Here is a 144,179-nt window from a genome sequence, read left to right as displayed (position 1 = left end):
AGTTCACATAATGTCAAACAAAATAGTTCCAATCCTACATAGAAGCAAACAGGAGAAATATGTGGGGTGTTCTCAAAGGGCCCTCCAGTGCTCTCCAAATTCATGGAGTAGAACTGGTCAGAAAATTGGACAGATTGTTGGATTGTTTTCAACTTTCTTTGAAAGACCCTTTTAAAAATACCTTTCTCTTAACGAAAACCTTCAGGAATTTCAAGCACAGAGAATTCTTTAAAAGAAATTACCATGATTTCCATGGGGAAGCATACATTTCCAGTAAAATAATTTAAAATTATTAAAATAAACAATCACTATTGTTTAATGGAAGTACTAATAATCTCCACAGGAAAAAAAAGGGCAAGATTTTTAAAAATTTGTCTGAATGGCTGTTACATGGCATCCAATTTTCAAATCCTGTATATTTTCAAACTCTCTGGGTTTGGGACTGGTGTCTTATCTCTGGATCTCAAAAGCAGACATTCCAGGTGCAGACCTGCTGCAGAACACTCTTTCTAAGCAGCCAGAGCCCAGAACCCAGCCATCTGAAACAGCTGGATCTCATACAGTCAGCAGGACTTCTCCTTAATCCTTGATGGCATGGAAAAGGAAGTAAATACATATTTTGTGAATGTGATCCTTGCCAGTGCACAGGCCCACACCTTATTATTCACAGGCACAAAGATTATGGTCCTTGGCTCCTGGTCCCACTCCAGCCTGCAGGCAGCAGTGTTGTGTGACTTTTCTCCTGACAATGAACAATAGAAAAGCAAAATCTTGTTCTGCCCGACTTCTTGGGGTCTCTGTGGTCAAGATAACCCTGAGGTGTTAGAAAGTCTCTTTTTCCCAGCACCGAGATCGAAGAAGGATTCAGGATTCTTTGGCTGTGGTTTTCAATGTTGTTTATTCTTTGTTATCTATAACATTCTTTTTCTGACCTGCTGAGGTCTGTCTAGCAAGTTGGTCTGAGGCACACTGACCACCCTTGGGGTGGTGTTATCTTTTTATACTAAAAACTACATGTACATTATTTACAATAATCTTCCAATACCTATCACCTGTGTTGGACAGTTTGTTTCTACTCTAAACCAAACTCTAATCCAGAAGTGACAACATCACCCAGAAGATGGAGGCTAAGAAGAAGAAAGAAGAAAGACAAGGCATGCCCAAATCCCTCTGTCTTGGCTTCTGAACCCTCATTCTAGAAACTCAAAATTCTACTTTTCTATCTTGTAACAAACTATCATTCTACTTAAACTCCCATGGCTTGTGAATCCTCATATAAAGTTGGTAATTTTTCCATGGGTTAAAATCAAAGCCGCAGGTGTCTTTGGCTTTGTGCCAAGGTCTCTGAGCCCCTGGCAGGGTCTCAAGCCATCCAGGGCAGCCAGAGGGATGTCCTGGGTTCCCACACAGACTGACAGGCAGAGCAGAGTCATGGGCAGTGGGTGCTGGCTGTGCTCACGGGCCCAGGCAGGGTCAATGGCCGTCACATTATTATTTTGCATATTGCCTGTAAATTCTGCGCTACAAATTGTCCGTGGCACTCTGAACTGTGCTGGGCTACATGGATGGGTTCAGATGGACAAAACACACCACACTCATTCTGCCTGTAAGACAGATACAAAAAGTGAAGGGAAAAAAGTCTGGAAACTATACCTCATATTTATAGCTTCATATTGTAGCGTGTAAGTGCCCATGTGAAAAACCACAGAACCTTGAACAAATGCAATTTATAATTCACATCTGACTGATTTTCTTGAATTCTGGTCACTAATCCATCTTCCTTGGGAGTACCTCTTAATGTTTCAAACTCTACTCAGCTTTCAACAAATGGTTTAAGAACAAGTTTTCTATCTCCCCCTTTAAATGTGGGCTTTATTCCATATAATTACACTTTTCTGGGGTCTGGAATGAGTCATATTTAGTTCTGGAACAGTTGAATATATTAAATTCAACACAGTACAACTCATTCAGGCTGCAAATTTGAACTCCATTACATCAGAAAACTAAGAATTACAATTAGAACATACCTAAGCATTTTAATTTCTTCCTTTTCTCAGTGCTATATTTTAGGTATACGCTACAGAACAAAAAAAAAAAAAAAACAGTTTCTATTCTGTATGGAAAACCTAGCATCATTTAAATAGTTACTAGAAAACTTAAGTCACTGAAGCCTGGATATCTGGTAGTAGGCAAGTCTGCACAGATTCATAGTTTGCATTGCAACATTCCACAGCAGCCAAAAAGAGAAAGGAACAAAACATCAGTCATTATGTCACTGTGTAATTTTATAGTGCAATCACTCCTGTCACCCCATTTCCAAAGCAGTCTAACAGAGCTATGAAAGGTGGGGAAAGGGGCAATATGGATCATCAGAGAATGAAACAGCTCCCATATAAAGGCTCATCCCAGCAGATTATGTGAAGCATATAACAAAGGTTTGCAAAATTCTAAGTACTATGGAACAGATTAAATAAGCCATGAGACTTATTATTTCTCATAAAATAAGAGCTAAAGAGGTCCCAGTGAATTTATCCACAGCAATTTTGAAAGTAAGCAGAAGGAAATGCTTTCTTATACAGCATAGAGTAGCATCCTGGCATTCACTGACAGGCTGTGGAAAGAGACACCACAGGAAAAAGGGTTTAGAAAGTGATTGACTGAGTGCACATCAGATAGGTGACACCTCTGAATAATCATCTGCATGCAACTCACATCTCCAAAGCCCCAAAGCAGCTGATTTCTGTGAGCTGAAGGGTTCAGCAAATTCAAGGTCACTCTGTTCACATCCTTATCCTGTCACCCTTTCCCCTAGCATCTGTCACAGGTCGTGATTAGAGGCAGGAGGAGAGATTTCTGGGCTGACCCAAACAGCAGCGTTTAAGACTCAGAATGCATATTTGGTTGATCGATGATAAAATTATTTTTATGTCAAGTGTCTGAACACAGAGGGAAGGATAACGTAGTAGTAGGAACTACTCTGGAAGGGAATGGAAAAGGGAAAGTGAGATTTTAAGCTCCATTCTCTCAATTCACCCAGGGACAACTTGACTGCACAAGGCATTTAGGATGGTACTGGAGATTTATATTTGTGCACCTGCATCCCTTTCAAAGAACACAGGATACAATACATGCACAGAGAATATGTATGAAGCATTCTTTTGGGATGAGATGAACAGCAGATACGGCTTGGACAACCTAAAAAATTATCATATATTTTATCTCACCATCCTGTAAAAACATATAAAATGAAGCAGATACAGGAGAGGTGGGAGGGGAAGGGCAGGGTTTTACTGCCAGCTTACGTTCCAGACAGCCACCAGCAGAAAACACAGCAAGTTGCAGATTTGAAAATGGCTAGTTCTGCTGGCTGAGCTGCCAGGAGGACTCCTGCCTCCTCCACTCAAAGGACAAAGTTATTCCATGCTTTTCCCTGCTCCTACCTCCCAGAATAATTTGATGGGGCCCATGTGTGCTGTAAAGTCAATAAAGCAGGTGGACTGGTGAGGTCAGGTACCAGAGAGAGGTATGCACAAACAGAGCTGGTTGATGGCTCCAATTGCTCCTCATTTTCCCAAAAGTCAGTGGAGGCCAGTTAAAATAAGGCTGACATGATGGTGAAAGAGTGATTACCCTGTTTTCTGCCAGCATCCCTGGAAACGCAGCTCATAAAACATACTGAATCATATAAAAGTCTTCAAGGATTCAACAAGAGATGGGAAAATTAATCTTTTCTCCATTGGCTTTTTTTTTTTTTTTTTTTTTTGCTAAAATGATGAAACCATACTCCTTGAGTTCTTCTGAAAGTTAAGGACTTTTATTCAAAGAGGACCTGACTCTGCAATCCAGTCATGTTGAGTAACATTTCAAGGGGATTTTGCTGTGACAGCTTGAACAAAAATATATTGTTTTCCTATGAATCAGGCCAGCAGAACGGGTCTTTCAGCTTTTGTCACTGCTGTTGCAATTTTCAAGCTGGCAATCAGGGCAACATGAAGTGTCAAGTGAAATATTTTGTATCCGTTATTCAACAGTATTCTAGAAACTACATGCCATGCCAGCTTAGGGGATCCATTTCTTAGAGAAAGAAAAGGGTTACAATAATAAACTTTACTTCCAGCCTAAAAAAAAGCAAATGCACAGCACTCCACTGCTAGAATGTTGTGGAAGGAAAAAGCTGTGAGGTTGCACAGCATAAAGCTGCCAAAATTATTCTTTTCAAAACCTATCTTCTACTGTTATAACCTCCACAGTCCTGCATCTCCAAAACCCAGAAAAAAAAAAAAGTAGTTTCATAAAGGGCTTCTCTTTGCAAGTCAGGTAGAGATGTAATCTGAGGCTCCCTTATAGACTGTTTAAGAGATGTTGTCTCAAGTAAGAAAACTTTCCCCTTGGCTCTTTTTAAAGACTGAAAAACATTACATTGTAAAAGCAGAAATAGCCTTAACATGGGTGTTCTGAAGGTAGGTAATTTCCTCTAAAGCATCCCATAAACCCATGCTACCTTTTCCTGTAGTGCTCCAAAGAGGCATCTCAGGGCCCCTCTTGTGGAATGAACCAGGAAGACTTGGGTTGATTTTAACCAGGGCAGTGGTGGTGGCAGTAAGGGCATAATACTTGGGTTTCCAGGGGACAAATGGCAGGGTTCAGAGACAGAAAGGGTCACTCTGCAGTGCAGGGGAGAGCACTGCTGCTCTGCTTGATTCTCCTGGGAAGGCCAAGTTTATGTCCGCTCACCTCAGCCCCACAGGGGGAAAATAAGAAGTCCAAAGCACAGCGCAGCAATAAGAATATTTTTTCAGACAACATATTTCCTTATAGGCTCTGTGGCATCTATCTGTGTCTTTTTCAATGTCCTTGGTGTTTAAGGCTATAAAATTCCTTATCATGAGGTTTTTAATGCAAGACAGACTTTTCTACAAAATGTAGAAAAGTCACTGTTCACCTCATAAATACATGAAGCAACTGATATTTTATGGTGCCATCCATGCCTCATCAAGCATTAATGTATTCCTTGTAAACACATATTTTTTATTTAGTTAGGACAATAACAATGCCACGTGCCAGACTCACCATTAAATCCCAGTTCTTCGGTTTGTAATGGGCTGCAGCAGATGTTTTATCCTAAAAGAATATCCTTCATTCCATTTTCTGTGGTAAACACCCCAAAAATCCTGCATTATTGATCTGTATCAGTTTTCCCTCATTGCCTTTCAAATTATCACACAGAAAGCATTTTGCTGCAGCCACGTGAATAGCTGTAGGTGAGTGATTTATATCCTGGCACAAGAATGACTGAGAATCACATCAATGATTTAAAATGTAGCCAGTGACAGAAGGTGGGAGGGTGGGAGAGGGGAAGAGAGCGAGAGGAAAAGAAGGGAAAAACCCTCATAAATTACAAACACATCATCATAAATCTCCCCCAGGCTATAAACATCTCACACTTTAGCAGCCTGAACCAGGGCTGTTTCAAGAGCTGGATGTGCCACCTCTGCTCAGGGCAGCCACGTGCCCCCAAGTCAAGGGTGGGCTGTGGCCAAGGCTAGGCTTGAGGTACAAGTGCAGGGATGGTTTTGAGGGCCCACCAACCCTCCATGCAAATGCCACCTTAGCCACCCAAGTTCTTCATTAAGGAAACACAATTTCTGTCCATTAGTCCCATGAACATGCTTGGGTGCTTGCCAGAGCTAAGGGTGGGCCATGAGCTCTCTGCAACTGCCTCCCTTTTTTATCCTGTTTTGCACACCGTGAAGTGAGACCAGGAGAAACCAAATAAACTGCAGTTCAGTTAGTTTCATTTTATTTGGTTCTTTTAAGAATAATGGCATCATATCTTCCAGAGACTACTGCGTGTAGTTCAGCCAGGGGTCTAATAAACACACATCCTCTCCTAAGAGCCTACCAACAAGACAGATGAACCAACCTGCAACTTTTGATCTGGCACAAGCTGTCCACATGAAACCTTGTGCAGCTTGGCTTAGAGCACAGTTTGTGTCCAGCCTGCTTTCCAGAAAGCTGGTCTGCAGTGAATGCACAAGTTTATAAAACCTTGTCTCTAATACACCACATAAGCCACCAAACCCATTGGCCCACGCCACCCTGTCTGTACATGCCTGTACATCACCCTGTGGGTGAGGCAGAGCCAGAATGTGCCACTAGGCAGGGAAGAGGTCTCTTTCTGTGCTTTTAATAGGTTTCATTGAATAAAGCTTTATCTGCAATTGGGAAGCTGAAATGTGAATAAAAATAACCCCTCTCACAAATCAAGCAAATAGATATTTCCCTGGATACTATTAGTGGGATTCAGCTCAGTAGAATAAACCCACAATAAATATAATCAGAGATACACAGAGAATGTCTGTTGATAAACTGCACTGTAATTTTATTTGATGTTTTCTTATAAAATTGTGGGTTTCTACCTGCAGTAGTTTGATTAAGGGGTATATATATTTACTAGCAATGTTGCATTTCATGTCTGTACAGCTTTGTGGACATCAGGTGAGATGTTTCTCATTCCTGTGCTTCTATGATTCAGAAAAAAGAAGTCTGTTTTCTCTATTAATCTTTCAGACAAGATGCTAATTGATTTTCAGGTTACTCCTTTCATTTTCCGATCCTTTCTTTGACTGTACAGAGTTAAACAACATTATTTGTTTTACTCTGGGTGATTTACAGGTAAAAATTTTATTGACCTTGTTTTTTCAAACCTATTTTCTGCTGAATGTGCTGTACTGACTTTTATCCTGATTTGTACTAGACAAGTTTAGATTTCACATGGAAACTACATGTGCTTAATCCCATATTCTTGATACTTAGATGAATTATACACTACACAGGATAACTGCATCCTATGTAATATGCAGTATCACACATGGCAATGGGTAATGTTGCATGCTGTGATATGTAATTATTCAAAAAAATGCTGAATATATTGCCTTGTGAGACTGCTAAAAAAGGCTGTGTTACTGGATAACAAGTTCTCAGTTCTCAGCTAAGGGGCAGGATCTGGAGGGTCACAGCCGTAGTTTGGAAATTCATTTAGGCACAGCTTAGTCTCAGTCACCTCATCTAGGCACCTCACACCACTGCCAAGCCAGTTTTGCCTCGTTGTTTGTCAACCTGTGCCATCCTTCCCACTTCCTTCATGCAAAAATGGCCCCATCTACTCTTATTCTAAAGAAGTTTTAATTTTCTCTGTCCTCTCTCTAACCATAAATCAGCTTCCTACCTTCCTATTAATATCAGCATCTCCAGCTTTGGGGTGCTCTGATAAAATAACTTGAGATGAGACATCTATCTCACTTTCATGGAGTAAGTGATACCAGCAAGAGATTCTGAGTTCTGATTTGGGGGCAGCTGAACATGTCCTGATTCAATTCCAGTTCAACAAAGCTTCAAAATAAAGGCTCAGTTTCAGGATCGGTCCTGATATGTGGAGCAGTTGGTAAGGATTTTTATCTTTGTTTGGACTCAACTGCTTGAGTCTAAAACATATTCCTACTGAAAAAGACAGTTCTGTGTCCTGCTTTTGGGACATGAGGGGATTTCTGATTGCAAAATTACATTTGCTAATGCATTGAGAATCCTATGGAACCTTAATAGTGGTGATTTTGTGCCATTGTGAGTTTAGAAAATTATTATCATATCCTTTATTAAGGTAAACCCTTAAATTAATTTGTGAAATTTCCATAATAAAGTGTGTTGTTACAGAGGAAATAAAAAAAAAGCCCGAAGTCGCTGTGTGTACTTTCTGAACAAAATACACTGAGAAACCATAGAATAAACCATATATTCAGCAAATGAAATTCAGGAAATCAGTTGTACCAAAGGCTGTTTTATGGTGTTAGGCGCTGAAATTATGGCCCTGTTAAAGTCCATGATTGCTTTGCCATTAACTTCAAGTGAGCTGGGATTTCATCCTCTTGGTCTTCCTACTGGAGATAGTCTATATAGGTTTGGGTGCTGACAACACCAAATGTCAGGGAAAATAAAAGCTCAGTTTTGCTCTGAAATTTTCATCAAATCTCAGCAGCACCTCAGTATGGAAAATGAGGCTCATATTTTCTCAATACAAGACCAGAGGCGCTCACTTTCTGCTAAAGTAGAAGAGGATGGGAATTTCCATCTTGTTGGCCTGCTGAGGCTACAGGGATATTTGTGCTTTGTGATGTGGACCAGCTGTTGGAGAAAAACCACTGGTGTAGTGTGGTACAGGCTCTCTTTGGCCAACACAGACAAAAGGCTGTTCATTTTTCCATTTCTTTCAGTTAATCTAACTGGGGACCAGTCCAAAAAATGAGCTGTCTGCCATCGTCTTCTACCCATCTGAATGCTGGAAGATATGATAATCATTAGCAAGATACTATACCTATTAGGAAGTTCTGCTAGGACAAAACAGGTAGAGATGGGGAAAGTTTAGCAATTCCTACTTCCAGTTCTGTGCTCAGTTCCCCTGACCAGACCTCCTCTTGTCAACACAAAATGGTCTCTCAGTGCTGATGTTTACAGCCCAGATGTGTTCAGAAGCCTTGCAAATCTGAAAAGAAAATTTTCTGTGGTAGAGAGTGATACAAATATATTTTACTGCAAGGAAACCTTTGCCATTTATTTTTTTTCCAATTTGGAGAAAAGAGGGGGAGAGCAATAGTCTTCATAAACTGGGAAATAAATTGAGAGAGCAACACCCAAGTTAAGTCACCAGGGCCAGCCAAGTATGTCTGAGAGATGAAAACCCTGGGCCAAAGGAAGATACAGCCTTGCAGAGTTTAACCTCGAAAAAGAGCCTGGAGACATCAGCATAGTAACAAAAACAAACACACATGCTGCATAAGGAATGTTGGGTATGAGAGCATCTCAAATATGTGTCTAAAGAGCACAGAAAGTGCAAAAATGAAAGAAAAAAAAAGTTCTGTTAGCTGTGGTTTTCTTTTAAACATTAATGCATATCAAACCCAACATTTTTTACAGTTTCTTCCAGTCATTAGCTGTGGATGCCAGGAATGCAAACGAGCAGCTGCCCTTCCCAGCCCCTGTGTTGGATTTTACATAGTTGAGAGAATCTTTAGACCTTAGAGCATATTTATTCTTTGATTTCTTCTGCTAAAACAGACTGCAGCCTGGGTAAGCACTGAGGAGGGCATGGAGCCAAGTGGTTTAGTCTACATAGGCAGCTTTTTGTTTCTCCAGCCTTCACTCAGACTTACAGCTGAGCAGTTAGAAGAAGTGGATGCACCCTGGAGAATCACTTTCAACCCACGCAAACAAAGCTGAAATCTGTGAAGTTTCCTTCCCACATCCAGATTCAACTAGTTCAATTGTCAATATGTATCTCAGACAATTTGGGCAACATATTAAATAATCTGTCAAAAGCACTTGCCACCACCCCAGTCCCATGAGGCCCAGGTCTGATCTCAGTGCACTTTATGCTAGCACAGGTTTTTTGGCACTAGCAAAGTTTCTTCTGATTTATGTCAGTATAAAGTTGAACCAGAATGACCAAGGGCCACAGTACCAGCTTTGACTTTGCCTATCTCAGATAAATAACTTGCTATACCATTCCTCACCTGTAACATTGGCTTGAGCTCATACAACCCCAAATCACACTAATAATTCCTGTCTGTTAATAACCCCCTGCCCCAAGTCTGAAGCAAGCTGACAGAAACCATAGATACTGAAGTACACCAAAGTACATAGCCCACATTTTATGGATAGCCCCTACTTGTACTGCAGACAACTTTGTAATGGAGAGGAATCAAATATAAACAAGATAGCTAACTTTCAGGTTTTTGATTTCAGTAATTTAAATCATTTTAGTGATATTTTACTGTATGGTTTTCTGCAAAACAGTTCTGTATTTGCAGAGCTTTCTTTTAGGAAGCACTGCTGTAGCTCCCTACAGTCCATGGGAGGTCTGAGTAATTACCTTTTCCATTGGGATAAACCTCCTATTTTAGCTTTATTGAGAGTATAAATAGAAATCAACTGCTGATCACAAGCTGAATTTTGCCCAGCCTGAGACAATGTATGCCTGTATTTAGATGGGTGAATGAAATATACTTGCAGAGTATCCACTTGTTTTATTTTATTTGTATGGCATATTACAGACTGAAGCTACTCAGAAGTTTAGAGGAAGAGCCAGTGGTGAGGAGTAAATGAGTGGTGAAAAGCTGAGACTGTAAATCTGGAAGTGTATTCTACCTCTCCCTGAATGACACACAGCACTAGTCAATCTGGAAATACTAAAGACAAATATATTGGCACTGTCTAAAATGAGGTGAAGCAGTGAAGAGTTCTACAGCATAGGCATCTTTAGGTTCTCTATTTGTATGTCAATATGTGTGCCTAAATGTATACCTCTCATTGCAGTTTTGGGGGCCTAGGCTTAATATTGTTACATAAAAGTTTGGAAATTACAGAGAACAAAAGGAAGAGGCAATTTACGTATCATTTCATAAATTCATATGTATCATATCTACATGCACACTACTTACATTAAAATACAGGTTTAGGACTTCTTTCAATCCAAACTATCTTGAAATAATAAAAAAGGTCTGCTTATTAAATTTTTTGTACAGAAAAATTTCTTTGATAGTCATTCTCTTTATGCAGGCATATCTGGTTATCTTTTTGGCTTACACAGTAGGTTGATAAAGTTTTAAGCATGGTGTAATAAGATAACAGAAAGCCTAGTACTGGAAACACTGTATGAATAGGGATGGAAAAGAAGGCCATATTTCAAAAGGCCTTTGAATATTATTTGTGTAATAGATTTTCAGCTGAAGTAAACTAATCCTTAGTATCACCACTATAATGATTGTATTTTCCTAAGGCTTTGTTTCCTAGAGCCTCAAAACAAGTCTGCACTGTCATTTTCCTGTTTGCCATGAATAATGTTAAAGCTGCAGTTTATCACAGGCTCTTATAGAGCAAAATGGTTGTGGCAAATGTGCCTAACCTAGACTATATCTCCATGAAATACATAGCAGAGCAATAGTCCTCCTATTCTAAGCTTGAATCCATATTAAGGCACAAAATCAATTTTTTTATTAATCAAATTCTTCCTAGTAGGTTATGCCCTTTGATAGACCAATATTACCTGCTTTTACACCACAATGGATCTACACTACATTAGGATATATCCAATGTTTATCATAGGTTATAAGCTTGCACTCTTTAGCACAACTTTCTAGTAATCATTTTTGCCAATTTTCCTCCAGGGCAATTAGGCTTAGGTCACAGTAACTGACTTTTATTTTGTTTTAGAAGCTACATCTGCAGTGTATTTAAAGCAGAGGTCCAAGGCCAGTTTAGATTTTCCTGTAATAATATCCTCACATGAGAAAATGAAGACTTTTGCATTAGCTTGAGCAGGACCAGCAGGACCTGCCTTATGGGAAAGTGAGACAGGGAATAAAAAAGGAAAAAAACCAAACCAGGCCTTAGCTCTCTGCAAGGCCCTGGTGTTCCAGAAGGCAAGATGTATTCTATTACCATCTGTATGGCAGTTGTCTTTTGTCAAGTGGGCAGTTTGCCTTATCTCTTCCACAATCACTCCTTCCTCAGGAGGGGACATGTGCTGATAACCGGCTATTGAATGTCACTGCATGACTGATAAGAACTGTAACATCCCATTGTGAGATGCTCCGCCCAGAGAGAGGAGCCAAGCATTGCTACCCAGATATAATCTGGAGATCCTGGAACATCAGCACGGCTTCTCCACTGGATTCCCCAGATGAACAGCAGCTGCCTCTTCTTCCACTGGATCTTCAGAGGAAGAATACACCCTTTTACTACAGGATCCCTGCTCCAGCAGAACCACACCTGACACTTCAGGAGGACTGCAGCCACGTTTCCAATTGGACTGCTACCAACACCCCACAGGGTGTCAGGTTGCATTCAGACTCTGTCAGTGTTGTGCTAGTGTACTGCATTGTTTATTTCATCCTTTTGCTTCCTTCTCTATTAAAGAACTGTTATTTCCTGCTCCCATATTTTTTTGCCTGAGAGCCCCTTAACTTGAAATTTATAGCAATTTGGAGGGGTGGGGAGGGTTTACATTCTCCATTTCAGGGGAGGCTCCTGCTTTTCTTAGCAGACACCTGTCTTTCCAAACCAAGACACCTGGCCTCTTAGAAAGCAGCATAGGTGCAGCCAGTCTCAGTGTAAAAATAAATTGAATTGTACAGCTGTACAGTTGCAATGCAGCATGGACCCACAGGAAGCACTGGCTGGGATCCCAAAGCACTGCAGGTGGCTGGGAGCATTCAGCAGGGTGGCCTGCATCTCCTGGGCTGGAGCTCTGCACCCCAGCACAGCTCCTGGGCTCTGCTCAAGTTTGGGCAGAACAAGCCAGTACCTGTCTGCTCTGCCACACAGACACAGCCCAGGAGTGGCAGCTGCTTTGACTCCTTGCTCAGTCTCTGACTGGGAGACAGAGAAGCCTTTGAAATTATAACTTAATGCCAAAACTGCCAGCAACGGCTTTTAAAAATCTTGCCAAAAAGATGGGTTTTTTCATATGCTTGGGGACACACATTTAACAGAAGGGAGGGTAACAAAGAAGATGTGAAAAAAAGAAAGAAGATGCATCATTTTTTCCCTTCAAGAAACAGTGAAAGTGATTATTCTCAGGTTGTTCAGCAATTCAGGATTGCATCACTTACAACAGTTTCAAAATCAATAGAAACTGTGGAAAACTCTTATATGGACACTGTTAGATTTTTTTAATTAGATGAAACAGAGCAGACAGATACCAACTAGAACATGGAGAGCAAGAACTACTAAATGTACCTTCTAGTGTTTCATTTTTTATTTTATTTTTGCTCTGATTAAGCTGGGCTCCATTTTGAAAAGGTGCTACAGTAAATAAAGTCTTGTTAGTAAATCTGACAACTCTGTAGTAACAGCTTTTTCCTTCTGGTTAAAGCTGTTGGAGTTTTTTTCTCTCTATAGCATTTATCAGCAGAAGAAAGATATAAACGTGCATTCTATTTGTTATAAAAAAAAAATTCTTTTTTTTTTTTCCAAAAAATAACATTTGATAATAATGTCTAATTGAGACAGTACAAAGTTAGGACACAAGTTAGGATCTTTTCTGCTTGTCTGCTGTGTTCCTGTGAAATAATATGTATCATCTCTGCATTCCTTAGTTTCCTCTGTAGCCTAATTTACAAAGTGTTTGGAAAAGTATTGATGGAATACTTGCATTTTGTCTTTACCTGAGAGAATCAGGTTGGACAAATGTCACTGGTGTAAAAATTAGTCTGTCGTACCTTTGAAGGAAAAAGATCAGTGCTGATATGCAAATAAGTACAGTTATCTTTTGAATCTCAGCTGAGATCCTGGCAGCTGGGAAAACCAAACAAACATTTGTTTTGAAATGAAACTTGAAAACTAATGAAAAAAAATCCTGGATCACTCCAGTGCTATTTATACTATTGCTTCTCAGAGTAAAAGCATATTTTGGGCCATAGGACATGGTGAATTATACCTGCCTCACGTTATAAAAGGCAGGGAACCCCCAAACATCACATGAATGCACAGAGCAGTACAATATGCTCTCACACATCTTAGTTCAGGAAGCTAAAATTGTATTGCTATTCTCCCCTGTGCCCTTTATTTTGCATATATTTAGCATCAGCTCTGATTTCTCACTTCTGCACAGGTGAGTAAAAACAGATTTCTAGCTGGACCTTAGGCCTCGAAGGCCTTAAAAAAGCTTCTGCACCCTGATCCAGACCAAATTCCCAGTGTGATTCTGGGGTACAGCAGAGCTAGCCCAGGTGGCTGCTGCTCAGCCAGTTCTGGCTCTCCCCATCCAAGGCACACTTCCATCTTGCTTCCCTGGGCTGGCATATCTCTAGGCAAATGGACCTAAACCAGCAGGAAAATATTCCTCCTGTTATTTCATTAGTTACTCTGCTACCAGATGAACTCCCTGAACTGGCATGCCACGAGATCATCAGTTTTCTGTGCTGGTCAAAAGGCACAGTGGGATGGGAAGGTGGGGATAAATAAGCTCTGTCCCTGTGGCAGCAGCTGCCAGCACAGTTCATCAGCACACCAGTGACTGCACCCTGTGTCCAGCCACCACAGGAGCTCCTTAACCCTTTCCTGAGGCAGCCTCCTCCTCCTCTACACCACACAGCCCCAGTGGGAAGGACAAGGACATAAGCAGCCCAGAGGGGAGCAGGTGGGGATGGGAGAGGGAGGGAGGCAGGGAGGAACTTTGCCTTCCAGGGCTCTCTTTATTCCACCAGCAGATGTGGTTTTGAAATGATGGGGTCAGAAATCTTCGTAGTTGTGATTGTAATTACAAATACAGTTTGTATTTTGTAATTGTAATTATTTGTAATTGAGGATTTTTCTCTGATTTTCTTTCTTTTTTTTTTTTTTTTTAAAGTGTTGCATTGCTGAGTACTAGATTGTCCTCTATGACTTGAAATTATTAATATGTACAGGTTTTTAAGATTATAGATACTTTTTGCTGTTGAAAAGAACTGTTCTATGAATTAGTTCATTTATACTCACAAAGCCTAAATATCTGAAACAAAAATTTCCAAATCGCCCAACCCTTTTTTTTTTTTTTCAAGTTGTTCCACCTTCCCCACAAATTTTCACCTGTTAATCCTGATTAAGGCTCAGAAAAGGATCACAGATTCTCTTTCAGGCATGCTGCCTGTGCATCTCTGGCTCTGAAGCAACATTAGCAGTAGGTGGTGTCTCCTTGTTCTGCTACCCCGTGAAGGGACCAGAAGGAGCATGAGCTACATTTTGGATGCACCAGAGCCCCTGCAGGGCTCTCTACAACCTTCACCACGTCTCAGAGAACACCAGTGTTCTGGGACCTGATTCCCCAGACAATTTTTTAGCAGGAGCCATTCCCCACTGGGAGAAATCTGAAAAGAAAAATCCTCGAGCGAGGACTTAAAGAAATGCATTTATCCCTTGTTTAAAAAAGATGAAGTGCTGCAGGGAAGCATTGGTCTCTGGTGGGCACTTTCAAGCTGTGGCAAGTTTTCTTTGTACTTAGGTAGTTGGCAATAGATCATCTACTGCTGTAATAATGTGATTCTGAAGTATGATCCCTGATGCTGGCTTGGAGTTCATGGAAGAAAACCCTTGCTTAGTTATTATTAACACTCTCCATATGTCTTAGAGACAGATGAGAAGTACCTTTACAGATGCAGGTCTGACAAACAGTCGTACTTGCTATTTGTTGTGCTGCTGCTGCTGAGACTGTTTGTATTAAAGCTGGCCACCCTCAAATTCAGGAAGAGAATTAATTTCATATTGTTGGGGAGAGTTGTTCCAAAATCAGTGGCATATTTTACAACATATTTGAAGTCCCTACTGCTTACAATTAGACTGGAAATTCATTGGGAAAATACTTAGCTAGCACGACAGACCAGATGAGGGAAGAGGCATTCTTTTATCTCTGCTGTGAATTATTTTACATTTCCTTACATGGGTGTCATCCTCAAGGTAATGGAGTGAAGGAGAATGGTCCTCTTTGTCACAGCTGAAGAGCAGGAAGTTGGGACAAATAGAAATTTTGCCCAAATGCCTGTCAGGGGCACAGACACATGCAATGGAGGGAACCTTGATGTCACTGTCATGTTTTCTGTAAAAATCCCTTCGCCAGGATTTCTTCTCCTAGGAAGCTGAGAAGCCTCAGAGAAAAATGAAAACAATAATTACCCGATTGTTTCTCCTGCATTTTGCTGCTTTGGAATGTGGTTGGAGATTTTTTATCCAGCATGTGAATTGTTTTTACTTAATGACCAATCACCATCCAGCTGTGTCGGGACTCTGAAGAGTCACAGGTTTTTCATTAATATCTTGTTTAGCCTTCTGTAAGTATCCTTTCTCTATTCTTTAGTATAGTTTTAGTATAGTATTCTTGTATATAATATAGTAACTTAAAATAATAAATTAGCCTTCTAAGAACATGGAGTCAGATTCATCAGTTTCTTCCTGCCACAGGGGACCCTGAAAATACCACACCTTAACACACCATTATATAAAGGAGTGAAAGGCTATAAATACTAGGCAATCAGGTTTTCATTTTTATGGCTCTACACATCTATCCATTCCTTGGACACAGGACTTCATTATTTAAAGAAAAATGCTGGACAAAATCATAAAGCTCTAAGCGCTTTTCAGTTGCCTCAAAATTCCCTGACTGATAATAAAACCAAAATAATATAAAAACAAACAAACAAACAAACAAAAAAAACCTGAAAGGAGACTCAGAAAAAAAGTGGCTAGAAAAGAGCTGTAGCCTTAGATGACCCCATCAAGTGCTGAATTATGATGTTTGATAGGCTAGACTTGTGTTAGAGAGTGCTAATAAATACAAATAGTCCAAGTAACAGAAACATGTGGTGGGCATCTCTCTGGATCAGTCTCAGACCAAACGTAATATTGAGCAGGAAACTGTGGAAAGGGAGACACACCTGGCTGAAACACTTCTGGGCTCATCCTCTGAATATCACCATTGATGCAGCTCACTGTCAGCTGGCAGGCAAAGAGAAGGGAATCAGGAATCCAGCAATGTCTTGATCCACCTGGAAGTTGATGCTAATCCACGAAATGAATTTTCAGACTCAGAAGGGTGAATCCTGTGCTATTGGTTAACATTCTCCTTGAAAACTAAAGCACGCCTTTGCCTACCTCTTCACAAGTTTCTGAGCAAGTGAAAATTAGGATTCATGTGGGTAAAAGTTCCTTATTACATTCATTTTTCCTCCTGAGCTCTGCTGGTCAGTTCAAGTTTCACCATAGGTGTTTGTACATATGCAAGACATTTCCAGCCAAATTTCCCTCAGCTTTCCATCCTTCAGGTTTTCTGAGATTATAGTGTGGCCTGAGCAGAGGGGAGGGAGGGGGTGTGGCTGTACCAGCAACCAGAGAGATGCCTTGGCTCAATCTACTGGCATGGATTTCTCCCTTTCTCCATCTCTTCTGTCACTTCAGTGACACAAGAAACACACACCTCTATACCATCCATGCCCTTGACATGTCATTCTTCACCAGTTTAAAGCTACCATGGCTCAGATATTTAACAGTGCTCAGTAATGACAGTAAGTCCTGAAAAGCTACCCCATAACAAATTGCAAGTTTGACTTAGCAAGCAGAGTCCTGGTTTATTGCTTATGACAAAGCTTGTCCTAAAGCTGGGCAAGGAATGATTTTTGTTTTGGTGTATTTCAATGCAGAATGTCTCAGAGTACTGAGTGGCTGCTACTATGGCTTTTGAAACGTACTGCCATGGCAAGACACTTGGACATAAGGGATTTTCTCAGGTTCTTTCCCCTCACATCCACTTTCTCATTGTTTGTAATTTCTCTGGCAGATGAGCGGATTATAAAAATCATACTGCTGGAGAGAATATACTGTACATCTGTTTCCAAGTTCAGAAATTATTGAGATCATATTGTTTGTGGATCTACAAAGACATTCCCTTGTTCTAATAAAGACTAATGTCAGTTCCGTGCTGCTCCTGCTGTACATAGTTATATTATTGCTATTTATATTTCCCTTATTACTTTTGAAAATCATTGCACTTCATCTTGATCATCAAATTGGTGTGACACACAACACCATGTAGGTGCTTAATTATGCATGTGAGTGTTCATTTCATCAAAACTACAGCTTTCATGAGCAATTCTCTAATAAGGAAATGACTCCTGTGTAGTTTTTCTGTGAGACACATCGCTGCATGGCTTTGCAGACAGACACACCACAGTGTTACAACATTTACATCATAGCATGCTGCAGTCTGCCATGACATGCAATGAGAAAATAGAAAAACACTGCTGTTATGTCATGCTGACACAGTCTACTGTAAAATTTGCAGCAGCTACATTTTCCCAACAAAGCACAAGACTTACCTTCTCAAAACCAGCCTTATCATGGAGACCAGAAGAGAGGAAACCCTTGGGGGAACTTCCAGCCACTACAAAGCTACTGTTGTTTGTCTGCAGCTTTGTTGCCTTCAGTGTCACACCTTTGCAATGGCACTGGGGTAGAGGGAAAATCTTCCTCTTTATCAAGGTCACGAGGAATTACTTTTCCAGTGCAATGACTCTGAATCCAGACTGAAGTCAACTGACCTTCATACCAAAAATCACCCCAGATGACACTCCTGGTGGTTTCAGCATGCAGCTAATGATTGAGTACTCCCTTTACTCCAGAAGCTGGCTCTGCAGATATGGCAGGACTGCCAGAGTCTGTACTCTAGGCTCTGTGAGGAGACAGTGAGTCATTCTGTCCAGTTGCTCCCTACAGCTTGCAACATTATCTGATCAAAATATAAAGAAAAACCTATGTGATTGTCCTGTAACTTCTGTAGACTGAAGGATTACTTGTCAACTACCTCTGTCTCCTTCGATTTCTGAATTAGATAAGTCTATTCTCTTGGACAAGAAATGTTATGCTTCTTAAACTATGCTTCTGCAAAGAAGACCTAAATGATTTGCTTCTTTGGCTCATTAGCTTGTCCTTGCACTTGAGAAAGGACAGCACTGCTTATGAGTTGAATGCCCACTTCAGCTGATGAAGAATGGCAAAGAGATTAGCATGGCTTTATCTCCATTCTCTCCACACTTCATATTAAATTTCCTTGCAGATTAAGAATTATGTAAAATCCTTAAATCACTGCAGAACATTTTTTTGTGCTGTCCCGTGGGTAGTAAGAAATAATACTGCAAAAGGCAGATGGACAGAACAAAGAGCTAGAATATGGCAAAGATGGGCAGGGCAGTGACAAAGTGATGAGCAAAGCAACAGGACAAGAGCCTGTACATCAGTTTGGGAAGTAAGTTACAAGGAAGCAAAAACTCATTATGAATATGTCATTTTCCTACAGATGAGTGTCTGAGAACCAGATTAAGGACATTTTCCAAAACAATGATAAGATTATTTTTGTAAATAATGGCATAAGCCAGTTTTCCCATATCTTTTATCTGCTTTTCCATGCACAATGACAGCAAATGAAAGAAATTCCTCATATGAGGTGAGTCCCAATATTCACCAAGTTCTAGTTCTGGACCTCCATTTCTTCTCAGAGCCAGGCCCCCTCCTATGCTCACAAGATGTATTGGGACTCTGCCTGCCAAGGACTCATATTTTACATTTAAATCCCTGTAATTTTATGTGTTACCCCAAATGCCTTATTTTTAATAACTGCAATGGGGTTTTTTTGTTTGTTCGGGGGTTTTGGTTGTTTTTGGTTTTTTGTTTTTGGGTTTTGCTTGTTTTGGGGTTTTTTGGGGGTTTGGGGGGTTTTTTTGTTGGTTTTTTTTTTTTTTTTTTTGTTTGGTTTGGGGTTTTTTGGGGTTTTTTGAGTAATTACACCAGCTATGCACTCATTCCCATTTGGATAGAATTTAATCACCTAAATTTTGAACATCAATATATATATGTCACTCTTTCAAAAAATACTGCTTCCCCCTCTTAACATTCAGTCAAATCTAGCTCTAGTTACTTCTGGGTTTGAATTTTGATAGCTTTGGTGTCCATAGTTTTAGGAAATTAGCATATCAGATGGATTATCTCCCTTTTTCTTGGCCTTTGTGTAGAATCCTTTCCTATTAAATACAGAAAATCAGGATTCAGTACTATCCTTATTACTTAGACTATGACAGCTGATTAGAAACACAATTTCTGTCTCCTTTTGTTCCTCTAAACAAGAAAATCTTCCCAGTTGCTAGAATGGATTTACAGTGATTCATAATGGACTAATCATTCACACAACCTTACCCATTAACAATATTACACCAGGGATTAATTTGTCTTGTGACATTTAGGGCACATGTTGCACTTACCAAGGGTGCATGCAGGTACACATTAACTCCATAATCATTCTGTTATTAGCTCAAAGTCTTCCTCAAAGTGAAAATCCACCAGAACCCATAATCACTTGTGTAGAAAACCATCATAATACATATTCTCTGTGAAGTTGCTGCCTTCAGTATTTTACATAATAGCTTCCCTGGTATTTTATATCATAAAATGTCCTTAGCCATAAAATATTGCCATTTTCAAATACTTCTGTGCATCAAATCAGAATGTGGGGGGTGTTTCTACAAGACTGCACCCTTAAAGCTTTGATCCTGCAAAAGCTTGACTTTGATGACACTTGAATGTGGCTATTACTCATGTTTCTAAGGTTAAGCATATTCATGTCCACCGGATCACTCCTTAGCTCCTGAGCATCTTGAATCAGGACCATTGCCTAGAGATGAGCATACCCCTAGGAATAAATTTTCATTGATGTGCTTCCACGCACAGTGTATAAAGAACCAATGATGTATGTATTTCTTTTCATTTAATGAAAGTAAATCCATCCTGTGTCCTCAGCCAGACTAGTTTATCGCCAGTACATCACAGCTAAATGAGTCACAAGTCAGCTAAGGCCAGGACTGCCTCCTCAGGCCTCACCTCTGTGTCCCGTGCTGGTTTCTACCCACAGGAAGCACAACCTTTAACAGCACTTTATGAGGACTGACTTAGAGGAGGACATGATTACAAGTTCAGATCTATGTGTTTCATTTATTTCAGGCAAATTCTGTCCTATTTTTATAGAGTCATGCTGGGATGGAGCTCAAACAGGGAGGTTTGAATTAAACGGCTGTGGCAGCAGCCAACCCAATGAGTACAGGGCTTGAAAGGACCAGGGCTATAGAAAATATTAGTCACATATCATTATTAAATAGTGTTTCAGAAGAGCATACCTTGAGTTCATTCTTGCTAATTCAGCAAAAGAGAAGAATAACTGCAGTTTGTTATTCTTCACATGGGCATTAACCATTTCTGAGCAACAGTAAAACAGGAGAGGATTGGGACTGCAGCACATGAGCAGCAGAGCAAGAAACACACAGGTTCAAACAATCACAGCATTTTCATTCACACAAGAAATATTTCTGTCTACCCAAAACCACCGTTGAAATCAGCAGCCAGGATCACAAAAATAAAGTTATGCAACTGGGCTCTTTGTTTCGGAGACAAAAAGCCACACAGCATAACCTCCAGTACAGCACTGCACATACACACACATGCAGACACAGTCCTGCAGTGCCAGTTGTATGGACAATGCCAGCTCTGCACCTGCCTTGCAGCTAGAGAGTAGAACCAGGGGCTTCAAAGATGAATTTTGCATGCACACACACAGAGAGAGAGAAATAACAAAGGTATGGCTCAGAAATCACCCTGAGCTCTTGGGGCACAGCTAATTCACCCCAAGGCTCAGTAGCCTGAGTCACCCCATCAGTGCTGCAGTGGGGGGAATGATGCCACACTCCTGAGAAGGCCTCATCCCATTCCAAAATCGCTTCAGCTTCCCTGCCACCAGAAACATCCCTGCTGTTGCCCCCCACAGCCATGAGCATCCTCCCCTCCATCCTTCACCCCAGACAGGTCCCCCAGCCGCGGCGCTGCCGGTGCCCTCCAATCAGCAGATATCCATGGCAACCGCTCCCAAGCACCCGGAGGAGACAGCTGAGCTGGATTGAAAGCCTCCCTTCTGCTCCTGCCTCCATCACGTGCTGCGAATGGGCAGGCGAGCGCTTTTCCTGCTCCCCCAGGTGAGGAAACGCGTTCCTGCCTCCCTTTGTTTCTCACCGGACACCCTCGCATCGCCACGGATGCTCACTTAACCACGACGCTGTTGGCTGGCACTCCTCTCACACCCTCCCAAAATTAGCACTCAGTGGGAGAGCCTGGCAAATTGCTGACAAATACAGAGCCTCTGGCCATGCCAAGGTTTTGTTGCACTGCCCTCAGAAACCAGGCAGCCACGCAATAAATACGTTCTTGTAGCACAATTAAATTGGGGGAATCAAATAACTGTTATCATTATAAAGTGTTTGTTTTATCTTGCCACAGATATTTCGGCAAGATAACAGACTGCACGCGGCTTTGCCTCTCCTGGCCAGTGGATCCCAGGAACTGATTTGCATGCCATGGCCCCATGGCTCTGCAGCTGAGCCTTGGGAGGGAGGATTTCCAGCAAACCTGTGGGCTGCTCAGAGAGCACACACAGACACAGCCCTTCCCACTGACTCCTGTGGATCTGAGCTACTGACAGCCCTGGGCCAAGCCAGGCTGCCAAAAATTTTGAACTCTGTTAGGGAAGTGTTTCCATTCTCATTTGTAAGCTAATATTTTTGGATATCCAGCTAAGTCTGACTTGCAGTTTGGCTTTGTGATCCTTGAATGCAACAGTTTGTTTTTTTTTCACTCTGTTGCGCTTCTAGCCAGATCCTTGGAAAGAAGAAAGACAAAGGAATTTGATGGGTGCAGAACCAGCTCAATCCTGTCCCACCTCTGTTGCAGCAGTTCAGAAGCTGATGCTAAACCTCTGCTGTGCCCAGGTTGTTTCTGAGTGTTGTATTACCCTAAAAGGAGGCTGAGACAGGCATCTTACCTTATTTTTAACATGGAGAGACCACTGCCAAATGTCTCTGGATCTGCATTCACAAGAATCTGCCTTCCCTTTGGCCGATGCTGACTAACCCCAGTACAGCTCTGCAGCCTTACAAAGGTCTTTCAGGATAAGTCACTGAATACACAGTCCATTAAAATGCCTTAGAATATACCTAGGAAATATCTCTGATAAATATAAGTTGTAAGAAAAAAGCAGCAATTAGTAACTGTTTTAAATACTAAAAATTTGGGTTTTCCCCCAAACACACAGACAATTAAGAGAATCTGCAACATATGAAGAATCTCTTTATATCCTCTTTTTGAAACCCAAATTCAAATGATGATAGAGGGTGTGTTCCAGTTAGCTGGGATGCCTGAGTGGTTTGGGGCACAGACATGTTTCAGGTGACTGATTGACCTAACTGGCTAAGATGGTACCAACACATTCTTCAGCCTCACTGTGAAAATAGCAGCCTACAGCAACATCAGAAACCTCTGTTTTCCCTAGACAGATGCAGTGGATAGGCCACATACATAGCATATTAATACATAGAGATGATATATACAGGCTCTTTGTCTCATCCTTCTAAAAAGGTTATTAACTGTCTTTCTTACATCTAAGGGGAGAGATTGGCCAGAGCTGTCATATGTTCCTGTCAGATTTTTCATACCAGCACTGCAAATTAGGGCTTTGGGGAGTTAGCAAAAAATAAAGATAGGTGGTACAGAGCCAGGTGGAGAGAAATGTTGAATGTTGTATTTGCATAGGGTTTAACACGAACAGGATCAGAGTGAATTCATTCCTGTTGCAGAGGGCTGGCTTGAGACCCATGAAATATCCTATTAACCCCTGATGGCTCCACAGCTGAGGTGGAAATAATCCTTTGTACAGACAAAATACTCCCCTTAAGGAATAGCAGTGGGATGCAAAATACTCCCCTTAAGGAATAGCTTGGATGCCCACTGTGTTTCCAACTCGCTCCAAAAATACATAAGGCAGTGTTGGAAAATACCATCCCACAAAAGCCATAAGATACAGCTATCACTAGAACCTGGAAGGGGAAATAAATATATCATAGCAATTTTCTCCAAGGCAGGAACAGCTATTATTGGCCAGAAACACAAGAGCTACAAAAGTGATGCATTTCTGCTGTAGAAGTCCAGTTACAGGAATTCTCTGCTTTGGTGTGATTTGTTCACTGCATATGTTTACAAAATCACTACTATCAGGTCTTACTCTTTCATGTTGGTTATTTATTTATGATATTGTACAAGCCATGTCACAAGCCTGGGTATTTCAGAGGCTGCCCCAATATACAATGCCTTCATGAAAGAGAGGGGGAGAAGGACCACACCTGTTCCAGCCTGTTCCCACACTAGAGTGAGGCATGCAGTGCTGTGGTCAGAAGAAAGAGAAACTGGCTAAAAAACCTGAGCAAATAGTAAGTATCATTAACTGCCTGCATTTGAAGTTCCAAGTACAGAACTACCACAGCAGAGTTTATTTCCAGCCTCACTCAAGCTTTACTTTTTTCATTTAGATGGTTCAGGGCAGCTGGAGGCAAAACCTCATTATTTCATTGCTCCAAAAGGTCCCATGAACAGCTCTTTCCCCACACATACAATAGAGCACTAATAGTTATAATTGCAGCAATGGAAGGCTAAAGCAAAAAGCTTCAAGACCCATCCCTGCCCAGTAAAAAGAAAAGAATTCCAAATACATAAGTGTAACTACAAATAAGCATTATGAGGGTTTCCAGGGTTTGAATGTTTCTCAAAAATCTGCTGTGCATCAGTGGAAGACTTTGCTCACTAGGAGAGAGATAACAGGGTTTGTTCACGCAGCTAGCAAGTTGATTTTAACTATTTTACTCCCATTGTTTTGAAGATATTAATGTTTTCTTAAAAAAGAACTTTCTCTACCCAGAACTGGGCTACTTTTGCTTGGTTATTCAGTGAAGTCACCATAATTCTTCTTTATGGTTCCAGGCTGTCACCATATAAATAATTGCCATGTCACAAATTCAACATCATAACTTTATGGTGAGATGAAGCAAGCGGAAACAGGCAGTGGGGTTAAAAATACTTGGTGAAGCAAGCCTTTGAAAGCAGCTTCTAAATGCCTTTGAAAATAGCCACAGAGGCTTGACAGAAAAAGATAAAACCACCTGAAAGGTAAGCAGATGTAGGCAATGACACAAGTCAAAGTGGCCCCCAGTGTGAAAATTCTCCTGCACGAGACAAATGAGAGCATTTGGGTCACAGAGCAGTCACGTCTGTGTGAAGGGTGGAACATATGGAAATTTTTGCTGTTAATTAGGGTGTGCCTATGGCAAGGCCACTGCAGTTGGACTTGCTTCAATTCAGAAATGTTCAGCTCAGCATAATGGTCTGGTTGTAATTCAGAAAAGAAAATCGAGGGTTGTGGGTTTTTTCCCCTTTTTGGTTTTTTCTTTTCTTTTCACAAATACCAGAACAGACTGTATAGAAATCAGGAGGAATAACAGCACAAGGAGTGCAGGGATGCCCAGAGTCTGAGCTGGGAAGGTGATGCCCCAGGTGAGACATCCTGTTTTGGGATGCCAGCTAGGACAGAGGTCCCATGCCTTTCCATTCTGCTTAGGGTCAGTTTCTGCCCTCCAAAAAATGAGGATAGTGATATTTAATGGCCTCTGTAAAGTTCACTAGGTTGGGATGAAGGGGATCTGGACTTTGTTCTTGTCACTTCCATCACTGATTGAGTGATGCTGGGCCAGTTCCTTTGCTCTACCCTGGGTTTCTCAGCTTAATCAGGGGTAACAATACCGACCTCATCTATAAAGAGCTTTAGAGTCCAAAAAAATCTGGATCTTATTATGATTGGCAATCACATCATGAGAGTGGGATTAATTTTTTCAAAATCAGATGTTTAAAATATTTTAACTCCTTCCTAACAAACCCAAGATAATTTTACAGTCACTTTAGAAATTAACATTCCCTTTGGTGTTTGTACACAATATTTAGGAGACTTGATGTAATCATCAAACATAAATGCAGTCCAGAATATGAACTACGTTTAGACTCACCTTTTGAAGGAACTGTTGAACACTCAGGAATTGAAAACTTTACCAATGAAGAGAAACACAAAGAAATGTGTAATGGATCCAGCTTTTCCAGACTTATTTTCATTACCAATGATTTAGTAATAAAGAGAAGTCTTACTTGTGATTCTTAAATAAATCAAAGCCATCCATATATCTGATAAGGTGATGGCTGTTTCTCCAGTGAAATGGGATTTTTTGTCACTTTGCTCTTCTTTGAGCTGAACTTCAACAAAAATTTAAATTCAGGACCAATGGTAACATAGAGTTCTTTGGATATCCAAAGTCATGGACTTTGGACTGTTGTCATTATATTGCAAGAGTCCTATTGTCATTACATTGCAAGGGTTCCATATTGCTAGAGTTTCACACCTCCTTGATGTTTCTTGTAGGCAGCTCCTATAGGCACTGACTCTTCCTTGGCCTCACATCAGCCAACTGACTCCAGTTCCCCTCAACCAACCAATCCACTCTTTTATAACACTCTTCTGATTGCCTATAGGTGTGGCCTGTTAACATCAGGCCTGCTCCTAATCTTTAGTAATTGGCTCAGCTGCAACTCTCTAGGGGATAGGATTACTTTCTATACTACCTTTATTTACTTATGTTCTATCCCCCTACATTGGACAAGGTTTGTGGTGAACTACAGCACTGTGTCCTCACTGGGCCTCACACAAGTATGAACCTGTGTTTCAGATGACCATCCTTGTCACAGCACCCATGATGTATCTCATGGGCCTGACACAGTGTGACACTCTGATGCTCAGGGGAAAACATCGAGTTTATTTAATATACTCCCTCCATGCTAATAAAGAACTTAGGAACTGATAGAGGATTTTAAATAAGCCTTTAAAATTATTCTCTCTCACCTGGGCATGAATAGTTCCAAATTAGCATTTTGAATGAGATAAATTGCTGCAGATCCAAGCAGGTAATCAATCACACTTATCTAGGCTTTTCCAGGGGTAGGGAGGGTGAATGAAACTGCAGTATTGAAAAGAAAAAGGACACAATACACCAGCCATGCCTCCCGCCCACTCCAGAATAAAGAGAAGGAGATTTTAGAGAGTCCCCACTACAAGGGGATGCCCCTTTTTGTCAGTAAGCTTTGTGGGGAAAAAAAAAAAGCCCATTCCTTTCATTTCTTCTTTACAACCTGAGAAATGGAGCAAGCAAGACCAGCCAGTTGCATTCCAGACTCCATTCTTATGGTCCATTTCCCTTTGACATTTTCTGCTGCCCATTTTCTGTTTCAACAGCACGGACTCCCTAGTTTGTTTGACAGCCTCTGCTGCCCTACACATAGAGCTGGTGATTACATCAGGTTCATTGAGGTTCAAGAGCAACTCAGATGGGAAAGAGAGGCCTCATTTAGTTCCACAGTAATTTTGTAAATGCTGCACAGAGGTACCTCTAATTTCCCGAAGGACACATTGACCCACAGACACAGGGGGATTTTCCATCATTGTTTCAGGGGTTGAGAACTTGTAAGGGGTTTTTTTTTGTTGTTTTTGTTGTGTTGGGTTTTTCTTTCTGGAACGATTAAACAATGGAAATCTACATCACATGAGATCTTCCAAATATAGCCTGTACTGATGAGAAGAGATATATTTATCTGCCTCTGTACTTTTCTGAGACCACCATAGATACAAAGAGTAGAGGTTATTAATTCTGATGCCCCAGCTGATGTCCCTTTCTATACTGCAACTGAATACACAAAGTTTATTTATTGAAAACAGGTATCCAGAAAAAGATTCCTTCAGTGAACTGGGGGAAGAGACAGGATTGAGGAAAAACATATTTCAATTTTTCTTCAATGAAGAACTTGAAAAAAATATGAAAATATACAGCAACAATGAGATGTTTTCCACTGTGTAGGTATTTGCAGTCCACTGTGTCAGAAAGTCATGAAATTATTCATGGGCTTTTTCTCTGAGATAAATCAGTGAAGAAAGATAATATCTCCTCTCAGCTACTTTCTCCTAGGCTTGAGATAGCCTCTGATGTTGACTGGCTTACTCATATGGCTAGAAAGATCAAATAGAAGACAAAAGTTGGATGCTTTATTCAGATAACCATCCATTTGTTGGCTTATTTGAAATACACAGATAATAGCTGTAAATTTCCCAAAATATACACACAACATCTCAATAATTTCAAGAGTCGTTCTTGTCATATGTGGGAACACTGTCTACAGTGAGACAACATTATTCCCTATTTATGTTCATTGCTATCCTTACAGAGGACTCTATTTATTTGTTTCCACAGAAATTTAATGATGGTCATTCACTCTTGCCTGTTTTCACCTCTGTTTTTCCACTTGGTACATGAAGGACAGAAGTCTTTCCAGAGCTGCTTCTGGCACAATCACAGTTGTTATGTTGCAAGCAACAAATTCCATATTTTCTGCTACTCTCCCTTCAAGGTGGGCCACATTTGTAGCAGTATTTAGGATTCTATTTCACTGATAGCCATGTCCAAGAAGAATATAGTTTATTTGAAAACACTACGTATACTTGTTCAGTCAAGGAGTACAAAATAGCATTTTTAGGTTCAGCTGAGCTGCACATTGCTTAGGGGCAAAGTCTTAACCTTCTAGTATGGCTAACACCAGAATTTGGCTTTCCTTGGCCAAATTCCAGAGGGATTTTTTTCAGAGGGATTTTTTCAAGAAATCTAGAAATGACCACTTAATTTACTTAAGCCAGAAGGAAAATTACGTATTAAATAAAATGGGGTTTGATTTAATCACATTTCAGAACTGACTTCGATGGTCTGGAAAATCCAGGAGGCAGTGCAAACACCTGCATCCCGAGGCCAGTGTGAGCAGTAGCTATACCACCCCATAAACCGTGCTCCTTGAGCAGTTTTGCAGCCAGAGCAAAACAAGGTAGCATTTATAAAACTTCAGCTGGTCTTCTACTTTGAGGCTTAAAGACAATTCTTGGGGCTTCTGTGGCAAGAATCCCCAACCCAAGTTAATTCGGAGGATGGATGAAGAAATACAGATGAGTTATCTGAAAATGCAGTTCAGTATCTGTTGTTGTCACTGCCTGCACTCCATATGTGTGACAGACTACAAGAAGTGCCAATACATTATTCAAACAGTCCATCCTACTGAGAAATAGGCAGCTGTGGTAAAGGGATGCCTGGACAAGCACTCTACATTGGATGGAATTCAAAGCAAAAGGACCTCCCCCAGCCACACAGGAATCACTCTACACAAGCTTTGTTTTTGAGTGAGAAATACCACAGCTGTAAACAGAGGGCCTGGATAGCAGGTGTGATCTACAAATGACTGCTCTGACCATCTCTTTTTCCTTGCCCACAGCAGACCAAACAACATCTGAAGGCAGCCTTGCAGTAACTGGTGGCAGACATCTCCACCTCGCTCTGCCATTTGGAGCATGTTGCCATTCTCTCTCCACAGGCTGCCCACATGTCTGGTCTCTGTCCCAGGCCCACAGATACTCATCTCTGGGCTATGAAAGCAGCTGCAGACTTGGATTTACAGAGCAGGTGGCAAATCCTTGATCCATGCCAGGGCTGAAGGGATTTTGTTGTGAAGGTGGTTTAGACCTTTACCTGCATTCACAGACACGGCAATGGTTATACAGCTCGCAGGATAAAATAAAACCTGCTGTGCTAAATCCACAGATGCAAAATGCAGACTTTGGCACCATGGCAGAGATCTCAACAGAGGCACCAGAATAGAAAAATGTGAAAGTGTATATATGATGAAAATAGGAAAATGTGAAAGTGTATATATGATGGAGATTGAAAATGGGTGGAGGCAGCTGCCCATCACATAGCACAGGAGTACACAGTGTATTGGGCAATGGTCACAGAGGCACAGGGGGTTATTCTGCTCTCACTCTGTCTTCTAGACAATCCCTGCTAGGTGGCTACATCCCAGTTACTAGGTTTCCCCAAAACAACTGGAAGAGCCAAGGATCACGTCTTAGCATATCAAGTAAAATCTATTACTTTTCTGAGAAGAAAAAATCTCATTAAAGACACCACTCCCCATATAAAAGAACAGCAACATCAAAAGTGCCATATATCTCCCCACTTGACAGGCAAAACTGAGAAGCCCTGCCAGGTTCCCTTGCTTATGAAACAAAAAGTCGCCTCTGCCCCAAAACAGGAGCCAGTGCTGATAATATCTAATAGGTCAAATCAGAAAGACATGCTTGCATGCTGGTTGGTTTACCAGAATAATTTATGTTGTTCAGCTAGTTCCTGAGCAACAGCAACAATATTCACTGCTTACTGAGAGACTAAGAGAGACTGAGATTAATTTTTGACTGAGAGACTAAGTCTGTAAGGGGAGTAATTTTCCCCATGAAATATGTAAGCAATCAAAGGAGCAGAGATGGGACTGGTCAGTTTTTACATATCAGATATATTTTTGCTTTGCTGTAGTGACAAAACTTCAGGGGAGAGTTGAAGTGTCAGGTGTGACTCAGTTTACACATCCATATGTGTCAAAGGTCCAACACAGTACCTATTTGAAATGAGCTGCTTCCTGCTACAAAGGACTGTGTTCCCTGTGCCAGGGGATGGAGTCAGCCCCGTAGTCACCTTATTTCCCCCCTCTTTCACTTTTATCAGCTCATAAATTCTAAGCATACATAAACACAGACAACAGGCATCAAAAACAAGGGGGAAAGATGTGTTTTCCCAGGGCTAGGTGGCTCAAAGGATTATACAGCTATAAAGATCTACTCACAAGGGGATTCACATGAGAAGACACACAGGATATAAATGGTGGGAATAAAAAAAAAAAATCAAGGCAGCTCACAAGGCTAAGAAAAAAATAAAACATTAAAAAATGTAAAAATCCCCAAACCTGATGCATTTCAGGTTCCTAACTAGTAACTGCTGAAGCTGTGAGAAGACAAAGATCATTGAGCTGAAATATTGGTGGTAGTTTTTTCACAAGGGAATGAAAGGTCACAATGACGTCTTCTCTCCAAGATGTAGTTTCCTAATTTTCTCCCCAGTATCAGGAAAGAATTCACTGAGAAAGCTGTGCCCTTGTGGAAGGCATGAAATCTTCTGCTTAATATTTACATCTTTTCTGAGTGGTAATATGGAAAACAGGTTCAGGGAGTGTAGAAGCAGGCAGCTTGGGGAATACTCTGGCTTGGTCTGAGGCTCTGCAGAGGCAGACAGCCATCTACTGCCAACAAATGAAATAGAAAGCAGCCCCACAGGCTTCCTGAGAGCTGCATTTACAGAAAACCATGCCTCACAGGAAACAGCTTTGCTTGGCACATCAAGCTATCCATGCTAGCCAGCATCAGGACAAACCTGTCTCAGGAAATGTAATATTTTCTTCTCCCACTGACATGTTCGTGCTGCATCTAGGGGAAAAAAATCAGGAGCAGATGATGGAATGGAAACCTTTTTCATACAGATATGCTGCAGGTTTTTGGATTCCATTTGTGGAAAATCCCTTCTCCCCCTCTCTCCACCCAGCTCAACATGCAGAGTCAGATTCACAATGAATCCTCACAGACTGAAACGCTCTGAGCTCTGACAAGGGAGGGCAGCGAATGGAGGCCAGCAGTGCAAATTGGAGCACTGGGAGCACACTGCAGGTAGCTGAATATCAGATTATCCAGGCTCCACAGACTACAGCTTCCACCTGGAAGGCAGAGAAACAAAAGCCTCCCTTTGTGTCCCAGGGTTTTGCAGGAATTAAACACAGCTCCTCTTTGTGGTAGACCCAGACTCTCACAAGGAACAGGGAGCAGCCAGTAAACTCCCAGGCTGTCCTCAGGGAATGGACTATTTTAAGCCTGCTTGCAAACATCTCCCTGCATATGTGCTGTATTTTCACGGAAGAATAATTTAATCTTCATTGCCATCATTAATTTTTGACAGAGAGCACCATATGACATCCTGTTTACAGCCCACTAAATCTCCATTATGAAGCCATGCTTACAGAAAGAAGAACAATCTGAAGAGCTGTGTTAACTTTTATGATTATATTTCAGCCCTGAAATACAGAAACATGATTCAAGTTACATGCACACATACAAAAAAAAAAAAAAAAATTAAACCAAATTTTATCTTTGTTATGCTGTTTTCAGGATCCAGGGGAAAAGCTTCTTGTTTAAATAACCAGTACTAATACAACAGATACCTTAGAAAGATCTGTGTAACATATTGGAATTCATCCTTATGCAATATTCACCCTGTTGTTTCCAGCTGTGTTGAACAGCATAGGTAAGTTCTGCTGTTCAGAGAGATTCCTTGCCAGCAGGAGAGATTTAACCCTGGTGAGCAGGATTTTGTTAATACTTCTTGTACTTACATTCCTTTCATTTGGTAATCTAAGAGTTTTGGTGAGATCTGTTACTTTTCCCTGGGGTGTAAAGCCACTCAGAACTAAAAACCACCATTGGCAGGGAGAACTGAGGAGAGCCAGGAGCTCCAGAAGGCCTCTGACACAGAGGCCTCCATCACAACCACCAGGGTTCTGAGAGGGACCCCTAAAACCATGAAGAGTTCAGCAGCCACAACACAGCATGGCACAATTGCACCAACAGGGAAATCCCACAGTTTAGGCCTAGATTTACCCAACTAAGTTAGGCACACCCAATTAATTGAACACTTCTTCAAAAGTCAGTGAAACAAGAGAGGTCCCTCCAGGGAGTAATTCTAGTCTTAGGCTAAACTACTTGAAAGATAACATAAAGCCAGGATTATCCTCTGGAGTTCTCCCACTCTTCCCCTCCTGCAGAGAGTGCATAGAAATACTCAAATAAGTGCCTAAACAGTGTGGGGTAAATGTGGCAAAAAATGTCCTCTAACACACCTCCTTGGAGATGAGACTCTCTCTTTGCAGCAGTGAAGGACATCCAAGACACAGCCAAGATTTCTAGCCCTACCTAACTATTTCAGGTGAGACTATTCTCTTCCACTATCTACTTTAATAAGTATATATTCTATTAAGCATTTTATGAAGCATATATGTAATACAGTACTTCCCTTTCAATCCTGCTCTTAGCAGCAATCATTCTTCACACACACCCAATCTCCTTTGGATTTAAGAAAGTTGAGTCATGGCTTAATACTCTAAAATGATTTCCCATTAACATTAGCTCCCAGTCATCAGTTTCTAAGGAAAACCTCAGTGGCAGTATTGAAGCAACAGCTCATGAATACACAGGGCAAACCCCAGGTTGTGTGGGTAACTCTAGTCAGCAGGAATCCCTGGAAAGTATTTATCTGGAAATCAAGGTAATAAAAATGAGGCTCTACAGCCAACAGCCCTGTGGTTAATTAATCTTCATAGATTACCCAAAAATTTCTATAAAATTTTATTATTCTGTGTATTGTACAAATTTACAAACGTACAAAGCCTGGGGTTTCGATTCATTAGTCTTTTCAGTCTCCAAAATCTAGCAGCAATTGCATGTAACTCTCTTTGTTAGAGGAATGAGTGAAATTCTGGAGATTTTTTTTTGTTGTTTGGTTTGTTTTTGGTTTTGTTTTGGGGTTTTTTGTTATTATTGGTTTGTTGTTTGGTTTTGGCATTATTTTTCTATTTGGGTGATAGATACAAATTAAAAAATTTAAAACAACAGTTTTGACTGTTTCCTATCAAGTTCTCTCACAGTCAAGGGTTTTACAAAAAGAGCACAAGATGCTTTTATCACTGTCATCAAGTACTCCATAGTGCAAGACTACTGACAGCTATCAGATATGACCATATTTTTCATTCTTTTTTTTCCCCCTATTTATTTATTTTTACTAGTAGTACAGCCTGTAGAACTTCACACTCCAGTGAGGGCACTGCACAGCCTTCATCTGGGAAACACTGGTGTCCTGTTTGATATGTCCTCCATGACCCACAGGTATGCTCCCTCAATTCTGTTTTTTGCCTCCCCCATCCATTTTCTTAAAGAAAGGTTGCTCTCTTCTCTCAAAGCTTAATGTTCCCAGCTGCCTCCTGCCTGTTTCCCATATTGACAAGGGCCCTCCCTAAGAGACAAGGGCCCTCCCTAAGACTTCTCCTTGAGCCCTCAGTACCTATGCTCCTTTTCCTTAGAGCCACATTCCTGCTTCACAGCCCTATCTCAGCCATCATCAGAGGGCTGCAAAGAGCTGGTGAAAGAGCAGGGGAAAGTTGAGGAGTGTTCCTCAAGCCCTGAAGAGCCCACTTTGCCTTGGCTGCCCACACTCCTCTGTGGAGCTTGCTCTGCTGCTGCTCCACCACCACCCACACCTGCCCCTTCACTTCAGGTTTCAGGGCTGTAGCAGAAGGAGCAGGGGGCAGGAGGCAGACAGGGAGGGCACATCTACATGGTCTTGTTTTCTCTGAAGTTTACATCACATCTCAATTGCCTGGCTCATCTCTGTCTCAGCCTGATGCCCTGCCCCTCTACCCCTCCCTGCCACAGCCCTGGTGAACCTTGCCCTCTGTGAGCTACCTGGCTTCCTTCTGTCTTTCCCTCCAGCATGCAGAGCGCAGGGAAAATAAAGCTTTTAGTGAGGGCTGTGGTCAGGAAAGAATTGAGTGAAACAGTTACTTTTACTGACATTTCTTTATTCCCATGGCTGTTGGGGGCAAAACTGAATAAGGGGATAGGATTGGTGATCACATCAGCTCTGCACTGTGGTTAAAGGGCTGTGAACCCTGCTGAGAAACTGGTGATCTTCTTTTTCCTCCCATCTATACCTAATGCATTTCTATCTAATTGCTCTGACATTTACCTAGTGGAGATCAGATGTAGGATTTAGATGAGAGAATATGTTTCAATGAATGTAACAATTAGATTATGTAAATGAGAAGAGTGCTTAAATACTTAGGTAGCAGACTTTGCAGAAAGCTCAACATCCCAAACCTTTGCAAGCTCAGTTAATCCTACATGGTTTAATAGCCATGACTATGTGTGGCTTTTCATGTGAAGGTGAAGGGAGTAATAAAAGCTTCTGTAAAAGGATGACTAAAGGAAGCTACTCTCAGTACACAAGTTTTATTGGCCCTGCAAAATCAAAGAAATATGCTACACATCCTTGATTCCTCTGTAATGAAATTATATTTTTCATTTACATGCTCAGACCAACGTATATTCTGACATTAAAGAAAAAATAAAAGTTCAACAACCAGACCGTAAGGGTGCTGTTACACCATGAGGGTTATAAAAAAGCTAATGCCAAGGAGGTTGTGTGCTCTAACTGCTTGACTTGGCATTTGGATTTTCTGAAAACAAGAGTTCCCCTTCACCTGCAGGTCAGAGGCCAAGCCAAAGAGATGCAGGGATTTTGTGCACTGGATCTTTGTTCAGAAGCTCACCTCTTCCTTTTCATGACTTCAGAAGTTTTAAGTGAACTTTCTCTTTGGGAAGAGGAAAATGTTTTCAGTGTTACAGTAACTGTGTTTGTGGCAAAACTTCATGTGTGACTTGGTTCCTGTGGGAAAGGAACCCTGTTTGTGGGGAGCAGTGATTGTGGGTGCCATCAGCATGCTTTAGGGCTACAAAGGATTTTGTTGGTAGGTTCTTTCTCCTCCCTACATCCTTACTGTGAAAGAGCAGTAAACATTCTAGCTTGACATGTTTACAGCTTGGAGAGGGTTGCTGGCAGAGCTCTAGCCAGATATCCCAACCCAATTTGTGACTCCAGACCTTATGGGGACAGGCACCTCCAGCAGGCAAAGAAAAGTGGCATGGGTTTCTCCTCACATGCCTAATGCAATCCCAGCCCTCATCCTCTCCTGCAGTATTTGTTCCTTCCTTCTCTTCTCTTTCTCCTTTTCCTTCCCTGCCTCTGGGCTGTTCCGCTTTTAGTTGTGTTTGAAGTGGTTTGCTGCTATGCACACACTATGGATGGTGATAGAGCACACATTTATTTTATGACAGATACATGGAAGCAGGCCCTAAACTCCAGTATGCTCTGTCTACTTGAGGCAGCAGCAGGAGCAAATCCTTCTCCTTCGCCTTTCCCTGCAGCCCAGGCAGCAGCAAATCCTCCTTCACCTTTCACTCCAGCTCCAGGCAAAGTTTTATTGCTATTCATTTTCCTATTGCACACAGGATGGACTACAGTTTATTTCTGTGTTCAGAGGTTTACACTGAGACTCTCTTCAGACTCAGAGTCCCCTAAGATGAGGGGAAAGAAAAGGAAGAAAATAAAAATAATTATAAACCCTCCTGAAACTACTAGCTCGGATGACATTGCAGTTGAAGAACAGCAGTTTTGGCATGTGTGGAGAGACAGTGACAGCATCACACTTCCCTCTTCTCATTTTCCTGCCCTCCCCAATGTGGTGACTAGAGATCCTAACTTTGGAGTCTGGGAGCAAGAATGGACTGGAAAGTCCTATCAGGACTGAAGCTCACACAGGGGAGGGAGCACACTCAAAGGAGCAGAGGATCTGCCATAGCCTCGATAGCCTGAGGGTTCATGTTTTGTTTAATAGCATGTTCATTATAATTTCCCTCAAAGCATGTCAGAAATGGGGGGGGCAGGGGGGTGGGAGGGTCAGTACTTGATATCCTTTGAGGGTTCAGTCCTGCTCATGATTTAAGTATAAGAATAAACAAAGAGGCTGTGGAAGCTGTCCATGTTATGTTTCTGCTGCTGGAATTTTTCCCAAGATGCATTTTTGACCAGAAACCATGATTTTTGTTTTCTTAACAGTTGTGCTAACCATTAGGCTATTATATAGAGGCTGTGAAAAGAAGTGCTGCACCTATACTTTTCTTGCTAGTATTTGCAGTGGATGGGAGAGAAGGAAGGAGTAAATATTTTTGGACTCATCATAAACAGAATAAGGTGGACATCAAAATTAGATGAGTAAGATTTACTCTTTGGAGGTGTCTCTGAAAAGTCACTGTCACCCAAAAAGCTTGATGAAGGTTAAATCAAATCATCCCACCTCTACAGGCACATACAATACAGTTGTACATTTGCCTAAACTGACCATAATTACTCTGAGCTGATGCTGCTCTTCTCAACTCCTTGAATTAATAGTAAATTTTTGGGACAGTGTGCATCTTTTGCCATCTTATGAGATTTGTGTTGTAGCATCTCTCTAGGCTCTGTTACATCACAAATAAATATAGTTTCCTAAATCAAGGGTTCTTCTCGTAGCAGCTTTGCACCAGTTGAGTGCTTTGGCTCTCTAGGATGCTGTGATCATTTCAGGTGGTCCTAGGAAAAATATATACTTTTTGTAAGGGGCAAGTAGGACAAATGTCAAGAGGCCAGAATTCCTCAAAAACTGATGTGGTATCATGAGCTTTGGTATAAACAAACTGCTATAAAAGAATAAATGTTTGTCACATCTCCTTTATGATTTCCTACCTTAATTCCATTTCTTCCTGCCCTCCCACACACAACCACTTTACACATCTCCATCCCCCTCAGCTAAAGTTTCCTTCAGGGATGTTTAGTTACATTAGGCTGTCTTCCATTGAGAGACAGCTAGAAATAAAAAACCTAACACCTTCATTTACTAGGGGTGTTACCAAGATCCAAACCCCTGGACCTTTTAATGAAACATCCTCCAGCATTGCTTATGCACAATTTCTGAAGGAGCATGCAAACTAACCCCCAAGGAACAGCCAGACAAGGCTCTCTGCCTTTCCACAAAAGATGGAAAGCAGTGTTACTGTCCATTGAGCTGATGGAAATACAATTTTATTAGGAATAATTTTTAGGAAAACACACGATCCTGGATGCTATGTTTTTCCAGCAGGTTGAGGTTGGTAAGAACATCACCCATAAGTCAAGGAAATGGGTCAGAAGGGTCACTCTTTGTGAAGAATGCAAACAGGACTACAGTGGCTACACATGTGGGGGCCAGCTGGCCTAAAGGGAAAAAAAGATCCTATCCTCCTGCCAAGGATATAAACTACTAAATGCAGTTATGCCACTGTGAGCAGTTTAGTGGCTCAGCATTCCTTGTTTTCCTTCCCATTTAGAGTAGGAATGATATAGCTTTTACTTGTCTAGGGCAAAACACGATAAAATTATGTTCTTTCAAAAGAACAGCTGCCTTTCCTCCTTCTACAACATGCAATTCCAAGAGTCAGTGCAAAAATACCCATTTCAGCCTATCAAAGCCCTCTGAAGTTTTCAGGATCACTGCAGTGGAAGAGGACACAAAGGTCACACATTTTGGTCAGGATGATGGCTTGACAATGCATCCAGCCTCAATAGCTGTGACTGCTCAGCAGGCAAAGGGCTGCAGGGAATCACTGCTCCCGGAACTGTGTAACCCCATGCCTGCCACCAGGACCCCAGGCTATGCAGTACGGAGGCATACTGGTCACTGAATTTTTAGGATACTCTCTCCCTCTCCAAAGCCTTAAGCACTGCTGAAGTTAATGCTGTTCCTAATTATATCTTAAATAAACATGTGACATCAAAAAATTACTCTATAGATTCTCCCTCATCTATATTTACTCAGGCATAATAGCAGCTGCCTACACGATTTTTGTCTTGCTAATGCACAGCAATAATCATAGAACCACCCACAGCCCATCTATTTTGGTAGAGTGCAGAAATAGACATTAAACCTATAAATGTCAGAACATGCCTTCGTTTCAGATGTTAGTATTATTTAAATTAGCACTTGAATGATGTTTCCACAACGTGATAGCTTTTCAAATGATGGTATATTGCACATGAAGTGCACTAGCCCTGCTTTAAGCACCTCCAACCCATTAGGCCCATCTATAATTTGGTGCTTTTAGAAAAGCAAACGCATCGTAGAAGAGCTGAGGTCTTTTTTGCTTGTGCCCAGTGGTCCCCAGGGAATTGCTGATGCCATAATTACCTGAGCATGGCTTGAACATGGGGCTCTGGTTGGGAAGTAAACATGACTTGTGCTTGGTGTCCAGATGCATTTGGGAGCAGCTGTGTCTGGGTGGTTGGAACATCACATTATCTGAACATGTCCTCACATTTCAGGGCGAGCACAGTGCTCACTATGAAAGCAATGCCCTTGGAGGGGAAATGTGTTAACTGGAAAATGGAAGCAGCAAATCATGTTTTCTCTGTAGATCTAGGAAAATTAGGAGCAAATCCCCCACCTTCCTTTTAATCACTAAAACCAGTAAGATAATTAAAAGAAAACCAGGAAAAAAGAACTGATTAGTTGAGATTTAGTAGACATGAGGAAGCTTATTCTAAGGAAGCCTTGTTTTAAAAATAAAAAAAAACAGGTTAAGTGTGAAATCAGACAGCAGTTAGACCAGATCAACTCAATGCTGCTTTCAAGAAACAAATTCTGCTCAAACAGAACAGTGGAAAAGATGACACCTGGGATCAGATTGATGAGAAAAATATATGCCTGTTCAAGGGTGAAGTGCTTCCATAATTCTCTTACATGAGAGCGAAGATTAAACACTGCAAGACATTGATTTCTGAGAAAGCCCTGTATGTCATTTAGTAAGTCCTCTCATTATAATAAGTCTTTGACCACGAACATCACACTTATTACAAACAGCATGCAAATAGAGCATCATGCTTCATCAGACAGAGGGCCAAGTTCACACTCCTCTCTAAAGTAAGAGCCACAGCAGGCACCAAAGTGTCACACACACACGAGCTGCATATACAAAACCAATAGTGACACCTTGTGGGCAATAGTCAAGCACAAAGCTAATAACTACAATTTCTTCCAGAACATCAACTTTAGGAGACTGATCATTAAAAAAAAAAATGAAGGCATATGATCTTTTGCAGCACTGGGGGGGAAAAAACCCCACCTCTTACTGGAGAGGATAATGCAGTCAGCCCAGCAGCTCCACACAGAACTAGTCCTGTATCCTGCAGGAGCAGCACCAAAGGAGTCCTGACTGGCACTGGGGGCCTGCCCACAGCAGCAGTTTGAATTGGAATCAGGTGTGCACAAAGGACATCTCACCCCTCATCCTGCTTTCTGCAATTTGGTTTGCATCCCAGTGCTGTCCCAGCATGTAACACTAAACTGGAAGAGAACATTTGGGAGCATGAACTGCACTGAACAAACGAGCACACAGAGCACAGGCTTGGCCTCAGCTGCAGCAAGGAGCCCAAACATGCAGCATGGAGTGATGGCCAGCCGGCCCAGAGCCTCCACAGGCTGCTCTGGTGTTTAACAAGCCAGGCTTTGGTGTCACTGTGGCGTTACTGTGGCTGCTTCTGGGCTCCAGCCAGCCTGGATCTGCACCTCACACTGTCCCCAGGGTGCCTCTAGTCCCCATGTCTGCTGCTGGTATCAAACTAGGAGGAGCTGTGAGCTTCCTCAAGGGTAAAAGGACATCTGGATAGACTACAGAGCTGGGCAATCACTGACTGAATGAAATTTAACAAGTGCTGTGTTTTCTACCTAGCATGGGGCAATTCTGGTCATATGTACAGACTGGGGGATGAGAGGCCACAGAGCAGTCGTGCAGAAAGTAATCTATGGGTTTGATGGCAAGTTCAATTTGTGCCAGCAGCAGCCATGACAGCAGAAGGGACAACCACGCTCTGGGGTGCATCAGGCACAGAACACTTTCCCCCAGCAAGTTCCAGCAAGAAATTATGTATGGTACTCGTGTCATCTCTCAGCACACATTCTCATCAAAAATAAAACCTATATAATAAAAACCTTCTTACTTTCCTTTATCAGAGTGAAGACTTGAGTAAGTTGCAATTTGAGCACAGAAACAGTCTAGACAGTCCAGAAGTTTTTTTAATGGTAAGACTACAAACAATTCCCAAACCTCTTGTTAAAGGTGGCTGCTGAGCAAGAGCTCTGAGGAGAACAGTTAAGGACTGGAAGACTTCTCAACTCAAAGAAAACACCAACAGAACATTGTGGTAAAGGAGCACTGCCAGCTGCTTCCTTTGGTCCACAGTTAAGGTCAACATTAAAGTAAAACCAAACAGACCAAGTGCCAATCTGTGCAGATTCTACGACACAGCAAGCCAGTCAGCACACAACCTGTCAGCTGCTCAAGGCACGCCATAATCTTTGCTTCACTGCCCAGCTTTTTAGTCTTACTGCATAGCTCAACACACTTTGAGACAGAGTGAGCTAATATGTTTAACATTAGGCATATAAACTCTCTCTTGGACACTAGAGTGAGGATATAGCTAAACATTGGGTATGCCTTTTTTTGAAAAGAGCATTAAATTTTGTTTTATCTAGTCACTAGAAAGACTGAGGAAGGAAAAGTACAGGTTAAATTCAAGAGCCAACACTGACAGTAAAAGATGAAGCACAGAAATACAGAATCAACTACAATTCTTCTAAAGGATGGTATAGCCTGGCATAAATCTTGAGATGTTACAGCCTGCACATGCCTGTCAACACCCATCTATGACTACAAAGACTGACTGGACAATCACTGTTAACACTGCCTGGGGTTATTCACCTCAGCACAGAAAATACCTATGTGGTTTCAGGTTTAGATTAAGTGCCCAGATGCAGACCCCCTGGATCACAGTAGTAATACCAAATTCTTGGATAAACTGCTGAAATTCTTTTGTATGTTACAAATTGTTCAGCTTTCTTGTAGTGATACTGAGCTTAGAAGTGTCATGTTGAAGAGGGCACAATCAAACCACTTAGGATTAACTAGATTTGTGATTTCAAGTAAGGCTGATTTTCGGTAATATCTGATTATTTTAAAATGAAAGTGAACAAATGCAACTTTCAGGCACCTTAAATACACAATCAACTTCTATGGAGAGAAATAAATACTCTACTTTGTAGGAGAAGAAAAAAATCCCGACAACACAACTTTCTGGCCAGGTTTTCCATCCATCAAAGAAGGGAATACCAGTCTCCTACATTAGCCCTGCTTACCAGACTTATTTCAGCTCTATTCCTACTAGTGGTACTCTTCACTTACCAGCCAGTTTGCATGCTAGGACATATGTGTTCCCAGACTTCAAAAAAAGCCCTCTCCCAGCAGAAAGCAGTCTGAGTCACCTGTTCCTGAAAACAGCAGAGTTAGTTCTCCAGAAGCTGAGAGCAAAAACTGAGTGCTCTGTTGGGCTTAGCTCAGAGAGAACAATAGCTTTGTTCTGAAAACTTTTTTCCCCATCAGAAAAACAAGATATAGAAATAGAAAAACATTTTTTTCTGATCCCAGGAAATGCCCCTTCTCCCAAGCAATTATCTTTGCAGCTCTGCCTCTGGCCCACTGCACCTTAAGACATCCCTCCTCACAAGCTGCACGAAACAATTGTAAAGCTGTGTTGTCATTTTATTGCAAAATTCCCATACCTTCTTGGTGATTTCTCATGAGCAGCTCCTCACAGCACTGACTCCTTTTTCTTCACAGCACAGCCAACAAACTCCAACTCTCTCCTCACCCAGCTAACCCACTCTTTTGTAGCACTCGTCTTATTATTGGACACAGCTGTGGTCTATTCAGGGCAGGCCTGTTCCTAATCTTTGGTGATTAGCACAGCTGCAACTCCTCAGGGGTGAGATTGCCTTCTGCACTATTCTCTTACATTCTATCCCTTCACAAAGCTGTCTATACCAAGCACACATCCAGTTCAGTCCTCTAGATGATCTTGCTAGTTACTCATCAGAAGATGGTCTGGAGGATACCTGCTTGAGTGAAGCCTTCAAGCTCCATGGCCTAGAGATGCCCAGTTACAAGGCACTCTTGGGTTCAGCACACAAACATTATCAGAAGTGTCCTGATGTCATGAGGCACTTACCCCACTGTGGTTCTACTTCTGTAGTTTATTCCCATGTGTTGTTTCACCCTCCTCCCCCTTCAAAGCTAGATACACAAAGTTCATCAAATTACTATTCTCAACATGCATATATACTAACTGAACTGCCACAGAAAAAAATACCTTTAAAAATTTCATCTTCAGTTAAGAACAGTGTAAGATTATTCTCCCCAAGAAGATCTATCCTTGTACTCTGTGTACTTTTACAAATCCTGCAGGTTTTCTTCCCCACAACTAGAAACTAAAGCCGGATCCTTTTCATATTTCATGTGAATGATACTATTGAGAATGAGATTGGTACTTGAAGGGTAGAATAATAAAACTAGCCAGAGGCTATGGGAAATGCAGCAATGACATTTATTGGAATTTCTCCAGGCATTACATGAAAAAAATTTTAAGTGAAACAGAATAAAGCTCATTCAGTGCATCTTTAAAAAAAAGATGTATCTGAATAATCTCGATTCTTTGTAAGAGATGCTGCTGCAGTTCCTGCGATTAGATTTTTATGTACACATCAGCTAAAACTCACTCTGAACCAAACTGCAAAGAACTGCTTTTTCACTTGGCATTTCCCCATCTAGTACAATACGACATTCTTGAAATATCTAGACAGATTCCACATACTTTTATACACAGTGTTAAGACCTTTCACCCCAAATGTAAAAAGAGAGACTGTTAAGTAAATCAGTATCTTTAATCAAATAAAACATCATGGAAATAAAAAAAAAACAACAACAAAAAACCCAGGAGAGCCGAAGCCCCTGAGTTCCACAGCAGTGTGCAGCAAGTAAGCATTGTTGTTCCTCACTTTTATGGTAACATAAAGCATAATACTTAGAGAGCAGTGATATTCAGTCCTTGCTTTCTAAATTGGACAATCTGATGTGAAGACACTGCTGGATTTGGCACTTTGCTTAATTGGTTTTCTTACTAAAAAGAATAAGTGTTTCCTGAAATACAGTATAAACAGGAAGGGGTAACGTGAGCCACTGTAAAATGCAATTAAGGGTTCAGACATGCACTCCAAAATACTTGTCTATTTCACATTTGTCTAAGCTTTCTCAAAAATTCCACTCAAAAACATTTTCAAATCTATATGCAACTTTTTATATCTCTATAAACATAATTTCTCCCTTGAAATGATCAGAGTTTATCCCACCTTTTGTCCAGAACACACAAATTCATGACTTTTGTTTTAATAAAAAGACCACAAAGTAGTATTAAAACAGGAATAGCCTGGAAAGTGTTATTAAAACTGTGCCTGTACTTCAGGATCCCCTTTGAAATGTATAGCCACTGTATATGTGTGTGAAAACTGAAAGGTACATAATATCTGAGACTTGCTTGGTCCTCTCTTGTGCACTCACACTTAACTTCCTGCAACCCACCTCAATTTTCTTCTCAAACAAAATTTAAAACAGCTTTCTGCATCCCAATACAATTAGACAAGGCTTCTTTCAGCATTTCTTTGGTTAAATGAGAGCCCCTGACACACCTAACTCTTACACAGGCAAGTCTCCCGTGGAAAATTAACATCAGGATAAATCCCATCCCACTGTTGTGCTTCCTTTTTCTCCACCAACCATCACCACCAAGCCCAGGGCAGGTGGAAGCAAACAGGCCAGGAAGGAAGCGGCAGTCACTGCTAGCTCTTGCCTTTGCAGACACGATTCCTTAGCTCTGGGGGCAATGGAGGTGGAGCTATGATGCGCTGCTTGCTCGTTTCCAGTTCCAACATGCACCTGGAATTGCACTGCTGACCGCTGCAGCCCAGGCAGCGGGTGGCACTACAGCTCCTTCTGTGCAAACCGTGTCATGATACTGGTTCTGCACTACAGCTCCTTCTGTGCAAACCATGTCATGATACTGGTTCTGCACTACAGCTCCTTCTGTGCAAACCATGTCATGATACTGGTTCTGCTTATTGGTCTGTGCTCACAATGTCAGTAGAACTAAAAGAGAGGCACGCATGAGTTCACACAGGTTTTCCACAGAAGATGTGAAACATGCTGCTCTTTGGAGGGAAAATTACATTCTCTTTTCTTTTTTCTTCAAGTATTATTCAACATATTCAATATACATATATATATAAAGACACATTATCCTCATTTCACTACAAGACAAGCACATCCAAAATGAATTTGCAGATCACCATTATCTTTGTCTTCTCCAATTTCTCCTTTCCTTTAGGTCAACTCTAAATATACATCTACTCATCATAATTACATGTGAGAATCCTTTATTTCCCCCTTGTGATTTATTTACATAATCATAAAAAAATTTATAGCCTGAATTTGCATTCTGACACTTGAAGGCCCATCTGTAGCTATGGAGTGTCCCAGCACTATTTTTGGGTAATACCATTGCCTATTGCTAAGTAGCTATTGAAAGCAGCATACTCATTTTTTCGTTCCCTTTTTGTTTTTGAAGATGTGCTGCCTAGAAAACCCTGGTTTATGGCTTACTCCATATTTTATTATTTGGGTTGTAGTTTACTTCCTTCAGGAGCAGTTCACAGTCAGACAACACTTCTGCTGGCAAGTACTTCACTATCTGCTCAAGAGTCTTTTGATATGTTATCTTCTCCTGTTCCAGGGACTGAATTACAGTCTTCATTTTGTTCTCTCGTGTCAAAACAGTCTCCAGGCTGGCTTCCAGACTCTGAATTTTAGCGTGAGCAACCTGCAAACAATAACATTATCATAAATTGATACATTCTGAATAGTTTTCTTTTAATATTATTATATTATTATATAGTATCATAATATTAAAATTATGATGTTTTTACATAGCTACTTCTAAAGACATCTGTGTAGGCAGACAATACAAGGAATGCATACTGTGTATCAAAAACAAAATCTCCTCATAGTGACCAGATCAATCTGAAGAATTCCTCCGAGCTTTACAGAGGGAAGGAGACATACAAATTGTAGCAAGCAAGGGACAGCTGAGAGTAACAAGGAACTGGAGCCAGAGGGAGAAAAAGGAAATCAGCAGCTGAAGTAGCACTGGAAGACACGCAGTGTCTGAACAAGGGGAACCCTCTGTGATAAAGTAAGTTAGGATGAAGAGACTGGAGGGAAGAGAAACTCAACATTAAGTCTAGAAGCAGACTGTGTTCCCTATTCTCCAATTAAAGATCTACAGCTTCCTCTGACTAGTCAAAGAAACCCTGGACCACAGCAGCAGCAGTTTGCTCTGTGGGTACTGGAAGAATTCTGACTGCTCCTAGGAAAGGGTATAAGCAAAGGAATGAAGAAGTTATGCAAACAAAAAGGTGAAGAGGTTAAGCACTGAGAAAGATGCATTATTGCAGAGCACTCTGAAAGAGCAGGAAAGCTTTCATAGAGCCTTTCAAATTATTGAGCCACTCAATATTTCTATGCCTTCTCAGCCACTCAATTATTCTTTGCCTTTGGTGCATTTTCAGAACAGGGCTAAAAGCCACAGCTGCAGTAAATAAATAAAGAAAAATAAGAAAGAAAAATCAGTAGTAGTAAAAAGTTCAAGTGATTCCTGTTTTCAGTATCAAAAGAACAAAGCACCCTTAGCCTGTAAACACAAAAATAATGAGGACTTGATCTGCCCTTTTTTCCTACCATTTTTCTGTTTCAGAAGCTCAAAATGCTTTCTGAGCTCTTTGCAATGCTTGTTCAAATTAACAAATATAGCAAGAAATAGCCTGATGATGAAAAAAACAAGACTTTCTCTTTCAAGAAAATGCAAGACAATACAACATATTGCAACTGAAACAAGTCTTGGCCAAGCTATGAGACAAGGGGAAAATAGTGAAGGAGGAAGGGCTTTTTTAAAGCACAACTTGACCAGGAAAAGTCTGGTGGGCTTTCAGATGTAATCAGGTCTGCAGGGAGAGACCTCACCTTCCAAAGTAGGACTATGAGCTTCAGCAGAAGGAAACAAAACAACACTGCCTAAAAAGGCCTGGACTAAAGAAGTCTGCTGTACTGTGGATTATTTCTTAAACCTTTCCAACAGGGAAGCAGAGAGATGAAGGGACAGAGAACTCACTTTTCAGAAAGATAAGCAAATTTTGCCAACAGATTTTATGGCAGATAAGGGTAGAGAGATATCAAGAAGGAGAAGTCCAAGGAATGACAAAGGAGTTAGAAGTATGCCTAGCAGAAATGAATCATTGTAATTAAGAGAACTGCTCAACTCCACAAGGTCTTGCAGTAAGAAGACTTCTCACATACACTTAAAACAATACTTTTTCCTCTATTGGCTGAATCACAGAAATTATTTCACCATGAGCTTGTAGCCTAAGTCGTTTACCTGTAGCTTCTCCAACAAATCCATGTTTTGCCTCTTCAGATGATTGTTTGCCCTCTCCAGTTTCTCCAGAGGTTCACCTTCGTCACAGGGGCTCACATTTTCCTGCAGTTCATCCTGAAGAACATGATACTCTACTTCATAGGCATGGAGCTGTTTTGAAATATCCATCTCAAACACCTGCCATGAGAGAAATGACCATTTTTAATTACAGTAGGGAGGACTTATTCCATGTGAATGTTTGACTAAGAGTCAACTCTCCTTGATTAATGCTTTTCCTGTTCCCTTCAAAAAAGTATTTTAAGGTGATGTCTACAGTAAGAGCATTATAACAGAGTTGTAGCCATAATAAATCATAGACTTCAAAATAAATTGGATCATGCCTTGCACAATTACCAATACCATATCTTACTACAAGATGTATCATCAGAAAAGTCTTATGCAATGCAAGAATTTTATAATATGACAAAGTTTTATTGACTGTTGCTCAGGAATATTAAGAAGTTCAAGACATAATTTTTAAATCTGGGATTCATCAGATCTCTTTCTTCAAAACTGGATCCCTTGACTCCAAGAGCTCATTTACAGACTTCTGTAAAAACATTCTTCATGGTTACAGTTTCCATGTGCTCTATCCCTGCATGATGCCCGCTACTTTCTTATTGGGATACATCAGGGACAAAGCATTGTGAAGACCACAGAACTGAGTTTCTAAGAGTGAGCAATACAACAATGGGACATAAGGCCCTGATCTGTTTACAAATCTAGTTACAGCCTCTCAGCTTCAGAAAATTATCAAAGATTTTAGACTAGGATTGGAAGGATGTCTACAGTGACATCAATTTTCTGTTCCTTATCCTAGAGATCACAAACATTCCACCAACACAAGACACACACAGATTCCCTGACAAAACAAGTCCTGTATTACTTTCACTGTTCTGTTGTATTTAAATGAGATAAAACTTCAAATTATGTTGTGTTCAAGCTCAGTAAGTACCATTTTCCTCTACATAGCTACCTGATCAATCATCTGTGCATTACTGATCTGCATAATATCAACATTTTTCTTTCATTTCCCATTATAAGGGGATGGTCCTGGGAACTGTAAGACTGAGCCAAACAACTGCCCCCTGCAGCCAGGCTAGGTAGCAGCACAGGATACAGGCAGAGGATACAGATGTGGAAGGCTGCTCAGCATGAGAGCACACCCCAGGCCAGCTGAGCTGAGCTGCCCTGCCCTGCATGTAACCACAATTCAGCTCTGCAGGCATCATAACCCATTCTTACTCTATCAGACCTGGCTTTGCACAAAGCCATTTCTACCCTGCCCATACAGCAGGGCTGCTCTACAGCCCATGCAGAGCACTGAACAGATTTAATGTCTACGAGTATTAAAAATGTTAAACTACCATCTCTATTATTCCCAGAATCAATGAGTTGTGAAAGTCACCAAAGTGCCTGACACAGGTTTAGCATGGCAATGACTGTCAATGAAATGAGGAAATCAAGATTTACATTGTCTAAAAATGAATTCTTATCTAACAGCACCTGAAAGAGTCAAACCTGAACAAGCCACAGGAATGCACAAGTGTTTACTCCACTGCTGCACATGGACATGGTTTTCTAGAGCTCTTCTGTTATCTCTGAACTCCCACCTGAAGGGGGAGCGCTGATTGCAGTTTCACAATTAAGTGCTAGACAGGCTCACTCTCAATCTGCAGCTTCAATGCAGAAGAAATTAAGTTACAGATATGAAGATTCCAGCCACTGACAGTATTTCTCAAGAAGCTTAACATATCTTCTTCTGTGAAGACTTTTGCCTATAGTGTAGGCATTGTTCTTTTAAAGTAAACTAAATACAGGGGGAAAAAGTAAAGAGAAAAACATCCTTACCTGAGTAATAATTTTTTCCATTTGAGGTTTAGTCATATCTGGAATAGTGGTTTTAAGATAATCAACAATGTTCTCAAAACTCTCACATCCCATTATAGATGTTTCTTGACTGCTAAGTAGGCTCAGTGCTACTTTAAATATTACTTCTGTTCCTTGAAGAAAAATAATGTCTAAAAGAGAAAATAATTTAAAAATATTTTAATTTTGAAAATGGGAGCTAGAGTCACTGGATTAATACATATATTTACTGGGATGTTCTTTGTAATCAATCACAGTGCAGATGTATTCAGCTCAGAAGTGCAATCTGTCTTATTTCAACATGAGGATAAAGCATGAATTTTCTTTCATCCTACAGACGTGAGAGAGCATTAAGGAAAATACTGCATGCTTATTATGTCTGTAGCAGTTATCTGCAATAAGCATTTCATCACTGAATGCCAGAGACTTTATCCAACTGCTAACTGGTTTTAACTGCTCCTGTGACTGAAAAGCAGTTGGGGGTAGATCACAACACAACTCTTTTCTAGGCTGAAGCTAGTCCTTAAAAAAAATAATTTTGATTCCATAACCAGTTATATTATTTTCAAAATTCATAGTAGTGCTCTTACTGACTATAATCCAAGTCCTAAGTCCTAAACCCTTACTTTGAGGTACAATTACATGGATAAGAGAGGAAAGTCTGGGCTCTGCAGGTCAGTAGATACTGACTGTACAGAAATGGGAATCTTGAGGACAGTAAATAGAGATTCTGCCTCATGATCAGTGGTGGACTTGAAGTTACTGAGATGAAGGCAGCACATGGGCATTTCAAATAAACCTCCTGAGCTGTTGGCTCTGTCACACCACAGGGTGTTTGTTCAGAGCTACACAACTGAAGAAATTCAGTTCCTGATCCTGATACTCAAGAGGTGATCCCTGGCCTAATCCAGGATCACACAGCAGCACAAAGACACTGATGAGGCAGCCATCTCCCTCAAATGCAGCTCCTGAAATTCTCCCTTCTCAAGGCTATGATGGACATTCAAACAGCATAGATATAAGTATATAATTTGTGAAAGGTAGACAGTAGCCATTTGTTCCTGGTATATGACAATGGCCCATAAGACACTGAAAATTCAGGAACTCAAAGCATTAAGAACTAAAATAACACAGTAACTTTTCAATTTTAAAATGGGAACATGACTTGCTCAGCTTATTTACAGAGAAGTGAACACCATACCTCCTTCCCATCTTCCCCATCCATAAAAAATTCATTTAGGAAAGAAAAAAAAACAAGCAACAAAAAAGACAGAAACATAAAATGCTCAAGTGTCCCAGAATTCAGAAATCCCACTGGGAAACAGATATTCACATGACTGGTACACCACTGAGAAAGAGATACACCAATCATTTGTTCACCCAGACAGCAGCCAAAAAGTGTTTGCTGTAAATGGAAAAAAACTCTCTGCAACTGAGAAAGCACTGGGTAAAAAACCAAAAAAAAAAAAAAATTTAAAATCTTAAAAGTAAACCTAACTAACCAAAACCCTCTTCCTACCCCCAAGCCAACACACCACACAAATTGAGAACCTAACACACTCTAGTATTGAAACATGAGACAAAGTCAGGTTGAATTTCCTAAGAAAGGACAAAAGGTGCCCTATGAAAACAAAGATCAAAGGGGAAAAAAGTATCTGATTTATGAGGAAGCACCTTACATGTACATTTAGATTCTTGGTGAGTATACAAGTACAGTGAGTTTTGCATTAAAAAATAAATTTAAATTAAAAGAAAAGGTGCATCACTAGAGATTTGACTAAGCTGAAAGTTCTTGTGGATAAGAAAAGAACACAAAAATAATTACTTGACATTCTGACACTGTAAATGCTACCAGGAATAATCAATATTTAGGCTTCTGTACTAGACGTTACCCGAAGAGAAATTTTTAATGAAAAAACTATCTAAAGGAAATCAGAGGCATATTATGAATTGGAAATTGTTCAATATGTAAGTGAATACCAAAACCAGCCTTTAAGTTCAAATTTGCTTGATTTTTTTTAGAAAGCAGTTTAGAATGAGAATTCAGAAATGCATTTTCTTTTTTTCAGTTTGCAAGTTTGGCAAGATGAACTTTTCTATTGATATAAACTGAATACATTTGCATAAAATACATTTGCAACAATAACCTTTCTGCTGTTTACACTTCAGAAGTCTCTTAGGTAGTAAGAGAAGATATAATTATTTGCTAAAGTCTGATGTTTCAATAAATACCTTTTGGATTTTCCTCTTACAAAGGAGCTGACATCCCACTGTGAAAAGTGTTGCTACTTGCCACACACAGCCATCACCCCAAATGTCCCCAGCATGTAGAAAACTACCCCTGGAGTGCTTCAAAACACAATGGATATTGTTCTGTTTATTATTTCAATAGAATAAACTTTCTTACCAAACACTCTGGCTACAAATCCTAATGAAAATTGAGATGCGAACAGCGTAAGAAACCACGGTGCAGCATAAAGACTGGGACTGATTTCATTCTCTTCAAGATGATTATACAGGTCTCTGTGATAATCATGTAGAAGCCTTGAGAGCTGATACATCTGAATCTACAGAGCATGAGGGGATTGGAGGGGGGAGAAAGTAAAGAAACAAAAGTTCAGCTTTACTCACTTTTCCAAATTATTCCTATTTCATTCAAGGGAAATTAACTGCAGTACAGATGGCACAGTAAAATGAAGCTTAATTGCCTCCCGGGGCCTCAAGTGGTATTTACTCATGTATAAACAACCTGCCACTAATGAATTAAAACCAACAGGGCAGTCAATAACAAAGAACAGTTTGAACCTGATTACTAATGAAGTATATTTCAGATTCACAGGCTTAAGGTAAGAAGGGAATATATTGCTTCAACTTTGTCAACAAACCAGAGCTTCCAGCCTTGCAGCAATGAAAGTAGTCGTACTTCTTCCAAGATGTCAAAACCATGAGTTGTGACTAAATTTACACATTTCAGCTGTTATTCTTTGAATTTTGGCCTTATTTTTACTGCATTTAAAACTCCAGTGCTACAGTCATCACAACTTTAGACAGTTTCTGTACCCACAGAATACATTTTACACAGAGATTTCCCAGCACATCTCCCAGGGGTCCTGTGGAATTTAAGATACTGATGCAAAATAGTGTTGCTGTACAACCTATCAAAGGTTGCAAGGGAAAGTGGTTGAAAGGTGGTCTTCATGGCTAAAAATAGCACTCTGTGGTAAGTTATTTCCTTGCAATGCTTCTCTCAGAAAGCAGAAGATAAGAAGCAGACATGTATTGATTAATTGCCAGGTCCAATTTTATTGTCAATAGCGCTTTATGCTTAAGGTGAATCTGCTCCTCAATAAGAAAACGACTTCAGATTCAGCTATTTTCCTATTTTAGAGTTCATGATGGTTCCCTACCAAAGTTGAGTGCACTTGAAGCTACCTGTTCATCAGCACTGCACACAAGCAGAGGGATCACTTTCATTTAGGCAAATCAGCTAAATTTGTGCATGCATTTGAGTTCTTGCTTTAATTGTGTAAGATACCAATTAAGCCCAGTTTGGACAGTGTCAATAAAAAACACATGTGTGAAGTCAGAATTGCATCACAGAGCAGTAAAACAATTGGGATAGTTCATTATGGACTAAGGATCTAGATTACTACTTTTTCCAGACAACAACTAAAAAATCTAAATCTAATAAGTTTTCATTATCCTGAAGAATTATCCAACATTTTTCTTCTACAGGACTGAAGCCAATTCTGCCTATAAGCTTGCTTGTGTTTCAGTGTTGTAAATGCAAAAGAATTTGCAGTACTCTACTCCTATTAGAAAACAACCCAAATATAGTAATATAGTAAAATATAGTAAATTTCTCCTGAGCAGACAAATCTTTCCTTTAACAGAAGAACTGCCTAGAAGCAAACTGTGGGGAAAGACAGCTCATTTAATTTAAAAGGCAAACAGTACTACAAGTGGTAAACTTTCTCAAATTTAAGTGTTCTTACTAGGAGGTTCTGCCAATGAAACAGTCGCACTCATTTGAACTAAAGTGTCAAATCTTGGACATGTGAAAGTTCTAAAATCATCAGCTGTTGGAAGTCTACAACTGCAGTATAACACACACTAACTTAGCATCTACTAGGGGAAAAAAACCCCACAAACATGCATTTATCACACTTTGACCCTCACAGGTTTAAAACATATTTGTGTGGGGAAATGGAACAAGAGGAGGTAAAACAATGCTTTTTATGGCTGTTCACTCTTAACTTATCAACAACAAACTTGTTATAGCATACTTACATCCACAGTCCTCTAGTGTTTTCAGAATAAGCACATACAGTTTCTTTAACTACAATCTATTCCATTGCTCTGGACATTTGCCAAATAAGCACCCAAAGTGACTGGCCATGAAAAGTGGGATTAAACTTTCACTTTAGTTTTACTTAATTATAAATGTTTGCTATGCAGGGAGCATGGGGAAAAAAGGAGACTTTTCTTTCTGCTGCTTTGTTTTCTCTTCCTCCACTGTGGATTATACAAGGTTTAACTCATCAATGGTGTATTCCTTTATAATATAAAGGGTTTAGATAATATTATAATTATTCAAATCGGGGGACAATTGCATGCCAAGGTGAAAGATGTCTCAAACTTTAAACCCTAAAATTTATACAGATCGGAAAAATTTTTTGTATCCCTCCTAAACAGTCTTGAGTAGCTATAGCTAGCTGTTAAATAATATTGCAGAGCATGCATCATTGCATAAGATAATTAAACGATTAAAGAGTCATCTGTTTTCTCTCTCTGTTGAGGGTGATGGAGCAGAAGACTACAAGAGAAAGAGCTAAAATGAGGAGTCAAGGCAGAGCAGCCTCAAGTACAAGTGCCTGCAGAATACACTGACTGGCCACTGTGTGTCACTATTGACTTGACTTGGCCTTACAAGAGAGAAATCTACATGCAAGTGCTCACAGACTGAAGAAAAACAAAATCTAATTAGTTTTTAAACTCCATCCATATGTGACAAAGAATATCAGTTTTTTTTTCTGGCATAAGGAAGAGAGAGCAGTGAGGAAGAGAAAAAGAAAGGCAAAACAGCAGAAAGCAGAATTTCTGGAGAGATGACAGGTCTGTGTGACAGGAAAAACTCTGCAACTTTTAAACTCCTCTGTTTGCAAATTGAAAGACAGAGAGGGGCTTGACAGTAAAATATACATGTACCTCAAAACCTCCAAAACAGTATAAAAAGCTTCATAAGGCCCTGGAGAACCTAAGCAACCCCTACAAGGGCTCAAAAGTAATTTAAAACTCTGGTTTGCTCCAGAAGGGCTGACTTACCTGTAGGGACATCATGTCTGGTCTGTACTGTTTACGGAAGCCAAGGTCATACATGAGGAATTTCAGCATTTCAAAGGCCTGCTCTTCACTCATATGTAGAAGCAGCACTCCAGCTACAAAACTTATACCTTGACAATAACCAACTTCTTTGTCCAGCAAAGAATATGCTTTCAAGAGATTAAATAGTGATAGCTGTCCTGCTCCCAGGTGCGTGGAAAAGTAAGGATGTGTAGGGAATGTCCGTCCTGATGTAAAAAGAGAGGAGTAGTTGATACTCAATTTTTCTGAAGAAAAACCCCAGTCCATCTGACAAACAGCATTTCTCCTCCCTCAGCTTCTCTTTGCTTTCATATGCAGTTTGCCTTCAATCAGATCAATCTGTATCTTACCACTGATTTTGGACTGTACCTTTTGAACCCACTTAATATTCTCATCTGCACAGAACTTGCAGAAGCAGTTGCTGATTTCTCTTTTCAGACAGATGGAGAAGGGCATAAATATGAATGGCATAGCCTAAGAGATCATCTGCTTCCAGGACTCTAAGTGGCATACACAGAATGTGTCCTGATGACATAGAAAATGAAGCTCATAGAGCAGCATTTATCTTCAGCAGCAGCTTCTATTATGACTGGTGTGTTTATCACTCAAAGACCCACAAACTAGTGGGAAAGAACAGACTTACCTAGATCTACAAGGATGGCATGTTGTTGAGCAGTCAGCTGTTTCAGAAGTTCTTTGTAAGAGATGTCAGGAGGCTGCTGCTTGTTTGGCAGCCTGTGCCTGACTCGGTGTTGCACAGCCAAAAATTGCCAAATTTCTCCCCGACGACTTTTTGGTACACCTGCAGGTCAGCCAAAAAACAAGAGGCCTAAGCAGGGGGATGCTTTTAGTGCTACAACAAAAGAATTTGCTTTGTTATAATTTTGGCTGAACCACTCTGGAGGATCCCTTACAAAGTGAACTCCACTCTTCAGTGTGTTCAGTCAGTAGCCACAGCTCAGTCCAACAAACTAAATACGAACTACAAACTTAAGGGCAATTATACTGAGCAGTATCCTGGGAAACTGAGGTACAGACATCCCTTGCTTTGCCACTTCTGAGCTGTCAGTCTCCAGAAGGAAAAGATGTACAACTACACTCAGAATGTAGAATGACCTGTTTAGAAAAGCTGAACTTAATTCAGAAGTGTAAAATTCGGGGAAGTCCAACTCCTCTTTCCTTTTGCAAAGGACTGCCCATGTCAGTCCATAGATGTGGGGAGATACATCCCCCTTCAGTATCTGACTTTGTAAACCAACCTCTGAAAGTCAAAATGTCAACTCTGCTAATACCTTCCAGGTAAACAATTATTTAACAAGAAGACAAGTTAATAACCATATCCTTGTTCCCAACTCTGAACTGCAATCCAACAGTAGAAAGCAGGGTATCAAGGTAAATAATTTGTTGGCAGACTTCTGCAGGTCACTAACAGGAACTGCTTTATATCTACAATAATTTACTTTGGTAGCAATTTAAACTTCCCTTCTGTACCATAGCTAGATTACACCGAATTATTTTTCAGCATCTGTAACACAGACATGAGATTCTATGGAAGAGAGCAGAGCAGTGCAATCAGGCCCTACAGCTGCATTATACTAACAAGACCCTCTGGATACCCTCTTGGCCTATGGCTAGTCCACAGGAATATCTACTTCAAGACAAAATTCCCAGCCTTTCACTCCAGGAAATGAAATACAAAGTGACCATATTCCAGACTCTCCAAAACTTGGCTCTGATTCCTCTAGGTTTTGAGCACAGTCCAAAGTAGACATTATGGTCTTGCTGTCTCAGTAGGCAAGTAAACTCAGAATTAGATCCACTGAGCAGAAACCAAAAGGTCATAGCATTGGCTGCAGAGGCTCCAAGTTCAGTCTTGAATGTAATGACACATGGAAACAAGATGCTACTTTCAGGAGTATGACTATACATGTTTCTGCATTGCTGACATTGCAACCTGCAGACACAGCAGAACCTATTTTCTGCTCTGCAGGAGAAGGCAGCACCTTTGTGAAAAGAAGGCAGTTTTTTGCTACTGCAAAAAGTGTATTGCTGATTTCTGTTGTTATCAGAAGGGAGCAAAAAATATGATCTTGAGACTTCAGAGCTAAAAGCCCTCCTACATAAATACCTTCTTTTAAAGTGGAATGAATATCTTCCATGTCACATCGGATTTTGGCTCTGCAGTTTAGTAACTTTTTATCCCAAATATTTATGGCATCTTTCTGACATGTGCCAACTTCATCATAGTCCAGTTTTACTTTTCTTGATTGGAGCTCATCTCTGCTTGCTAGAACACAGAACAAAAAGGAAGAGCACATGGAAAACCAGAATATCAGAAAACTACAAGATAACAACAAATACACATAAGCCCATTCAACGTAGATATATCTATCCAACAATCTGACTGGTGATAAATACATCTAGACTTCTTTAGTTTATAGCTTAGTTGGTGACAGTTGTCATAAGATGTTGCATATAACAATTTAAATTCTCTTGCTGGGTCATGAATATTAGCAATTCATGAAGCACATCAAAATATTTTTTAAGCTTGAGGAAAAAAAAATCCACTAAACAAAACCCCACAGCACCTCCTCTGCAAAAACACCTTTGATCGCTTTATTCTTATTTTTATTGAACATTACAACTGTTTTGAGTATGGAAAGTCCCAAACATGTGAATGTTTGCATTAGAGATTTAGGCAAGCAGGCTAGGCAAATCTTCTAAACTGAAGTCAGTCAGAACTGACTGATTCCAGTTCTTACACGTCCCTTAAGAGAGTGAGAAGAGCTCTTGGCACTGGCATCATCAGGCAGACCAGTGCAAACAGAATGAACCAGCATGAACCATTGGTGCTGAAGCACAGACTCTTGCTGTTATAAACTTACAAGCTTTGCTGCATAGGACTACCTGGTACAAAGTATTTATTATATTACTTCTAAAATAAAGCTGCATTGTCACCTTAGCATTTCATGGAGAAGCAGTTTTCATTTCCATTACTAAGAAATTAACTCTGAGTATTTTATTATTCATGATGCACATGCAGAAAAACACTCCAGTTCCACTAACTACTGGTACAAAAAACTGAAACCAAGACTTGAATATGTCTTAATTTAGAGAGATTTGTTTAATTGCCACTGGAGTGAACTGTACATTCTACAACATCACCTCTGAAATGCAGCTGAGTTTATTCCAAATTTGCCTTGATCTGTGCACACTACTTCTTGCAGAAGCCCCCATTCTCTTACAAATGCATCCCCTTTCCCACCATCACCTCTAGGTGAAAGCAAACTCTCACTCACATTTTATACATCCTGCAAAGCAAGACCATCTGTTCCTTCGCCTACTCATCTCACTTCAGCTAGAGTCAATATTGGATCAATCCACAGGATCATTGCCTAGTCCACTCCAAAAATGAGAAATTATTTCCAAAACCCCAATGTTACACCTCTGAGATCTTACCCACTCAAGACTACAGGGGCCCCTGCAGAAGCAGGTATTATGCAAAGAGCAGTGCACTGCCATAAAAATGGGAGTGGGACCTTACCACAGGAATTTGCAGTTCAGCTGGGGCGATTCCAAATGCTGCCCCACTGCTGTATGATTTCACCCAAGAATTCTCACTCTTGTCAGCAGCATGCAACAGATCCAAGCCAGCAGTAAGATATTTCAGTGTGACAACAAACTCCCTCATTAACTGTGCAGTTCAGTTAGCCCTGTGAAAGCCAGCCAGTGTGCCTGTCAATATACGTGCTCTCCCTACTACCCCATCCTTCACTGTTTTCAACCACCCTTGTTAACATTTTTCCTAATCATTGCTAGGTGGCCTGCTACTTTTTGCAGCTCTTATATTTCTAGATGACCTACTGGAAAAAGGAGCTTCTAGCTTCTCAGAAAAAAAAGAAAGTGAGTTTGTGCAATTGACAGAACTTACCTTCTGTAAAATAAAGAACTAATAGCATTCAAGTCTCCTCGACAGCAAAAGGAATACGAAAAGAGGTTTTATTAATATTTGGTACATAAAAGTCAACAAATGATTAACAGAAATCCACTAGAAACAGTTTCACAGCAATTCCAGTCTTAAACCAGTCTAATATATACAGCTAATAAATTCCCAGCTAGGAACCTGACTTCAAGTAAAGAAATTTTTGCATTTCTGTTACTACATTTCCCTGTCCTGAGATCTACATTTAATTGTAGGCTAGGATGCAAAGAACCACCCAAACCTATACTTGTTTGGAATGTATCATCAGCTCTGCCCATGTCCTGTCCATAAAATGGCCCATGTTATAACAGACCACTGGAAGGAAACCTAGAGATAGGTGTTAGAACAGTTTACTTTTCACCCTTTTAAAATAAGATGATGAATTCTAGCTAGCAAGAGCACCAGTTTCAGCAGGGCTACTCATGAACCTGAATACAAGAATGGAGACATGCTCCTCAGAGCACAAACCAAGAATGTGGGCTGGCAAATGTGTGCCAGTTTGGCATCTCCACTGCCAACACTCCTGTTTTCACCATGAACGATCAGGTGGGAAAAACTTGATTTCTACATGTTACAGAATGGAAGCAACTTGTAACTGAGTCTTAAGGAACTGGAGTGATTTAACAGTTTTCAGTACCCTCAGCCACACAGGGTAAGTATAGCAAAGTGTTTATCCCTCAGCAGCTCCAAGTATCAGAGGGAATAACATTAAATTAGTCACCACAGCAGATCTCCAGCTTCCTCACCCCACAAAAATAGACTATTTGCTAAAATGGTTTATGAAATGAAGATTTTGGCTGAAGTTCTCTCTAGACATTCCCTATGAATCTAGGAGTTTCTACAGAACTGTGTGTCAACAGGGAGACAAACTGTAGAGAGAAACAGCACTGAGAAATACACTACATGTGTAGGAAATACATTCAAGGATATATGCTTGTAGGGACATCGAAATACTTCTGTCCTGATGCTTTTCTTTCCTCTCCCTGCCTTCCCAGTAAGCTAGCCTAAAGAAGGAAAAAGAGTTAACTGATCTTAACAAGATCATTATGTTTGAAGTAGTATGGTAGTGTGAAGAATCAGACTACCAGATAGGTTATACAGCATAAAGGAGAAGATGAAGGCAGCAGTTGTAGAGAGGACACTTGGAATTTTCAACTTACACCAAGAGCTGGTTAGTCTATTATACTGTCTATTATAGTGAAGAATTATGTATGCTAGGATAGACATTGCATCCCATCTTTTATTTGTGTGAATCTTGACCAGCCTTAATAAAATATCCGAGCCAGAAGCTGAGGCAGTTGACAATCAGAATGGTCAACGTTAGATCCCTCACTAACAGCACTCAATTTTCAGTGTACAGTGCTCATGTTCCAAAAAACCAGACATACCTCAAGAGAAAGTTGCTCAAAAATCATATTTGGATTCAAGCATTAATAAATTACCACTGTGATGTGGTTAATGAAGAACAAAAAGCCTGGAGAGAAAGGCCATGAGCTGCAAAGGACTGAAACGAGATAGAAAGGGTAAGGTTTACCATACCTATGTGTTCACACAGCACCTGTTCTCCTCACTCCATTTCACATTAGAACTCCTACACTCAGACAGATACAACACAGACTGCGGCATCCTTTGTCTAACATGCACCCAAAGAGGAAAATTTAATCACTTTCTTCTGTCACTAAGATTAGTCATTTAAAATCAGGTAGACAGAGAACGTGGTAGACTGTGAGACAGGACTAGGAAACCACAGGTTTTTTTCTAGTACTGTTAACTAAAAAGTTACAGAACCACATATCTGTTTGAGGTGCCCAACACCAGAACAATTTCCATCTTCAGGCAGCAGAATCTGCAATAGCTTTTAGGGGTATTTTCTAAATAGCTAACCTTCCAGCTTCTGGTTTTCTTTTTCCATTCGAAGTAACAGAATTTGTTGATGGATCGCTTTTCTCCAAAGACTTTGTAGTTCTTCTGAGTTTTTCCTCTCTCCAGTTTTATCTGGACCATCCTCATTTTGCAATACTAGAACAAGAGGGTCTTCCTCCAGGGGTGGAGCAAGAGGGGATAAAGGTAACAATTCACTTCCATCATGACCATCTGCAAAGAATCAGAGAGCTATTACAGGAAACTCAGATTGTTTGACATATCATGAAAATCTGTCATAACAGAACAATAATAGCTGTCTTTTACATTCAGCAGTGACTTGCTGCTTCCAAAACCAGAGAAAATGCAGTGCAACAGTAGAGAATTATTTTTTAAGTGTTTTGTTTGCATTAATAAAGTTATATTTAAATTAAGTAGAGTTAGGTAAAGGGTCACCCAGTATTTCAAACCTTTCCCCTGCCAGCTCCTTCCAGTTACCACAAGACATGTATCCATAAAGCCTCCTTTACAGTTGAGCTTGTTTACTGCTATGATATACCATGGGTTCTACATTAAAGCTACTTTTTCCATCTGCTAACTGCACTACAGAGAGTGCTATAGCACTTTGTGGTCACTAAATATAGAGCTTACCATTTGCCTATGGTTTTGATTTCTGCCAAATGGAAATTTATGAATAGCATGATTTCAGCTGTTTCAGGAGTTTCTACCTCAAACGGCTTAAAGCTGTAAGAATTATTAACACAATCAACAGGTGCTATGTGCACTACAAGGACAAGATATAAAACTTACCAAACACTCCTATTATGTACACAGGTCAGGGTAAAAAATTCCTAACTGTTAAAAATATTATCTTTGTCAGAAAGAGACCTGTCTTAGTTTCCTTTGCTACAGCAGCTATGGCAGATTGCAATTCATTTAATTTTGATGCCAAAATCCTCTCTTCAAAGCAACAAAAACCTAAATAGTCTAAAGCCAAATGAGCACAACTGATCTTTGGCAAGGTTCTAGCATGAATATTGTATCACACTGACTCCCTTCTCCCTTTCTTATTATCACATGCTGCAGTTCACTACAGTATTAAGTAACAACTGCTTGTTTATTTTCTTTAAAAGCACACACAGACCTGGATGCTGCATCTTGGAAGGAGATTTATTCATAGGTGAAGCTACCTGCAGGAATATTCTCCGCCGCCAGGAGATGCGGCGAGGTGTGAGCGTGGCCCCCGCAGCATTTAGAGATTCACTGCTGCAGAAGGTTGATGTTCTTTTCTTTCCCTCCCCATCACTGAAGGAAAGAAAAAGCAGATGGGGTATTTAAAGTCAGTACTCCTTGTAGAGGAAAAAAACCCTTTATTAATTCTGTCTAATGTATAACCAAACCTGCAGGAGCATTTGTGGGGAAGCTTAAGAAGGCAAAGCGTGCTGTGTGTGAGCTTCACCTTGAATGCTGAAGTGCCCAATTGTTTTCTTGTGCACAGTGCCGTGAAGTTAGCACTATATACCACCAGGAAGCATTCATAGCATTCATACAGGGCTCAGCTGGAAGCTCACAATAAAAGCTTAACTTTTTGAGAAGCTAAGAGAGAAATATGGTAATACTTTGCCTCTAAGTTTGACAGCAACGGGTTTTGTTTTGCTACACATCTGTCTTCTGGGAGTGATCTGATGTAACACCCCTAAAAGCAGAGATGGTGTTCCAGTGGAGCACAACACTCCATTTAGTGCCATTTTAAATGTCATGCTGAGCTCACAGGTGAATATTTCATTGGAGACAATGTTCTGCCTTCCCATATAGTCTCTTTCCTAAGCCTCAAGAAGTGTATGCTTCACTTGGATAAATGGGGACACATGTCCTCATGTTTCATCAGCTGTAGGAACAGAGACCCTGCAAACAGAGGGCAAATCTTCTCCCCAGATGCCATGTAGAAATATAATTGCACATTAATTTTAATAATTAATAATTTTATCTTAGGCTGCTGGAAGAAACAAGGAGAGGATACAGGAAAGCTTTACAGGGAGGACACACCAAATACACCTTTCTACTGATTATTGCCAGAAGACATTTAGCTTTTATAAGTATTTTATCCAATTTCAGAACTATTTCAGAATTTTCCATTTGTGGCAGCAAATTAGGTGCACAGATATTGTATACTAATGGGCACATTGATTATCTGCCACTAATCCTTCCATGTAAAGTCAACAGCAAAAGGTACAATTACAACCTTTTAGGAAGAGAGCATCAGAGGGAGCTGTTTCTACAGCTTCACCTTCATCACAGGGAAAACTGCTATATCAAAAGAGTAGCTACACTTAAACCTTCATCCTGTAACCAATTTCAGTGCTATAGTGCAAGGATCCTAAAAAGTTAGATGAAAGGAAAGCCCAGCACGTTCATTACGTTTTTAGAGGGAAGGCAGTTGCAGGTGATGGTAGTTTGCAGCTGGAGTCCATCCCCCCACATCTGGCTTGCACAGGAGAGATCTGCAAGGGAGGACTATGAAGTTTCAGCTACACCAATCTACCAGCTACACTATCTTAATCATCACTTCATAACTAAAACTCTGTGCTCAATGAATGTGCTGAATTCACCAAGCTAGGACTGGCCTTTTTGGTCACCAAAGCTGTCACTATGCAAATGACCTACAACAGCTCCCTGATATTTGTCAGCCTGAGTGACCAACCAGACTCACTATCATACCAAGGTATCAGACCCTCCTTCTGTACCCTGGCAGAGAAATAACCACCACTTCAAACTCAGCTAACCAGCACAAGGCACCAACCCCTGCTCTTCTCCAAGAACAGCTCTACCAGCTGGGAGCCCTGAATGACACATGGTCTGAACTGTCCTCCACTCCTGATTCAGCTTCCATAGTGCCCCAGCTCCCTGCAGCATCACACTATTTATTGGTGGGTGGTCTAAGTAGATCCCCATGCTGCTCTAACCTAAACAGCAACTGTGACAATCTTCTTTGTCTAACTCTGTGTCTCTGATGATGATGGGTCACCACTGCTTGTGGTAGCCAAACACAGACTACTTAGACTGTAACACTCATTCTGAACCTGTAGGTGCTGTTTCTCAAAGGTATTTCAGTCCAGCTCTTGGAAATGGGGTACTGAGTTTGGATATATATAATTCTAACTTATGTTTCTATAAATAACTGTAACAGAGCTACTTCTTACTATTTCAAGTCCTACATATCATCACATGTTATAACACAAAAACTGAGTCATTCCAAGGCTTACCAAACAGATGCTACATAACAAGGGAAGGAAAAGTTCTTTTCTACTGCTATGTACAAAAATCTACATTCAGCTACCTGTGCTTCTAGACAGTCCCAGGAATAGTGTTCAATTTAAAGTAGCAAAATTCACAAAAAAGTCAGAATAAGAAGGTGGCTCTTTTAGGGTATGAAACTAACCTGTTTACAACATTTGAGTCATGGAGGTTACATTGGGATGAACTAATCACATACACTACCTCATGAAGCATGCAAATCATACTGCTCTGAAGACCTGTATTTCTCTTGTTAAATCCTCCCTTCAAAAAAATCCCCTGTCACTTAAAGCAACTAATACTAATCACCTTCTCTTTCAAAGAGCAAGTGATTAGAGGAAAACTTTTGCAATGCTCAGAAACACGCCTTGTCATATTAACCCAGGAAAACACCAAGCTTTAGAAAGGGAGGGTTGAAAGGGAGCAAAGAGAGTTTCCTCATTTCAAGACAGACAACTCCTAGCTTAGTATCAGATCTGAAGGTGTGAAAAAATACCCTAACAAAGCAAAAGCAGGAAGAAGTCAGAGTAAAATGGTAGTCTCCCACCCTAATGAAAAGATTCAGGAGGTTGGTGCAAAAAAAAGTTTCTCTAAACAGGGTGGGGGTAAAGAAAAAGAAAAATAGCTATCAGCTCCCACAAAATGAAGAGGTTTATTAATATGAGTGGAGAGACTAAGCCAATGAATCTCCAAAACAGGAAAAACAACTTCTTAAATAGAGCTCAGTCATTGCCACGGAAAAGCAGAGCAGAGTTTTCACTACCACCTACACAGACACCTTAGGTGGACATCTTCCCATCTACAAGGGAAACATGCTGCAAGGTCACCTGATGGAAGAATCACTGCAAAAAGATAACAATGTAATATTCTGTATTTAAGACACATGTATCACAAGTCAGTTTGGAGAATGATGGTTCTTTGTAGGGCTACTTACCCTACACTTCTGACCCAATACAGAAACCAAAACACATTTATCAGCTTGTATACAATAAAAAGTGAGCAGCTGTAAATTCAGTATAATGCCTCAAATATTTCAGTCTCTACTTTCACCCTGAAGCTGTTTGAAGCAATACCCCAAGTACTCAAGAGTACACAGTACTGATCATGTAAGGTTTTATCTCAGGTAACTGCAACTCAGTTTCACCCATTCACTATTCTATCAGATAATGCACAGCATGAAGATGAGACAGCTACTTCAGGGGAAGAAAATAAAAAGTAAGGAAAGAAGAAATCTCAAAAAATTGGTCAGATTACAAATATTGCTTGGTTTTAATTATCTAAATCTCTTCCCAAAACCGTTCTTCAAAATGCTCCCGAAGACTGATATTTTAAAAACCACAATGTTACCCCCCCCATTTCTTGTGAACTCTTTACATAATACTTACCTGAATTATTTTGCACTTGAGCCCATGAAAGCCAAATGACTTGAGAGTAAATACTGTTGTTGCTCATGCCAAGACTTGTATTTTTCCCATTTTTGCTTTCATTTCAATGTCTCTTCTTGATTGCTCTAAGTAGCAACTGAATAAATGCAACCTACTTTACAATTTGGAGGCTGAGATGGTACAAAATCCCCCAGATCAAGTACAGAATTCAACTTCCCAGCACTTAAGCTGGCAGACCTACATGTAAGACTACTACATGAAGCATTCCTCCCTTCTGGGAAGAAGAAAAACCAGTTTATATCAGCTTACACCCCTCTGTTGGTTCTCACTCCATCATATATTTTTATTCTGAATAATTACTTTCTGCTATTTTATTTAAAGAATATTCTCAAGTATTTTAGTTCTTTCACGAGACACAAAGCTGTTTTAAAAAAAGGAATCTGTTCAAATTCAGCTTAAATTATCCTTGCACAGCAACACAATGAACAGAGAAATTGTGGGCTAGTCAAACCTACACTGAAGATTGTTGCTTTAGTGTTTATATTAAAAAGCTTGTTTACCTTTATGTTGACCAGATTTTTTTTAATCCTTATCTGCAATTCTGTTCAATGTTGCACACCACACTTGTCAAAAGTCAAGATTATGTGGAGACCATTTCCATCCCAGCCTTCTCTCCAGAGAAATATATTGACAATGCCATAAAAACATTCTGAAGGCTGAAACATTCTGAAAGTATTCATTTTGGCATCAACATAAATATTATGATGCCAAAATTCACTATACTGTTGATTTCTTAAAGAAAGGAACTGTATGGGGAGGCTGTAACTAAATTATGGTCCCTTCCTACCCAAATCATTCTGTGATTCAATAAAAAAACTCTAAAAAAAATTAAACAAAGAAAAGAAAAACCAACAAAATGCCATTCTATAACATGCTATTTGCATAAGCCCATCTGACTGCTACGGTTCAAAAATCTTTCTAAAATGAATTCCAACTGAAACTGTCTCTGCTCTTGCACGTTGAAGTTTGTCAGAACACCAAGAAACGCTGCCTGCTGCATCATGTGTAATCTCAAAGCTATATGATAAAGAAGTGAGACTCTGCAGAATTTTCCTCCTGTGCAATAGGAATTCCACACTTCATGAATGCATAGTGACCAGGATTATTCTGGAAAATGCACTGAAGTTTTAATTAGGGTTCCTAACAGTCAAACAGTTTATAGTCTGCAGATTGCAAAGCACTGACACACTGTGCTAAATTCCAACCTATCATACACTCACTCACATGAGAATGCCAAAAACACCTCACACTGATCCTATTGGGGATAGATGGTGGTCCTCTCTGAGAAGAAGAGCCAAAGGAAAAAAACCCAACGAACCAAAGAAGAAATCCACAAGAAAAGACACATTGCAAAAAATCAGAACTTCCCCTTATTCCTAAACCTGACGGCATAACATATATTTGCAAGTTTTGGCCACTGTCAGTTGGACATTATTTTTCATTCTCTGTTAGCCAGTTGAAGTGATGGATTACCTCAGTGATCCTTATCACATCAGTATTATTCACTCAGCACTTCTTTCTGACTCTATCTGCCGCATTCCCTTCACAAACCCAACTAGATGCTACCAGTGTACTCTTGCTATTGCCATTTCCTCACCATGACAGTTCAGGCCCACTTGCTCCCAGAAAGACCTGTAGCTACTGAGATCCCATTTTCACAAGAGTCTCCATACAATTTAAAGATCAAATGGTAACAGAAATGTGTAACCTGTAAAACCTTAGTAAAAATATGGGGGTCTTCTGGGAATTACCCCTTGAAGATTTCCCCACCCCAAGAGTTCAAAACTCCACTATAATGAAACACAGCAATTGAACTGCCTGCATAACCAATGCCAAAGGATGTGTCTCAGAAATTTCCAATTTCAGTTTGGCATTAAAATACAGTTTTCATACAATACTCAATCCTTCATTCCCAAAACCCAGAAAGCTGGGTTTAATGTTGTCCATTGCCTGCAGAAACTGAGTTGGGCATTGGTTCAGCTTGGACCAACTCTGCTGTCTAAAGGGAACACAGAAACAAAGCTGGACTGGAACCCAAATTAGAGATAGTCTGTAAAAGATGGGTTTGGGGGATTTTTGCCACTTTTCATACCTTTGCTTCTTCCCAAATCCTCTTCAGCTAGAAGTTATTTGTTAATTCTCTCTAAACATCTCACAGTTAGTATCACCCAGTTAACTTGGTGTTTCCCCTTCCTCATGCACAGGCATCCCACATTAGTACTGTACACTTTTCACACTGCTCTTTTCTTATTTTCACATGCCAGTGATCATGGCAACACATGCTGGTTTGCATTCAGCAAAGAAAGCATTAAATTGGCATAACACTCCTAAAATCCATTGCATTTCATGTGACGAACCAATGCAGCAGATTTGCAACATTGCAACAGAAATAGGTGGCAGCTACTTGATGTCAGCACAGAAGCCTCAAGTTTTAACAGGCTTTTTGATCCAAAAGCCTGTTTGCCCTTTTGCATGACGGGAGTCTGTTAGAAATGCAGGAGCACAAGGCAGAGTGGGAGAGATGCCATGTGCTGCATTCCACTGGGAATCCTGCTGTTAAGCTAGTGGCACTGGAAAACTAGGCAGGAGACAACGCTCTCACCTCTTGGAGAGGTCACTTTCTGAGTGCTGGAGCAACCTTCCTGAGCCCTGGTAAAAGGTTTTCAGGAAAGAAGGGGCAGAGAGAGAGGAGGGGAGACCAGAAGATGCAGATTCACTCTCACTGAGAGCGCGCCGAAGCCCGACCACAGGACTGTGCAGGCAACAAGAGAACACAGCAGATGGGTCAGCACGGATTCAGATACAGCAACAAAACCACCAGATTAGAAACACTGGCCAAATACCTCATCTGGGCTTACATTAACTTGGTTTCCCAGAAGATAAAATGTACCACCACGTGCATTCCTGGGCAGGCTCCCTGGGGATAGTGATTTTGCTGTTAGAGCTGATTTCTATTAAAAACTTTTCAATGACATTGCAGAACAGGGAGACCACCTTATTTCTTTAGCTTTGTTTATTCCCAAAGCATATTCAGAAAAGGAATCTCTTAAACATTCAGAAAACATCCTTAGAAACCTTCTTCCAATAATATAAACCGCATTGTTTCTTCCCCTTCAGTTTTCTTTTACCTTTGTAAGCAACACATTAGGAAGTAGAGATTATGTAAATGCAGTCCTCCTGGATAAATTTTTGTGAAGTAACTAAATTAGGAAAGGTAGTCCTACTCCACAGTTAAACATTACTTAGTAGCAGTAACAAGTACTGGAGAGGACATGAAAATGAATTCAGTTTCTTTTGCTGAACATTTATGACTAATCCTCAAAAGGAAAGAATGAAAAATCCCAGCCTAGAACCACGCTGCTACATACTGTTTTGACTAAAAATCTGCTGATGCCACTTAATCAGTGACTTCTTACAAGTTATTACAAAGTAATACAGTCAGCAAGTCCTTCACTTTGAACTGTCAGGGTTTCCTGTTTGCATACAACACAGTCAGTGGGGAAAAAAAGTTTATCTCAGTAAAAAACACATTATTTACCTCTCTAGAAACACAGTGTAACAAAGGCTACATTCTTACTCTTCACTCCCTTCCATTCCCTTAAAACAGAATAAAATCTGTTGCCCTTCTCTACTAGCTGGTGCAGCATTCACGCTGATATTTTAATGTAGACATCAAATAGATGACAAATTACTATTTAAAGCCATTTTTAGAAAGAGCCCACAAACAACAGCATTACAGCCAAGCACTGAAATAGCAAACAGGTTGGAGAATGTGATCCTCCAACAGCAAAAAATTCAGCTCATCTGGACCTGAGTTTTGTAAAGGGTTTGGAGTTTGTATAGTCACTTACTGCAGGTAGCCAGCCTAGAGGAGAAAAAGAAGGCACAACCAAAGAGGCCCACAATGAACTGTGGAGACATCTGCTGAGTGAAGGAACTCCTGAAGGAACAGTGTTCCATATGTTAATAGCTGGAGAGTCTCCAAAAAGGAAGCAGAAAGAAGTTACAGAGGGAAGCTACAGAGGGAAGCTCTGGAGAAAGGCAAATAGGGAAATCACATGCCTCAGAGTTGAGTGGATGTGCTTAATCCTTGTGTCCTTTTGCAAGACTCCTCACCAGTTTTAATGCTGGACGTACTCTCTGTGAGATTTGACTGACACGACTACAGACATCTGAAGCTGTTAGTGCCCTTTTCATCCTGGCATCAAAGTTTCAGGCTGCCATCTCTGCCACTTAAAGCACTGAGAGCCTGTTTTCCAAAAGGTCTGACTAACAAGACTGCCAAAAAGGCTCAAATAAATAAATAAACAGATTGGCGTGGGCATCTGGCTGAATCATCAATTTGATGGATTGATGCCTCCCCTGAACCACTAATTGAGGGACTATGAAGTTACTGCAAGGTACCAAACTACTCAGAGGCAGAGAAGACAGGCTGAAAATAAATAAATAAATGAACAAACCAACCCTGGAGAAGTGCAGAAACCCACCTGAGCTAAGCTCCTCTCGTACTTTGCCAGGAGCAGGGCTGCTGCAGCCTGCCCAGGGTGGGCAGGGGGCCGCGGGCGGTGGCACGGCTGCCCTGGCTCACTGCCCTGGCTCACTCACCTGGCCGCCTCCAGGCCGTTCTGCCGCAGCAGCGGGGAGCGGGCGCTCTGGGACCTGCCGTTCTGGAAGGTGATCCTGCGTCGGGCGCTGCTGGGCGGGTGGCTGAAGGTGTGTGCGCGCCTCCTGAACTGAGGCGAGTCCGAGCCCTCCTCGGGAAACGTCTGCCAGGCCGAGGACACGGGGGACGCTGGAGGAGTTGCTGGCGGGGAATCGCCCGGAGAAGTGTCCTGAAAGGAAGTGCTGGCGGAGTAAGGCCTGAGGCTCTGTGCCCAATGAGAGCTCTCACTTAACCCACAGGCAGGCAGCAGCGGGGCACCAAAGCCTCTCCCCTTTCTGGGTCATGGCCTATTGTATGCTAATTATCACCCAAACCAGACATCCTCTGAGAGTTCACTCCGAACCAGCAGCGGCCTTCTTCCAAAAAGTGAAAGCGGAGAGAGGAATACAACCGTATACGCAGCACAAACAACATACAAACTACTCCAGGCATCCTCTCACAGGGACTGGCATTCCAGCTACCAGACTTGTGTCTCTTTCAGGAAAACACAGGAATGGAAAAGGCTAGGGAAACTGCTTTTAGCTAGTTTCCTCGACATATCGCGAGCATACTTCCTGTACCGTCACAGCGACATCCTGGAAGAGAGACTGTTATTACACAGCCAGTTTATGAGTAACTGTAGCAGGAAAACCAAAACAGAATCTTCACCTCCTGGGAACACCAGCCACCAACCCACATGCGAGGTAAAACTTTAAAAACAGGAAATAAAAAGAAAGTGAACAGAGTTCCACCCTCTTGCTACCATACAGCATCCCCAACAGCTGGGCTTAGGTCAAAAATTCTTACTTCCCTAAAGCAACTATTACTTACAGAAAGGATTCTTCACCTTCAGAGCACTTCCTTTTGTTGAGACATGACCTTACTTAATTACTTCACTAAAACAAGGCAGAAACCAGAAATTCCTTGCTTTTTGTAAAAGCAAGGGAAGTGTAGGAAAAAAGGACTGGCAATCAGATTAAAGCTGAAGCTTCGAGTCAACATAAACCCCAGCTTTCTTACACCCTCTGCCTCCCAGTGGAAACATCTTTGAGTTTTGTAAGTTGATGTGCTTTGTTCTACTTCCTCCAAATGAAAGCAGAGTGCTGTATTTATGCTGCACTGAGAGCCGTGTACGAGTCTGAGCTAAGCTCCTTACGTACTCTGTCAGGAGCCAGGCTGCTGCAGCGCTCAAAGCTGTCCACGCTTCCCAGGCGGCCTCGCATCCTGTTGGCTCCCTGCGAGAAAAAAGGCAAGAAAGTTCATCTGGTCTTCTTCCTCTTTTTCTGAAGGTTAGGCAAAGATGGCAACACCTGCACAGGTGAATACAGGCAACAGTTCAGGCATGTGACATGTCTGACAGAGGACCAAAGATCATGGGTCAAGCACTGGTCTTGACAAGAAAGAGACATCTTTAGCTGGCCAAACTGCATCTTCTCCCACATTGCTCCCAGAAGTTTTAACCCTGCACTCCATTGTTTGAGGCAAGTGAGTATTTCCTGACACTTCTGAGGCAAAAAAGCTAAGTTGGCTTAAACAGCTCAGTTCAAAAAACTCCAGATTTCAGTACTGTGAAGCACTGCTCCTGATGGATGCTCCTGACACACTACAGTCCCATGAGATACAGTTTATCAATATCTTAACATTTCAGACAAATTAAGTCCACCTGGGCAAAAGGAGTAAAAGTACTAAAACTGGGGAGAAATGCTCTCTCGGCAGCAAATCCAGCAAAATAGCACCAGACAAGACAAGATTGTTCATTTATAATGCAGATAAGACTGATGCAAATTTGCTAGAAATCTATGCTAAAGGATTTTTGCTCAATTTTTAACAGTCCTTTAGTTTCACAAGAAAAGGCAATAGATCCACAACACTTTTGAATAGCTTTCTCTCCTAATGTTAATTCCCTGGTTATGTTTGCTGTTGGACACTTCTGACTGCTGAAGCAAGTTGCTTTCAGTACTTTATGAAGAGAAAAATAGCCTAGGTTTTAGGAAAATTATAGACAAAGCTCCTCTTGGTATGCTTGCAGCTCCAGGGGAAGTTTTGTCAACATCACCAGAATTTATTTAGCCTACTTTTTCGCAGTAAGAGTTATTTTCAAGACTTTGAGTGCCCTTTAAGTACATTATCCCACTTAAGTGCATTACCAATAAATACTCTGCCTGAAACATCTCTTCACTGAATCTCCCAAAAAAACCAAGAGCAAAGTGTAAGTTGGAAGTTTCTCACTACTTTTGAAAATGCATACTTTTGGCACTGTAAGAAGGACTTTTTGGTTAAGAAAGAACAACAACAGAAGAGGTTAGTGCAGCATGGAGTGGATGAAATCTGTTCAAGAGGTCAAAGAAAGGTTATATTTGTTTCTCTGAGGTACCTCATTAGAAAGCCTGTTTTTGGTTCAAGCCTCACAAAAACAAGATCAGTCCAGCAAAACAAACAAGTGAAGAAGTGACATTCCTCTGGGACTATGTGAAGCCAGGGCACAGAAACCAACAAGTTTCCTAAGGCAAGTAGTGAGTGGCTTAAAATGTCACTTGATGCTATTTACCTAGCTAAGAAGCCATCCACTAAAATGGTTCCTAGTTACTAGTTCCTACATACTTCTTTCTTTCTAACTTTCCTGAGATGGAGACTAAGACTCTCCCCAACTTACACTGACGTCAAACTTCTATTTAAAAAAATTTATCTATAAATGATGCTGAATGCCACTTTAAAAAAAACCCATCAAAATTAATTTAAGTTCTTTCTTGGTCTCTCTGTTACTAAATGTACACTTAAATAAAGACAGCAACTTATGCATAATTAAGTATATTGAATCATACCATCTGCATCTGGCTTAAGGAGGGGAAAACCCACTACAGCAATAAGTATTTAGTGCTTAAATACTGTTAGAATTAACCATGACCTGTGAGGCTTGCTGTAATAGCCTGATGAAGAATAAGAACTACTGAAACAGTCATTGTCTATCACATGTATGCACATAACACACAGCACACCTGCACAGAGACACTTGTATGTACCTGCTTTAAACAAATAATTAGTGGTTGAGCTGCACTCCAAGTAATTTTTCTTGGTCTTGTGTTGTGTAACCTTTAGGAGTATCTACAAGGATGAACCCCTGTGTGTATCATGACTCACTGCAACATACTGCTGTTCCTGATCTATTGTACTGTCAAGGTAAAGATGAGAGGACCTTTCTCACAATCACAAATCCACTTCATAAACAGCCAACTTGAAATGGCCCTAGTTCAGATTCAGGTGTCCCCTTCTCTTGAATTCAATCATGAGCTGTGGTAGAGCCTTATATTATATTATGCAGCATGTCTCAGTGGCCCTGGTGAGAAGAAACATACTATACCAAAAACCCTCTAGCATCTATTTATAAGAAATTTCCCTTCAGAGATTTTTCAATTTAAGCAGTGTATTTCATCCAAATTACTTTTCCTTGACATGACTGGAGTGCCAGCATGGCTGTAAAAGCTTTATTTCAGTGATGACTTCTTTCACAGTCACCACAGGGTTAGTGACCCACCACTAGAGTTAGATCACTTGCCAGTCACATGTCCCTTAGATGTGGAAAAGAAACCAGACACATCAAAGGCACAACTGTAGCTGTCATCCTTTGATGACATTCCAAACTGCTGAAATTACCCACATTTTCTGACTGCCATCACTCTTTTGCTCTCTTTTACATAGAGTCACCTTTCTCTCTCTCCATATTCAGACCAAGTTCCTAGTTTGAAAATCTGCTACACAAGAGAGGTCAAATTTGACCAGGAAAGTTTAATGCTACTTTTAGTCCTAGATCAACTTGACACCTACCTGTAAGTTCCAAGGATTCTCTCTGGCTAAGAGTATTCTGTTTCCTTTACAGGGAACATCCTACATGGCATCCTACATTTGTTGGTTACTTTATGACATGTCCATGTAAACTGCAGGACAAGTGCAATTTAGTGCTTTTGAAGTTACTAGTAGGAGGAACTTAATGTCACTGGTCCAAATTATCCTGTGCTCAGCTCATCACATTTCCTCTGTAATGACACACAGGCACACAGCCTTGTTCAGGTACTTCTCTATATGCCTCTTCTCTGACTCACCCTTCTGAGCAGAGGACACTAAGCAAAATTTGCCATTCAGACTTCTTTACCAAAAGACTACTTAATATATGAGAGTCTCAGTGATTATCTGTAATTTCACATCCTATCTGGCTAGGAACATTAAAATTAAGCAACTCACTTTTTAAGACTATTGCTTTTTTTTCCCTGCAAAAGGAACTTTGTCACTGATTTCTAAAGATTCTTAGTGCCTAATACGAGAAATTTTATCTATGAGCTGGAAGGTATTGCTTCTCTGAATAGAGAGATTTCCCATATATGCAGGCACATTTATTTACACTTTGCAAAACCAATAACATGTCTCTTTATGGGACCATGCAACCATCCTGATTGAATTCTATTCTGAAGCAACACATGCAACAATACTCAGCTAGCTCACTTGCCACCTACAATGAATGTTCATTATTCAGAAATTTGTCCTTTTTTCCCCCTCAATATGTGTGGCCTTACAGAAAACTTTCTTAAAGTTAAATCACAATCAACCCAGCTGTAAGTTTCAGATTTCACAACAGGGGTATTGCTTCATTAAGCATTTATCATATTGAGGACAAAACAAAGAAAAATCTGATAGGTCTCTGCTGTCAAGGATACCTGGGACAGCTGATGATAATGAGTTGTTTAACTTACCCTTGAGAAGATATTTTCCAGAGAGCTAGTCAAGGATTTCTTTGCCTTGTTTTTCAGAATGTCAAGTTTAAACCGGCCACCACTGGTGGTGCCTTCTGGAATTGCACTGTTAGAAATGACCTGTTGAAATGAGCAAGGACACCATTCAGCTTTGGCAACTCTTTTTTTAATTGTGAAAACTATTTCCAAAGACTAGAGCTGAACCAAGTTACATAAGAAACAAAATACCCTTGGCCTTATTAAAAAAACCACCACAAACACACTACCCTCCTTCCAAAAAGAAAAACCCCAAACAAAAAACCAAAACAGTCTCCCAAACAAACAAACAAACCCACAGTTAAAGGCACATTCCATCTGAAGGACTATATTGTAAAGGCATATCAATTTAACAACACTGTTGCCCATTCCCTTTGCAAGATAAGTTCATAGTTTAAACTAAAACAAATGCCCTCTTCAGTCCTACGCTTCCTAGATATTATTGCTTGGACATGCAGATCAAAAGGGAAAGAAAAAGAAGAGTTATCCTCACACTATAAGGAAATACAGACATAAAATTAATTGGTTGTCTTTCTTCCTGTCATGTCCCCTCAACCTATAAAACTCAGGCAAGCCACTATGAATTAAATCAGATTTTTTTTCCTGTATAGTCCTTTCTTAATTATAACACCCAGCTTCAGGTACTCCTGAAAAAATTGAGCAGTGGTCCTACAAGTAATTAAAACAGCATATTAATAGTCTGGAAAGGGGAAGAGGAATAATAAAAAACATTAAAGTAATAATGAATAATATTAAATAATAAAACCAAGCTTTACCGATGGTGCTTCACCAATGTGGATGTGTGTTTTCTGCTTAGTCTCACAGAGCTGACGGAGGTGTAAGATCACAAGTTCATTTTCTTCCTGGTCATTTTCAGGCTTCATTTTCTGTCAGTAACAGCAAAGAAAGGAGTTTGTCTTTCAAGTCATGATTTGCTTATCTTTCCTTCCTAGGTAGGTATTCCTTGAAATTAATATATTGATACACCAAACACCAGAGTCCACTGTTATTATGTCAAATTGCAATTCTGTGTGCCTTCACACTCCTGGGCAAAATAGAACAAAAACTGAAAAATATTGCAGGCTGTAGAGAGAAGGGAGCCTTACACCCATACATTTTGTTTTCCAAGCCTGTTACTATACAGCCCTCTAAGTGGCATAAGGAAACCAAGCCACTCTATTCTTCAGGAATCCAGAGGGGAGCACATCCTTTGGAAGCCTAAATCATTGTATACCTCATCCACTAGATTACATCAGCTTACACCAGAATGATGTGCCAAAATAAATCAAAAAGACAAATTCTGAAGATGCCAGACAATTTCCTGATACCCACATGTCCCTCCTGCTCTCAGCTTACTCCCACATCACTGTCAAGCAGGGAAACTTGTTTACAGGTGAAAAACTAAGCTCAGAACAAAAAAAAATAGTCTACATAAGAACACAGAATATCTCAGCAAATTTGGGAAAGAGAACTTTCCAACAGAGGTATATCACACATGCGTTTAAATTGGAGCATGCTATTTCAGAATGATTTTTGGTGGAAAAATAATAAATTCTAGATCAACTACACAACAAACCAAACAAATCAAAAGCAAAAATATCTAGTCCATTTTATCATGGTCTTCCTCAAATTAGGAAGAACAGCTTCTAAGGTACTACCTGAACACGTTCAAAAATGTCTGCTTGCTCATTGTCAGTCAGCGATGACAGATGTCTCTGAATTACAAGTTTGGCTCTTGGTGGATAGAGTCCTAGGAAAAGAATGGACCATTAAAGATTCTCAAATGAACTCTCAAAACACTTTTTGAGCAAAATGACAGTAGAAGATATAAACCTGCCTTTGAGTTTATACAAGTTAGATGTATGACAATTGTATATCCAACATATACATGATACAAAATAATTGAGGTTTTGCTAAACCACATGGCTTTGTCTCCTTTCTTTAGCAGCAAAAATATAACCAGCAGCAGCTAGGTGGCTGGCTCCTGTGTAAAAGGTTGTGCTCCCTATCCCACCAGTAGCTTCTGTCCTAATGCCAAGAGATCACTGACAGCTGGAAGCCTGACAACTGTATGGGAGAAGAGGAGGAAAGGAACAGATCAAGGTTATAACAGGAGAGATAATCAATACACAGGATACTTGGAAGTTTTCAGATGATTTTAACTGAAAAATTAAGAATTAGGAAAAAAATGAAGAATAAAGGAAAGAATTTCTGGTACTCAACAAAGTGCACATTTTGTCACAGAGGTACTTCGAGGAAGGAACAAAAAATGTGAGTGAAAACAAACCCCTTGAACCAGATGAAGATTTCTTCCATCCAAGGTAGGTCTCATTCATAGAAAATTGCAATCAGAACAAATAAAGTATTTTTTTCAAAATAATGCAGCTTTAGGTTTTATTTTGCTAAACTTCTAGACTCAAAGCAGATGGATAAAAGAAAGAGACATTAAAATAAGTTTTTCAGTCACTAAGTAAAAAGTTTATGAAACTACTACTACTACAGTACTCTAGTTGTTGTCCCAAGAGAAGATTTTATTTTGGTACTGGGTACTTTTCAAATTACTTACACTGTCTTATACAGCAGCCTCTGTAGTTTATCATCTACAGAAAACTTTCCCAGCTTAGCCTTACCACTTCTGAATACCTATTGCTATTCCCAGCAACTATAAGTCACAGACTAGGAAAATTTCACCCCACTAAGATTTTACACTTGACTTTTCATCCACCAGAGGGAAGCAAGTGGCAGCAGTGACTTTGAACGAATGGGAGAACTGTAAATATCGAGCACCACCTTAACCACACCAGAAAATATTTGACTATTTGCTTTTTATAACATACTTACTTTTTGGTTTTGCATACAATGCTTTGCAAGAACACCTAGCAGAATGATTATAAAAACAGGATCCTAACTTTTTATTTTAAAAATTCTGTCTTGTAAGACTTTTTGCATGTCTTCTAGCATACTTCACTTCCAGAGACATTACAAAAGTTTGTCTACTCCTACCTGAATGGAGGGTGTTGTCTTAATTTTCTTGATTAGATATAAATCTCCTAACTTAATAATTTATTTTCCTATAATATAACTAGATCTTGAAGTGTGTGAGGGAATAAATACAAAGAAGGAAAAAATAATCCCACACAGGAAAGAAGGAACACAGGAAAGAAAGATCCTTTTTGATCATGATTGTCTTTTTATGAGTCATTTTGAAAGCATGCAACTTGAGAAAAAAAAACAACAAGAACCTAAACAAATGAAAGGTCAGCTGGTTGGTTTTGCTGCTCTGCTTAAGAAAGGTATGATGATGAAAGAATATGTATTTATAGCAGAAGCAACATTATATTCTGTTGCAGTATCATTACTGCTAACTCTCACCTAAATACAAAGAGTGCAAAGTGACAGTAAGAATTGCATACTGGGATACTTCTACCTCTGCTCTTATATTGTCTAAGTTATTCCTCTAGAAAAATCAGCAAACCACAATTAGAAGATAAACTGAGCTGCTACCTTCAATTCTTTCACAGAGTTTGTGCAATGAATGCATAGGGCAGGCCTCACACAGTTTGATCTGTGTCTTGGCATTTTGCAGGGCTGCAGCAGTGCTGAAGGCTTGCTTCAGGGTCAGCATTACCTCATCAACCTGTATGGGAAGGAGGGAAAAGAGTATATAAACAAAAATACATGCCATATACACAAAATTAGATTTATAAATCACATCTCAGACAGATGCTTTACTATTAAAGGAAAAGACAAAACCATAGAAACGCATTTGCTGTTTTTTAAAGAGATCAGGGTTGAATTCCAGCTTTCTGCCTTTTTTGTAGATGATCACCATCTTTAAGTTCTGCCAGACAGTGTAATTTTGATGTCTAACTGCAGCTACTCAAGCTTGCAGGGAAAGCACCCACTATTTTTTGAAACTATAAGTGAGAATTTTTGGCTTGAATATATGCTGGGTAAATAAAAAGCATTAATTTCTTTAGTTTCAAGTCTCTCCTGTAAACTGCACATGTTCCCTCTTAAACTCTGTTGTCCCACCACTAAACCATTTTAGCAGCAACCCTCACAAACCTATCCCTGCTGCCAGACAGGAGCTTCCCACAGCAGTTCCAGAGTGCCTACCAGCTTCATCACAATGACCACCCTGCAGGCTGCCCTGATCCTTCCTCTGCTGCTCCCACCAACACAGCAGTGCTGCTATGTTCCCACACACCAGCACTAGAAAAGCTCAGCTTGTATCTAACAAGGCTTGAGCTCACAGCATTTCTCCACATTCATTCAAATATGCTCCCAGACCTGGCACACAAAGCACTTGGAGCTCCTCTCTCTGTATTTCAGGGGAATACAGTGCTTATTAAAAGCTGTTTGCTCAGTCTCAGCATTAGCAAGGAAAGAGGGAGACAGCAGCCTGAGAACAATTTTAGGAACAAAATCAGTATTCTACTTCAGAATCAGGTTCTCGCTCTGCTTGTTGCTTTGTTTCATGTGCAGCAAGAATAAAACTGAAATATTTGAGACCAAAACCACGCAGTTTAACATTAAAAACATACAGACTTTTTTGAGGGTCTGTCACTTGGGGGACAAAAACAAACAAAAAAAAAGTAGAAAAGGAACTTGAATATAGAAATTTGAACTAGTTTGCATCCCAGTATGTGTAGATTTGTTTTGTTTGCTTTAAACCTCAAGGTTTGAAGCATTACCAATAATTTCTGGGTGCTTTCTCTTAGCAATAAAGCAGAGCATTGAACAGTGAACATCCATCCTGCAACATGGACTGGTAAGTTTTTTAAGTTGGCTACTATCCCTCTCCAATGCAAGATCCACAGAACAGTGCTAAGCATATGGACTTATGACTCTCCTAAAATCATAAGAACTATAGCACAAACTGTATGTAGGCTTAGAGCAAATATACACAAGCCTCCCAGCACAGCCTGCCTGGCAGTGGAGAACCTGGAAAGGTCTGCCCTGCCACAGTCAAACTGCCACCAGGGTGCATCTGAGTGATTGCATCCAAAAGTAGCTCAGGAATGTTTATTTCACATTGCAGTGTGGACACACACAAACCAATCAGTACTAGAATAAGCAAAGAGGTTTATAAAAACATGGGGGTTTTATACACCACTTAAGCCTCTGAATTATGCATGGTCAGATTTATCAATAGGTCAGATATAACATTTTCTGTTATTACAATGATAAAGCTGATCTCATAGCAAGCTCCCATTTTGACAAAAATGCAGCTTCAGCTGCCATGGTACACCTAGAGCTGTTAGCTGTTTGAAGTTTTATTGATGCAAATCTATTCACTCTCAAGCTAGGAGATTGAATGGATTAACAAATTACATATTCAGCTAGCTAAAAAAGTGATTTTTAAGTTTATCTGAGAAAGAGTTAGCAGCTGTTATCAGCACCATCAAACAAACACATTTCAGAACAGGAAACAACTTCTTTTAAAGTGTCACAGTTTTAAAATAAAAATGGAATAGTCAAAATTATTTCCTGTGTGTATTTCACACTATTAAGCTACCTGTTATCAGTAAAATCAATGATATCTGGAACTTTGGTTAATTGATACATACTTCATACAATGTTCAATGAACTTTTTTATAGTTACATACATCCATGAATACTATGGTTTTCTTCTTCTGTGATCAGATGCTGCTATTTTCTTCTCCTGAGGAACAAAACAGACTACAGGAAAAAAGCTAAAGCCAGATGTAGGCTTAAGACACATGCAGGATCAGCCAGTAGTTTAAACCCTACCCCAAAGGGTATGTTTGGGTTTTATCATCAGGTTTGTTACTGATTCAATACATGTTTTTTCATGTTTAATGGGGAACCAAGTCTCTCAACAGTTAGAACTGGAAGAGTTACAATCAAATACAGAGCCCAAATACGCTTACAGTCACACACCCATATGGATTCATCTATTTGTTGCTGATATCTGCATCAGCAGAGTAGCAGGATATGGCTGTGTATGAACAGAATGTTCACATTTCCTACTGCAAATTTGCATATGCACAGCTGATGTCCTGCACCTGAGCAGATGTGAGCACTGGGGCCCAGCTGACACAGCAGGATGACAGAGACTCCTATTGTTCAGGAAATGCCTTGGAAATGCTCTGATGAAATGGTCAGGATCATCCATAAATACTCACCAAAGACTCACTTGCACACTGGAACACATAGCAAATATACTGGCTTAACCCACCTTCCACAGATTCTCGGCAAATAAAACCAAAGTGATCAACGTGTTTTATACCCTAAAAGAATTAAAAAACAGCATTAGTGGACTATTTTATAAACAAGTATAGTTTCCAAAAAATTGAATAACTATAAATGCATACCCCTAATATCTATTTTACAAGTAGTATAATTATCTTGAAATTGCTTTTTGCATTTAAGTTATGTAAAGATCTTTATATAATCAAAGCCAAAGTTATACAGCAATAAATCTGGACCAGAATTTATTCCGTCAGCAAAACTGAATTTTCAGGGAAGCAAACTAAAGACTTCTAGGTTGTATTTGGAACCCCAAAACCAAAAAATAAACAAACCAACCCCCCCCCCCAAAAAAAAACCAAACCAACAACAAAAACAAAGCCAAAACAAAAAACAAAACAAAAAACCCCAAAAACCTAAAAAACCCCAAACAAACAAAAAAAAAAACAAAAAATGAGGAAATGAGTGGCAACCTACAGAATTCCAGCTAAATTCTGAAATAAATTCTTTGAGACTGAGTTACATACCAGAAGTTTCAAGACTTACTACACATTACTACTGACACTTTTTTCCAAGATCTTAGTATAACAGCTTGACAGGGAACACTGCCTTGCTAAAAACAGCACTGAGAAGATCAAAGACAGCTGCTTCCTAAGAAGCACTATATTCCCAGTCTCAATTCATGGAACATGACTCACTATTGTTAAAGCTTTTGCCAATGTTTTTATCATCTGAGTATGGAAATAGTAGATTTTCTCCAAATGAAAGCCTAATTCCTCAAGTTCAAATACAACAAAAATCAGAACATGTTTGCTTGGATCCATCTCCAAAGAAAACACCTATATCATAAAAGAGAGGAGGAGGCAAAGCAACTGCCTGTCACTACAGAAAACACTCTACACAAAATTGGAAATCCAGTACGTGACAAACTAAACATATTGTCACTACACGCTGTTGTTTTTAAAAACAAAATTCCAAAAGTCACTTTTGTGCTACTTAAAACTTAAGAGGTGCAGAGGGTTGCTAAGAGGACACAAATGGCATTAGCTGAACCATAGTCCAACTAATCTTGACTTCGTTTTCTCGTGACAGATGAAGTCTTCAAAGGCATAGAATAAAAAAGGTCAAATGTATACACATGTTGATCTATAGAAAAGTGAAGTGTTGAGCTCTGTTTTGCAAGAAAATGTAATTATTAAAGGTGGTTCGGTGAGATGCCAGTTCCCTCCTTACTGACAGTGCCTGAACAAGTCTACTGCTGTCTTGACTTCTCAGTCTCCACAGGAGAACATTTGAGGGGGGAGACAGATGGGACACTTGCCCTACTGAAGCAGAAATAGGACAGCATGTTCCTAAATCAACAGTACTTCCATCACATTTCTTTAAGATAGAGGCTTTAAGAGGTCATGACAACAGAGCCAAGTTTTCTCTTGTTCTGGGTTCCCTCAAGGGGAAGGCTCCAACAAAAAAAACTTCTAAAGCTATTTGATATCTGAGTTTAGACTGCACACACAGAGCTTTATCATCAATTATGTCTGCTGCTTGACAATTATAAGGAGTGTGGATAATTACATGAATGCAGCAGCTCAACCATGCTTAAGCTATAGGATAAAAAATACCTTTATTAGACCAGACTAAGAGAATCCAGAATGCAAACTGGCAATGACCTCTCCTTTTCATTGTTTGTAAAGTTTGGAAGGACAAATATTCCTAAGCCACAGTCCCACAATACATAGTAAATCACTGCCCTATAAATCTGCAACAGAGAAGCCCTGGGGCTAGCACCAAGTTCTTAAAGGAAGTACTGATGAGGTTTATGCAACCAATGCTTAGTCTTGAACAAATTAATATTTTATTTCTATTGAATACAGAGCCCCTGGACTTCTCTAAAGTAACTGTTTCACGTTAAAAAAAAACCCCAAAAAACTAAAAAAACCAAAAAAAATCCTCAAAGTATTGTGACTGCCTCTTTGAGTTATTCACAAATGCAAAGTAACAGAGAAGCTTTACTCCAAATGAAAGTGAAGGGGTGGAATGAAAAACACCTCCAAAATCCAACACACAGAATTACCTGACACTATTTACTGTACAAAGTAATTTTCCTGAAGGAAAGCTGGGCCTTGAAGGTTTTCCATGGTCTTATTGGTCACCATACTTTAAAGTCAGCAGATAAAAGGTTGTCCCAGCTCAGGACTGTTTTGTTTGACTATTTTAAGTTTGTATATACAACCTAGGAGCCCAGTACCTAAAGTTGATGTGTCACTTCAGTACACCCAAAAAGCAGAAGATCCAAGTCATCTACAAATTCTGCTTTCCATACCTCTGCTTTAAGATCATTTTGATCTGTATTTATTATAAAGTTATTACCACATTGTTTGATTATATTGTCCCATTCTGTATTTGCATCAGCTTTTTTCCTCTCTCAAAAGCAATACAAATTGTAGTTAAAATGTAGAATCAATTTAAGGACCTGGACCTTTAGTTGGTAGCTCAAGACTCCACTTGAGTTACAAGTATTGCCTAATTCCTAATTTGTTTAAGCATTGGTAGCCCAGTCATGCAAGAGCAGACTGGTTATTGGCATTAAAATGAATGTATTTGGGGGTAAAATACAGGTTTAGAGAATGACAAAAGCATACTTTAACTAGAATAATCATGTTTAAGTGTTGTGATGGTGTGATGATGTGGCACAACAAATGAAGAGATGATAAAGTAAGACCTCAAACCAAAAAGTGTCACCAGTGCTGAACAAGAGCAAGATGGAAAGGTGAACATCTTAGCCTTGACATTTAACTATACAAGAAATAATTACTTATTCCTGAACATAGCTAGGTACACCTATCACCATATTGACCAGAAGAAATTATGCAGGTGAACTGCTGTCATTCTGAAGGGTTGATTTGCTGCTCTCCTCCCTTCATTCTGAAGGCTTTCAGGAACTTGTATGCTCAGAAATAAACAGTATACTCAGAGCATCCTAAATGGAGATTAAACTGCTTCCAAAAACATACTTAATACTCTCCCAAAGCAGAAATAGTTTATACTTTGTTTGCTGATGAGTGATTAAAATTGCTGCTATTACACAGCCCAGACTGGTTATTTTGCACTCATATTTTCTGGACTTTTCTGGAAAAAGAATTCTACATTTCTTTTTTTCTCCTGCCTATAGACCAGCAAGGCAACACAGCTGAAGAACAAATAAAATCTTTTTTCTCCTGATGATCTACACATTGCTTCTTATTAATCCTTACCTGAGAACATGAGGAGATATCTTTAAAATTCTTTTCGAACACAACAGATTTGGTATCTGGGCTGATGAGGTTAACTTCAAACCTTCCAACCTAAGGGAGAGAAAAATAAATCTAATTTATGACTGTCTCAGGGGTATAGCATTTACAGCAGCAAAAATGTCAGAATCTTGCCCTTTCTTGCTCACATGGAGTATCTTTTGGCACAACAGCTTACTCAGCAGGAACAAGGGTGCCAGGGTACTGTAATTCTGCCCATGTTGAGTAAGAATATTTCAGCAAGCACAATACACTCAGCTGAATAACAAAAATTACTTGGAAAAAACACAGCTTTTCTTCCCCTCCCCCACCCTTTTTCTTCAAGTTATTTTAGTCCAAAGATTACATGTTTGTCAGACAATACTAAAACCTTTAGGAAATAATGTGGCTAAATTAAAAGCTGGGGAAAAAATGGGAATTCTTGGTTTTTAAATTATACCATAGATTAGCTGAGAAACTAAGATGATACTTTTTGGTTTGTAGTAATTCCAAATGAGAAAGAGTAGCTTCTGCAGCAAACTACCTTTTAGCTTTCCCAAATTGCTTCTCAAGCTCATGGAATTTATTCTACAGACCTCGGATTTTTTCAGCTAAATCCTGTTCATTACTAGTGATAAGCTGTGCCTTTCTGAATGGAAATGCATTCTCACTTCAGATATCATTTCCACAAGAGAATAAAAACATGATCCTTAAAACAAATGGAAAGACAAAATCCAGGCATTTAGCCCACTGTTATTTTAAGGTCCAAAGATTTTTCCTTTTATGGGTCATCTCCTTTATGTGTCCTTCTCTTTTCTCAAAACAAGTTCCAAAAATGTGAAATGCACTTCAGGCAAGAGAAGAAATAACCACTGGAGTCTGAAGGAAGAAGCCCTCAGTGCAGAGATGTTTGAATACTCGTCTTGTAAAGAGGGGACATTAATACAAATTATCAAAAATAGGCTGGCTCAAACACAAGGCTGTGGAAGTCTCATGTGAAGTTTTTCTTTTTAAGTGCACAAAAAAAAGAGGCTTTGTTTGCATGGTAGCTTTCATTGATTCTCTTCTTGAAAGAATATTCATGTTTTTCAGCTAGGTTCTAAATATCACCAACACAGACAATCCAGAACGGTACATAAAATATTTATTTCACTAAAAACTCTGCTCCTTTAATTTATGGATTACTCCATAAATAATTACTTTTTCTTAAAATCTGCCTGAGCTCATGAGTTGAGGTGAAAGCTCAGCTACTTGTGTTCCAACCATTTATGAACAGATACAAAAATATTTGCAACAAATCGTGAAGCCATACTGGATCCATATTAGTTATCTTGGAAAACTTGTCTCAAACTGCACAGGGGAAGAAGACATGGTACAAGAGCAACAGTAAATTGCTCGCCCTAGAACCCACCTGGAACAACATTGTCCTGTTCTTCTCAGAGTCAGAGGGCTGGACGTGACTGGGAGCACTGGCGTGCCTCCTGCGGGACTGTGCTTTCAGGTTTGTGTCGTGAACCCTCCTCTGCATCACTGCAGTGACACTGCTGCAGCGGGAGCGGAACTCCTGCTGCTCATCAAAGCCAGAGTCCTCCAAAATCCTCTCTGGAAAGAAGCCACGAGTGCTGGCCAGGTTGGTCAGGTTGGTCTGGCTGCCAATTGTAAACATTGCAGCACGCCCTGCTGTTGGGGTGCTGTTGGGGCTGTCCAGCTCCTCAAAAGGGCTGTCCAGAGGAGAAGCTGGCACATTTTCCTCACACAGGGGCAGGTCCAAACTTGACTCGTTATTGCGCTGCTCGTTTAACAGTTTCAGGCGCTGCCGCTCGTGAAGGCTGAATTTCTCTATGCAGTCGTCAATCAGTGTGGAGGGAGCTTTCTTGTGAGCCACTGTCACCTTCCCACAGTACAAGACCTCAAATTTTTGAGAGTCATAGAAGGCATCTTCACTCTCCTTACTTGGTTTGGCATCTTCTTTCAGTGCTGCTTTAGAGACTTGTCTTATGCTGCTGATGACATCAGGAACCTGAGGGGACAGTGTGAAAGGCCTTTTTAGTAACCACAAATGAGACAGCAGAGACAGTGATGCATCAAGCATTTGTTAAGGTAAGTATTTACACAAGCTATTTCTCCAGCAGAGTGCCACAAGCTTCTTGGCAAAGAATATAAAATCAGTAAAATCTAAATTCTCTATGGACAATTTATGTAGTGGAAGCAGAGCAAATAATTTCTAATTTTTTTCCTGGAATGTCTCCCAGTACATAAGGTTTTAAATTACCAGAAGGTCGACTGGCAAATGTTCACATCCTTTTTTTTTGTTTGTTTTTACTGAGACTGCCTTCTCTTTCCCATTGTCCTCTGCCCACATTGGCATGTTTTACTGCTGTGCTCTGTAAAGGGTCATCACTGCTCCTTTGTTTTTATTTTGCAGAGACACTTATTCTATTCTTAAGACTTTCGGGAACAGTTTTGTGGACAAGAGACCAGCAATCTCCATCAGTTTCAACTGACAGAGTTGAAACTGCATTAGATCTCACTTATTATCAACTATAAAAACCTTGCCCCATCCATCCTGTGACACAGTTCACCTTAAGGTCACACTTCCCTGCTGCCTCAGTCGTTGTGCCGTAAAGCAGCACACACAAATCTCTCTTCTCCTCTGCACAAACCCCTGCTATACCCTGCTATGTAGTTTGTGGGGCCAAACTACACACCTCCAGAAGAAACTCACAATTTCAGCCCTGTATCACACAGTCTTTCAAAGACACCTGGTTCTTCCTCCATTTTATCCCAATCACCCTGGGAGGAGTCTGGTTTAAGTACCAACATATTTCATATGTGAGCACATTTTTCATTTTGGCTTCACAAAAGAAAACAAGGACTTCCCCAACTCTACTAACTGCAGATCAGAGTGGTAATAGTTGCTCTTTTGACAGTACCTACTCTTCTGAACCATGCCCTCTTTTACACATGTCCCATTTCTCCAGAAGTATAATGAACGGCATCACACTACATGCATTGGGGAGGTTACTAGTGACAATGAGATAGAGAGAATAACAATCCAATTTTCTTTGCAAGAGAAATCAGTTCTCAACATTCAACTAATCCAATAGAATCAATCAATGGTTTTTGTCTATACAGCTTCCCACTACAATATTTAATATTTATCAACAGTTTTTGTATTCTATACGGCTTCCCACTACAATATTTGATATTTATCAACAGTTTTTGTATTCTATACGGCTTCCCACTACAATATTTGATATTTTTCAAATAATTTTTCTATTAAAAGAAGGTAACCTTAAAGTCACACCTTAAATAATCCATGCTCTCTACAGTATCTCTTTCTTTCACACGATACCAGCTGAAGCTTGCCACTGAGGCAGAAATCTCATCTACCAACACTTCTGCAAGTCAGAGTGGAAAATTACCTCATCTTAATCCCCATCTCCCATTACACACTCCTCATCCCTTGGGCATTCAACTCAAATCTGCTTCCAGTTCATTTATTGCAAAATGAAGTTCAATTACCCTAAGGTCTGCTGACCTTTTGGCTTCTATCCCTTTAGACGTCACCATCATCTCAGTTTTCAGTGGGGCTAAAAGCCAAGTCTAGATCTGGCACAGATACCAGAGTGGAACTGTTCTTCCCTCATTTTCACTGCCAGGCTGCTTTACCATCACCCAAGGTGCACTTCATCTCAGCCATGGCAGTTCAGCTGGACATGCAAAATCTTCACCTTGCACTTGCATGTTTGTACTCCAAGATGCAGCTCTTTTTCCACTCATTGGTCTCTTATTCTCTCTATGGCCGAGAAAGAAGGTCTAGAGATTAAATTCCTTAGTTCTCTATTTTAACAAAATTCACAAACTAGCTACTTATTAATTAAAATTTCCCTTTTTAGAATCCAGAAGCTATTACATGGCAATTCACATACATCTCTATTCAAAGTACAGTGAAAAATGATAATTCTATTCAAAATGCATATATTTTACAAACAATCAACTAGAGTAACCACTGTCAGCTGCTCAATCAGCAATTTAATTCTTTTTAGAACTGTACCATCACTTCCACTCCAGTAACCAGGTTTTTCCTCCTGCTCATCACCTCTAAGACAAAAAAAAAATGGATATACCTAAGTCTTTCTAAAAATACTCAATAGCTTCCTAACACATCCCTTCCCTCTCTCTCCCCCAGCAAATGCCCAAATAGGCTGGGGATAAGACACTACCAATTCTATCCCAACAGTAATACCCATCCATTCCCTCTTCTGTCAGAGATCTCCCTCAGAGAGATCTCCCTCAAAACACACAGAGTTTTAAGTAATTGCAATTTTACTTAGAAAAACCCACAACCCTGCCATTTATCACTTTTATTTACATCTTTTTCAGATTGTGTATGCTCTTCAGACTAGTATTTCAGCCACAACTATTATTTCAGCATCTCTGCTCCTTAAAAAGCTTTTGCAGTACATAAATTCCTACAGTATTTTCACTTGTGCATAGAGGGATCCTAGCATTAGATCAGGGGTTTCAGCTCATACAGCCCAAACAATCCTTACTCCCTGCTTTGTTTAGGTAAACTTTTTAATAGGCTATGTTATTTTTTGGGTGCTCCCTCATCAGCATTCACTTTTTTTCTTCTTTTCAACCTATAGACGGACTAAAACAAAATATCAAAGTGAACATTTTGAGACCTGTTTAATCTCTGTAGATATACTTTCCTTATATACATATGAAAAAACCACAATGTAATGCAATACAGGGATGTCACAATTGATAAGTAATACCTATCAGACAGCCCAGAACCAGTTCCAGATGCTTGTTATTGTTTCATGGGTACTCTCACTAGCATGGTGTAAAAAACAGCTTCAACTATAACAATCAAGACAGATACTATCACTGCCAGGCTATGAGTCGTGCACATGAATTTTATTGGTCCTTAGTGTACAGGAGTAACTGTGTGCTGCTGCTGATGTACTCAATGACTGACAATGTGCCAGCCTGTGCTGTTAGACCTGACCCTCTTCACTCTCAGAATGACTCTTTCTTACCAAGAACCAAAAGCTACTTCTGAGATGTACCTAATCAAAGTAGTGTTTTCATGTAAAGATTTGACTTTGAGTAAAAATCCCTAAGTGGGATCAATTGGAGCCTAAACAACATTTCACATCTGTGTTTTCCTGAAAGGCAAGATGAAGAAAAAGTTAAAAAAAGTTACATAATTATCAATCATACATCCCAGTATGGCTTTTTACACATTTCTTTGACATATACCATTGGGTTTTGACATTTTGCTTCTCTGTGTATCAAGAAACCCCAATCAAAAATTTCACCATCAAAGTTGTGTAACTTTTGGATTTGGATATTAGCTTATTATTTCTTAATGTCAAAATTGCAGGGCAAAGTTAGACAAGATAATAAGCAAAATGAAGCTTTTAAAATACTGAATTACCTGGATGAAAATCCTTAACTACTTTTAGAAATCAGTTTAGGAATGATATACACTCCTGAAACAGTCAAAACTTACTAACATGTTTCCAAGTCCTAGTATTTCCCTGCAGAAGTCTCATTAAATTAAGCAGCCAGAGAGGAGAAATGGGATTCTTACTCATGAAACCCACAAGGCCACTGACAATCTTCCTGGAGATCTACTACCAGCTGTTACAATAGGGCAAATGAATTATTGTATAGGTTTTCAGTATTCACCTGAAAATAAAGAAATTAAACCCTTCAAATGTTTAAGCAATCGATCTATTTGACATACTCAGATTTTTTTTTCAAGCCTTGAAGGTAGTTACATCAAGAAGAAAGACTGGATGAGACAGGGCAACACAGTGTATTCTCATGGTGAGAGAAGCACACTTCCAGCCCAAACAAACTCTATGGTGGGACAATGCAAGAAGACTTAATTCTCCCAGACTTTGCCTTTCTCAAATCCCTTAATCTAGGGGCCTATCATCTTTTTCCAAATATTGTTGGAGAGAAGGAAATGACTATGTTCCAAAGGGAACATAGTCTTCATGGGCTTCTCAGTCCAGAAAGGTAGGAGCTGATGGTGTAGTGCTGGTACACCAGATCTCAGATGCAGAAACATAACGTAGAGCATTATTATAGGTTTTATTCATGAAGTTTCCCTATACTGCTGAGTAGCAGCAGACTGTTCCATGAATCAGAACAAGGAAATCACCCCCCACCCCAATACACCTCCTCAAATGTGCTGGAAAAGCACACAAAGCTTTCTCTAATGCAGCAGTGACCTCATGCTTGAACAGCAACAGGCACTCTGAACCTTCTCAGGTATTAATAACCTGAAACCAAACAAAATGGATCTGAGAGCTTCACGTGAGCTTTCTTCTCCTCCAGGATGTCAAGAGCATCCATGCCTGTCAGGAAGAAACAGCAAATGTGTACTTTAAGACCCTTGAAAAAGTGCTCACAATAACTCAATCTCTGAACAGAGCCAAGAGAACTCAAGAGTAGAAATCCTTCCTCAGGCCTGTTCCAAACAATGCCCCCAAATGCAAGAGGCCAATAAGACAAGGATGGACAGTGGGTACCATAAGTACAAAACTAAACCTGTGATACTAGTTTGGCTCTCCAGTGTGAACAACACTAAAAAACTTGGTTGAGAAAAAAGAAACCAAAAAACCAAACCCCAATACCAAAACCAACCAAACAAGACTGCAACATAAGAGCAAGTAACAAGTGCTTTATAAAATCACTGAAGAGAAATATTTTCCTCCAGGGAAATATATTTGATCTACTAAGAGTAATTACAGAAAAAGAAAAAAAAAAAACAACCACACACTTGGGAACCCACATCAAAATTTTTATTCACATCCGAGTAGTCTAAGATTGTATGAACCAGTCGTCACCCAAAGTGACCAGATTCAATGTGTGGCGATTCAAAAAGGAAAAGTTAGCTGCACTCAAATGAGAACAGGTGGCACTGGCCAAGCTCTGCATCACCTACAATTGCATCCTGATCTGAAAAAGCAACATAGTAAATAAAGCATGACACTGACACAAAATTCGTTTACCACAGGCAGTAGAGTTTTGATAGTCGAAACTAATGGCAGCAGCAGTTTTAGCCAGATAATTCCCAATCTCCTGTATTTGTACCATACACCTATGATCTTGCTTAGAGACCTTTTGAGCTATTGCAGCACATCATCCATTTGGCCAGGTACTGTAGAATAAGGTGGCAGCACTCAGCTAATTCCTGCTCTGCAATTCAAGAGCTAGATGTAGTTCTGTCCCTTGTGACTAGACCTGCAACAGTGTTAATTCATAAAGGACAGCAAACACCTTCCTCATGCATGAGTAGCACACTGCACAAAGGGCGTGTGATTAGTACTGCCAAGAAATATTCTACTATATATCAAGACACTCCACTGTGTTCTACACAGAATAGCATCTTCATGATAGAAAGGAACATCACTCTAACTGGTATAAGGAATGCAAGGTCTTTCCTCTGACCAAAGTGTAGATTAAAACCAATGGGAGGATTGCAGAAAAATAATTACCACCAAATTCATCTCATGTCATGTAACAGATTTTGCTAAAATTAATTCCAACTGCCACAACCCTTAAAACCTCAAAAACAGAACTTCAGTTATGAGTGTTTATCACCAATATCTTTAAGTTGCAAAATAGAGAGACTGTTGAGCCTACTAAATCATGCCTGATGCAGCATAACAACAGCACATTTTGTCACAAGTCTAGAAAGGGCAGAGCATCTCCATTGTAACACTACATGCTTTCTTGAACAGCAGTGACAGAAGTGGAAGCATTTAAAACAACCAAAAAACCAACCCTTTCACTTTACAAGAGCCTCCAGAGAACAAAGGTGGATGTCCCCTTTTGGCTGGAGGGATAACTTTCAAATGATCCCTCCATAATTACTGAGCAGTGCTTTCAATTTTAATCTAAACTTAGAACTTGAATGCTATGGATATTGCAAGGAAGAACAAAATCCACTGGCTGGATTCGATTATTTCCACAAATGAACAGAATTTCACTGTGCAGAGAAGCTGCAGCTTGTCCTAATTTGTGCCTAGTTTCCACATGGAAAACTTTAGTCTGGAATTTATTAACAAAGCAAAGCCCCTCTTCATACCATAAAGCTTATAAACATAAGAGCAACTGTGAAATACTAATCTAACAAACATGCCTAACAAATGTGGCTACTTCATGACAGCATTTCTAGCAAGGCAATTACTTTCAAGACAAGGAAAAAGCTCAACCCCTCTCACTCCATCACCACGCAAAGTGCAGTGGCAGATCCCTTCCACTGTACAAAGGGAGCTGAATGAACTTCCCACGCACTCGACAGGAGCAGACAGTACCTTCTGGTGGGAGATCCAGCTCAGAAGCAGAGGCATGTCCAAGCAGAGCTGTCAGCAAACCTCAGTGCCATGAACACCAAGACTCAGGAACAGATTCCTGGGATAAGAAAGTGCAGAAAGGATCTCCCTCTCACAAAGGGCTGGCAGTGCTGTCACAGCACTTCCTCAGGCTCGTTTCATGATATCACAGCAGAGCCAGAAATCCGTGCAGCAGCCGTTATTCTTCAAAAGCCAAGCATTTCCTGACTTGGGGCTGGAAGCATCCGCACTGCTGGATTTGAATAATGCACCCCACTCATCATCAAGCTATGTACACTTAAAAACGAACAAAAGAGAAACAGGATACTGCTCAGAAATCAACACCCTGTGCTTTGCTAAGTACTGGGAGTTTGACATCTGTCAATAAGAAAGCAACACAATGTGAGAAAAAATTAGGAGCAACTGGAATGGTTCTCCTTTTAGTTAGTGTTAACTTGCATATCCATGAGATAGGAGAACCCAGCCACAGCAGTGAAACATGAACAGAGATAAAACAAGCTGCATATAATATCCTGCTATGTACCAGGCATTTGTCAAGGAGGCACAGTTCTTATCTTAAAAAAACCCCACAACCAAATGCCAGCCAAAGTGCAGATATCTGTAACTACTCTCAACCAGAAAGAAGGGTGGGAGAGGGAAAAAGTTGTTTTCCTTTAACTGCTATAAATGTTTTTACTGCCATCCAGTTAGTCCAACACTGATCATTCAGACCTGTTGTACTTCTAAAACTGCTGCATTCTGCTGCTTTCCACTCTGCTGACAGAGCTCCACTTCCCGGTTTTCACCATTAAAAATGCATCTTTCCAATAAAAAGATAAAAGACCAGCTTGATGTCATTCAACTTATGCAGTCACACAAGCAATTTGCTGACTTTGTTTATGCTATAGGTATTTAGAAACTAGAACAGAAGAATCTGCCTCCATCAGCTGACTGACTGCTGAAGGAATACTGATATCTTTGTTTTTACAGAAATAAGGAGGATTTTCAGCCAAGAGAAATGCTATCCCAAAGAGAAAGGAGTAACAGCCAAATTACTAAGCATTTCTATAACCCATCTGCACTTACTGTACAGTCTAAAAATAACAGTTTAGAAAACTCCAAGTCAGGTTCTCAGCAGGCACTAATAAGCAGCTGCCATCAACTCCAAATCATTCTGCTGTATGTCTGGGCCAACACAACACGAGCCCAGTAGCAGAAAGCTGGAACACAGGGGCTGGCAGAGAAAGTTTCAGTGAAAGCAGTTTTTGGAGCTTTAAGCTAGCTGCCATCCCTGGCTGCTAGTGCTTTCACATTTCTTCTCTATAGGCTCATGGATTCAGCCTAAACTTAAAGCATCAGAAAACACATTAAAGGATTGATTGCCTAGAGGAACATTAAAGGATTGCATGGAAGAAAGTTTTGCTTTCAGGAGACAGTCTTCCTCCTATTTGCCTGGCCTATATTTTTCCCAGATGACTGGTCAAGACCCAGCTAGGTTTGCTTCTCAAGAGCTGCTACAGAGCAGTGCATGTATTTTACTCTGACATTCAGCCTCATGCCACATACTGGGGAGATCACATACTCCTGCCAAAGGCAAAGCTGAAGACTACTACAACACCACCCTAAAGAGAGATCTTTTTTTACATCAGTAAGCTAAAATGAAATCAAATTCAGTTTTCAAAATAATTCTTATTCAAGACCAACCCAGGAATTACTTACACTGATGAGTTTTGATACAGTCAACAAGCAGAAAAAAGTACCAGAGTTGCACAGCACACATTTAGCAAACCATCACAGTAGCTAATTTGCAGCTGGAAACTTGTGGATCACCTAACACATTCCATGTGCTACACACACACACAAGGTGCTTCTACGCCAAATATCCAAATTTAAGTAAACAGTATAATGATAGAAGGTGGATCAAGTTACTTAACAGGAAAGAATGTCTAAGAGTTACAAGATGGTTTAGATGCCTGAGCAGACAATAGGTGCCTTTCTTAACCAAGCACCACTGTCAAGTGCTTGCATGAAGAAAAAAAAAAAAAAAGAAACCAAAAAACCAAACCCCAATACCAAAGCCAACCAAACAAGACTGCAATGCTGCAATGTAAGAGGCAAGTAACAAGTGTTCTATAATGTCACTGAAGAGACAATATTTTGCCTATCCAAGAACTTCAGGGATGGCAGTGACAGCACAGCCAGACACAAGAGAAGCAGTGCTCAAGCAAGGATGGCTCGTGCACTCAGCATTTTGCTCCTATGTTTAGGCCAGTCAGGCTTGATGCTTTTCCGCCTTTCAGATACAGTCCAAATTCACTCAGCTTGAGTACTCTGCAACCCACAGAAGTGTCAGTACAGAGGTCTCATGATGATCCTTATGCTCTTGAATATGTAGATTAATAAAACAATTCATTTCATCCACCAATTTTATACTTTAAGCATATGGAAGTTTGTGTCCAAGTTTAGGACGCAGTTCCCAGGGAAAGACTTAGCAAAGTACAGCTTGCTTGGAACAGCAGTTCTTTACCCAAGTTCTTACAAACTACTAAAGTACAAATTCAGATATTAGCTAGGAATTTTCTCCTGAAAACTGTGTTTCAGCTTAACTTGGCACTTGTAGTAACAGGTTTATTAAATATGTTGTTTTTAAAACTCCATCATGTTTAACACATACCCTATTTTTAAAAGGGCTTGCCTGAGAAGATAAGGCTGTCACGTGGACAGTCCCAAACAATTAATACATTCTCTGCATTCATTTCCTTTTGAGGGGGTGGTAGGGAAAGTTGGAGAGCTCATTGAAGTATTTTGCCCATTTATGGTCACTATCTACTTCTCCAATACAGATCAGAAGATCATGAACTTCATTTTAGCAGATTTAAAGTGGCAATACTAAAATAAATGCTCCATGCACCACGTTTAAGAAGGTGGTAATTTTTTAATTCTTTAGTTTCAGATAGAAGTTCTCAATATTTTAAATTTAAAATATTAACTAACATGTTGATTCACTATGAAATGAACACACTTTGGTCTGGTTTTCCCTAGCCAAGAGATCAAGATTTCCTTCATGGCAGATCATGAGGAGCCCTAAAGTGAGCATCATCCCAGATTTGGTTAAAACCCACCATGATACCCATGGATGACAACACTTTTATAACTCATTCACTACAATAACCACTTTTTTCTATTATCACTGAAGAAGAAGATGGTGTTTTAATTCAGTGCTGGCTCTGAGAGATGGGAAAAATTAGATTTTATTCAGTCTAGCAGATGTGGGTATGCTTGGTCCAAAAAGTCAGGCACTGAAATAACTTCTAGATCCCTTAATGAGGCTAGAAATTCCTCAATGACTTGAAACCAAGGAGTTCCTTCTTTCCCTAGTTGATGTTTTCCCACAAACTCTCAACTGCAGTGGGAGGTTTCAGACCACAAATTTTCCTTAAAAAAGGTTCTGCTTACAGAAAGTTGGACACCAAGAGCAGTGTCATGCAGCAGGTGATACTGTGGCAGAGACAAAAAGTGTTACTACTGGGTTCAAGGCTCCTTTTGTCACAAGAACAATCACTAAAAAACTGTGAAAGACAAATGCACGTTTCATCAGACAATGTGAACAGAGTATAAAGAAAACAGCTGGCAACCTGGTAGCCTTTCAGCAGCTTTGCCATCACTGCCAAGTAATGTTCAATAGTTTTCTAGTACTTTGGAAACACACATCTGTACACGTTCCAGCTTGTCTGCTAATTTCACAGTTCACAAGAGCAGCTGCCTTGTCTTGTGACAGTATCAAATGCCTCAGCAACCAGCAGCACAATTAACTCTTCCCAGATAACAACCAGCAAAGAACCCAAGCATAAACACAGCAAGGAAGGATTTCAAAGGCATACTCATCCAGATGCTGAATTACCAACTGCTTTGAAATGAGGTGCTGGGAGCTTCCCCCTAACTAGACTTCCTTCAGCACCAAAGTCTCAAACCACCACTTTGCCTAGGAGTCAGGGGAATAATGAATACCACACCTGAAGGCAAAGTTAGCACAGGACAAGACACTGAATACTGCTCTCCCTGGGAGTCACATTAGTCTAATCTTGTCAATCTCTAACTGCTTAAAATATTAAGATTTCATCAGCTTGTTAGTCACTGTAAAGAGAATTAAATCATTAGGCAGTTATAGTATTCAAATGTAAATCCATACAGACACAGCTGGATGGGGAAGTATTTCAAATTTAATAGCTGAAAGTAATTAAATGCATGGTCCTTTTACATTTTGACATAGAGAAATTCTAAAAGAGCTACAGATTTACTGTTACTACTAATAATAATTAAAAAACCAAACCAAAAACAACTCACAAGACCCTGGGGAACAGAAAAGAAAATGCTTTCCCAGAAAGCTTTGATATAAAGCAGTCAATAAAGTAAACAGACAGTAAGGACCTTTCAGAGAAACAGCTTTATAAGGCGACTCTTGCACCAATAGTGACATACATGAAGTAAGCTAAGGGTGTGATAGAGACCCACCATATGTATTTGCAAAAAGTCTGTGAGAGCATTTTATTTTGGTTATAAAAATGGGTTCTACAAAACTGAAGGGGAAAAGGGAGCATAGAGGCACTTAATCACTGTGTAAGTAAGAAAGCACAACAGGTATATACAGTCAAGATGGGTGGGAAGGAGCTGTTTCTGAGCTTATCAGGAAGGTTCTACTCATTTTTTTAGGCAACATTTTCCTATACATCAGGTAAAGCAACTTTTGCACTGCTTCACTAATTGCTATTGGTAGACGCTTCTCATTTCAGTACTGCCAAACTTCATTTTCTGAATTTATTGTGCAGGTATTTCTGCACCAGCAGCTGCACAGCACTGCCTGACAGTATTAACAGTAGGACTTTTGGAATTGGCTTGAGACCACATAGGTAAGAAGAACAGCTAGACTGCATTAAATAACTGCACCTAACCTTTTGATAACAATATTCACAGGAAGATTAGCATTGGCATTATGAAGTCCTAGCAACACAGTGACAAATTAACCCAGGAGTTCTAGAATTTCAGTTCATTATTAATGCAGAGCAAAGCCCACAGTGCTTCAACTTTCATAGCAGCATCTTTACTTTAGTAGTTCTGGGTTTATGTGGCAAAATTTTGGTAGCAAAGGGGACTGCAGGGGTGACTTCCATGAGAAGCTCCCAGAGTTTCCCCAGTTTCCAACAAAGTCAATGCCAGCCAGCTCCAGGACAGACCCACCACCCACCATTGCAGTGACAGTGGTAGTCCCTCCAGGATCATGTGTTTGAGAAGAGGAAAACCCTGTGCAAAGGCAGCTAGGACAGCAAAATGAGAACACATGAGGGGAACAGCCCTGCAGACAACAAGGTCTGTGAAGAAGGAGGGCAGGAGGTGCCCAGGTGCCAGAGCTGAGGCTCCCCTGCAGCCCATGGAGCAAGCATGGTGAGGCAGCTGTGCCCCTGCAGCCCATGGAGATCCATTCTGGAGCAGAGATCCACCTGCAGCCCTTGGATGATGCTACACTGGTGCAGTGGAAGATCAAAGGAGACTGTGACTCCATGGGAAGCCCAGGCTGCAGCAGGCTCCTGGCAGGGACCTGTGGACCCATAGAGAGAGAAGCCAACAGTGAAGACAGTTTGCTGGCAGGAGTTCAGCAGGAGACCCATGCTAGAACAGCCTGTTCCTGAAGGACTACACCCTGTGGGAGGGGCCCAGGCTGGAGCAGCCTGTTCCTGAAGAACTGCACCCGTGGGAAAGACCCAGACTGGAGAAGTTGGTAGAGAGCTTTCTCCTCTGGGAGGGGCCCCACTCTGGAGCACGGGCAAAGTGTGAGGAGTCCTGCTCCTGAGGAGGAAGGAGTGGCATAAACAATGTGTGATGAATCCCCATTCCCTGTCCCCCTGAGCTGCTGAGAGGGAAGAAGTAGAGAAAATTAGGAGTAAAGTTAAGTTCAAGAAGAAGGGAGGGGTTGGGGGAAGGTGTTTTCAAGATTTGGTTTTCTTTCTCATTACCCTACTTTGATTTGATTGGTAATAAGTTAAACTCAAGCTGAGTCTGCTTTGTCCATGGCAGTAATTGGTGAGTGATCTCTCCCTGTCCTTACCTCAACCCACAAGCCTTTTTTCATATTTTCTCACCCCTGTCCAGCTGAGGATGAGCAAGAGCGAGGCTTTAGAGGGTGTCTGGTGTCCAGCCAGAGCAGCCCCCACACCAGTACTATAGCTGGATACCTGTGTAAGGGAGGTTCCCTGCTTGGAAAGGAGAAGGGCAGCACAGTCCTGATGTCTAGGGCTTGGTAAAAATATACTTAGCTGTAACATGACAAATCCCATCATGTGGCTCCTGCCTGGACTGGAAATAGAAACTCTTATTTCTGGTCTGATGGGCAAGGGATGAGAAGGGAAGAGTGATTTTGTCACTGACACAGCAGTGTTCTCGTGTCATATTTAAATAAGTCATTTGGAAGGATAATGCAAATCCCATTCACTTCAGCTTACTACAAGAGTCTCTTTTTAATTTCACCTAAGGTATTACTTGTCATGCTCAGCTGCCATCAAAGCAAGATATGCCTTCAAATAACTTAAAGTTTCAGAAATAGAAATAAGTATGTGGGTTCTCTCATGGAAGTCAACAGTTCTCTCTTGACTGAGGAAATTAAAACTCAGTTTATCCACAACTTTGTCCTTCTACAGCTTATTTTTTACTTCCAATAGCTCAGACTATGAAAGATTTCTCTCTGCAACTGGAAGTTGGCTTGCTGATGAGAGTCAGCAATGAGAACACAAACTATTAACAGAAACCAGAAAAAAGGTGCCCTAAACAGTGAACTTCATTCCTCCTGCTCATCAGCTCTCTCTCCCCTGGGGGAGCTTAGTTGATCTGGGAATTATCTATCTTAGGAATCTATTCTTGGTCATGTCTGAATGTCCTGTTCTCACTGAAGTCAAGCCTGAAACTTGTTTTGCAGAGCCAGCGAGGAAACATTGTATCACAAAAGTTAAACATATTTCTTAACTACCCATTCTGGGATTCCCAGCATCCAAACCTGGAAGACAAGGTGTGTCTCTGTTTGGTGGGATTCACAAGTTTGCCTTCCAGTTTCACCTGTGACACCCACCAGGGCCTCCAAAACAATTCCATACATTTCTATATAGTAGATACTGACAAACTTCAAGGAGAAACAACAAAAATCTCAACTTCAAGGGTAATCTCAAATGTGATGGAAATATACAACACTAGCTAGATTTATTTATTCTCTAGGGAATTTTTAAACTATCTGGCACAGTCCCAAGTGCTGTAGTTTCTGTTTGTTCAAGAGCTCTCAGGAAGCTGAAGCTAGCAAGCATAGGACACAAATTGAATCATTTCTGTGTTTTTGTTCTTGCAAAAACTTAACATCTTGCATAAATTAGGTAACTTCAAAACAGAGTTATAGTACACTGAAGCAGGTTTAACAGATTCATACCTTATCAAGAGAATTTTATCAGAAATTATAAGAGTTCATAAATTAATATGGACTTCAGCTAGAAGCAAAATCCAAAAAATACATAACCCATTTGAGAAAGCACTATAGAACTCATAGACCAAAATGTAATTCAAAGGGATTTACATGAACAGAAATAAAACTGAATATATGGACATCTCCATCCATATTTTTTCATAAAAAGATGACCATTCCACTAGCATGTAAATTTTTTTGGTTGGGTTTTGTTTATTTTTTTAAGTGGGGAAGACCTTTGTGAGGGTTTATGAACCATTGGAGCAAACAATGACAAACTCATAAGTGAAAGTAATAGGAAAATATAGGAACAGGCATGTTTGCTCCCAAATCCAGTACTGGCTATGTACACAGTTTCAAGGTGACAATTCAGAGCAGCTTTCTCCAGTGTCACAACCTGCCCAGCTGAGGTTGCTCCCCCTGTGCTCAAGCCTACAACCCAAAAAGAGATTTTAACATCCTATTTTTCCTCATGGGAACACTGGGAACAACTATCAGACTTGGATGTTTAATTCAATATCACACCTAAAGTACTGCACCTTCTCTACCCAAGCAGAGGATGTATGAAAGGAGACAATTTATGCCATTTATGCTTATGACAATCCCTGTTCAATCTGTTGGACTTCTTCAAAGATGCATCACATATAAACACCAATCTTGGAATTAAACAATTTGGAATTGCTATCAGCACATAACACTTAAAGAAACTGTGTTCCTTTCAGTTAGTAGCAGATTGATGATCATTGTTAGCCCAATTTGTTTAGATGATGCCAGCTCTGAGGCTGACCACAGCAAACAGGGGTTCTAGAAGCACACAATTAAGTAGAGTTGCTGCAAAGAATTTGTAAGCCCCAACAGCATATGGTAAAAAACAACTACTGAACAGCAAATTTAAAACTTGTGCCCTCTTTTCTTAATCAGAACACAAGAGGAAAGCAATCCATGAAATAAGAGCTAATCAAAGGAAAAAGAAAGAAAAACCAAAAAAGAATGTTACACACGAACTCAGTTAATTACAGGGACACAGAACAAAGCCTGTTACAAGTTACTGGATTGACAGGTCTGAAATTTTTATGTACAACCAAGGAATAACAGTCTTTTGAGTTAAAAAAACCAAAACAATCCAAAGTGTCAGAAATTGTCACTTCTGGAGATCAGTCACTGATTTAAGTGGATAAATTGGTACGTAGGAGGATGATTTTAAGGCAGCACTTCAAAGAAACAGATTAGGTAACAACAGATACATGTCATGTAGTAACATCCTGGTATTATACCTTGTTCCAACAAGGGGCATGAAGGTGAAATATAGGGTTTAAGAAACCAAAAGTTTATTTTAAATGCCAAATATACAAATTGTATAAGATTAGGACACTGGTGAAGAACAACTGGAAATCCTAGTATTTTATTAGGGTTTTTTTTTCTCTATCTATGAACAGAAGCAGGAAATTAAGATCAAAATGAGGTCATGTAGCTATAATAAATGCTGATTGCAAGAAGTATTTTACCAGAAATAAACAAGGCAGAGTCATCTTTGTGAGCAGCTTTTGTCAATAATCCTGTATTGTTTATATGATACACTGACTGGTTGTTGTGAATTCCCAAGCAGATAAGAACTGTTCATAATACACAGACTTCACAAATAGCCCCACCTCAATAAAACTTGGGGATGCACACCTGCTATTCAGAAATTGGGATTCCCATCGAACTTCAAATTACATCTTATTTCATATTCTATAAATTTACAGTAAAATAGCTGTGATTTATTCTTTTAGGGAAAAAAAAATGCATCATTTTGCCCAGTTTATGAAATATCCTACAATTTCATTCTGGAAAAAAAACCCAAACAGACATTTGGAAAAATATTTATGTAATTAGAAGGATTTAAAAAGAGGATTTTAAAAAGAGTAAGCTGCTAAAAACACACTTGATGTCAACTCAACACTGAAACTCCCAAGCATGTATCAAAACTACAGTGCACAGCCTAAATGTTTTTTAACCTATAATTATATGCAGCATAATTGGAAAGCCTCAAATTTACAAGAAGTGGTACACCAATTTACACCAAGTGATGACAAGATGACAGAAGAAACTCCCACTGGAAAGGGAAATCCCACTCCCCAACAGCTGGTGCTTAGAAGGGTTTGTACATGCAGCTGGAAAGGAAGAGATTAATCTCAGAGCTGAGATGCTGAAGAGGTTCCCTTCTATCACCTCCCCAGTATTCTCTCAAGATAACACACCAAAAATTGTGGTGAACCTGGCTATACTACGTTAATAGCTGGCCTTGATGATCTTACAGGCATTTTTCAACTTTAACAAATCTATGATTTATCCTGATAGCTGCATAGAAATAGGATTGCAGACATCACTGTATTTCTATTAAGCTTGGCTGGATGCTCACACCCACAGAAGGTAAGAGTGTACTCTCAAACATTCATTTACAAAAAACATCCCATTTTGCCACCCCAGCTTTACCCCAGCACTTCAACAGCCTTCATAGCTGACTTTCCTTGAATAAAAAGAACTGAGGCTGCGACTGTACGCAGCAGGTGTTGCTCATAAACTGACTAAACAGAAGCTTCAGAGCTTTTAAGTTCCCAGACAATTAAAAAATATTTAACAGACTGTGTAGGGGAGGGGGAGCAGCTTTTACAACACAAGAAGCCCCTTCATTACATTAAGAACAAAGGTGCATTTGTATCATTTCACTGCTTATCGGAACACCACCCTGTGCTATCTAACAAAGCACACACTGCACTTTGCTGATAAAGCACCCTGTGCTAAGGTAGCTGTACCTACGGGATGTGAACACGTGTCCTGAGCCCCACTACAAGCAGCACAGAAACAGATGATTTCAGGCTTTATGTACTCAGCTTGGATTTCATCAGCAGCTGCACAGAGAAGCCTCTGCACACCTGCAAGCCTGAAAGAACACTGGCTGCCTTTGCTTTATTTTTATTCTAACTTGAGATCTTGTCATCTTAACCTTTACCTTCTAATATCATCAGCTACATTAGGCTGAGCATCTTAGCCAAGAGTTTCCCGCTTGGCCAGCCAGAAAAGAGACTGCAAGACTTTTTTTTTTCTTTCATTGAGGTCCTGAGGTCATCAAGGAAGGGGCCAACCAACACCCACATCCAAAGGTGGTAAATTAAGGTGCAGTAAATTAACCTCGCAACAATGCACAGAGAGCTTGGCTCTTGGAACAGAAGCGTGGCCAAGAGGCGGCAATGCTCTCCTCCATTCACAATGTCTTGCCATATTCTTAGGCTCTGCAAGGATCCTCTGCAAGTGCTTTTTAATTTTAAAAGCAGAAGCTACTAAATTATTCTTTATTTTACTCTGGAGGGAAAAAAAATATTTGTTTACCACAGTATTCTTTATATGTACAGATGCAATTTCATTTCTTTGGTAGATCTCTCAAGTTTACCACTAAAAGGATAAGGTTACAATATTTAATTTTCTACAGTACAATTGCTTGGGGAGAAAAAAAAGAACTTGCTTTTCTGAGACACTCAAGAATTAGATGAGAAATTGAGATCCCTGGCAGTAAACTCTCCCCTGCACCAGCACTGTTTCTCCATTATTGTAAAAGTGCAGCCTTTAATCTCTTTCCTTCCACAGCCATGCCCAGAAGAGTCCAGACAGACTGATCAATCATTTCTAGTCAGCAGGGTTCTGTGAAAGGACAGAAGGTTTTCCTCTCAAAACAACCTGCAAGATCAGTTTTAAATGCCTATGAAGGTTCACGATCTGAGGTGTGTGGTACGTTTTCAATGAAGTAATTACAAAGGCGAGGCAGTAGAAAAAGAAAAAAAAAAAAACCAAAAAAAAAACTTTTGCATGAGAATTAGTACCACTTTTGTAAAAGCTTTCTCTGTACCAGAATGTTTAAACAAGAGCAGCCTATCTACAAAACAAAAACAAAAAAAAAACCCAAAAAATCAAAAGCCACCCAAACCCCCCCCCCCAAAATTGTAGCCAATAATGAATAAGTTAAATGTGCACAGAGAGGAAGAGGGGAGAGTCTCTCTTCCCAAAACTTGAACCAAATAATGAAGTCCATCTTTCCCAAGAAGATGACAGCAGGCAAAGCTTTCCCTCAAAGTCAGCTGTGTCATCTGTACATTCAACTGCACAGTGACACTTCCCAAAGCAGCCAGGTTCTGGCAAACAATACAACAGCTCACACAAGGTGAACCAGTAGAGTCCACCTAGTATCTCTTTAAAGTGTTTCAGAAATCATTCCTGCTAGCATCATTTTGCTACACCTTCAAGGAATCTGGTGGAAGATGGAAGATTGGAAGATGCCAGCCCCTCGAATTTCAGCAACAGGAAATAGCCACCATGAAACAGTTTTATTTTTATTTGTAAATACAGCACTGAGTCTTCATGCACCAAGCAATCAAAAACACAGCAACAAAGCAAGTTGAAGGTGAGCTTGGACAGATAAGATTACAAGATATACAGGTGCTTTACAGAGAATTCTGACTGGGAACACTTCAATGCACTGCCAAGCACTATCACAAATTTGGTGAGAACTGCATTAAAAAAAATAAAAAGCTCTGATTTTCTGTAAGTCATACTCAATTTATATCCAAATTTATTTTTAGGCATCAAGTTCTATTTTTTTCATACTTCAAAAAATGAGATTTCAGATACTTCATTCCTTAGTAAAGCTGATCTACATTACATAGCACATAAGTAGCAGGAAGAGCATAATCTGATTTGTGGAGGCTCATGAACGACAGACAGGACATTTATACATGCTACTTAAAACTTTATCTCTTAGGAATGAATTTATTTGCCTACCTATGGCTCTTCAGTTCAGCTCAGTAGGGCCGGGAAGAAATTCAGTTGTTCTCAAAAGCTTGTTTTCAGGATTCAGAAACCAGGCAACACGGTAGGCTACATCTGCACATCTTAACTTTTGCTCAAAGCACAGCCAGCTTAACCATTCCTACAAGTTAACAAGTGCTTGTAGCAGCAACCAGGACTTCAGAGATCTATTTTTTCATAAACCCTTTGGTTTATATTAAATTCCAACACAGGAAGCAAGGCTGATTTCTGCTTATAAAACATTATAACTTATCATTTCACAGAATGAAACTATCAAAATAAAGGTACAGTGTAACAGACCATAACAACGTACTTTTTCTTTCCTTTTCACTAGTTTTTAGAAACAGGCCTCAGACTGGAATCCCACACCGCATGTCTTAGTTCTGTTCTTAATGAGCCTAGTCTATCACAGAGGTGAGTGTAGTCATTTTCTGGGGAACACTCAGGGATATAAGAATGTATTTCATCCCCAGCATCATGAGGCATGGCAGGATAATGCTGAGAAATTGCATCCTCAAGCACAGACAGAGCAAACATACATTTAATGGCTTTCTTGTGCTGCACCCAATGTGCAGCACCTCAACTTCATTCCTTGCCTCAGATATTTGAACCTTTTAGGGAAAAGCAGAGCTTCCCAGTACCTAGACAGCAAAAGGAAAGAGTGTTTGGAATAAAACACCCACTATTTAGAAAATCAGAGTGAAAGACCTTATTGGGGTCTCCACAGCTAACCTGGAGGTGCCCAATCTGCCTTTGTAAGGGATCACAGTGTGCCAGCAGGCTTCTCACAATAAAAGAGTTGCATGTCCAGCCATGAGACTGGAAGAAACAATCACAGGTTCCTTGTGAAACATCAAGGACCATCTACAGGAACCTTGTACACCTCCTTTCCTGGCAGACAAAAAGGTTTCTGAAATGACATCATCAGTCCCTTCTTGTCTTCTCCAATTCTCATAAGCACCTAAGGCTCATGTCTTCCACTGAGTTTGACTGTTTTGTTTGCCTTTAGAGTAACCTCTGCTGGGGAAGGCCAAGTGGGTGCAGAGAGGAGGAAGTGACCAAGTGGCTGTGGAAAGCAGGGATGCCACACACAGCAGAACTGACCAGCTTGTACTGAGGGCACCTGTTCTGCTTGGCTGGCCAATGCACACACAAGTGTGTGCACAGTAAACATTATAACACACTATTTCTTGCCCAGCAACTACCCAAGGACATAGAACTAACAGGAAAACTGAAAGACTGTGTAAAACAAAGAAAAAACTGCTTTACAGAAAACAGTTTAAAGAAATTCTTCTTGTGCATTCTATTTGTGTGTTTTTCCATTCGCTCTTACTTCTGGCGCCACCTCACTGGACAAGTTCACATTCATTTTCCAGGAAATGCTGAAGGCCTAGCTGAATCTTCTGAGGTACCCAGCATATTATAATACATCTTTCTTATCTCTTTTAAACAGAAGGAAATGGATCAAAACAAGAAAGTCTGTAACTCATGAAGTGGCAGGAGTGTTTGTTCTGCAGCAATCTGGATTTTCTCAATTTGTGAATGAGAAGCTGTTTTACATGAACACTAGAACAGTGTTTTTTCAGGCATGAAGATTTCTTCACAAACTGAATCCCCTCCTTCCTACTCCCTCTTAGCCATACACACATTGCAGCATTTCACCAGTTACAGGCATAGCTCTCCAGAGCACTAAGCTAAATGTTGCACATTAAGACTACTTTATTCATTATCTCCAATGCTACACCAATCTTGTGTGCTTAAGCTCAACCTGTTCCTATTTACACTTTGCAGCATGTCATTGAACACCACCCACTATTTAAGAACACTGAAAACATTGAACAGCATTTCCCTAGCTTAGGTACTGCCTCTGAGCCCAAACTGCTGACTTAACAGCTGAACTTTGCAAGAGTAACCAGATGGAGCTGTGTCCCAGCAGGACAGCAGAGAGCCTCACACATGCAATCAGCTTGGCTCACAGCTTGGCTCACTCAAGAGTTCAGGTTTTCCAAATGCATAAGAGATATCCCCTCACCTCCTTCTACAAAATATTTTTCAAGGGCTTTATACTACCAAGCTGGAATATCTGTTATGTGCCTTCAAGGACTGAAATGATGGAGTGTTTGAACTCAAGGAGTGTTATACAACCCTCATGGACAGAAATAAATCTTCAACCTTGGAAGAGACAGCAAGGATTTTGCCATCCTGTAAGATAATGCCACAGCTACCTAAGCTATAATCAAATTCAATATTAAAAAATTATTAAAGTCAACTTTTTGGCATACTTGTTTTCAACAGAAAAATGAACTCTAAACAGTACATAAAATGCTAGTATAGAAGTACTGTGTTTGGCTAGCCAGAACTCTTCAAATCCTAGGTAGCTATATAATATTTAGTCTGAGTCTTATACTGACTGTCTTTTCTAAACTGAGTTAAAGCAATTCAAGCATACAATATTTCTGTTACTGCCAATCAAAATACAACTTTCTCATGCTTTAGGCAAGAGTATTTATTGTGAGTGAACAGACCAGATTAGTAACTTAGTGGGTGGTTAATAAAAGATGGAAAGGAGTTTTACTACTCCATGTGAATGAGCTACAATAGCCATCCCATTTAGGAGATGGGATTTAAACCTGTAGCTGAATCCCATCCTGCCCTGTCTCATCTCCAAACAGCTTTGTGTTTCCCACCCCCTGAAATGAGTTGGACTGAAGAATCTGAATTCTCACAGCAGAAACACAGTCAGACAGCAGAGTGCCCTGCAGCTCACTGACATCTGGCCAGGCACTGCAGATTCCCCAGACTGAATCTGGTAGACCATCACCAACTATAATGTGCCAGGTGTAGGTGCCTAAGAAAAAAAGCATGAAACAGCTTGAGAGAGACAGTGAGAATCCACTTACAAGCAGCTCCAATTTTTATCATCTCTTCATATACAGACCCCAAGGTTACTGTCCAAGTATCCCAAAGTGGCAAGAGTTAATTCTGAAGACAAACACAGCCTTCCACTTTGCAGTTGTCCTGGTTCCATTCAGGAGAGGGTCAGGTTCTGCAGTAGCTGGGAGGGGCCATGGCCAGGACACAGAGGTTACTCTGTACCACTTTGTGCCATTGCTGGGGGGGAGATGAAAAGAGTCTCCTCCAGGGAGAAGGAGTTCCATCTGGTTGAGAAAATACAGTGGACAGAGCCATCCATTATTATCTATTATTGGGTGGGGTTTTCTCATATATATAATTTTCTGTAATTAGTATTGCTGCTGTTATAGTTCATTTTCTTATCTCATTGCTGTTTCCAATAAACTGTTCTTATCTCAAACCCATAATCTTTGCCTTCTGGTGCCTCCAATTCTCCTCTCCAGCCACCTGCATGAGGGAGGAGGGAGGTGGAGGAAGCTGCAGTGTGGGAGCACTAAATTAGAGAATACCATTCCTAAACCATGATACCAGTTTATTCAAATATCTAACAATAAAGAAAAAATAATCCAGTCTGGCTTCCAACAAAGTAATTGGAAATACTTGTTTATAATGAGAACCAAGTTTACTGAACCTGATCTTGTATTTAAAATTATACTGAGCAGATGAAAACCTTTTATTTACTTACCATTCTCTTCCTAGATATTTGCTACTACCTTTCTCTCATGGCCTTGTAAAAGTCAAAAATTAATGCTTACTCTTAAGAAATGTATTTTTCCTAAAGCAAATCCTTCATAAGTTCCTCAGTGATACCATTTCAAAAATAGACTGAGGCAACAGGGGTACTTCCTAATATCCAACTACCTAATTATGATAACTTAGATACTTCAATTTTGCCTTTATCCAGAATTTAACTTTCTTTTCCAGGGAAGAGAATAATTGCATTAAAGGAAAAAAAAAAAAAAAAGGTAAGAAAACCCATCATATCTTCCTATCTTCCTAAAGAATCCTTTCCAAAGGGTTCTTTAACCCTCAAGCTTGGCTAAATGAGCAACTGCCATTTGAGCTCATTGACCAGGGGTACTACTTGTTATCATCCAAAGCATAAACAGCCAGGAAGGCAGGATATTTCCTGTGATATTCAGCATTATCTGAGAGATGCATTTCAAAGGCTTCCACTTTTAGTCTTGGGTAAATAAGTACTCTCTAATAGAAAGAAGGTCACACATCCAGATTCCAGTCAGAATAAAAACTTTCTGCCCTACTACCTTCACCACACCCTCATGTGGCCATTAAGAGCTTGTTCCCTTCTTAGTCCATAAGCCTGAAAAGAGGCATTGATTTCACAGGGAGCAGGCTCCCTGCTCCCAGCTCTGGATCCTTTCTGGGCAGAGTTTATGGTTAGCAGTTTATGGATAAATCCAAAGAGGCTTATGCTGATTTGTGTCTAGCAAGCCTGGGATCCTCAGGGAGTCCCATCACAAAGCTCCAGTGAGTTGCTATAGGATCAGCTCATGTGCATTTACTGAACAATTTATCACACACACTTTGACAGCTCTGGCAGCTGCAGAAAGCCCTTCCAGCCCTTCCCTTATAGCAGGGATTCTCTAGCTTCCAAAAAATCCTTGCTCAAGTTTTAGACATTAATCAATGTTTTCTTGATGACCTTTGCTCACAGAAAACAACTACACATTTAAAATCAGTCTGAGATACAGACTCCCTTCTGTATGGAAAGTGGTCCTGCTATGTCCAAATGGTTAACTCTGGGCAACTATATTGATTAAGAAGAAAGAAATTTAAGGAGTCTGCCCAAGGTTCTTTATGACAGACCCTAATCCATGGACCGGCTTTGCCAAGACTGTCTCTTGCACTGACAGTTTTCTACAGAAGTATATGACCTTTCAGAAAACAGCAGAGTCTACTATAGAAGTAATAGCAAGTTAGAGAAAAAACAAATCTGTTGAGAAAGTTGTACAAAGAAATCCTTCTTTATCATTCTACCATCCTATGATTTTGTAGAAAGACAACTTTACAATTTGGTTCATAGCAGTGATAAAGTTATGCATGCAAAGAGAACATTTTTGCACCCCAAAGCCAACTTCTCTGCCTGAGGAAGACATACAAAGAAACTTAATTTTTGGGGTTATTGTGAGTTTTTATTATTTTAGATCAAAAAAAAGTGTACCAGATCTGAAAAGAGAAGCTAAAATACTGAGACACAGAGTCCTGTGAAAGATATATTCTTGCCAATTGCAGGTAACCTCCCTTCCAGCTGATTCTGTTTGAACTACTAGAGCAAGAAAAGCTGATTTTTCACCTAAAGTTGCAGGAAAAAAATAAGGAAAAAAATTAACAAATCTGTATCAAGGTTCAAACCATACAAAGGCCTTGCAGTTGCCATACAGGAGAGACCATCTTTGGCAATTTCACTTCTGACAACTGGAAAACTGTTTGTGGGAGAAACGATGCAAACAAGGTCAGAGAGTGTCATGGAAACATGTTGACTGTAGGAAAGAACCTGTTTGCTGGAAGTTGCATGGCATTGTGAGAGCAATCTGAGCACCTTCAAATGCCATCATCTGAGAAACAAGGTATTGCTAAAAACCAAGCTACATCATATCAGTTAATTTCTGACTCATAAGGGCCATTATTAAAATATTTCATCAAGTGTAACACCACCTGTACTAACACAGATTCTCCCTGCTGCTTTTTTTTCCTCCTGCCCCCAGCTATGATCTAAAGGATATCATCCAAGAAATTACAATAGCTATAGAGACAGTTGCAAAAGAGAAACAGTTGGATAAGAGTGAAGAACTTTAAATATGAAGAATGCTGTTGGAGTTACATCTTATACAGATGTAGATTTTTCACATGACAGCTTTTCTTAAATTGTGGCAGGAGTCAAAAGACATTCCTAGGAAGCCTGAAAAAAAATAGTAAGGGATTTTGCTCATGGTGACAGAGGGTAGAAGAGCAGCAGGCAGCTTTTTCTCAGTGCTTTGGGGAGAGCAGCACAAGCAGTAGTGAGATCTGTTCTTTAGTGAGAGCCCAACCCAATGCTAAGTGGGCAGAAGTTGCTCTTTACAGCTCCTACTTAAAAGGACCATGAAAACAAACTAGGAATATAGCTTGTCAACCATACATCCTACAATTGAAAATCCCTTTATTTTGGTCACGACTGCCAATTATCACACCATGAAATATTCCAAAAGATCTCATGATTTTTTCCCAGACTTAAGCTCTAATGGAAGAACAGCATTGCTGCTTCTGATACATAGGCAGACACTTCATGACAGCACATAACTCCCTAACTTGACTTTTGTCCTGAAAATGGTGTGGAGTCAAGGGAACTATTTCACAGCATTATAAAATATTGCTACATCAGTGATTCAGTCTGGCAATCTCTCCAAAACCATCAACATAAACAGAAGAGGCCTTGTGCACCAAGCAGATATGCAGATAAAGGTACTGAACACAGTGGTTTCCACTGCAACATGCAAACTAGATGAATGCACCCAGAACAAAAATTGTTTTCTGATGGTCTGAGACAGGGCAAGTTTATTTTTGTGGGTGTAATATTTATTCTCAGACATAAGGCTCAGGCTACCAACTTACCCAGATCCTAGTATCTGGAACCATAAACGCAGAACAATATGTCACCAGCCAGTGGATATTTTTTAAATCCTTTGAAACCACTAACTGCAAGGAAGAATGCAAACACTCTAGAGGAATGAATTACTCCCTTGAAATAAATGCTTAAACACTCAAGAGATCACATAAGAAAACTTATACATGTATTGGGTGAAAAGTTCTACAATGGATCAATTCCTAATAAAGAAATCACTCTCTAACCCCAACTCCAGTCCCTTTGAATCCAACTGTACTACCACAGAGACTCAAAGTCTTAATGGAAGAGAGACTTAAATGTCAGAACCCATGAAATTCCTCTGCCTGCCCTGGAGGACTCAAGCCCCTACCCAGGAGGCTCAGAGACCTTGGCACAGAGCCCAAGACCCCTGCGCCTTTAATTTAGGCCTTGGAAAAAACAATTACCAACCTTGTATGAAGAATTACAAGCCATGAAAGTTTAAGTAGAATGATAGTGAATTTATCACGGGGTGAAAAATAGATTTTCGGGGTTTTTAGAATGGGGGTTCTGGGGGCAAGATGGAGGAATCTGGGCAAATCCAGCTTTTCTCCTTCTTCTTCTTAGCCTCCATCTTCTGCTGTGATGTTGGCACTTTCAGATTGGTTTAGAGTAGAAGCTCACTGTCAAACATAGGTGATAGGTTTGGAAAGTAATTGTAAATATTGTACATGTAGTTTTTAGTATAAAAAGATAACACCACCCTGGGGCAGGCAGAGTGCCTCTGACTGTCTTGCTGAGAGGACCTCGGCTGGACAGGAGAAAGAATTTTATAGATAAGATACAATAAACAACCTTGAGACTGAGAAATGAGGAGCCCTGACTCCTTCAAGCACTGGGCCGGGAAAAGAGACTTTCTAACGTATCTTGGGGTCACTCTGACCAGCTAGAGACCCCAAGAGGAAATGCTAAGTGTCTCAATGACCAGTCAGAAGTCAAAGTATACACCTAACACTGCACAGTTATCAGGGAAATGCCACCTTTGCAGCTGATGAGGGAGGGACCACATCACCCCCCAGCAGAGCTGCACAAGATGCTCACCCTCTCTCCGTACAGCACCTCCCACGCTGGCTGTGCTGACACCTGGCTGAGGTGGGAGGGAAGTGCTGCATGCCTGCTGTGTTACCACTCCAAGTAAAACACAGCTAAGGCACAGCTACCCCGGAGCTGTCAGCACTTGATCTCCTTTCCCTGCACCTTTGCTGCCAAGCAGACAGGTCTCAACAAGAGCTGGAACACACCTTGTGCTCTGACCTGCACCTTTAACAGTCCCAGAGCTGGTCTGAAGGCTTTGCACACCAGTGCCACAGTCCAGTGGATGAGAGCTTGGGTTTAGTGGAAACGTACTCAAAGGCACGCTGAAACAAGGCTGTCATCTTATTGCAAAGTTCCATACCTTCTCGCTGATTTCTCATGGGCAGCTCCTCACAGCACTGACTTCCTTCTTCTTCACAGCACAACCAACAAACTCCATCTCTCCCCTCAGCCAGCTAACCCACTCTTTTGTAGCACTCTTCTTCTTATTGGACACAGCTGCGGCCTGTTAAGGGCAGGCCTGTTCCTAATCTTTGGTGATTAGTACAGCTGCAACTCCTCAGGGGTGAGATTGCCTTCTGCACTATTCTCTTACATTCTATCCCTCCACAAAGCAATTTATGAGATAGGAAATTCTCATCCTCCGTCACTTAATAAAGTCTCAAGGTAATAATGTACCTAAGCATCAGAGAGTTTCAAATTATCTTTCCAAATGTAAAGAAATAGATTCCTTTAACTAGGAGCAGGGGAGACATCATCTTTTACCTTCCTGAGAAGTGTCTTTGCTTCTCAAATGATCTTCATCCTCTGAAGTCAGAATTAAACCTGAAGTTTAATTAAAACCATTTGTCTTAGGAAGTGATATTGCTCTTGCTAAGCAGTTTGTGGTAAAAACAACATGAAGAGAGGTACAGGATGGAAGAGAATATTCTGGATTTTTAGTTACTCTTACTGGGAAGAAACCAAAGGGAAATAATCTCTATCTTCTTTTCTCTTGAAATGTGCATGCTCTAAAGCATAGGCACCACTGAATGCTATAAAAGCTTGATCTGACTACACAATACAAATGTATCACCCATCAAATGGACATTAACAGTTGTTCAGTAAGGAAATTCAAATTCATACTGTCACAATCTGCCAATCATACATTCCCTACAAATTACCCTCTGTGGGGCAGTGAGCAGAAAAAACACATCCTTTAAGAATTACATTTTTGCACATGCAGTGTAACTCAATACCACAAAGAGAGAAAATGATGGTGCACTTTAGTCTGGATCCACTGCTAGCATTCTCCAACAAGAATCCCCTTCCAGGCCCAGAGTGTTGCCAACATTCTGGAGTTTTGTTACACAACTGCAAGAACTGCTTCAGCTCCCACTGTGCAATTTTCCCTGGTAGCAATTGTTAAAGAGTGTTTTTCCCACTGTGTTATGGAACAATGGCAATGATTAATGTACCCAAGAGCAATACTTGAGTCGACGATTATTGATATCAAGTGTTGGTGTTTGGCATGAGATGAACTAAGTTCTGTTACATTAGAGACAACTCTCCTCTGCCAAAACTCTAACCTCATTTTTCCAGAGGGAAAAAAAAAAAGAAAAAATGTAAGAACATGTTTAGGAAGGTTACCCACTTAAAAAGTCATAGCTAGACCCATTACTTATTTAGTATTGGCAGTAAAATATATAAAACTAAACCCTGACATATTTCATCTGACATTTAAAAAAATCAAAAGCATTAAGATTTTAGCTTTACCCATAACTTGTCTCTTCTAGTACAGGGCAGCAACAACATTCACTAGTGTGTTTCAGTCCACTTTCTTTTTTAATCAAGGTTGTTTGTTTGTTTATTCAGCCCTTATGAGCTGGGTAAAAGTACAGTTTTGCTTAGGTACACTTTGGTCACCATCAGTTCCCCCCCAGGAATTATTGTTCATGACCACAAAATTTGCTTATCTTAATATTTCAGTATATTCTCCTATTTGTACTGAACATCCTTTTAATCAAAAGGTACAGATACTGCTGGGTTCTTTGAAGCACTTCAAAGGTTCCCTTTTTGAAAGCAGCTACAGAAGCACACAGGCAGCCACAGCTCACCCCTGTGAGCCTCTTTCATCCGGCATGAGAAATGTTTTGTGAGGCCAGGCCTCACACATTCAGCTCTGGACATGGATAGAAAGGTGGGAAACAGTGGGGGAAGCAGGAAAGAAGTAATACTTTTGTACATAAGTGATACATTGCTATGCAAGAGTTTATTGCATTGATGATAAATGTGAGTGCTTGAGTAGTGAAATACTGAACACATGCAGCTTCTAGAGAGAGGTGCACAAGTGTAGAATGTCTTCCAACTAATGATTTTTGATAAATGAAACAGCTTAATTGGGGGCCAAAATCCTTCCATTTTTACCATTTTGTAAAATGTGAGCACTACAGTAGCCAAGTTAGATCTAAATAATTTGTTTGTACATGACTGCACACAATTTCACTGGGTTTTAGTGCTCAAGTTTAAAAATTGAAAACATGTGGAAGATTGGCACCCATTCCATAAGCACATTGTTTAAGTAACTCCAAAAACTACAAAGGAATGGACAAAAAACTTTTTTTTAAAAAGTAATCTCCCACCTTAATGGCGATATGATCCTCACAAATCAATGGAAAAACACAATGGATTAATACAGGGTTACAAGGAGGTAATAAGTCCTGGGGGATTTTAAAAAAGTTTTATAACAGAGCTCCAAGATCACAGAAATGACACAGAAGAATGCAAAGACACACTAATGCAGATTATTTTCTTCTCTCCAACTATTTCAATTCTTCCAGCAACAACAATTCTTCTGTCCCTCTCATCTCCTCTAGCATTGTTCTAATGTGTGTAGTAGCACCATCTTATCATGATTTTCACTGCTGGACCTCTTAAACATTAAGCTTATGAATGGAATACTTCTATTTACATTCCTTTAAACAAAAATTGCTGGAAGAGTGAAAAGAGTTCAACATACAGCTAGGTCAATGAAACAATGAGCTTAGGTTAAAATGCACACTCCTTAGGAAGCTGGTGGCTGCAGTTGTGGTGTACCGGATTATGGGTAGCAGAAGCATGTGTCCAGGAAGTTTGTGTTTGTGCAAATGTTATGTGCATTCTAATCACCAAAGCAGCATGAACCACCTTTGCTGTTGAGTGCAATCAAGTGGAAGAATAAACAGCAAGGACCAGACATGTAATTTCTAAGTGTAAGAAAGCAAAGGAGACAAGAAGTCCCCATATATGTTGTAAAAAATAATACAAGTTTTATCTGATTCTTCCCCCCCCTTCCCATTACTAATCCATTTTCTTAATCTATGTCCATAGCTCATAACTAAGTGCAGTTTACATCATTCATTGTTTGCATACCAGATTCTTTAGCTATATGTTGGTTTCAATAGCTGATCTTGTTATTCCTGCAGAACATCTGAGCCTTACTTACCTACCTGCTTTAATAAGCCAGAGAAATCACAGTATCAAGACAGCACAGCAGAAAATTCCTTGCAAGCATTTTAAGTACCACTTAGTATCTACAACTAGAAGAGAACAATTTAGTTCTAAAGACCGGAAGATCTTAAATCAGTATTTTGCATTTGCTGTAATTTCATAATCAGTGATGCACACATTCCTTCTTGCAAGCTATGAGAAACATGCACCAGAAAACCCAGGATAAAAGTGCCCAGCAGAACCAGAGCACATGGCTGTGTTTGCTGCTGTTGGAAAATGACCTTTTTAAAGTCAGATACTAGTATTAAAGGGGAAAAAAAAAAGCTTTACTCCATACTCACACAGCAACCATAACAGAGCAAGAGAACATCAGCACTGTCAGCAACCAAATCCCATAATCACGGGATTATGATTAGCATAGGCTGAGTCTCTATAGTTTGACACTTCTTTTTAGTCTGGCATGGAAGTGATTTCATTAGTGATATTAAACTGCAATGCAAAATTTCACAAATCCTGGCAGAAAAGATTACTATGGGGTTTTTTTCACCATGACACTCTTAATCTGCCAGCAATTTGAAAACCTTATTGTGGAAACATTAGGGAAATACTTCTGGTTCTGCAATTCAGAGTCTAGGTTCTTCTCATTAATTAAATACAAGGGCAGTGAAGTCCATGTCATATAAGCATTCCATCATTCATTAAGAAAAGCATTGGAAAATTCCTTTTTTGACACAAATTAAAATCCAAGGAATTTACAGCACTTTTTTCATATTCCTGCATAATATTGGAAATAACTTACAGTCTTATAAATGTATAGATAAATTTTCTTTAGGAATAACTACTTCATTTACTTAAAGATGCATTCTGGTAAAGATAAACAATGATTCACAAACATTCTATCTTTCACAAATAAAAAAACCAATTTTTAACGACCTATTTCATGCATAAATGGAAAGGAAATGAGCTGTAAAAATGGATGCCAAAACTGCCACATTCATCAGAATGAAGATGGTCCGACTCAGTTGTTCTCTGCAGGAGCTCCCTCTTCCTATAGAACCTGCCTCTTCAGCAGTTAAGACCACTTCATTTACAAAAGTAAGAAGACACAGTTCCTGTCAGATGTGACCAGCTTCCCAACAACTAACTATCCCTACATACCCAGGAGCTTTTCTGGGATCAGTTCGGTCATTTGCTTCTCAAACTACCAGTCTGAGTGGCTACAGCTGCCTGTAAGCTCCTCTTGAGAAATGCAGCAGTCAGTCAAAAAAGGTCTCCTCACACCTGCTTTCCTTTAAAAAAATCAGACCAGTTTATCAAGTCATTCAGCAGCTTTCTCTTGTACACTGTGGCTAAGTTGCTGGCCAAATATTTTCACTGGTGCTCTTGAAGGTCCTCAAAATAAAATCCCTTGAAAGTGCTGTTTGATGCCTTTCAGCCTGCCACTTGCTTTCAATTTCAGTCCAAAGTCTCATCCCTGCTCAGCCACACTGTGCATACAAACTCACTCCCAAGTACCCTGTTGGCTGTCACCATCTGGCCCCTTTGGCTTGCTCAAACATTAAGGATGAAGCCTAGCAGCACTTGCTTGCAGGGCAATACAGAAAAACAGCAAAACTGCATCAGATCTGACCCTTTCTCCCCTTATACTGCCAACATTTACATACAAGTTCTGTTTTCCACTCTCAGTACCCCCTACTACCCTTCATGTAAAAAAAGGTTCTTCACCCAGTGGTTGGCTGGGGACTGGAACAGGCTCTCCAGGGATGTGGTCACAGCACCAAGCCAGACAGAGTTCAAGAAGCATTGGAAAAATGCTCTCAGGCACATGGTGGGATTGTGTTCAGGGCTGGAAATGGAACTGATGATGCTTGTAGGTCCCTTCCTGTTGCAGTAAGGTAGAAAAAATATAAAGAAAGACCTCTTAAAATCAAGGCTGTTCTCCTGAAATCAGTGGCTGGCCTTGTCAAACTAATGCTTTGCAAGTTTCCATGTGAAAGAAATTCTGGTGTGAGCAGCTTGTTAACATACCAATCTATTCCTGGGTGAAAAAACAACTAGCCACCTGTATAAACTGTTTTTGCACCATTAGATAGAAAAATGAAAACTATCTCTCACAAACAACTTTTCCTGCATGTTCCCACACACCAGGGTTTCATCGACCAATCAATACAGGGTAACAACTTGTTACTAACTAATAAATTAATTGGCAAGAAAGCCACTAACCAATTGGAGTCACACACGAGGTCTGTAAAACTGTATAAAAACGAGTTATGTGAATAAAGAATGGGCTTTTTCCACCACGAAGAACATGGAGTCTGCATGATTTATTCCCATACCTTCCAACTCAGGATACTCAGTGATTCCATGATTCAGCCAACTCCCAGGACATGATACAATCACTTCAACTCCATGCCATTGTGTCACTCCTGTGACTGCCAACTCCAACTTCATGTTTTTAGCTCCTGAACCATGCAAAGTGCCTGCCTATCCTTGGAGATCCTGTGACCATAAGAAACCCAGATAAAACTCCAAGCAGATGCTGGCCAGTGTGGACAGAGCCAGTACCCTCTGGAGGGAGCTAGCTGGGCTCAAACACAAGACTGCCATCTGTTTGGTGCTGGAGTCAAGAGCCACTTCCCAGAGCAGATACCTTTATCAGGATATACATCAGTTGAAATAGGAAGCTCTTCAAGGACAAGATCCTGTCTTTATTTATACTTGCACAACTCCCTCTGCAATGCAGCGCTGACTCGTAACTGTTCAGCTGTGCAAGAGAGACTGCAACTGTTAATGCTATCAGCTCCATGCTAATTAGATTAAATCTGCCACTCAAAACTGTACTTAAAACACTTTAAACATCCAGCACAGCACAATCTGTTCACTGATGTCATTATCCTCCAAGGATGGCACAACTAGTGATGCCTTCATATGCTTCTTGGTACCAATAAGTTTAACATTTACTGTTTCAGCAGACTCTTCCCCAAGAATGAACACCATCATAACACAATGAATGTAATGGGAGTGGGCTCATAACACATCTAATACCTGCTCCTATCTGAACACCAAAGTGGTGTTTTGGTAAACAGATGCACCTTGGATGACTGATGGAGATGGCATTTCAAAATGGGAGTGTTTTGTGAAATATGTGCACAGTCAAAGGATTCTCCATGTTATCTCTCACTACCTCTCAATATGAAATCCCAGCTACAATGTGAAGGTAGCAGGTGAAGGTTTTTTGGATAGAAGGTAACAGCCTGATGCATAACATCATGGACTAAAGCCTCTGTCTGTGTAATACAGGGAATTTTTTTCCCCAGCTTCAGCTTTCTTCTCCCACAACTGAAAGAACATCATTATTAGACTCCACCTGAGCCCCCCAAATGTTTGGACCCATTGCCCAAAGCAAGCTTTCTTTCCTTTATCTCCCTCATTTTCATAGATCTCTGAAGTACTAGTTTCACAGCACTGATGTCTCAGCTCTACCAGACAGAGAAACACTATTTACACCAGAGATCTCTGTATTTAAGCAACTTGTAAATCTATAAAGATAAATAGGCTATGACTTCTATAAATAGGCTATATCTTCTTTTGTTTATTCCTCATCTCCATTCAAGCTTTTATCCAGTACAAAGTTCACCTCAAAATAATGGATGTCCCAACAATGTAGCTATTCAAATCAGAGTTTCCTATTGAAGGCTAAACCATTTCAGAATTTGTCTCCAAAGGGACTATTTCAGATGACATATTAAGTACAACCCATGTGGCACGCTGTTCTGAAGAGCCAATCCTGTCATCATCACCCTAAATATTTTACTCTGAAGGCAACACCATGGAACTCTCATAGCAGCATAAGTAGAAAAAGAAAGGCAAGTAGAAGAAAACAAGGAATACTAAAACTGACTAGAGTAAAGATTTTGGATGGGAAAACAGGAGCTCCAATGCAGCAGATATAGATAATTTCCATGTGTTTTAGGACAGGTCTTTTTGTAGCTTCAAAAAAATAGCAGAGACAGTTTACTTTCTGGTACTCCAATGACAACCTCCCTTTCATAATCCGATTCTTTTTTAGCTCCATTTGTTGTTCTGGTAACTCAGTTTAATATTAAAAAAAGACAAGCACTATTGTTCTGTTGTTTTAGAGGGGGAGCTGTATTTTTTTTTTTTTTGCTGACAAATAAAGTGCAACTTTTGCCTTCAATTGCACTACTTTCTCCTACAGCTGCAAATTTTGTCTGGAGTTTCATCAGAATAACTGAGGGCAGAGCCTACAAGATGAATGCAGCTAACCTTGCTGGGAGGCAGAACAGGACCATGGGACACCTGCTCTGAACTAACATTTCAGTCAGGAACATGTAAACATTCCTGGTTAATGACAAAACATGCAAGGGCTTTGACTGTGCATGAGGAACATAGCAGCTGATTAAGGTGTTGATTTTGTCAGTCACTGGCTCCCAAGGAAAAAGCCTAGCCAAAGTTTCCATTATCTAAAGTAAATGCTAATCAGCCTTTTCAAATACTCAGCAATGTGAGTTGAAGCCCTTATTTAATTTAAATTACATTGAGGTTTTTTTTTTGTATCTGCTTGTCAAGACCTGTCTGATACAAGCTTTTCAACTTGCAGTGAAATAAAGCACAGCTGTAGCTACAACAAAAGAAGATAAGACTACAGACCTGTTTTAAGATGATGTCCCATCCAGAACAATATGCTTGGCTGGAAGATGCTTAACCATTTAGCAGTTAATAAAAAAAAAAAAAAATTAAAAAAAAAAATGGGACATACACTTTATTTAACTGCAACATTTGCAACATTACCTGGGTGTTCCCAGCTAAACTGAGCATATACTAACCCACTGGGCTTTGTCTTTCCTAGGCTTTCTCCACCCTCAATGAATCAAGACTGGGATCATGACTTCAACCAACAGATGCTGAAATTGCAACGAGGTCTCACTGCTGGATCCAAGGGTGGTCACCTTGGATACCTCTCTACTGCTACCCTTTCCTTCCTTTCCCTTATACCTTTTCTTAAGTGTTACACTGCTTTTACACTGTTGCACTTCTAACCAAAACAAATACATTTAAAAATTTGCCAAGCACCTTATTCTACCTTACTGTTTCAAAGTTTGCAAGTAAAAGTTTGTTACTGAACCGCCCGTGAATTCTATTGTTACTCCTACACATTGCCCAGAGTAAAATCAAATAACCTTCCCCTAAATCAGCAGACTGGGGCATAACACACATCCTAGAAAAACACAAGAACATGTGAAATAATACACTAAAATACAGCAAATTATAACCACCCTAAAAGCTTATGGTTAAAGCTAGGGAATGACAGCATTTCTTGTAAATAAAGGTCTGGATTTCTCTTAGTCTGTAGCTTTCTAGTGGTAAGCCACAGCAACTCGACCAATGGATACCCAAACTTAAATATGAACAGCCCTTGAACTCTTCTCCCTTTAGCTGTTCCCAAGTTGTTTCTAGCAGTTCCTACTGCTGTTTGCCCAGCTCTTCTGCAAGATATGCTTTCCATCTCCCTAAGAAACATTTTTTATTTTAAAATAAAAACATTATAACAGACATTTTAAAAAGGCATTGTAACAGAAATAATAAAAACCTACCATTTTCTTCCTTTCTTGAAGAAATGTTTTCTTGGCTGTTTTTTTTTTTTTTTTAATAATAGTAACTAGCAAAATGCATGCTTTTGTAGATTGTTACGCAGTTATCCTACTGAACATGAAGGAAAAATTAGCTAATAAAACTGAGAGTTACTCTTTAGCACTTTCTAATTTAGGAGGAGAAAAACTTCTCAGAATATGGAGTCTAAGAACACAGTTGCAGGCACAGAAGGTGGAGAAGCTTTCAAGTAGCCTCAATTTGTAATTCATTCCACATTTAATAATCTGCAAATCCAGATTCTTCAGCAAATATCCACATCTGCTAATTTTTTTTCCAACCACATCACTTCAAAGCTTACTGTCAAAATTAATCCTTCCTGTCACTTATGACATATTTTATCTAATATACTAATATTTTTCAGAAAAGAAGAGCACAGTGTTAGTGCTTAAAACCAGCATAATTTTACTCCTATATTTCGAAGCTACTGGAACTTAAATTGCAACACAGTTAAATATAGAAGCAGATGAAGTATAAATAACTTCATCTGAATGACTGTAGCAGAAACATCTTCCCTGTTTATCTGTATTTTACAGGATATGAGGTTTAAAAATTTAAGCTGCCTCCCAATGTATCTGGCTGATATGACATTTTCAGCCAGTTTGGTAACCTTTCTGACAGCCCTTGAACAAGTGAAATTTAAGTTAAGCAGCTGAGACAAACAGGTCAAGAAATATATTCAAGAGAGCTAGCAAAAGCTTTTGCTGAGATGCAAATGTTTTATTGGTACAATTAACATCACTGTTATAGCAGATTTAATTTGTGAATACCTTTGGAGGAAGCTTCAAATAACTGACATCCTTCCCCTTCAATTAAAATGTGACAGCTTGAACTACACACAAACTGAAACACCATGGCTAGCAGCCTGCTGACTGCTAGAAATATTATAAACTGAACCAGGACAGCTTTACAGACTGCCTTTGCACTGGAAGAGAGCCTGAAGGGAAGGAAGTCCAATGATGCCACATTTGCAACCTCCTCCTCCAGCGCACGTAGTGCCTTTCTAAAGGCATTTTTGTGCTAACATCCTTACCAATACCTCACAGTCCTCCAAAAGAGAAGCAGCATATGGCTTGCATCAGGAGAATGTTTGAATGAAGGTAAGAGTAGGAAGCAAGGTAACACATGCTTGCTGGGGTTTGCTCTTCTCCTGCCAGGGCAGGACAAGGAAAATACCCCCAAAGCCAAGGTTTCCAAGTTACCCACTACTCTCATTTGCTTCTGCAAACTAGCTCTTGCTGTGTTATTTTACATCTAAATGGGTAAGGAAAAGGTGGCCCTGGAAGTAGAAAGATTTTGTGAATGAAAAAAATTGCAGAAGCAATAAAAACTTTCTGGCATTTAAGGGAGGCTGCATGTGAAAGAATGCAAGTCCTACCATTCTGGGCCAATGCTAAAGCCTCTCTAATGTTTACCAAAGAGCATTTCTCTTCATAGAAACCTCTTGAGTGCAAGTTATGATCCCCTATTCCACTTCTGAGAAAAGCTTATTTGGACTACAAGAGAGCTTGTAGTAGCTAATCATAAAGCTTAATTGCTGAGAGCTTAAGCAAACTCCAGAAATAAGCACAACCACAGTTTCTGACTGATGAGAGATGCAGCCAAAAAAAAGGTTCAGCAGAATCATGCAGTCTTGCACCATGTTTTCCCCAATTACATGGGAGCTTTTTGTTTTGGTTACAAACCATGTGAAATACCTGAGCTTTAACACTTGCAAAATACTTGCAAAGTATTTGGAAATGTTATGACTTTGCTTTCAAGTTGTGCTTAAAGATAACCCTTGAGAATGCATCACTGGAACTCCTACTGCACATAATTTCCTTATTGGTTTATGTGCTTTTATGGTATTTTTTGTGTCAAATTGAGATTGGGAATCACAAAATGCAATTAATATTCCAAAATGAATAATGACTTTGTTTCTCAGCTTGTACACATGCTGGATGTAAAAAAAAAAAAAAAATTACAGTCAGTGCTTCCTTAGATTTTAGGTTCTTCTCTACCTCTATTTACATGTGCAACAGTGGAAAATTGAAGGAACAGATTTACCTTTTCTATTTAATAATGAAGATGAAAATTCAAAGGAAAAAATGTCAGTCACTGTAAACAACACATTTCTTACAAAAAGTTATATTCCTGACTGACTACTCCATGGACCAATGTCTAGCTATAAAAAACCCAAGATTTAGATCTAATTTGGGATCTTTTAAAAATAGGGGTATTAACAAATGGAGAATGATTTTACCTTATCAACACAGGATGTTTATTCCTGATTACCTTATACATCAATGTTAATCTTTAATATGTTAAAAATAGCTCCTGCATAACACAATACTTGTCATGGTGCCTGAAGGTTAGGTTCCTCACAACTATTCTGGTGTTTCCAATAAAGGCTTAAAGGACTGTATGTAGATTAGAAACCCTAAACTAGAAGGTTCTACATGGTTGACCTCAAGCCACTGTAAAGTGAGACTACATGTAACTTTTAAAATATTTTTTTAATAAATAGTAACATCTCTGCAATGGCCTGGATAGCAGGAACTCTCATGTTCTGATTCACTGCTCAGAGGACAGGAGCAGTGCTTTGGGGACTAGCCTCAGCTTCAGCTAATCAACAGATCTAGGATGTAGCTTGGATCTTTCCACACTGGGGATCAGCGAGCAGTCAGCAGCCAAACATCTGCTTTCAAAAAAGCAGAAAGCAGTAAAAAAAAAAATCTTGTAAGAAAGCAGATCCAGTTTCTGAGGAAAAGGATTTTTTTAGTATGCTTGGTTTCCAGAGGCAGATTCTGACCCCCTTCTGTAACACATGTCATCAACTCTGGTATGACAGAGGTGAGGCCATTGTTTTCCACGATGCCCTCTGGAAAACAAGGCAGGCTTGCTCTTCAGACTGAGGTGTGTTCTGGGGTGCAGCACAGCTCTGCTCCTGCTCTGGAGGCTCTCTGTCTCATGAAAAACAGCATGTAGGAGGCAGTGTGAACCTGGACCTTATGTCATGGACAGAGTAAAGCAGAGTCAGAGTAAAGCAGAATCATAAGCTGAAAACCATTCCTGGTCTCTCTCATACTACAAGTACCAACTAAGGACCTAGTTTATTTTCTGACATAAGAAACAATCCCAATGGATATCACCTTGTAAAGGCAAATCTGTCACCTGCCTTTGATCTGAAAACTAGAACAGTGTAATTTGTGCAGCTTAATTGTGCAAAACAGAGCAATTTTGCTGAACTCGTGTTAGAGCTATATAAAGCTTGCACTGAACAACCAAAATAGACTGGTATTCTGATGGGTACATGAGGCAATCTCATGGAAATTTCCTTCCTGTTGCAATCCTAATTGAAACAATATGCTAGTAAATAACTGCTGAACACCCAACTGCTCCTATCACAGTGTTTGTTTCAGAGCTTTCTGAACCTCATTGGCTCATTGACAGTCTTGAGAAAAAAATTGTGAGATAGTCTTAATAAATGGAATTTCTCCTCTCTTTAAATACCACAGTTGGGGTGTATGTATATTAATGTAACAATAAGACTCATGACAATTTTTGTTCCCAGTCACTGTCTTACTCAGGTGAGGATACAGTGCTCCACATCACCAGTTCCAACCTTCTTGAAAGATTATGAAAACTGAAGGACTATTCTTCATCAGGTCTGTATTCTGTGGTGGTTTTGGGTTTGTTTTTTTATCCAGCACTCGCTCTTTGCAGCATTATGTCAAAAAGAAGACTCCATGACCCTCTCTCTGCAAGAGTTGTACTTCAGCTTCTTTCCTAATTTTTTACGTTCACATCTAGTTAGGCTGATTCTTAAAATTCTTTTGAAATGCAATTTAGCTGGACTTGTAAAGGTACATAATAAACTCCATTTGATATAAACAGCTGACAACCAAAGCCAAGTAAACTTGGATGCTTCGGTGAAGTATAATTGTTAAATTAAGCACATGGTCCACCCAGCATATGCAGACCCTTTAAAGTGTTATGTATTTTAAGAGACCTCTGTCCCTCTTAGGCCCATTTGTCTCTGCCCACAGCTGGCAAAGAATTTTGATCTTCACACGTCAGCTCATATTCAAAAATAAGATCTGTTTATTTTAAACCTATTAAAGAAGTTTGTAATACTGAATGCAGGGCACCAAATATGCTTCTGTCTCAAATGTAGTCTGTCCAAGCTGATTGTTTCAAATTCAGAAACACCTGAAAGTGATTCAAAACTGCTGCAGTTTCTCTACTTTATAAAAAAAATAAGAGACCAAGCTGCCATTACCAACAGACAGATCTGGAAACTTCAAAGAGAAATGGAAGTGTATGTGGACAGATAAACCTGTCTTTACAGGTAACCTAGGTGTTAATCAATCAAAACCCAAGGAAATCTGAAGAAATGCCCAAATTTTTTTCTAAATACTCAATACATGTCTCAAAGGTATCAGTGAATTTCAAATTTACATTTAAGATAAATGGTGAATTTTTAAGAGGTGACAGACTTTTTCCTCCCAAAGAAAGTCACACCTGCCCTTAATACATGCTAACATTCTAAAAAGCAGTTGCTGTATATTCAGAGCAGTTACTACAACTTAGGCCATAAAAGCGTGTCCTTCAAATTCAGTAAATGAGTAATCACTTCCCTTCTGAAACTCCACTTGATAAACAGATGCATTTATCAGGAAATACCTTCTCAAAAATGAGATCAGTCACTTTCAACTATGCACAGCCCAGTCTAACCATGGTCTCGAATTCAAATGCAGCTGAAAGCATTTTTCACAGATGGTAATAAAAAGGGTAATGCACTCTTTATTACAGAGGCGTGACTGAATTCATTTAAGCTGTGAAATTACTTCTAATGTTCTAATGCTACTGGAAGGCCTTTCTCTTGAAAATGAAATTACTGTGACTGAACCACACTGGGAATTAATAAAACTCTAATATTTCTTAACATCTCTGAATTCACAGAAATAGCTAGATTTTCATCTACCTTTTCCATAGCATCAAGGGAACATCTATCACACACCTGGCTCTAGATGCTTATGGTTAAGATGTGCAATTCTTTCCTAGTTTACTCTGACCTGAAAACCATCTCCTTAGGGCTCTCTTCTAGCAGAAGCAGGCTTAGCACTGGACTGCTCACATATGGGTTTCACCAGCTCTCCAGACTGCACACAACACATAGTCCATGTGTCCTGACTTTACTGTCTGCTCTTAAGGTACAGGAGAGGACCAATGGGGCTGCTGAGGCTCACCTCTTCATAACCCTAAAGCTGCTGTGCCAGGAAGATGCTCTGTCTCCTGCTGTTTGTTCAGAAGTAAGAATATGAGACCATGGGCAAAGGATGAGATAACTGCATCAGCATCTTCCATCCTTCTTGAAGATGACCTTAAAAAGAAATCTCTATTTTTAGAGCCACCCCTACCCCCAAAGGCTAGGGTTCCTCTCTAGTTCCTCTTGTTGGTCTTTCAGTCCATCTGGAGGGAAACTACAGCGCTCCAGTGCTTAAAATATAAGAGAAAACACAATATAGTTCAGCAACTGCTAAGGAAGAAATACACTATTACTTGGGGTTTGGATTCTGTTAAAAAATAAATTCACCACAAGCAGCTCTTTCAAGGCACCTGGAGATGCCTTGTGCAAATTCTTCAGTTTGGACTCACTCTTAATGTCTGTGCCACATTTCTAATAAAAGTGCTTTTTCCAAAACACTCCAAAGTTATCAGAAGGTCACATAAAACTGTAATCAGCTACAAGAAATTTATGGAAGAAAAGCTCCAATAGCAGGTTCTTTAGTTCCTAAGTTTGTGGGAAAACAAGTAACAGCTTATTCTTAGAATGTCTTGCAATTATTTGAAGCTGCTGCTGGAAGAGGATAGGTGATATCTTACACACTTTTCTATTAAAGCACATTGCAAACCAGCTAGTGAATAAATGAAAGAATTTTTAACATGCCTTGTTAAAAAACAAAATTTACAAAAAGCTTTCATCTGGAAACAAGACCTAACCATAGTGCTCTTCAGATTAACCTACCCAGTAAAATATTGGGCTTGCAGCCAATTTCAGGAATATTCATAGACAAGCCAAGTCCCTGAAGTCAGCCAGAGTTGTCCAAGAACACCTAAAAGGCCTGTGCCTTTAGAAATCAGTTTGGAAAGAATCACCACTTGTAAGTATTTAAGCATGTAAAATCAGCAGAATAATGTAGTTCTGTGTGATAATTGGCATTTTTGTGCCAGCCCAGCTGTAACACTGGGCAATTGTGTTCAACCAGGAACTGCAGCTCACAAGGCGACAGCATGACTGCAAGGCCACAGACAAAGGGTGTTTACAAGCTGGGACACAACCTGAAGCAGTAAGGACCTTTATTAGAAATTGTAGATAGGATCCCATGTTCTCAGCAGGGGATCTAGAAGGAAGGGCTTAAAGGAAAGGAACTTATCTGTGCAATAGAGAGAGAGCTGGACATTTAAACAGTCCCACAAACAGGAGGTCAATGTTTGCTGAAACAGGACTGGTGTTCTTCAAAGCAGCCATCAGCACCACAGTTGCAGATTCCTTTATGTGAAACTGCAGAATGAGCTGCAAAAAATTCACTTCTGCTTGAGGACATCCAAATTACTTCACAAGGTCTAAGTGTTCCCATGGATCATTTTTTGCAGGCATGGATGTTTTTTGCTTTATACCACTGCATGTGGGAATTCTTGGGATACGTAGTGAAAGATGCAACACATAAACATTAGATACTCAGACTCTGAAACAGCAAAGTAAAAGCCGCTTATGCTTGAGAAAATATAATTATAGTAGAAGCTGACGGAAATTTTATTGAGACACAATCATCCTTCACTGAAAAGCTGGAGAAATACAAGCATTAAATCTCCCCAAACACATGAAATAGGCATTTTTGTTAATCTGGACTATTAAAAATTACCAGTGACTCAATCTATTCTTGAAAATAACTGATCTTGCTTATAGTCCTAATAAGCATTCTGCACATAAAGTCAACCCACCTCCATCAGTACCTTTTTTTATTTTAATTTACTAATTTCTAAAAAAACTACATCTAGTCTAATAATAAAAAAAATATTTCCAACCTATTTCTGGGGCACAAAGCAATAATGCTTTTATGAATGGAATTTCCATGTTTGAGCTATTCAAAAACATTTTCATGCAACAGCATCTTTTAATGAGTAATTTTGATGTAGTTAATGTCCCCTCTTCTCTTAGCCAACACCATGTGTTAGTTTATACTCTGGAGGCTGAAGCAAGAGGTATGCACTGATGTATTCTGTCATTAAGGCTGGGGCTACAGGCTGAGACCATCCAGGTTGTCAGAAAGAAGCTATGGGTAACAAAGAGCTATCAGAGCACTCTGAGCTACCTGGTCAGAAGACAGGGGGCATGGTTCTCTGTGGGACTCGAATCTGTGATGTAATATACTTGAAAAAATTACTGCTGTGTTTGGGGATTTTGCCTTTATGTTATTCAAACTATGCAGACAAGTGGTCACATGGATAACAGGGTATGAGGCCCAGGAAGGTATTGGGATAGTTACTCATATTGTAAACTTATAGCTGCAGTGCTACATCTCTGTAAGCAAGCCTGCAACTGTGTTCAGTGTTAGAAATAACAAGATTCGAGAAACTGGAGGAGTGTATTTGTCAGAGTCACTGGTTAATTATTCAGGAGCCTGATTATCATACAGGACACTAAAAGCTTTCCTCTCCTATGACTGGCCACTAATCATTCCTCCAGCAGGCTCCCATGGAAGCATTACTATTCCCCCCTGGAGCAGGGCAATTGCCCTACTTTTGCCCTTAGCTTTAATCTATGTTGCTGCTATCTCCAAAATGGCACTCTGAAATTTTGTAATGTGTTAAGTCCCACCAATTTGCCAGCTTCTAAAAGACCAGTGAGAGAACTAAAGGCTTGTTTAAAACTATACCTACTCACCCTTTGCCACAGTGCACTGGGGCAGGGGCTTACAATTATTTTTGATGCTCAGTTTTGCTTGTAAAAAAGCAGCTGGGAGGCAAAGGAAATATTAAGGAAGGTAGAAGCCCTCTTTATTTTACAATTAATTAAGTAATCTGTCAAAACAACCTTCCAATGGACATGATGTCCAGAGATAACAAACTGAATATAAATTTTTGAGAGGATTAATTTTACACAGTTGCATACTCTGAGGCTCATATTAAACACATTCAAACCTCACTAGACAGACATGACCATCAGCATGGGGACCTACAGTAGCAGCCTGGTACTGCATTAAGAACCAGAGAAGTAATAGTCAGGAGACTTTCAAGGACAAATATTAACTTCATAATTTGACATATGAACCCTATCTGTATTAACAGAAAAAGAGAATGTGTTCTCTGCTACTGTTATCAGTGGATTGACAGAAAAGAATAAATTAGAAATTGATAATTATGTCAATGTAATAAATATGTTTGCACATTTGAAAACCTGAGGCACTAGAAAATGCTGTTGAACCAATTAAATGTTCCAGAGATTAAAGCATGCTTATCTGGAGTGTACTTTTCACAGCAGTTTTTACTGGGTTCAAGTTTACTTTGCTCTTAAGCAGGCAATCCACCAGCTGGAGCAGCAGCCATGCAATAACAAACATCCTTCAGCAGCAATTTGTCTCTCCACCAGCTATAAATGACTCAGCTGTTCATATTAGGCTCCAGGAGTTATTTTGCTAATATTACAGACTTTTACCATACAGCACACCATCCCTTCCCTCTATAGTAGGGGCTGGGGTTTTTTTGTCTGTTTGAGGGTTTTTTTGTTACTCAAGCTTTCTTTCTGAAACAGAATACATTTCTATTGGTCACTGAGGAGACCAGCTTTCACCTCCCATCAGCCACTAGCAGTACAACTTAAAAATAAATTTGTGCCAGGTCATGTGTTTTAAAAAAAGGGTGTGAAGGTGAAACTAAACTTCAAATGCAAAGGAACTTTGAGCACCTAAAAACATTAGAACAGCTCTATTAAAATTGAAATGAACAAATGAACACCATGCATTATTACTTTCACATAAAATTTTCTGTTCAAGTTTCTATTCAATAAACAGCTGCTATCAGAACTTACACTTTAAAAAACCTGTTAATATCAATTAAAAAAAAAAGGGCTTGTCTTGGTGATACTTCTAAAATGCAGAATTTGAAACAAGAAATATGAACAGGAATAAAGTTAAAACTTTTATACTCCTGATAGCTGTATCAGAAAAGCTCAGCTTCTGGCAGCAAGCAATCAAAAGAATGAATGTCTGCTTTTTTTAATTTCAAGTTTTAACTTGAGGCAAGCAGCTTGTGGGAAGCACTAGGGTTAAAGGGATTATTATCTGTTTTCCCCTATGGTCAGAATCATGACTTCTCATGATTGTTAGTACTACATTGTTAGTACACCAACAACTCCTTTGAAACCAAAAGATTGTAATCCTAGATTGGGACAATTTCAAGGAGATGAGAGAAACAGAGGAGCAAGAGATATGACATAAGAAAATAATAAGCAGTAACCTCCTATACACATAGAGTAAGAAGACTGGAAAAGCCCAAAAATTCGAAAAGTAATGCATTTGTTGGTAACAGTAAGGGATCTCACAGGGATCTGTATTCTTCACTGTTCTATGGGCAGCTCTGATTTCTGTACCAGATTCCCCATTACCTTCACGTGCGGTTCCCAATCCTACCTACACAGTGACCACTCACAGGTGTCAACTAGAGAAAACACCCCTTCAAGAAGTGTGCTCCCCTGGAAGAACACTCTGGGTGCATACCACAAAGTCATGAAAACTTCTGTTGGCATGTAGATTTGGTGTTTTCTTGGGTCTCTGCCATGTTCCAAATGACCCATGATGAAACTGAATTAGAAACCTATCACATCCTTAGTCTCCTGTTTATTCAATTGTGCTGAAAGATATTTTGACATTTTAATAGGAACAGTACAGGCAGAAATAAAAAAACTTCCAGAGTATTACTTTTATGACACAGTAATAGTAAGAGACTGCTATATTTGTTAGTAGGATGACACTTAGAGCAGTAACAGAGTAGTGAAGCAGTATGATCTTCTAGAAGCTGGTGATCTTACAGGAAAACCCTGCAATCCAGACAATGATTTGTGTGCCTTGGATCCTATTTCAGAGCAGGGCTTAAACTGTTCACTGAATAGTCCCCTGAAACCAACCCAAAGCAATTAAACAGGGATGAAAGCATGAAGCAGACCCTGCATAGTTTCATGCAGGGCCCTTGTAGGTGCATAAAAACAGCCCTTCCAGGAGCAGTGATCCATCACAATTCATGTCCACTGCTCCCTGTGCCGTGGCTGGGGAGCCCACGTGGCAGCAGTATGCACAACTGAATTAACTGGCCTGTGTAAAAGGACACTGCTAAGCCTACTCTTTATTTCTAACAGACTGCCCAGGACAGGGCTTGGTGCTGTGCTTCCACAAGGACAGCAACAACCTGTGGGATTCCACAGAATATTCTGAGCTTTCCACAGGGCTGTGGTAAGAATTTTAAAATCCGCAAAATGAGTGTCAAAGCTAGTACATGCAACTCTGCCAAAGTTTTTCAGGTGATGGTAAAGTACTAAACTGAATATGTATAAAGTCTGACAGTAGAATTGCAAAACATAACAGCGGGACTAAACAGCTAAAAGAATCTCCATTATCAGAGGCTGGGTTAGCAAACAGTTAAATAGCACTGCAACATTTCATTTTAATACTTCAAGTTTAGCATAATAGGAAAGCTTATGATAATCCAGATAATAATGTGAGTCTTGCAGATTTGTTACTCGATAGGTAATGAACAGCAGCATATACATATAAATCCCTGCCTTGCTGAGGTTGGCACTTCTAGAAGTAACATCCTAAAGCATCCAGTCTGTTGTGCTGGAGAAATACAAGAGTTAATTATCTTTTCAAAATCTAACCTTTTTGTGGTGGTGGTGTGAGAACTCAGAGCAGAAGCATATCAAATATGTTATCAAATCTCAAAAATTTAAACTCAGATAAGAAATAAAACGGCAGCAAAGCTAAGCTCCTGGTCAGCTTACTACTGATGGTATTGTTAAAAATGGGGTTTAACCTCTAATTTTAACTAAACATGAAGTTCCCTTTCAAACTTCCATACAACTACAACCAGCAAGGCTACATTTTTAAGTAAAACAGATGAAATGCAGAACAGTGAGCAATCCATACAGAAATAAACCACTTGGTTACATAAAGGAACACAAAACTCAAGCAAACCTAGCAGTCTGGGCTGGCCTCTATGTTTCTCTACACTCCCAACTGTAATGCTGTATATTTTAAGGACAACACACATATTGAAAAAAGGAAAACAAAATTCCCTAAAAAACTCTACAGCATTTATACAGATTGATTGATAGCTCTCCATATGTATTTTTAAATTTTTTTTTAATATCACCTTCTTCTGTGGTGATTTCTGCAGACAGAAGGTCGCTATGGAAGAAATTTATTCATTTTGTAAACTTCACACTACCCCACTAAACTGCAGATATTATTTTTAGTTCTCCCTAGCAGAGAGGGAATCCAAGGCACAGTGCCAGGATGTAAACCCACTCCTTCTGAGCTGGCTTTAATCATGTTGCCTTGCTCCTACTCAGCTCCCATGTTTAGGTCAGCAAATTTTCTCAAGGCTAAATCTGAATATATGCACACATATACCATGGATAATCTGGGTGTGTTTCTTCATGAATAATTTAAATAGAAGTATAGTGTGCTACTCCTACTGAAAGGCTCACTTGATTTTCTTTTGGCAAGGTTCACCCAAAAAACTGCTGCTGAAGAAAAGCCAATATTTTGTGTCTATTTATAATGTAGTTGGTTTACAAAAAAAGTGTATCCTCTTTACAAGTTATTTTTTGTACTGCTAAAGTTTGCAGTCATGCTGCACAGAAAATTGAGGCTCTCAGTGAGTACGACCACAAAGTCAGGCCAGAAGTGTTGTCTACAAAAGGGATACTTGTTTTAAATTGTTCTCCATAAAAAAAAAAAAAAGAAAAAAAAAAAATCTTGTACAGAAGCCTAAGCCAAATTTTACAGAAGGAGCAGTATTTTCCACAGAAAGCTCTCTTATCAGTTGTTATGGGATTTGCACATCAGAGCAACATTTTGGGATCTTAAATTATGTTCTTAGTTTTTTGTTTTTGTAGAGTACACTTACAGTAGTTTGTTTGGCAATTTTTGACCTAACTGCTTAATTGCCACAGAAGCACCATGACCCTGAGGGCAGTCTGGTATTTATTTTCATTGCCAAGTACAGCAGCAGGTCATACACACAATCTCTTCCTGTTCTAATTTGCACACAAGCAGGAATGAGTTTTTTCACCTCAGACTACCAAAGCTATAATTTTGCACGCTGTGACAGAGCTGGGGCAGGCAGGAATTGTAGACCTTTGCATTTGTATGGCACCTGAAGGTCAAACATCAGCTTTCAGCATAGGCTTTAGCTGGAGTTGGTGTGATGCTTCATTTCTGCCCTTCAGCCAAGCAGCAAGCAACTGGTTCCTCCCCAGCAAAGACAGCACTGTTAAATATACATTAGCCTACTCTATTTTTATTTAGAAATGTTACCGTAACTTGAGATGGAGTTGTTAGGAATAATCAAGCCAAAGCCAGAGACAAACTATGAACAGGCACATAAAAATATGCTTCAACAAGTTAGCACTGCACGTCCTAGTCTTTCACTGCTCTGTTACTGAGTATTTACTCTATTTCAGAAATACTTAAGAACCCACAGACCACTGACTATTCCCAATGTTCCTGGGACATTGCTGCTTTTTGCCCTTTTGCTGAATTAACAAAACAGGAAACCCACATCTGTGTCACATAATACATGAAATATATTTAACATCAGCATTCTAAAAAAATAAATATTTATTTATCTTGCTAGGAAAACCAAAATCATGAACAGTCTGGAAGGCAGGCACTGCTATGCCCTGGAGGATAATATTCTGACTTCCCTCAACATGTTTTTCAATGCATCAAGGATCTCTAAACAGTGCTGTGCAGATCTACATGTTCCTGCCAAGAAGAGTAATGAAACAAAACATAACCCCAGTCACTTTAACAGAGCAAGATCTTTGTTGAGGTTTATCAACATACAAAAATGAACTTCTGAGATATACCTTAAAAGTCAGTTGCAATGGGAGAGGGAAAACCACAGAGCTAGGGATGGTAGAGCTGGAAAAAAGCCACACTTCTATGGTATTGGTTTTATCTTACCCAACAGCTTCTACAAGTCTTTCACACTGGCTTTGAACAACACTCTCTTTCATGTTTGCATTTTAAATTTATTTAATCCTTCACAAAAGTGTCACGTGTCCAATACTGTAGAACCCTACCTATCTTCAGCAGTTCCAGAGATACAGAAGAAAATCCTCACCATATTACCCTTCCAAATTTCTAGACAATATTATTTTTAAAAGCCTATCTAATACCAAATACATAAAATGATTTTAAAAAGGAAAGTTATGGATTCCATGAGAAAGCAACCAGATCTGAACAGAGATGAAGAAAACTTACTACTACAAGTAGCTTATGAAGTCAGTAAATGTGGTTGAATAGATACAATTTCTCCAAAGCATCAAGCAGAGTTTCTGAATAGCATTAGGGGTCTAATAAAAATTTAACAATGAAAAAAAAAGTGTTTCTTTTTTGCAGTGGTTCAACTGAAGTATTTTGCCACTCTTAAAATGATCCAAACTGAAAGGAGCTGTACCACAACTACATAATTGTAAGCTCATGACATCTTTTTGAGGCTCTGAACAGAAAATTTGAGACATGTCATACATGTATTTACTATATGCCTTCAACCTTATCTATTCATGCTCTGACAGCCTTTGAGGTACATGTTGAAAGTTTTTGTTCAATTGACTCAAGTAAAACCACACAAAAGGACACAAAAACCATGTTTAGGCACTGCAGCTGAAGCCAAGATACAAAGCTTGATCTTGGGAAGGTAAAATGATACCTAATAGTCTTGCTGGTGCCAAGCTTTTCCTTCTTCTTCATCCAGAAAGAGTCTGCTAAGGGAGCAGTGGAAATCCTGGCAGCACCACCCTCTCCAGAAGAGGACCAAGTAATTAACTTCTCACTCTAAGTCCTAATTCCCTGCAGCAGGGAGAGGGGGCGGGGGGCTAAGCAGCCCATTTCTCCTCAGAGGGATGGCTTTAAGCAGGCTTTGCCTCAAACAGCAAGGCACAGTTGCTGCTCATTTCAAGCGGGGTGGCTGCTACAGAGAGGCAGAGGCAAGAAAGAGAGAGAGGCTTGAGACAACCATAGGCTTTGCACTGGTAGAGAGTGACTGCATTCAGAATAAAAATTAACTGGATTTTTCAAGATACATAATTAACTTTTATAAAATATAAAACTTAAGACTCTAATTAATTGGCTGCAATGAGCCCCTTCAGTCAAATGTGGTTTTGTTGCTTGTGTGGGTTTTTATGTTCTTTTCTCTGAAGTGTTAAATAACCTATCAGAACTAAACCCATCCAGCACAAACACGTTTACCTTTGACCAATGCCAAGGGGAAGACTGAAATAACAGAGTAATTTCAGACCTACAGGACCATCAAGAATATTTACTTGCCCATCTCACTGATCTACCAGATGTCACCTGATTAGAACACTTGAAAAGGAGTAAAAAACCTCAACATGTTCATGGATGAAAACAGGCATGTCCAAAACTTATGCGTGTTCTCTGGTACTCAAAACAAATCCCAAAATAGGAAGTCACATAGTTCATGCATCCCTGGTGTAACCACTTCCATATTTTTATCCTGCCCTGTGACATTCAGTATTGTCTTTTTATACTTTGACCTCTCCAGGGACAATACAGTTGTTTGTCAAATGATCTATCTTGCATTGGTGATGCTCTATTTTGGAACCCATGTAACTGCATATGGTCTTGATGTATGTATTTGTCAGAATGAAAGGTGGCAGATACTGTATTACAGGCGATAGAGAACAGGAAAGCACAGGGCCTATTTCTGAATTAAATCACTTCACTTTGCTGCCTTAAATTTGGTTTTCAGCAGCCCTGGAAACACCACATTATTTAATGACCTCTGCAAGTAGATTTTCACCCTTGAAGGTCTTGCAGGTCTTTTTATCTCCCTGTGGTCTCTAAAGTTGCCTCGGAACAGCGCATAATACAAATGTGGAAGATGTCACAGTTTGCATACGTGACAAAAGCCACATTGGAAATAAACTCCTCCTTGTCCCTGCTCTTGAAATGGTATCTGAAACCACAAAGGAAACAAAACCAGGTGGCAGAGGACAGCTGGTACCACAAGGGGACCATGCCAATGCTGCTGAAAATCTGCATGACCTACAGAGCAGACAGCAATCTCTGAACTGGTCCCAATTCACTGCGGTATTTATTCACCACTTTACCTCAGAGAAACTCAAGATGTTCAGGGAGCTCCAAATGGGGAAGATCGATGGAAGAGATCCAAGGAACGGTGAGCTGTGCACACCAAACCTTAGCAAAGAGCAGAGATTGATAGGCATGAGGAACAACACTATTTCATAATGGCTGTTTAGAAATTAAATGTTCTCCAGAATTCACTTTTATAAACAACCACCTTCAAGCATCTTGGTCAGAGATTTCCATCACCCCTAAAAATCAGACTCTCCTTGTTGCCAAGACACACATATGCTAGTTAAATATTTTTAAAGTCAGATTTTTATTTAATTGTTTTCAAAAGAAACTGCCTCTACATTGACAGACAGGACAAAAAAAAAAACCAAAACAACAACCTAGAAACAAAATAATCAGAAGAGAAGCCTTGATTTGGTATTCTCAGATACACACAATCTCCTTTCTTTAAGAAAATTATCTAGTCACTGTTTATCTACAGCCACTCTCAGTGAAATACATAATCTCATGTATTTTATTTGGCCTTTTTGAAAATACAGTCCTCCAAGACATTGCTTCTACTCCACAAATAATGGGTGGTTTTCATGAACTGCAAAAGGAAAATTGAATTAATTCTTTCTACTAACATGCCAGACAAGGGTACTTAAAACCATTATCTTTCCTCTCCTAAACATTGGCCAGGAATAAAAAGGCTACATATTGCCGTTTAGAAACACTCAACAATTTTATTATTTATTCTGTTTGAGACGTAGAAAAAAAAATATTATGGGCAGGATGTTCAAAACCAAAATTTAAAGATAACTTTACAATCTTAAAATTAAAAGTACTCTCATTTTCAGAAAAAAAAAGTGCCAAATTTATTAAGGAAATCAAAAATGAAACCTTAAGCTCTCAACTTTCAGTTTCAAAAAAGGGAGTGTAAGACATTTCATCTGAGGCTGTATAGCCCGTGCAAGCTAGAGATAATAAGGCTGCTCACCAAACAATTCTGCATTCATTGCAAGTCTTTAATATCCATGCTTTGTTCTGAGTCATTGCTTTTCAGTTTCTCAACCCATGAATGAAATTCTGACCCACACAAACTTAGAAAACGTTCATTTTTTTGGTCCCTCCAAGACTTGTTTTCCTGGTAAAAACTGAGACAACCTATCTTTCTCATGGAAAATCCTTCCTCTGCAACCAAATTGTGCTATCAACCAAATGTCAGCTCTCCCATTTGCTACAGAATCCTTCAAAACTTAGAGCGTATCTATTTTGTCAGGTCTGTTATACCTATTCAAAACACATCTTATCAGACAACTCAACCGGTGCAATACCTTAATATGAATTTCAACAATGCTGTATGTATGTACTTCCTACACCTTGACTTTACTGCCATTAAGCTCACACTCCTATATCACATAATAATCAAAGGACAACAGAAATATGCATGTAAACTTGACGAACTTAGTTCTTCAAACATTTCTTACTTATATTCTTCAGTAAGAAACTTTATGTAACATGATATTCATACAGCATAAAAACCTCCTTTGACTAGACTTTGAACTGATGCCTTGCTTTTCCAGAACAATTGTCTTACGTCCTTGCTTTACTGAAACACATAATTCAACAGAAAAGAAACACATTCTTGGAATAGACAAGTGTCTCTGACAAGTGGGCTGTCTCTGGCTCTTGTCTCTAAGTTTCCACCTCTCCAGTTTTTATCACAGCTTTACTCTGTCACCAAAAGGCTCCATTACTTCTGCTTCACCTTGAGAAAGCCTAGACCCTTAACACAGCTACAGATTATAGCCACAAGAGCTAAATTCAACTGAGGTCTGGACACCTGAACATCTTTTTTTCCATAGCCATTGACAGAAGTTGAAACCATATAACAATACATTTTCATCATGCTTATAAGTTTGAGAAGAGAAAACCAAAATGCATGAAATGAGTTCTTACTTAACTGGAGGAAACAACTATTTCCACTAATAAGAATCAAGTAAAGTATAATTTGATTTAGGATGCCAGTTCAGGTTAAAAAAAAACATCCTCTCAAAACAGGCTTATTCATGTTTCAAGCAGGAAACATACAATCTAGATCAGCATGATAATAAAAAAAAAAAACCTGCAGAAAGAGATTATACCATAAACCTCTTCCCCAGAGAATAGGGAACTCAAGGCAATTGTCAAACTGCATTGATTGTCCCACACAATTAAAATCTGGTTTACAGAATACAATCAGTCCTTAATAATAAAAATGTGTTAAAGTTGAGCTTAAAAATACTAAGTAAACAGCCTTTTCTCAGTGGCTGCAAGAAGGGTATGCCTGCCATATTTATAAATTCTAACATTTGGGTTAAAAAAAAAAATTCTGTTCCCAGGATTGTAAAGAAAATCTGTCAAATATAAAATGAGACAATGCCATCATTTGATGTCTACATACAGTCTGGGCATACTTGATAATTCTCATATGACAGCAGCACAAAACAACAAATCTCTGGCTGCTACTCAGAAACTACCAGGCAACACTAAATGGACAACTACCCTTATCCACTTCTGCTGGCTACTACTTTGGACAGTTACAAGAAGCAGCAAACACTGCAGTAAGTTCCGAGGGAGGAAAAAAAAGGGCAAACATTTCTGTTCCCATCTCCACCAGTCAATCTGAATGGCTTCAGATGCCTCCCATTGTAATTAAACAGCAAAAGAAAGAGACACATACCCACACTGCCCCTCCAAAAAAATGCATCTTAGCATCCACTGTCATGCCAACAAGCTCTGGGTTTGACACTCTGCCAAAGTACTGCTCCAGAACAGGAGTCACCCCACTGGCTCCTACTTCTCAGCTCTGCCTAAAATTTTCAGGCTTTCAAATAAAATATGAAGGTGTTTCATTCTACTAGCTCATTCTCTCATTTTTCTCCAGTCACAGCAAATAATATTAAAAGATGTTATCTTCCCACCTGATGTCATCAGAGCACATATTACATTGGCTTTTCACCGGCCATCTGGTAAAGAAATTTGCAGAGAATGGCAAGAGGCAGTGCTTTTTTCTATGAATACCAGGCCTTTTTGTGATCATAGGGAATGCATGTGCAGCCTAAACCTTGTGCAGTACAGCTGGTGGACAAAGCTACAGGCTTGAAGCCAAAACTTTCACTCTCAGTACATTGTTTTTTGAATTATCATGGTAACACTAGTTCCTAGAAAGTAAATCATTAACCTCTCACTTTTATAATTAACATCCACTTATGGCTAGCTGTCTTCTAACTCAGAGACCCCAAGACACCTCCTGTACCTTTCCTTCATTCCAGAGCTACTTAGCATGCTGCTGAACTTAATACTGCCAAAGTGGACAATACCATGGCTTTGCCCTGGTGAATCTGAAGTCAGCATAACTTCCACAGAATCATAGAATGGTTTGGCTTGGAAGAGGTCTTAAAGACCAGCTAATTCCACGCCCACTGCCAGGGAACACCTTCCACTAGACCAGGTCACTCAAAGCCCTAACCAAACTTGAACAATTCCAGGGATGGAGTATCCACAATTTCTCTGGAAATTACCTTCTCTAGAACTTCTGGAAAGGCTATCTGACCCTTCCCCTTCTTAGCCACTCACTGATACCAGGTGCCTCCAACCCACCTGCCTTGATGTAAACAGTCATTAGGGTTGCAAATTAGGGAAGCAGTTTGGAAATACTCCAGAGAAGGTAAGGGAAAAGCAAGCTTAACACAAGTCAATTCCCAGATCCTGTTTGCTGTATGGCTGCACAAACAGTTGTGCTGCCACGAAGACAAAGCTGAGAGGAAGAAACAAGGGATTGAGGCTTGAAGAGGACAGGATCACTTTTCTCAGTAGCAGTGCCAACTTAGGCTGGCTCAAAGTCACTATAGCCGAAGATAGAAAATGAGATTGTCTGAAAATAACAGCTGTGAAAAGTACTTTCTAAGTTACTACACAACATGGCCTCATATAACCACTATGAAACAGAAGTGTGTAAAGAACTTGAAAGCATGCAAAGACAGCATCAATTCTATAATAAACAATTAAGAGCTTAGAAAGAAGACTTTCAAAGCTAGTGCCACTTGACTTTACCCACTCAGGATTAAGCTTTAGCACAGACCAACAGCTAGATACCCGCACAGGCTTAACCAACCAAGCCTGGACAAATTGATAACAAGACTCAGGGTGGGGGGCAGGAAGATGGGGGTGAGAATTCATCTTTTCCTTTTGGTACCTTAATAAAACCTGCCTGTTAATCAGGCACTTGTGAATCACATCGCTAGCTCTGCATTTACTATCCTCACTGTAGTTCAAAATCATGTGCTGAGTAATGCTCCTGGGATATATTCTTTATTAATGATAACAAAGTTAAAAAAATTTTAACAACTATAACTAAAAATTGAACAAGACACATTCACACTAACAACTTCTTTCAATAGGAAGACTTTACCTACAGTATCAGTTTGATTTAATTCAATGCACATAAGGGCACTTTCCCCCATGAGGAAAGAAGGAAAGACATGGATAGAGCTGTAGTCAGAAACAGCCTTCCAAATGTAAATTTATGTAGTACTTTACACATTCACTGGAGTACTAGGGATTCACTATCTTAAAGCAAGATTGTTTTACAAACTCATGGTACCAGTACAGACCTACCCCAGAAATAAATTTGATCAGCATCTTCTGCCAACAGCATGAACCTTAGTTTGCCTCAGTCCATACTGCCAAACTCCTAAAAGGACATTTGGGCTCCTCCCCAGCCAGAAAATGATCCCCTCCATGCTCTTGCTGCATGCTCTCCTGGCAGAGTAGAACCCACAGCAGTTGCCAACAAGTTAAGCACAGTTACCTCCACTTGGGATACTGCCTGTCCTTAAGCCACAGCTACAAATGCAATCTAGATGCCTCCATGCTCTCTCTGGAAGTTTGCTGCCTCAAATAAAAGGGTTAATATACCGAGAAGTTTTCAGTAGTTTTCTTAATATTTCCCACCCTCCCCATTTAAGAAAACCCAAACAAACAAAGAAACCCTAGGAGCTGTTCAGTACATGCAGTAAGTCAGGTAACTTCCAACTGCAAGAGTCCTTCCTCCAGTTTGTGAAAGCTGAGGAGAAGGTATTCTGACTTACTCAACCAAAGGACTGTTATCAAAAGGCCTTTTTCTTGCTGGCATCTTGCTAAATTGATTATCCAACCGACTTGTCCACCCATTATTGCTCACATACACTAAATCAGAAAGAAGTCTGCTGCACATTTGATGTGTTAGGCAAAGCCGGCTAGATAGTCAGGAAAATACAATCTTACTGTTAGGTCTTTTTTTCCAGTTGGCACTTTATCAAAAATGTCCCCACCCAAACCTTGCCTTGCTGTAGCACTACTGCATATGCCTGAGCACGGCCAGGTGTCCTTAGCGTGACCCGTGAGCACGACAGGACCCGCTGGTCACGAACGATCGCTTCTGTACCACGGGGGTCTGAGGAAAAGCACCATCCCCCGCTATTCCATTCCCGCCCGGCACTGACAGCACCGCTGGGACGCTTTAACACAAATCCTGCCTCCTGATCGTAGAGCAAACCGTGCCCTTGCCACTGAGCTGCTGCAGGATGCGAGGCCTCCCCACGGAGGGTGGCCCGGGAAGAAAGGGGCTCCATGTCGCCGGGCACTGCGTTCCGCAGAGGCTGATACCCCGGCCTGGCAGGGGCTGGCAATGCACCCCATGGCCAGGCAAGGCTCTGTGTCCCCACCACCCCCTCTTTCCGCGGAACCCAAGGGCGCTGCAGCCGCCTGAGCTGGAGGGGCACACCGGGACGAGTCCGGCGGGCACGGCCGGCCCCGGGCGGGCTCCCCCGCGCCCCGGGTGGGCGAGCGGAGGTTGCGGTCCCGCAGCGCCCCGCAGGCAGCAGCCTGCCCCGCCCGGGCACACCGGCCCCTCCACGGCTGCGGAGCGCCTGGGGTCCCGTCCGGCCAGGAGAGGAGAGGAGCCAAGCGGGGAGATCCCGGGGAGCGCCCCCGCCCCCTACCCCCACTCGCCTGGTTGGGGTCGGTGGCCCGGAAGACGTGGCAGGCCATAGGGGAGTCAGGGTTGTCGGGCTGCGCCTTGATCAGGTAGGCGAAGTAGGTGAGGTCGTGGCTGTTGTGGATGAAGCGGGCGATGTGCTGCGCCTTGTGCTCGAAGATGAAGACGGCGGGCGCGGGGCTGGCGGGGCGGCCGGGGCCGGCGGGGCCGGGGCCGGCGGGCACGCAGCGCAGCGTGGGCGAGCCCAGCAGCAGCAGCACCTCGCGGGCCGGCACCCCGCTGCCCGGGGCGCCGCAGGGCTCCTGCCGCTGGCCGCGGCGGCGGATCTCGGCCACCAGCCATGGCAGCATGGGCAGCGTGGTCCGCCTATCCAGGCACGACGAGCCCACGTACCACAACCTGAAGCGCTTCTCCCCCGGCGGCGCCGGCTGCGGCTCGGGCTCGGGCTCCAGGGGGTGGGAGAGCGGCTCGCCCTCCCCTCGCTTCTCCATGGCTGGTGTCGGGCGCAGGACGCGGGGCTCCGCGGCCGCTTCCCCCGGCGCCAGGTGCAGCCGGCGGGGCCTGCGCTCGGCCGGGGCCGCCGCTAAACGCGCATCCCGCCGGGCACGTCCCCGCCGCCGCGCCGCCTCCTGCCTGCCCACGCGGGGTCAGCCCGCGGGGCGGGGAAGGACGGCCGAGACACCCCACTCCTCCTCCTCCTCCTCCTCAACGCCCCGGGGCGGAGCGGCGGGGCTACGCCCCGAGCGGGCTCCGAGACCTGGCCACCCCCGGCTCAGGGGCGGGACAGCCCCGCCAAGCCGGGCCCCAAAGGAAAACACAACGTGCGCTCCGCTCCCGGTTCTCCCGTATGCTGCCGGCCTCCCTGCGGCCGCAGGCGCTGGGCTTTGCCTGCGGCTCGCAGCGTGGCTGGCCGTGAAGGGAGAGGCAGGAGGAGGAGGAGATCCGCAAGGGGAGGAAGGTCGCCGAACGGCGGAGAGGAGGAGGTGGGGAGGCTGCCGGGCCCGCCCCCGCGCCCCGTTCGCAGAAGCTCCCGAGCGCTGTCTGAGTTGGTTTTGATTCAGACGAGTCAGGAGTCGCTGGGGAGAAGGGTCTCGGCAAGGAGGGAGTCCCGGGGCATCTCCTGCCTGCGGCAGCTTCGCTCCCACGGCCGCCTGTGCCCTGGCTGGTTCTCCCCTGCGAGGAGAAGCAGCCGCGCCGCAGCCGTGCCTACGGCAGCCTCCCCCTGCGCACTGCTGAGTCAAGAGTTTAATTACGGCTGATTTTAACTCTCTTTTTTTTCCCCCTAAGCTTGTGCTTCCTCCTTGAGCTTTTAATCGGGGGGGTTTTCCTCATCGCTATCGCGATAACATCCCTTGTCAACGACAAATCCGCCACATAGTGTAGATGTTAGTAACTAGCCTCCTCCAGCTGAGAAAGTAGCTGGACAAGGCTTTGCCAGCCATACAGCATCAGTATCCTTTCGGTAATTGCCAATTGTAGCGATTGTCCCCCTGTTTCAATCTGTAGCAGCAGCGGTGGTAACTCTCAGTACACGTTGTTATGGCCACTATTTTAACCCTGCCTACAAATAAAAAAAATCTGTAGCTTGAGCTGAAGAGCTGCTCTGTGTAATTTGAGACTGCATGATTATTTGTGCAGAGAAGGGTCATGTAGCGCTCAGGTCACAGCCCACAGAGGTCTGAACTGACAAAAACTGTCGCATTTGCAGTATTTTCATACTATTACAAACCACTCTGCTCATTTCCTGAGCAAACAATTTTGCTCTTTTTTTTTTTTTGTTTCCCCAGTTTAACCATCTAGTTTATGCATTCTGGTTTATCGGTTGTAAATTTTAATTTAATATTGTTGTTTGGTAAGACTTCAAATATATATTCTCTCATGGCATCCTACAACCCTTAAGGGACATCCTACAATGTCCCTTAGGACAGAGGAGCTAATGCAAAAATCTTCTGCAGGCTGAATATGTTCATATGAATATGAACCATCTTTAATATGTACTACAGTGGTACAAGTCAAAGCCAGACTGGACTTGCTTTCCCAAACTGACTGTTTTCATACTCGATCATCTGAACTACATTGTTGTACAGTAGATTTTACAACCAGGGTAATTAGAAGCAT

General features: G+C 40.3%; 1 protein-coding gene across 5 annotated transcripts; it reads right to left on the bottom strand.

The window, feature by feature from the left end:
• Positions 1-42,875: 42,875 nt before the first annotated feature.
• TBC1D4 (TBC1 domain family member 4) lies at positions 42,876-143,227 on the bottom strand. 5 transcript variants are annotated; one of them, XM_071431068.1, is made up of 20 exons: positions 142,076-143,227; positions 84,660-85,268; positions 83,234-83,323; positions 79,919-80,023; positions 77,271-77,403; positions 75,425-75,516; positions 74,543-74,653; positions 73,731-73,850; positions 70,149-70,223; positions 68,952-69,178; positions 66,949-67,098; positions 60,752-60,912; positions 59,632-59,841; positions 55,894-56,052; positions 54,409-54,567; positions 53,727-53,971; positions 50,809-50,968; positions 48,384-48,553; positions 46,494-46,670; positions 42,876-44,882 (listed from the first exon to the last, which is right to left on the bottom strand). In XM_071431068.1, exons 1-20 carry the CDS (start codon positions 142,550-142,552, stop codon positions 44,655-44,657), a joined length of 3,858 nt encoding a protein of 1,285 aa, XP_071287169.1. In that variant the 5' UTR covers positions 142,553-143,227; the 3' UTR covers positions 42,876-44,654. The 5 variants fall into 5 exon arrangements, with proteins under 5 accessions (XP_071287169.1, XP_071287171.1, XP_071287170.1 ...); XM_071431070.1 differs by lacking the exon at positions 142,076-143,227 and adding an exon at positions 91,594-91,739; XM_071431069.1 differs by lacking the exon at positions 66,949-67,098 and having other exon boundaries at positions 142,076-143,220.
• Positions 143,228-144,179: the final 952 nt, after the last annotated feature.

Source organism: Agelaius tricolor, unplaced genomic scaffold, assembly GCF_023055355.1.
Source record: "Agelaius tricolor isolate 1412-34295 unplaced genomic scaffold, bAgeTri1.0.p SCAF_7, whole genome shotgun sequence".
Lineage (NCBI taxonomy): Eukaryota > Metazoa > Chordata > Aves > Passeriformes > Icteridae > Agelaius > Agelaius tricolor.
This window is presented reverse-complemented; position numbering and strand designations above follow the sequence as displayed.

Excerpts from the sequence above, each read along its gene's own strand:
- TBC1D4 (XM_071431068.1), bottom strand. The coding sequence starts at position 142,552 with ATGGAGAAGCGAGGGGAGGGCGAGCCGCTCTCCCACCCCCTGGAGCCC. Across the intron at positions 70,224-73,730 it reads TGGAAAATATCTTCTCAAGG|GGAGCCAACAGGATGCGAGG; the intron begins GTAAGTTAAACA and ends TTTTTCTCGCAG. Across the intron at positions 44,883-46,493 it reads ATTTGTTGGAGAAGCTACAG|GTTGCTCACGCTAAAATTCA; the intron begins GTAAACGACTTA and ends TATTGTTTGCAG.